Source organism: Thermobia domestica, chromosome 4 (genome assembly GCF_964235325.1).
Source record: "Thermobia domestica chromosome 4, izTheDome1.hap1.1, whole genome shotgun sequence".
Lineage (NCBI taxonomy): Eukaryota > Metazoa > Arthropoda > Insecta > Zygentoma > Lepismatidae > Thermobia > Thermobia domestica.
This window is the reverse complement of record NC_137457.1, coordinates 8,618,492-8,744,117: the sequence shown is the minus strand read 5'-3', so window position 1 is coordinate 8,744,117 and position 125,626 is coordinate 8,618,492. Positions and strand designations below refer to the sequence as shown.

At 34.3% G+C, this 125,626-nt stretch overlaps 1 protein-coding gene and 1 pseudogene across 1 annotated transcript; one reads left to right on the top strand and one right to left on the bottom strand.

The window, feature by feature from the left end:
* Nucleotides 1–37,990: 37,990 nt before the first annotated feature.
* Nucleotides 37,991–38,745, top strand: LOC145683246 (neo-calmodulin pseudogene; annotated as a pseudogene).
* An 11,100-nt stretch (nt 38,746–49,845) lies between these two features.
* Nucleotides 49,846–119,806, bottom strand: LOC145683701 (uncharacterized; the record flags this gene model as incomplete). The annotated part of the gene is given in 13 exon segments (XM_081755115.1): nt 49,846–50,767; nt 53,414–53,478; nt 62,480–62,539; nt 64,022–64,069; nt 66,749–66,796; nt 82,246–82,311; nt 85,729–85,794; nt 89,348–89,395; nt 94,645–94,686; nt 97,611–97,658; nt 99,716–99,781; nt 108,612–108,665; nt 119,759–119,806. Coding segments are annotated over 12 exon segments (650 nt in total), but the record flags the coding sequence as incomplete, so codon positions are not given.
* Between the last annotated feature and the right edge of the window lie 5,820 nt (nt 119,807–125,626).

The window sequence follows — 125,626 nt, the reverse complement described above, 5'->3', positions numbered from 1 at the left end:
ATGCTGTAAAGTGTCACATTTATGGGAATTAGAGGATAGAATGCCAGATAAATGTATTATGCCTGGATATGAACGTAATTACACTAAAACAATTAAGGAGGAAGAATATGTAAAGAGTTTCCGATTTCTAAAGCGTTCCATTCTCAAGCGAAATACTGGATGATCATTACGAATTTGTAAACAGTAATAGTTTGTTCTTGAGATTCTAAACAAAGACTATTTGAGCAGTGTTATATTAGATGATTCTGCATTTCTGTACGTATGTGGCTGTACATATGTGTTTCAAGACAGCACACAAACTTAACTGTGATGAATGATATTTTGATACATAAAGAGAAATCAAAAGATGAATATTTCACTAACATAAATTGAAGCAAATTGTCGGTACCATCAGATTTTATTGTAAGAGTATACAAACATGTATTTGCCATTATGCAGATGTTAATATCTAAAGAATATGAAAACAAGTTAATTTCAAACAATAATCAGAAATTAGTCTTGCATCGCTTAAGTGTATTAGGGATAAGCAGAGACAATAACATACTTGATTGTATAATAATATTGTAAATCCATGCCACCACGACAGTGAAAAATTGGTAGGAAACAATGTTTGTGTACGGCCTAATATTCTTTTAAATAACTATTCAAAATTAATGAAGCAATCTGTTGTAAAAGAAAGGAATAGAAGAAAGTTAGACATCTTTTCAGCATGAGAACGGCCTTTAATAGACCTAACATTCTGACCATTCTGCCAAATTTGTAAATGTACTATGTATGTATTATCTACAATACTTAAGAACATAGGCGCCCGAAGAAAATTTTTTAGGGGGACATCTTCCTGATTGTTATATTACGTTTGGTATTTTTTTTATTTATATTAAGAAAACCTTAAGAAATTTAAAATGAAATCTTTGAGTTTTACGTCCCACGGTAATGTCGGTTAGGCTAAAGGAAACGGTGTTGATGAGAAATGAGTGAAATGGTGGAATGAAGAAAATAGGAGGAAACGGGAGAACCCCGAGGAAACCCCCACACACGGTGTTTGTCCACCACAAAGTTCACTTGGTGCGAGCTGGGATCGAGCCTGGGGCCCCAAACACCAGAGATGAACGCTCTACCACTGAGCCACCGCGGCCCCTTAAGAAATTTAAGTTGTTATAATACACATTTTCGTGAACCAGGGGGCACCGGGCTCCCTGCCCCCACGGAAACGTATATAAAACTAGAATAGGAATTTATGCATATATCATCGTTACTCATACAGATAGCCTCAGTACTGAAAAGGACGCTAAACTTCAATTTAATTGGCAATTTATTTATATAAGCCTATCCTACTATTCGTTTACCCCTTCTTGCTTTGACTTATATCTTTCAATATATTTTGTAATCTTATTTTATAAATGGATTTTATATTGTTTTAGTCAATTTGTTGTCATGATCCTGTACTTTAAACATATCTTACTAATTATATTGTATTAGTCAATCACTCTTTGATTACTCATTACTAACTTAGGTAGTCTTCGCTGTATTAGTTTCTTGCTTATTACATTCAACAAGAATATTCCATTTGTTTATTGGACAAAACAATCACAAAAAGTTGACAAAAGGAAGTGAAAAAAAGAAAGAAAAACAACCTGCAGAAAAAGATTTGTCCTCGTGTTGCTCGCGATGGACGTCGAGTGGTGTGGGGAACATCGTTGCCACACCGAAGGCCGGGGCCTTCCTAAAGACGGCCATTACGAAACCCGAAGATGTACGAAGTACGAACAATGGTATTTGCAAGTAGAATGCTCGTGAGCGCTAAAAGGAGAGTTTCCACTATCTGCTCGCCGTGGCCAGGGCTGCTCCAAGGCGTAAACGATCAAGCATTTCTATTTTCACTTTAAGCGGTAAGACAGATTTTTTTTCGTGTCGAAACTCGTTTCTCATTTTTTTTTTTTTTTTTTTTTAGTTGACATTACTGTATAAATTACGAAGACAGCGGTAGAGACGTGTTACTCGATCACAATTTTTGTAACGAATGGAAAGACGAAACAATAAAACACGCAAAGCGGCTCTTACCAAAGGACGGAACGTCTAATAATATGACGACATTTAAAAATATACTTTATTCATTGAGTAATAAGGTTGCTTTCATTCTGTTTGTTTATATTCTCAAAAACACCGATCGCGGCGAAGGCAGCTTATGTCAAAGTCCGAACCAATACAGCGGCGATATCATTTAACAACATACTTTACGCAAAGTTGTAATAAGGTCTATTTTATATTTTATTAGTCCACTTGACGACGTTTACAAAGGATATTGGGTTGGATACCTATTGGAATCCTTTTTATTATTGTGTATGTACGTACTGATTAGATCCGCGAATAAAGAAATCTTTAGCCGCGAATATAGGAATTGGGTAGCATTTTTTTTTAATCCGCGAATAGTGAAAACGCGAATGAAGGAAGCGCGAATAAGGAGCTTTTACTGTATATATATATATATATATATATATATATATATATATATATATATATATATATATATATATATACAGGTACAAATTCCAATTTTAAAGATGCTACAATGATGACAAGATTAAGATTCAAATGTCATGTTGACTTTTTTAAGAATTGAATCTTCAATAGTTTCTGAAAAATTTAAAAAAAAAACTCAAAAATCTTGCCAATATTCCCCCATTTTAGGGTACGTTTTTCCCGTCGAGAAATGTTTTATGTTCATTTTAATCTCAGGATGGCTGGTCGTATCATCACAAAACCCAACTCGAATAATTCTTTCTTTTCCAGTAAGTCAAATCTTTAGCCTCGGAAGGTTTATACTTCTTTGTTATTGCACAAAGGGTTTGTAGGGTCGAAGAAGGAGCAAAATATTATCCATTATAGCCATGGGCACCTGAAGGTGGGGGCAAGGACCCCGAACGCCCCTGGCTCACGAAAAAACAAATTTCTTAAGATTTTCTTAATACATATAAAAATATCAAACGTAATATAGTAACGAGGGAGCTGAGCCCCTACCCTAGAAAATTTTCTTCGGGTATCGATAGTAGCAGGACTTTGTTGCCACCCTGTAGAGGGAATTTGACTTCTTTTAATTTGACGAAATACTGTAAAACTGCACTATAATAATTTATTTTCTAAAACTTTCGTTAAAGCAAAGTTGTTTTTGCCATAAAGATGTTAATTATAATACTCATTAGTGAATTCGGTAAGTTTGATAGGGTACGCAATGGTATCTAAATTTTATGATTACAGCGACAGTGCTAAATTCTTTTACTAAGCTCAAGTTCTCCATTGTTAAAATTATTTTTAGATATAAACTCTACAGTAGGATTGTCTAGATTTGTCAACAACAATAGCTTTTATTGCCCTCTTAATTGCTTTTATGACTGTATACATTTGATGTCAATATGGCCGTGTCGGCCTTGGAGAGGCCGGCCCCGTCCTTGGGGGAGGTTTCTGGGGGAAGTGGTTTTATTAGTTGTGCAATAGAGGTTGTTTGGAAAAGTGGAATGACCTTCTTTCTTGTTGAAACACGCTCCTATACGATTCTTGAATCGAAATTATAATCAAATTAGAATTAAAACTACGATTTAGATAATTAGAGCAATGGTATACGTCATTGAACGCATTCCCTAGCTTCAAACGCGATCCAACACGATTTTTGATTGAGGATACGGCTTTGAACGCTGTTCCTAGCTTTAAACATGATTTAATACATTCCTTGAATCGAAATTATAATCAAATTAGAATTAAAACTATGATTTAGATAATTAGAGCAATGGTATACGGCTTTGAACGCGATCCAACACGGTTTTGATTCAGGATACGGATTTGAACGGTGTTCCTAGCTTTAAACATGATTTAATACATTTCTTGAATCGAAATTATAATTAAATTAGAATTAAAACTACGATTTAGATAATTAGAACTTCAGTATATGGTTTAAAACGCGGTCCCTAGCTCCATCAAGTTTTTCCCCATTAATTTAATTATGATCTGACTTGTAAAGCTTGTAACTAATTGAACACTCTTATTTGAACTACAAAATTATGAATAATGAATATGATTACACCCTTTAAGCTCCAATGTTTAGCAATGATTTTTAATGGTACTTTGTTTTACGGAGTAAAGTATTATAGTGGGATAGCTAAACCTCCGAAGTCGGGAAAATATTTCACTTCCGGATACCAGTCTGTCCTTTTCAGCGCAGTAAGTATAGGTCATAAGAAATCGAAAAAGACCGGGACACAGGTTTTCCCTGGTCTAGGGTGGTCGTGGCTGCCATTTTCCAAAATGGCCGCTCTGTACCACAAAGTGTAGGTGTAAATCAGGTGCAAGTATCTCAAATGAGCAATATCGGTGTCTATTTATTGGTTTTTGATGACACTAAGTCGATTGGAATAGTTTCTTAACATGTAAAATACGTAATGAATGACAAAGCCGACATTTTTAAAGATGGCGGACCTATAATGCTATTTATAGAAGTAAATCAGGGAGTAAAAGTCCTACAAGTGTAAATCTGGTGTCTATTTATAGGTTTTCGAGGTCGCTGAGTTGATTGGATCAGTTTTTGGAATGGTCAGATAAATTCCTTACAATCTGTCATTTATCAATATAGATTCATTAGTAAAATTGCTTCACATCTATTTTTGGTAGTAAAATGTCGAGGAAATCAATATCGTGTGGCATGGCCGTATTTCCCTGGCGTATCTTTATTATTTATCAGGGGTTTTCAAGAAATTTTTATAACTGCACATTGCTCCCTCCCAAATATATACAATAACAATGACATTTCTCAGTGTTAAAATTTCTGGAATCAAGTAATGGAGCTGTAAAATTTGCTTCTATGTTTCATTTTTAGAATCCGAACATCTAATTACCACATGTTTTTGGAGACATTAGAACTTATATGCCCATGGACATTTGCCCTGGATGCTGTTCATTATTCTCGGTGATTGCCTGTATTTGTTCGCACTCTGAAGGAGTTACCAACCAGACATCCAGAGATTTACACGGAATTCTGCAACGGCCATTTTACTAGTTCTAGAACTGGAGCATTGTTTTCATCTATCCCTGATGACCAATACCACGAACAAAACAATAAGCTTGTGAAAGGAAATGGAGGTACCATAGGAATTCTGGATAACAAAGACGCTTTATTGAAGTTGATGTTGGCAGATCCTACACTTTCTGCAATGTTATCCAAATCCGAGGAGAGTATATTTTTCCAAGCGCAATCAACATCATCGCGACCACTGGACCATCATGAAGATACTAATGTTCATAATGAAAGATTTCGGAAACACGTGAGAAATTTTATTGCTGCTCTAAATGAACATGGAAATCCATTTGAAGGCGATGTGTTGGTATCAATTGACATTCGGCAGATAATGCCAAAAGATGAAATGAGAGAGAGAATTAAAGAATTGCATGAGAAGGTACTTCAGCAGTATAAGGAATACGTAACAAATCGTCTCGATTATGTTAAACTCTCGATACACGATGTCATTCCGAAAAATAATATTTCAATATTCAACACACCCGTGAAGAAGATATGTGCCACAAACGAGAAGATAGTGAATTTGCGAAGAGATTCAAATTTTTTTGTAAATCGTTCATCGCATCGCAATCACGTGAAAGTGATATTTATCAGTTCTTTCCTCACGAGAACCAACCATGTCCCCCCCCTCTCTCTCTCTAACAACGGAAGACTACGTCAATCTGCTAACAAACAAGACGTAGTGGAGTGTATTAACATCGAAGAGAAGGAGAGATTTGACGCACCTGACTTCAGTGCTACTGTTCTAGATGGTGCGGCTATAGTGCACATTCTTAAGGTCGGTAAATCTAAGGCGTTTCAAGACTACTTCCACCAAGTTTTTAAACCATATATAAATTATGTGTTGAAGAGTCGAGTAGATGTCGTCTTTGATACGTACAAGTCCACTTCTCTTAAGAGCGATACCAGTCAGAGAAGAAAATGCAATAGAGGCGTTTACGTACGTGTTCGGCCATCTACTCAAGTTCCTAGAAATTTTAGTGACTTTCTGAAAGAAGGCAGTAACAAAGAACAGTTATTTACGCTTCTAGCGGAGCTGCTCATCCAAGAAATATATGATGGTAAAGAAGTTGTGTGTACTGTTGGCGAAAATGTTGTGACTTAATCCTTAGTGCTAGATGTGAGTGGTATTTCACCATCATGGCATGAGGAAGCAGATGGACGACTTATGTTACACGTCAAACATGCAGTTGAGCGTGGTCACAGAAAAGTATGTATTCGAACAGTAGACACAGATGTTGCAGTAATTGCGATCGGTGTGTTTAGCAAGATACATCACCTTGATGAACTATGGATTGATTATGGATGTGGAAAGTTCAGGCACTATATCGCAGTTCATGATATCTGCTCCCGCCTATGTCCCCAGATCCAGAAAAATCTACCTGCATTTCATGCTTTTAGTGGGTGTGACACTGTGTCAGCATTCTGTGGAATAGGCAAACGAACGGCGTGGAAAGCATGGATGCAGTACAGAGAAATGGATTCAGCATTTCAACGTATGTACAAAATGGGTTTTGAGGTAGAGGAAGAGGTGCTTGCTGTTATTGAGCGGTATGTCATCCTCTTATATGATAGAACGTCTCACTTGAATGATGTGAACGAGTGTAGACGGATAGTGTACACGAAGCAAAATCGCACAATAGAAAACATACCACCTACGGAGAATGCACTTATTCAGCATATAAAGCGTGCTGCTTTGCAAGCAAAACTATGGCACAATTGTACAAATCATGAATATATGACACCAGATTCAGACAGCTATGGATGGAAACGAAGTGGAGATCAGTATACACCTATTTGGACAACAATTCCAGACATATCCAAAAGTTGTAAGCAACTCGTTGCATGTTCTTGCAAAACGCGCTGCTCTAAATGCAAGTGTGTGAAAAAGAATTGACCATGCTCCCAACTGTGCACATGCAAAGGACACCGCTCTACAGCTGATTTTTCGTAAAATTAAGTTCAAATTTTTCACAACTTTTTCCTTTATTAACTATTGTAAATGCACTTAATAAATGTAAATATATTTGTTTCAGTATTAAACAACTTTAATATATTCTAATGAACTGAGTCACCTCTGAAACCTATAAATACACATGAATTTTACACATGCAGCGGAGCGCTTTTCCTTACTGATTTATGCTCAGCTTGAGCCTTATGCGTCAGCCATTTTTGAAAATTGCGGCTTCCGGCAATCAAGCATATGTCTCACCATTCCAAAAACTGTTCCAATCAACTCAGCGACCTCGAAAACCTATAAATAGACACCAAATTTACACTTGTAGGACTTTTACTCCCTGATTTACTTCTATAAATATCATTATAGGTCCGCCATCTTTAAAAATGGCGGCTTTGTCATTCATTATGTATTTTACATGTTAAGAAACTATTCCAATCGACTCAGCGTCATCAAAAACCAATAAATAGACACCGATATTGCTCATTTGAGATACTTGCACCTGACTTACACCTAGACTTCGTGCTACAGGGCGGCCATTTTGGAAAATGGCAGCCACGACCACCCTAGACCAGGGAAAACCTGTGTCCCGGTCTTTTTCGATTTCTTATGACCTATACTTACTGCGCCGAAAAGGACAGACTGGTATCCGGAAGTGAAATATTTTTTCGCTAAGCTATCCCACTATTAAGATGGGGAAAAAGGAAGGAAAGGAAGAAATATTTATTTATTTTCATTTATTTTTTGTTGCGAACTGCACTTCTTTCGTTTAGCTTGCGTGGTTCTTAAATGACAGACTTAACTTTGCTATTTTTCAGCGTTGCTCAGTACAAAATTCGCAGATACGCAAGGTCCTGTGTTCTCTCCAACATCCATTGCAATACTGAGGGTGAAGAATGAAGTTCAGTTTCTCACACCCTATGCAAACAACCTTGCGATATAATTGGCCAGGAAAAACCAGTTTGCTCCGCCTTCAATGTTTAACCATGGGAGATAGTTACCTGCCAATCATTTCCTCTAGTTTGACAGAGCGGGAGAACCCACCCTTCCCCCCGCCTCTCTTTGGTTTCATCTTGTGTGAACATGCTTATACCCTCTCTTCCCACCCTGGACAACTGACATACATTTCTTCTCCCCACCCTTCACCGCCTCTCTTTGGCCGCATCTTGTGTAAACAGGATTTTACCCTCTCCCCACCCGCGACAACTGACATGCATTTCTTGTACAAACCACTTCTGATGGTTGGTCTTGCGGACAACAACCTTTTCCCCGCCCATTCAGACAAACAAACAGGGTGATGGTACCAGACTGTCCTTGGATTTAATGTCGATAGCCTCATATTGAGTTTGCAAACAACACACAAAAAAGAACCTGTAGAATGGTTTCTGTGTATTGCCACATACAATAATTGTTCTGTTCTTTTCGGCAAAATACAAGTTATTGAAACAGATGTTGAAAATGATAGCTATATAGCTTACTGAATAAAGCCGGAATTTTAAAATCTAGGAACATAGTCGCCTGAACCCAGCTAACGAATTTTATTGCTTGGTAAACAACTATTTGCTGTGAAAAATACGACAATTTGGCGTCTTTGAGGTACGAATTCAGACATGCTGGCGATGTTTTTCAAACTTTAGGCATTGTGTGAAAATTCCCTGGTATTACCTCTATAGAAAAAGAAAGAAAGAAAGAAAAATATTTCCTTCGATTCGGCAAGAGACCGACAAAGGAATTCTTTTCTGCTTCTTTGCAGAGTGAGGCAATGCTGTATTACAAGGCAAATTCATTTACTTTATTTTTTTTCCACCTATTCCATTCCCCTTATGTTAATGAATAAATAAAAAATATATTATATAAGTGCAGTATACATTTCTTGTATTGACAATCTTGCTCGCGAAGGCTTCTACGTTGCTTCTTTAAAGTGATTTTCTGGATTTTTTCTGTGTCTTGTTCAAAGAAGAAGATATTATATTCAAGTAAGTTTTATATCATTATAATTGATTAGATATATTTGCATAAGTATCGAATGGTGGGACTCCCCCTAGAAAATTAACACATATTGTTTTTTCTTATGAAAATAATTAACACAGTGTAGAAACGAACTAAGAGTTTGCCAATATGTTTTAACTTGTGGGGGAGCATAGCACCCCCAAACAGGGGAACCGCGTCTGACTTATATTGCCGTCCGTGTTTACCGAAAACCGGGGGAACCATACATGGGGGCATAGCCCCCCAAACCTGAGGGAACCGCGTCTGACTTATATCGCCTTCCGTGTTTGCCAAAACCGGGGGAACCATACATGCGGGGCATAACGCCCAACAGGGAAAAGCTAGCTTCCTGAACGGTCACCACGAAGGAACGAAATATTTGCTTTTTTTTTAATTGTTTGAATACTATGTTTGAGTTTTGATTCCGTTTCGGTTGCATTTTTTTTGGACAAGTTGACCACAGGAAAGAGTGAAGAATGGAACTAGCATTATTATTATAGTTAAGAATATGTGGGGACACGAAAAATATCTTGGCAGTGTTAATCTTTTTAGAGAAAAATGCATGGTGACATCCCTTAAGAGCCGTCAATGACGGACTTTACGGCAAAAATCAAGTGTGCAATTTCTTTGAATCTTTATAACTGAAATTGTGATTAAACAGAATTGCGTACTGTCCAATATTTTTGATGGTAGATTTTATGTAAATACATTGTGTCTGAATGATTTGTGATGAATCTGTATTTATATTGGGAAGTCTTTTCGGAAAATAAGCAATTTACACATTAAGAACACTTTTAGAACAGATACATATTCAATATTTACTACAGATAATGTTCAAAATATATTGTTTAGTGTAAAATAATTAAGTTCAACAGAAAGATAGAGATTTGTTTTGCTTGTATCCCTAATATTTAGAAAATCAGTCAGTATTAAGTGTTTTATATAAAGAGTTCTTAGTTGTAGTGGATGCAATTTTCCAAGATACATGCGAATATTGCAATTTTTACGTAAATGTGTAGACTTTTCTTTCCCACAGTTAGACTCGAAAGAAAAGAACTACGTTCATTGATTCATTTTGGATCATACCAGTGGACTTCTCCCTTTGAATTCGTGTTAGAATAGCTTGTTCATTACGAAACGTAGTGAATACTCAAATGTTTCTCTTTTCCAAGACATGACAAATGAAAGAATGTAATTGAGTGAGAGAAATTTAAGCTAGATGTTCTTTATTTCTGAATAAGTCTTGGGAATATATTTGAAAAATGAAAGAAATATGAACTTGCGTATTTTTAACATGTGTTGCAGTATTCAGAATCTTAATCATATGGTAGTCGCATGCTTTTTGTACATACTAACTCTATATTAAGCAAGGTAATGAGTGAGAAAAATAAATATTGGTTTTGTAAATGAAATGAAATACGAAATATCTTGTTAGGGGTGCAGAAAGAGAATCCAATGCAGTGTGAACGCGCTCTTTTGCGTAGAGAAGAGGGGGCACTATACCCGAAGTGAATTCCCCTCATAACTTTTCAATTACTGAACGTTACTTGTTTTATACATGGATTTCGCAGTGAGAGATTTTGGTTTTACCCCGTCTTTTTGGCACTAGGATTTCAATGTAAACGTATGCAGCAATACTAGTAGAGGGGGTCATCCCCTGAAATGAGGAGGTAGTGCTTCCTTACTGAAAGACTGGACTTCATACCCCAGAAATGATGTGGTACCGCACCACTTAAGTAAATACTCGTTCTGTCACTGAAAGACATGGGTTTATATTCCTTATTTAACCCAATAGTTTTTACTTATACTTGCTTGATTTTCAATACTTTTATAGAATATTAAGACCAACAGAATATACAAGCATATGTATTTGAATGAAGTGAATATGTGCTATGGTTTATTACACATTGAAAACATATATACTATACTCACCTGAGAAATATACGGAACTTTGTCGCACACGCGTCAGCACTATGGGACTTTCAACGCACAACTAATCTTTAATTATGACTTTTGCCGCTAGATGTCACTAGTAGTTCTATTAAAATAGTATTAAATCACTATTGCTAATGTACTGGTTCTGAATTTTTTCTTGGAAACATATTGGTAGTATTAGTATAAAAAAGTATAAGGAATCCGCAGACATAGTGTTTGTTCAGTTGGCATAACCTAGGATTGAACTACAGACCCCCTAAACATATGAAGTGAACATCTTACCACTTTTTTAAATAAATAAATAAATAATTTTGTATGAATTCCGTTTTATAACATCAAAATTTTGCTTGTTATGTTGTTGGAGTGGACTCATATAAGTTTTTATCGGGATTGAGATATAGGATTTTACAAGTGCAAGAGTTTTTGCGGGTGAATTAGATTTATCTTTTATACGATGATGAAAGATTGATTTGATTTTATATTTCCGATCTCTAAACATTTTAACCTGTGAGATCAGACAACTCCCAGCAAGCATACTATTCGGGAAAAAGAGGGAAATTAGGTATCACGCAAGGCATTTGTCTGGTGTAAATGAGAAAATCATTATTATTGTTTTTGACTAAATGCCCCGCCTGTAATTGGACCAGAACCGTTTGCTTTGAATGCGTTTTCGGGTACGTCCGCGTCGCGACACCTTTATACCAGGAATCGTACCCGGGACCGCTTACATTGAACGCAAAAAGCGAAAGCAAGTACGCTACACGGAACCACCCGCATTAAAGCCAAAACGCGTTAGCGACTACGCTGTGAGGGAACACTAGTTCCCCTACCGGGAATTGAACCCGGTGGTGCTCGCACTGAATGCAAGAGCGTTACCGATTATATTGTGAGGGAACACTAGATTTGATCTTAAGTTATTGGTACGTTTAGCTTTGGGTCTTACACAACACAGATAGTTTGCTTGTACAGATTTATTGAGAATTCGAAAATGTATAAAGTACTTTGCCAGAACCCTACATAGCTCTTGCAAACTAAAGATAGTTTTTATAGGCTAAAAGAAACTGATTTTCGTACGTGGATAGAATAACAAATTTTTTATTTCTATTAAGTATATATATATTGTACACATTAAAACATTAATTATAATTTGCACTATTTTGATGAAATTATGTTGTACTAATAATTTTTATTTTTTATTATTTTGCAGAAAAGATGAAATCCCAACACCAAGCTTTTACATCATCACCGAATTTGGGGGAATGCCGAAAAAGGTTGAGAAAATTTATTTTAAAAAGAATTAAACCAGCGCCATGCAGCGCACCCATGACATGTGTAGAATATTGCACAAAAAAAATACGAGAGCGAGGTGAAAGAAAAGCGTATTATTTATCTGCAGCGTGTTATCTAAATAGTAATAAACAAAGATGGCACACATGTTCGAACTGTATTAATGAAACAATATTGGAACATTATGTTTCAGAAAAAGAAAAAGAGTCAAGTGTAAAGGAGATTTTGGGGATTAAGTGGGATTTGGAGGGGAAAGTGTGTAAAGTGTGGGGGCAAAAACAAGAAGAAGAAGAACTGATGGAAGAGGAATTGAAGGAAGTGGAGGAAGAAGGGGGTGAAGTAATTGTTGGGATGTAAATATTTGTATATATGTGTATATATATATATATATATATATATATATTTGTAAATAAATTGTGTGTTGTTGTTGGATGGGTGCTGGGAAAATTTGTGTTTTCTTTCCTATGAATTTTTAAAACCTTTCTAACTTTTAACAGTACTGAGGTATTTTTGATAATGTGTAATGAAAATTCATTTTCTGCAAAACATAAGGTTTCTTCTTCCTTTATATATACTTGAAATTAATGCAGGTTCTATTTTGATGAATGGTTGAATTTTGAGTTTATTTTTTCAGCAAGAAGTCTCTATTTTTTCAGCAAGAAGTCTCTATTTTTCTAAATTCTTAGAACATTCCTTGTAAGAATTAATCTGTTGTCACATGACCTATCTTTGGGAATCGAATCCTCGACGAGTGATATTAGAAAATGTTTTCGTACAAATAAAAATATTAAATGTCCAACACTGATGTACTATTCAGTTAGCCAAGACGATCATACTAACCACTTGGCCATGAAACAATTTTAGTTGGTGCTTACATGATTTTTTTCAGTAGAAAACAAACTGTACAAACCTTGAAGATTTCAAAACAATTAAAAAGAGAGAGAGAGAATTGAAGTAGTATTTTCTTATTGGTAATTGCTTATTTGATTTTTCACCAGTAATATTTCTCTTTGTCTTGTGGTAAACTAATCAAAGTTTAAACTTGGATAGGCTAAAGGAGACAGTAATTATGAGAAATGAATGAATGATTTAATGTTGTTTCGTCTTGAAAAACTCCAAGAGAGTTCACTACAAGTCTAACTGCTGGTACTACCACTGACCCACTGCTGTCTTATATTGAAATTTGAAATCAGATTCTTTACTAGTTAAATAAATAAATAATTAGTGGTCTCTCTTCGCTATGTATTGAAATGATTTCCCCTTGAGTGTGTATTAAAATGAAATGTGACACCTTACAATTATTTTGTCTAGGATAAAGCAATTGGTAAAATGAAGAAACTCTGAGGGGAACGCATGGAAATGCTCAAGAAAAAAAAGTTACAGACACAATATGTTCAGCCGTAATTTTAGTTGGTCAACCCGTGATCTCAATCATCTAAGGTGAAGTTTGGTTCAACAATTAGTTTGAAAATATGTATTCGTGAAGATAGAACAGTAAGCATGTTGTATGTCAACTCTCATTCTAACATTTAATTGGTGTAAACTTCCCTTGCTTTTGAATTTGTGAGCGTAATGTGAAAACAATCTTATTTTATTTGACATCACATTTGCGTGGCACGATTAAGGAAAACTTCACGTAAGATAGTCATGATACGTATGAATTTGTTTGGAGTTCATCAAAGCTATTTTCTTTGTAGTCCTTAGACAGTAAACTGATAGACTTTGAAGTTCTTTTAAACATTCTACTTGGGAATCGAATCCTCTTATTACTTATTTCTTATTCTTTTGAGTATTTCTTGTATTGGATTATCTGCTTTTGCATCATGTATTTGACTTACCAATTTCATTTTTAACGAATCGCTTGTTCAAGCTCTGCTTTTGTGTTATTTCGTTTTTTATTAAAACTCAGCTTTTGAATTCTTTCGTGTTATTTAATTTACATTGGATCATTTGCTTTTTGCAAATTCAGAACACTCTTTGAGTGTGAACGTTAAAAAATAGTTGTTAAATGTTTCGAAACACTAAAGTCTATGAACATATTAAGACCTACTTGTGAAATAAATGGAAAATGATATTAGAAAAAAAATATAAGTACGAATAAAATTTAGATGTCAAAGACATGTACGCTATCCGCTTAACCATACAAACTTTTGTTTCATTTCGTCTCATCTCATAGACAAGCTAGAACAAAGAGAAAAACTATTCTTATTACTTTTAGTACAGAGGTTATATGAGACGTGAAATCGATATATTGATCATTTAGTGTAATCTCCTTTCCTTATGCTCTGTAAGCTAAGAGAAATGAATAATGCTGACAATCAAAACAAAACAAAATGTACATTTAGAGGAAGAGAGAGAGGTTCAAAGATGGAAGGAGAGAGAGAGGTCCAGAGATGGATGGAGAGAGAGGTCGAGAGATGAATAGAGAAAGGTACAGAGATGGAGGGAGAGAGAGGTCCAGAGAAGGATAGAAAGAGGTACAGAGAGGGAGATAGGGAGAGAGAGAAGTTCAGAGAGAGAAGTTCAGGGGGAGGTCCAGAGATGGAGAGAAAAGTACAGATAAGGAGATAGGGAGAGAGAGAGAAGTTCAGAGAGAGGTCCAGAGAGGGAGAGAGGGAGAGAGAGGTCCAGAGAAGGATAGAAAGAGGTACAGAGAGGGAGATAGGGAGAGAGAGAAGTTCAGGGGGAGGTCCAGAGATGGAGAGAAAAGTACAGATAGGGAGATAGGGAGAGAGAGAGAAGTTCAGAGAGAGGTCCAGAGAGGGAGAGAGGGAGAGAGAGGTCCAGAGAGGGAGAGAGATGGAGGGAGAGAGGTACAGAGAAGGAGAGAGAGAGGTCCAGAGATGGAGAGAAAGGTACAGATAGTGAGATAGGGAGACAGAAGTTCAGAGAGAGGTCCAGAGAGGGAGAGAGATGAATAGAGAAAGGTACAGATAGGGAGATAGGGAGAGAGAGAAGTTCAGAGAGAAGTCCAGAGAGGGAGAGGGAGAGAGAGGGAGAGAAGTTCAGAGAGAGAAGTTCAGGGGGGAGGTCCAGAGATGGAGAGAAAAGTACAGATAGGGAGATAGGGAGAGAGAGAGAAGTTCAGAGAGAGGTCCAGAGAGGGAGAGAGAGGTCCAGAGAGGGAGAGAGGGAGAGAGAGGTCCAGAGAGGGAGAGAGATGTAGGGAGAGAGAAGTTCAGAGAGAGAAGTACAGAGGGAGAGAGAGGAAGAGAAAGAGGATGTACACTACAAGAAGTTTGTATTCAATAATCTTCATGGTTTTGCGAAATGTTCCTATCTTTCATTACAACATTACGATCTTCACATTGAATTGAATTCCTCATAAGCAATACGAAGCTAGAACTAACCTAATGATGGATTTGTCAACAATTTCATAGTTCTCACTGTAATTTTTCGTATTATTTTAGAGTGCATATGCGTAGCAGACTCCTTGTTAAAATTGTTTGAACACTAAATAATGATGAGTAAGCACTTCAAAATTAGACCTGATATATAGCTGAAGCTATTAAATACCAACAAGTTGAATGGGCTTAAGTCAGAAAGTATACTTGAACTGAAATCTTTATTTCTAGTGGGTATGAAGAACACCTCTTAAGACATGTGGGTGAATAAATGAAGGAAAACATGGGTGTTGGGAATCGACTCACAAACTACCACATCAGAGATGTGTACCCTATTACATATAAAGCTATTTGATTGTACAACAGATAAATAGGCGATATACTACACTTTATCCGTAAAATAAATTCCAATTTCATGAAACGTAAGAAGGAAAGGTGGCAGAGGCCGATGTTGGAAACTTTTATAATTTGCTCAGTTTACTTTAAATATTATTAGGAATTAGATTTTTTTTCTTTCTTTGTTTGAGCTTATCAGTCTTTAAGGACATGTTAGCTATGAAGGTCTCAGTATCTATTTATCTATAAAAAGTGTACTGCACTGTGAACAATATCAGCATTCGGAGATTTATCAACTGAATATGAGAATTTGTATAAGTTTGTAGCAAAATAGCTGATTTGGACAGCGAGTACATCTGCAACATATATTCGCAACCTACACTAACCAATGCTGACAAACATTCTCGTTCTCCTTAAACATTGAAATAAATGAAATCTTTGAGTATTACGTACCACATTTATGTCGGTTAGGCTAAAGGAAATGACGAAATGAATAAAACTATGAGGGAAAACGGGGAAAATTCCCAAGAAAAGTTACGAACACAATATTGTCCGGCACAAAGTTCACTTCTCAGATCCTTAAACAATTTATTACTCCCATTTGATCTTTCCTATGACCAGTATTATTTTAGATAATGTTTGTTGTACTTATCTGTGCACATACTTTTCTGCATTAGTAGAGCAACTACCCACATCCGGTTGACAACTCTGATGAATTTTACGCGGGAACCAAATCAAAAGCAATACTAAAAGCAAATAGAAAAGGGAGTAAACCGCTAAGGCTTCAATGGGTAATAGGATAGGACGAGTGTGGACAAAGTAGGAAACTCAGCATGAGAGAGACTTAAGAATGTTCAAAAGTAAGAAAATGATAATTAGATACAGCTTAAGATAATCATTATTGGAAAATAACAAGAGCAAAGGACTACTTAAGAATCGGAAAATCTAGTAAACATTGTTAAAATCTTCCCTTTAACTTTTAAAAGGATTATTTATCGATCAAATCAAACTGTCACATTGCGTTGGAATCCAATAGTCTAATTAAAACAAACACATGCAAAGGATCTATTGATGTTCAGGTATCGTGAATTCTAATTATTAATCTAAATGTCAGTATATAGAAATTCAAGCAAGCGCGGGTAAACGGGATGAGTGATTTTATCTGTTGTAAAAACTCTTGTAAAAATGAAAATATTTTATTGCAAAAATGTGATATTCAAGCAAGCGCGGGTAAATGGCATGGGTGACTTTGTCTGTTGTAGAAAAAACTTGCAAAGATGAAATATTCAAGTTAATTTGAATATAAGAATCACTTCATAATCATAAAAGAATAGCAGCTAAAACTAATGGGGGTGGAAACTATGAGTTTCAGGTCTACCTTAAACTTGTTCAAACCTGTTTTCATTGGTTAATCCAAATAATACAATATATCCTACGGTGAAAAGTATAAATACCAGGTTAACAAAGGTACATATAATAATCTTGTGCTGTTGTAGTCGATGAAAAAGATTTCTTCTTCGTATAGTGGGCAGTGAAAATATTTATGACTAGTGTTTTAGAAAAATACATAAAAACAATATTTTCAAACTGTTGAAGATTTGAACTGAAAAATGTCTAATGCTGAAAACGTATGGTTTTGTTTCTGCAATAACCTTCGCATAACCACGCAGTGCTTAATAAATGCGTTTCAACTGTGTGAATCTAAAAGTTGAAGTATGCTTCTTTGCAGTGGATGTGCAGATGGATTAAAAGACGCAATAAACCATGACTGTATTCTGTTAGATAAAAATATATTGAAAACAAAAGTACTAAGTATTGTTGTGGATATTGACATACAAGATGAAATTTGGTATGAGTTTCAAAAGATGCACGGCAATACTTTTAATAAATTAGAACAGTTTTTTCATATATATGATGATGCCATTCATAATGATACAATTCTTAATCAACTGATAGAAATATTCTTGCAGAAAGATTTTAAGAAATTCTTAATTTGGAATAAAAACCATAGTGATAGTGATAGTGTTTGTGATTGAAAAATATGAAGAAATAATAGACGTATGGATAAAATGTTACTCCGCTGTAGGCGTATGACACATACAAAATGTAAAAAGGATTTGATAAGACTTGATTTCTTCTGTGAGCATAAAAACTGATAACAAATAAATCTAACTGCTGTAATTCTCTAAGAAACTTGACAATAGTTACTGCATAGTTCGGTATAGTGCGATAATTTTAAACATATGTTTTGATAATGATGAAAAGAATGTGGTAAATGCTACAGAGAAGAACTGATTAACACCAATACAAAATGAAAACTATGTACAACCCAATTTAAAATATTGAAAGATACGCTTCTGCTAGAATTATTTGGGAAATAAGTGATAGTAAGATATTCACTATAATACATGTAAGATCCTACAAACAATAACCACAAAAACATTGGGTTACAAACGTTTATGTATGTTAGTTATCAATTGGATCTCATACAAGGTGTAAATTTTGTTGTCATCTTTAATTCACGGATATATTATACTCTTATCTCATTTGTTCTTCTCATAAATGATCATCTGGTGTTCAGAGGTTAGTTTGTTTTCGAACTTCTTCGCATCTGCAATAGTACAACCATGTTAATGGTCAATACTAACATTGGGATCAATGTACAAATCCTTAGTCTGTTTTAATACTAGCTCAGGATAATTCTTTAGTTTGTACATGGAGTTACGACGTTGATCAGTCTTACCCATTCCGAGGATGACAATATACAATGTTTCTTCATTGGGGTATAACACTTTTCCAAAAGCGTTACATAATCTTCTTATTTGGCTGAACCATGGGTTCGACCCTTTCCCTTGCATGGATCTCCCTTCTTTCCAAATGTTCATTAGTATTTAAACATTTTCAACTATATGGAACGATATATCGGGATTCAATTCCTTTTTAGGTTGTCATGTCATGTACATCGTTTGTTTAATTTTGACGCGAACTTTCAATAGTAATACCGATAAACATATCATCATCATTGACGTCATTTAGCGTATATTCTTGTACAAATTAGAATAATGAACGAGCATATGTTTGCGGGTCTTCGATACCACTAGTGTGCATACATTCAATGGTAACTTCCTTTCCACGCAGACCAAAATAAGGATATTGCATAGTTTTACTATTAACAATGCGAAAGTAATCCCGAGTGCCTGTACCATACAATGTAGAACATATACTATGTTCTGGTGCAAAACTCGTACTAACCCCGAAAAAAAACACCCATTAACTCGTCGGAATCATCAGCAGTTAAGCCAGTAGTCTTCCCTACAGACACAAATTCACTAATCTTTTCACACGTAGCTTTCAGCATATTGTCTTGACGAAAGAAGCCCACACAGTACAAATCAATAATATCTTTGCGGACTTGCAACTTTTCAACACAATAGTCGGTACACAGCCAAAATGCAGGAATGCTGCCTGCAGTAAGTTTACATATGTTTACCCTCACACCCGTAGCATAGCGTTGCGTTAACACCAAGTAAACAAAATCTTTTGTTTTGCAGTAAGGCTGATCGTTATGTCCATTTTTCGTACATTGACATGTAGTTTGTTTCATGCATGGGTTCATCCTAATATTATCTTCCATTAATTCTATTCCTTCATATACATGATACTCTTTCATGTATTTTTCTTTGTCTCCTTTGATTTGACATAAGGTAAAATCTTAAAGCTTCCTGATATATTTAAATGACTAAGCTCATAACCAACAGTTCAAATTCCCATTCTTCAATAATTTGCAGAATTTTATATCCAGTCTTTAACGCTTTATGAAGTTCTGGGGTACAATATGTGTCTGTTAAAACATGCTGGACGTCACAATGTGTGCATTCAATGATACCTTCTTCCTTACATGTGCAACATAAGCCAGACATAAGTCAGCCGTTACACGTATATGTCTACTGTTACATGCATATTTCTTTACTTTGTGTATATGTGCTGTATCATGAAACATTACAAGTGGATATAGTACTGTAACATTCAAATACTGAATTGTCATCCATTAAATCTGTATGAATAAAATCATGTTTTCTCACACTATATTTTCACAAGATCATGTATATAATTAATGTTATTCTTAAGTTAATATTATATTCAATCAAAATAAAAGTGGAGTTAGTCTGACGTATCAAATTAAATATTTTTTGATATTTAAAATACACGGAATCTAATTCAATACGTAAACAAATATTGTAATGGGGAAAAACTTTTAAAATATTCATACTTATTTTCTGCGCATTTGTTTCGCGCATCCCCTACCTTTGCACTATAAATCCTGCGCATGCGTGTACTTGTACTAACACAAATAAAGTGGGTGATACGTTGTTAAGATGTACAGTCAAAAGGCAGATGTTTCAGCAGTTGCAAAGCGAGAAATAAATAAAGACTTGCATAATGTTAAACAATTAAGAACATATTCTTCTTTTCATAATAAGAAAAGGAAAGGTGAAATTGAAACCAATCTTTCCTTATCGCAAAGTAAACATGTAAAGTACATTTCACCACGTGAAAAACGTTTTGAACTTGAAAAACAAAAGAAAATTATTGTTGTACATCCAAATGATCCTGACATTCCTGAAGAAGACGCTGAAAAATATAGGATTATTTATCCAACACAAGAAATTAGCATAGACGATAGTGTGTATAGACGAAATTTCAGATACCCGAATGAAATATCCTTTGAAGAGGAAGTAGTAGTGCTAGATCAAAATACAATTTCTAATGACATTCTGATATTCAATGATGTGAAGTGTGGTTGTACTCCTAATGAAGTAAATGAAGTTTGTGTAAAACAGTTACTAGAAAAATATAAACTTTCTGAACCATTACTTTGTGAAAGTTGTGCAATTCGTAGTGAGAAAGAAACTGAGCATAAATGTGTAAGTGAAAGTGATGAAGAATTAAATACTACTGTGTGGAATTTCCTAATTAAGAAATCAACACGCGAGGAAATATTAAAACAATATCTAAAGATTCATGTCAAATATATAGACGTAAACATTATTCCGCATCTTAGAAACAAATTTAACTATACATATCAGGAGATTACATTTAATGATTATCACATTTCTGATTTAAGAGAAACATATCTTGAACACGATAAAAATGTGTATCAACAATCCATACTGTGAATACCAATGTCGTTTCCTAAATACATACAATTATTGCGAATATCGGTGTTCTTCTTTTTCTATAGATGAACAATGTATGTTATTATGTATTGACCGTTGGAAACCACAGCAAGAACTTTTGTGTTACGGGTGTTTTCAAAATCGCGCAAATTTAAATGAACATGAGTGTATTACTTTAGACTATGATATGTTATGCTATAATGCATGGCGTAGAATGGTAAGCACACAAAGTTTTGATGACTTATATAAAGATTTTGCAACAGTGCATTGTGATATTGAAATTGATGATTGGACATTTACATATACATTATATAACATTTTGTTAAACAAAGATAACATTCAGTTAATTACAGAGTTATTCTTACAAAAAGATTTACATTATAATATGCACAAAAAATAGTAATAATGGAAAATAAAAACTCTTCTGCTAATCAATTACAAAATAATAATAATAACAATGTGTATAAATTAACAAAAACAAGTGATAAAAAACTTTCAGCAGTAAACTGGCCAATATGTAATTGTACATATACTAATATAAATATAGATTGTATTAAACAATATATCAAGGAATGTTAAAATCACAAATGTATCTGTATGTAAACTATATATATATCTCATTGTAATTTGTAAATAAAAATTTTATCACTGTATATTACTTGTTTTCATGTATATTATTTCCTTAGATGTATGATTTTAAAACTTTCTTTTGTGTAAATGCGTTTTACATTATCGTACTTAAAATTATTTCATGCAACTAAAAAACTTTATCATGTGCATGTAACAAAAAAATCCGTATGTTATGATCCACGTGCCTAAAATTTGTTTGTACACTTTTATATTGCATGCATGTGAAAAACTTCACATTTTCATTTTTTCACAAGTTGCATTTTCATTTTGACAACTTGGATTTTTTAATTTTGAAAATTACATTTTCATTTTGACAACTTGCATTTTTTTAATTTTGAAAGTTACAATTTCATTTTCGTAAGTTGTATTTTTAGTTTTGACAACTTGCATTTTCATTTTGACAACTCGCATTTTCATTTTGACAACTTGCATTTTCATTTTGACATCTTGCATTTTCATTTTGACAAGTTGCATTTTTAATTTTGAAAATTACATTTTCATTTTGACAAGTTGCATTTTTATTTTGACAACTTGCATTTTTTTAATTTTGAAAGTTACAATTTCATTTTCGTAAGTTGTATTTTTAGTTTTGACAACTTGCATTTTCATTTTGACAATTCGCATTTTCATTTTGACAACTTGCATTTTCATTTTGACATCTTGCATTTTCATTTTGACAAGTTGCATTTTTAATTTTGAAAATTACATTTTCATTTTGACAAGTTGCATTTTTATTTTGACAACCTGCATTTTTAATTTTGAAAGTTACAATTTCATTTTCATAAGTTGTATTTTTAGCTTTGACAACTTGCATTTCTAATTTTGAAAGTTACATTTTCATTTTTGACAAGTTGCATTTTAGTTTTGAAAATTACATTTTCATTATTTCACAACCTGCATTTTTAATTTTGAAAGTTACAATTTTAATTTTGAAAGTTACAATTTCATTTTGACAAGTTGCATTTTTATTTTGACAACTTGCATTTTTAATTTTGAAAGTTACAATTTCATTTGACAACTTGCATTTTTAATTTTGAAAATTACATTTTCATTTTGACAACTTGCATTTTTAATTTTGAAAATTACATTTTCATTTTCGTAAGTTGTATTTTTAGTTTACGTTTCTGTATTTTTTTTGAAAACACTTTTCGATATTTATAGCACATGTATGTGAAAAACTTTTTGCATGTTATGATTTGCGTTTGTAAAACACTTTCTGCATGTTATGATTCGCGTTTGTAAAACAGTTTCTACATGTTATGATGGTTGTATGTAAAACATTTTCTCCATGTTATATTGCATGCCTGTGAAAAACTCTGCATGTCATGATTCGCGTTTGTAAAAACAGTTTCTACATGTTATGATGGTTGTATGTAAAACATTTTCTGCATGTTATATTGCATGCCTGTGAAAAACTTTCTGCATATTATGATTCGCGTTTGTAAAATTAGTTTCTGTATTTTATATTACATGTATGTGAAAACTTTCTGCATGTTGTGATTCACGTTTGTAAAACAGTTTCTGCATGTTATGATGTTTGTATGTAAAACACCTTCTGCATGTTATGATTCGCGTTTGTACAATTAGTTTCTGCATGTTATGATGCTTGTATGTGAAAACTTTCTTCTTCTTCATGTTATGATTAGCATTTGTAAAAACAGTTTCTGCATGTTATGATGTTTGTATGTAAAATATTTTCTGTATGTCATGATTCGCATTTGTAAAAACAGTTTCTGCATGTTATGATGCTTGTATGTAAAACACTTTCTGCATGTTATGAATCGCGTTTGTAAAAACAGTTTCTGCATGTTATGATGCTTGTATGTAAAACACTTTCTGCATGTTATGAATCGCGTTTGTAAAAACAGTTTCTGCATGTTATGATGCTTGTATGCGAAAACTTTCTTCTTCTTCATGTTATGATTAGAATTTGTAAAATCAGTTTCTGTTTTTATATATATTCTCCTTTGCCATTGCAAAGTCGGTGTTAATTTTTTATTCTCTTGTATTATTTAATATCTCGTAATTATTTAATCGAACACTTTGTGTGAACGTATTAAGAATACGATGAACAATCTTCTTATTTCGTTTTACTTACCGTAATACTCTTACATCAACATAGTTATGTAGTGTTAAATAAATACTATGTAAAATACTAAGGACACTTAAGTGTGAACTTAAAAATGCTTTCTCATTGCAAAGTCGGTGTTAATTTTTTTATTGTAAATATATTAAAAAAAGTTTCTGTGGAACTCTGAACAATTTATGATTGTGAATGTGATAAAAATTCTTGCAGAAAGTCTGCTTACTTTTCTTAACACAATACTCATAGAGTGTAATTCATCAAATATTTGTTGCACAAATTCGTTCTTATTTATTTATTTATGTGGATCTTTCGTTACATAAACTCTTCTTATTCAAGGTATGTTTGTTTGTTACACAAACTTTGAGGCTCTATGTTTCAAAATCTCAAACTTGTAAAATACTCATCAAACTTTTAAATACTTCAAAGTATTAGTAAAATGAAGAAAAAAATATAAAACACTCATCAAATACCAATTTTAAACGATAGAAACCATAAATGAGTTTCACCTTGTAAAATGTCAATGATACATTTTATTTAGGAAAGTTTCTTTTATTAAATAAAAATCAAGAAATGAAATTCGTATTTATTTATTTGGAGATAAAGATATATACAAGCAAACAAGTATAGAAAATAATATATATATGTACACACACACACACACACACACACATAGAAAATAATATATACAGATTATATTACATACAAAAAAAAGAAATCACTTTGTAGCGTTTCTATCTTTTTCTAATAAAATGTTCACTAGTCCTTCAATATAATTTGGGTTCTTTAATAAGTTGTCATAGTTTTCATGAAATAAATGTTCACTTCTTTTGTTAGCAGAATGCGATTTCACATAATTTGAATACACATTGTCTCTCACATTTTTGCTGGCCATAATTTTCCATGCTTCTGCTTCGAGAGTTAATATATTCACAAGAAGGCACCTGTGCCCGAACTGATTGAAAAGATTTAGGGTACAACCAGGGCATAGTAAAACTGTATTCGGTTCCCACTTTAAAATACTATCTTTAACACATGTTTCACTTACAAAGTCACTACTACACTCGCACTGGTACTGCACACGCAAATCCAATGGGACTTTTGGGGTGAAGATTGATAGTCCAACGGTGAAACATTTGGTGATGGCGTGCTGGGTTTGCACTCTTCTATCTCACTGAATAGCTTATAAATTTCTTCCTCCTCTTCCTCATTAAATAAATCAGGAGATGCTGATCTTTCTTCTTGTTCTTCTTCTGCAAGTGTCCACTTTATTGCTGGAACTTGAAACTTTTGCTCCGGTGTTCCTGTTACTGGTACTGGTGAAGTTGTTCTTGATCCAACGGGCGAAGTTGGAATTAATATTGGCTCTTCTCTTAAATCAATGATTTCTTCCTCTATAATAACATCTGGAGAAGCCGGTGAGCAAGTTTCTTCCTCTATAATAACATCTGGAGAAGCCGGCGAAAAATAGCAAGTTTCTTCATCAATAAACAAGTCCGGAGATTCTCTATGCAATTTAAACTTTTTGCTGGGAGATTCAACGTAATCAAATGAAGAATCCCAATCTACTTCGTTGCAAAGTTGAATTTCTCGTTGTACTGTACTGGCAGAGGAATCCATGATGATACTATGCTAGTCTTCTCATCATACCCAGTATATAAGGAAAACTTATGTCGACGTCACATCACGTGGTACTTTAAAACACACCCCTTACATCATTTAAAATATTTTCAAATGTACTTTCCCAATTCTCTATACAACTTTCAATAGGTATAAGGGACGGAGAAAACATATACTTACATTGCATTTATGTTCTCATGTATCATTTATTGATCAAACATTCTTTTGAAACAACATCGTCAATATTATTCACATTGTACCACGTTCATTCACATCTTACAACGGTATTCCCTCAATAATGTTATTCATATCTTGTACTAATCAATTAGATGATATCTACGTACAAAGAAAAGTGTCAACACAGTTCATACTGCAAAACTTCTTTTGTGTTTTCATTCGGTATCATGTCAATGTGACAATCTTCTATTGTATTCAATGCCGCTTCATGTTTCAACAGGATCAACAGTTCTTTTGTATTTCCGTTCACTGTCGCGTCATGTACCACCATTCGTGGTGCCAAACTTCTTTTGTATTCTTCGTCAACAATGTTTTATTTTCATTTCCTATACCATTAAAGTTTTTTTTATTACTCTGTTGGTATTCTGTAATGTTTATCTATCGCAACCTTAATCTTCTTTGTATTCACCATTGACAATATGATGTGTTCACCTAACGCCGCGCCAAACTTCTTTTCTATTACTAATTACCATACAGGTATAATTCAACATGTTTACCTGTCACGACCTCAATCCTCTTTGTATTCTTCGCCGACAATGTTTTTTATTGTCATTTCACATACCAATAAACTTGTTTTTTATTACTCTGTCGGTATTCTGTAATGTTTATCTACCGCAACCTTAATCTCCTTTGTATTCACCATCGACATTGTTTTGTGTTCACCTAACGCGGTACCAAACTTCTTTTCTATTACCAATTAGCATACAGGTATAATTCAACATGTTTACCTACCACAACCTCAATCTTCTTTGTATTCTTCGCCGACAATGTCTTGTATTCACCTACCCTGGCGCCAAACTTGTTTTTATTACTCTGTCGGCACTCTGTGATGTGTACTAAACGTGTCGTCGGTTTTCCTTTGTATTTGTCTTCATGTTTTAACATGCACCTGTTACCCAACAACGCCATCTTTCCCTCTTGCCCAACCAGTTTCCAAAAGCGCGCGAAAAGTTCAGTTCATGTCTTAAGTTCAGCAGCGAAAGACGTACGAGAACCACGCTCTGTATATGTACCAGCAATGCTTATCATACCGCAATATACACATTCTATACACGAAATTTCTAGTATGCTCACACAGTGTTCGAGAAAATAAAGATACGATCCGTCAAATTAAGAAGTCCCGCATGAATAAAGTTTATTCCCTCCAATTTATAACAACGAGTATTATTATAAATAATACGAAAGAACAAAGAATTAATATGATCACAATCAAAGATTGTTCTGAATTTGCTATGCAAATGATCGAATTAATTAATATAATCACAATCAAATTTAACAACAAGCGTTTCTAGTATGCTCACATATTGTTCGAACATAATATTTTTATAATGAGCTTCTAATGAAGCGAAAGAATGAAAAACGATTCATCAAAATACAAGTTGCTATGCAAATGGTCAAATTAATTAATATAATCACAATCAAATTTAACAACGTGTATGCTTTAGCATACGATTTGGGAAAAAAATAATAAGGAGCTTGCTTAGCAAGCAATCCAATAGAAATTGTTCCAATTAATTTATTAAGAGAATGCAAATAAGAATGAGCTTCTAACGAAGCGAATTAATTAATATAATCACAATCAGAGATTGTTCTATGGAGTATGCTTTAGCAAACGATTCAATAAATAAGGAGTTTGCTCAGCAAGCGAACCAGTACAATTGTTCCGACTAATTTATTAGGAAAATACAAATAAAAGAATAAAAGAATAATTAATTTGATCATAGCATAGCTGTTAGAAACAACCCTATCAAAATCACGTGATACATGTCCTTCATCCTCTTTTCTAGAAACTACTCCATCCCTCCTAACACTCAACCTTTTCCAGGAACCCGTCTAACCACCTAACAAACAGGGTAATAAAACCACCTCCCCCTAAAACCTCCCCAAGGCCGACACGGCCATATTGACATCGAAAGTCGTTAGGTAATAAAGCAATTAAGAGGGCAATAAAATCTATTGTCTACGACTTATAGCTTCAGGTCTACTCTCTACATATACGAAGTAAATTTATTATGAACGATTTGTTAAGAAATTAGCCTTACACTATTACTGCTAATTTACATTGACTACAACTTTAAGCACTATTTCATGAAATTTATATAATAAATACTACACTTGCTGCTAGTGTATACCAGTTACACTTTACGTAAAGTGTACAGGACAAAGGGTGTCATTCCTTACCAGCCTTCGCAAAAATTGCAGAGCACAACGCGAACTAATCGTCAAAAATAAATTATAACTGCTATACCTGTTATAATAAACCACAACTCAAAACTTTGGATTGCGTTGACGCAGATGGTTACGGAATGGTGTCCAAATACACCACTTCACTTCCATATCATGCACTATTGAGCGCCCGAATTGGAGGGGCAGGGGCGCTCACCCTGGCTCAGGATAAATTTCTTAAGATTGTCATAATACAAATGAAAAATAGCAAACGTAATACAGTAACCTTGGAGATTGGGCTACCCTAGAAAATTTTCTTCGGGTGCCCATGGTTGTAGCACCTGAAGGCATTAGGTAGCTTCTAGTAACGATAGACCGAGACTGGGTTATTAGTCTAATATATTGACAAGAATACTTGAGTCACTTCATCTCGTGAAAATAACATAAAAAGACATATATTTTTCCTTGAGGGGGACCTCTTCTAGATCTACCACTGGACCAAGAAAAGTTTATATGTCTTCATTCCTGTGCAAGACGACATAAGGTGCGGAGGGGGCGCAAAGTATTATCATTGTAACACTTAAAAGAGCAGATTAAGATATTGAAAAAAAATGTAGTCTCATCTCATTGAAATAACAGAAAAATAATTATATCATAGATTCAGAGAAGCGCAAGTCCTGGCACCCCATTCTAGATCCGCCACTATCCGTATCATTTATTATCCCATCCTTTTCTCTATGTTCTCTTTAGAGTAGCTAGATTATACGTGTTCTCTCTAACAAGGTATATTCGCGAAATGGTCCCTCAAGATTCGTATAAAACTGATACAAATGTTAAGTTCTCCGCAGCCCAATGTGCATTGTACTAATTTGAGCAGCCCATAACGGTAATTTACATATTTATGGGCCTTTATATATCTGGAATTTATTCATACATTGGCTCAACGCTCGGACACAAAATTGCTTTCAGTTTTTTTAGATGTAACTGGACATGAATGTGCGTATATACAAAACAAATTGGATCAAGTACTTCTCTGACACATGTTACTTACCCCAACCGCCATCTTGGATTCATCTTTCAGTTTTTCAAATGGGAATAGGTGCAAGAGATACATCAAATCCGTGTACAATTTTCTCGAAATGGGCCGCTAAAATTAGTATAATACGCATTGGGCCAACGAGAACTTTGCTTTTGAATCAATTTTACACGAATCCCGAGGGAACAGTTCACAAATGTACCTTGTAAGTTTTATGTTTATATTGCACGATTTACATTGTATCTTTCAATTTACGCCCTAAAAGGAGTATTCCATTTTCTTAAAAATACCTAATAAAGGAAATGATATTGTTGGACACTTTTAACATGTTTTTATTTTTCAACATGTTCACTACATTTGTTATACCGTGGGAGCAACTTGTCTATATCCGTGTCATAGAGCTCGGCCGCCTGAAATTGGAACCACCGTGTAACAACCTCCTCTTCCTCTCCGTCATTATGAAAATGCTCATACTGACCTGACAAGAATCTCTTGAGTTGTAATAACAGATGGTAATCGCTCGAAGCGAGATCCGGCCTATACTGTGGATGATCCGTTCCATGATTCTTGAACAACAGGTGCTCCGTGAGAATAGTGTGCAATAAAGAGCGGGAACTGAGTTCCGTTATTGTGAAGCGAGGATTCTGCATAGTGCATTTCCGAACAAGATCCACAAGATTGTCTGTGACGACCTCCCACTGCGCTTCTCACCATGCACATTTTGGTGTCCTGCTGCGAATTGTCTACATCAGCAACACATCATCTGCTTACTCATGACATTAGGCCCATAGACCTAGCACTGTTAAAGATGAATTTCAATCGTGCATTTGAAACCTTTATTACTGATCGCACTTCTACGCGTCGGTAGCTGGAATAGTAACGTCCATCTTCAACCACTGCCACGACACTACTGAGCAGTGTTGTCAGATTCAGAATAACAGACTTCCCGCCCAAAGCCCTCAAATTTCCCGATCGCTTCCAAAATTTCCCGCCATCAAAGAATAATAATCGTTAATTATTTCAATAATATTAATGATTAATTAATTAATAATTTCAAATTAAATCAAATAACTATGAATAATCAATCAGAAGTAAATGCTTTTCTACGGGAGGTGAAATCTATTATCTGTCAGTAATTTATTTGGTATAGAGAAAAATAAAAATTGTTTGTGTGTATATGTGTGTGCTACTTCCAAACATTATATTCTTTCCTCTTTTCCCTCTCTTCACCCTAACATTCCGTGAATGACTGGCCATAACAAATATACTAAGCAAAGGGCCGTAAACCCTCCCTCCCTTCATTCTTCTCGCAGAATATGGATATTGGCGCGAAAAACACTCAGTTCCATTTGGATACGTTTATAAATCTTTCTTTCTGTTCTGGTTCTTTTGACCTTCAAAGACGCTTCGAATCCATGTATTACTCCATGTACAAAGAGATAAAGACAAAGAGTGAGAAAGAGTCGACATGAAAAGGAAGTGACAGAATTTCCCATTTTCAAGCATAATTTCCCGCATTCCCGCCAATGCTAAGAATTTCCCGTTTTGCGGGAAATTTCCCGCCATCTGACAACACAGCGCTTCGTATAAGAATAATTTGAGCCTGCATCAAATTATTGGTGAAAGACTTCGTCTGTCAACAATGGTTACATTGCTCACAATTTCGATATATCGTAATACATTAATGTGAAGAACAGAATCTGCTGTGCTCTCATAAAGCAAAACCCCAAATGGTTGTATATTTCTGTATGTTCTGCAAGGTCTTTTGAATGTGAGGCGTGCAGAAAGTTTCATTAAGATATAATTAAAAGGCATCCAAGATTCATGCAATAAATTTGATGGATTGGATTTAATATGAGACAAAGACCTAAACGTTACTGTGGCGTGTAAACCACATGAACTCCCAGTGGGAATTGTAATCAGTGGCGAAGCGTAATCCTACAAGTAGGGTGAGCTCGACAAACTAATAACACAAATAACATTTAATGTATCAAAAAAATGTTTAAAATTACAGTCAGGATTCATTTTCCTTATTACGTTAAAAAAAAAAAACCTACCAAATATATTTATTATAAAGAACGTTCTTAGCTCTATTTCTAACACTGTTTAGAGTTGAATTTATGTGCATGTATAGTTTTCTACATTGTAATTTTTTTGTTGTTGTTGTTTAATTTAAAAAGACACTAAATCCACTAAATCGACTAAATCCACACTGATAATCTCCAATAATTTCATCTGCGTATAGGGTCAATCTTGTTAATAAAATATTTGAAAGGATTTTATAGGATGTTGACAGAAGAGAAATGCCTCGATAATTATTACAGTCAGTTTTGTCGACTTTATTGTGAATTGGAACAATGATTGATTCTTTTTCTTTCCACTCTTGTGGCAATTCTTCCTTGTTCCAGATAAGGAGAATGAGTTTCTGTATCTTGTTCCACAATTTTTCGCTCCCAGCTGAAATTAACTCACCCGGAATTTTGTCTACACCAGAGATTTGTATATCTTTAATTTCTTTATAGCGGTTTATATATCTATTCGGTTAGGTTCTGGAATATACGGTTCTGCGGTGTGTATCTCCTTTTCTCGACGCACATTAGTTTTTGGCTGCGTGTTCAGCAAATCGTCAAAGAAATCATTCCATCTATTTAAGATGCTATCCGTATCAGTGAGAACTGTTCTGTCAGCTTTCTCTAATATATAAGCACGAGGTTGATAGCCTTTCTTAAATTCGTTGATCCCCTTTATACATGTACCGAATGTTTTTATTTTTACTATTATCTTCAAGTTCCTTAATTGTAGCTTTCAAAAAATCGCGTTTCTTTGTTCTAAAATTTTGCAAGTTTCCGCTTGATGTCTACGAAATTTTGTGTAGTTATTTCATTCGGATTTTGTAGCCAACGTAATTCTGTCTGTTTTCTCATTCCTGCATTCCTGGTCGAATGAGAGATTTAATTTAAAGAAATTAGATGAGAGGCAGGTAAGAGAGGAATAGAAGATTGAAGTTTCGAATAGATTCTCGGTTTTAGAAGATTCGGAGTGTATTTATGAACGTCACAATGTGGGTAGAAGGCACGGTGGCTTACTGGTGAGGCGCTTATCTCTGGTGCATGGTGTCCCTAGTTTTATCCCCGGCGAAGTAAGTTCGTGCTGGACAACATCGCGCACGTGGATTTTTTTCGGGGTATTCTCGTTTCCTCGCGCATTATCATTCCACCATTTTTTCCATCATTATTCACTTGCCTCAATCAGCCGTCTTCTTTAGCCTAAGATTCAGAAACGTTGGATGGTAAACTGAAAGACTTCATTTCACATTTTTTTTTAAAAAAAAATTAAAATCGTTTTACGTAACTGTATGCAACTGTGAGGATCGTATGGTTTCGTTAAACTTATTTTCTGAAAATTGTGAGCCCTAGGCAATTTGACGCTAGCAATAGCATCATTTGTCGCCCTACTTTCTCCACAAAGAACAAATCTTAAATGCTGCGATTTTAAGTATGCTACCCTATTATGAACAACGAAGGGGAGAGAAAGTGCACTCGCACTCAGAAAGGCTTAAAGACTACAAATATCTCACTGTCTCTTTTTTCTCCTTTAAGCAATAATCTAATATGTTAGTGAAAGATGAAGCAAACATACCTGCAGAGGAAAGATGGTAATCCTTTTTATGGAATTCGATATCAAGATTCAATCTCAATATATCAGTTTGCAATTACTGTGCAACTTGCTCCTTTGACTTTATTTCTTGATTTTCTTTCTACATTTGGTACTTTTAAAAAGAAACTTGTTTCCACCTTCAATGATGAGGAACTTGTTTGTGACAAAGACAAGACTAGTTTTCGTGCTAATAAGCACAACACTTGCTCGCTATAATTTTGGTCTCCTTCGAGGGGGCACTCTCAGAGCTCCGAGGGGAAGAAATCTGCCTGGAAGAAACACTGTTCGATAATTGATTTATTCTATTTGGCAACAATCAAGCAATTCACGCTCTGATTTGTTTGATCATTTGCTTTAGCACTGTCAATGTGACCTTAACTAATGCAACCTAAACATAATTTATGAATGTAGTATTCAAATGGAAGGTCCGCTTAGTACATTTAAATACCATTATTATGAAGTCTGTTTCCAACAAGAACTATTTATTTTAAATAATGTAGGCCCCACGTAGCGTAGTCGCTAACGTTCTTGTCTTTGGTGCGAGCGGTCCCCAGTTGGAGCACTCGGTCGAAAAAGTGTAAAACGCTTTTTCAGGCCAGCCACCCTGAATGAGGTTTTCCTGGGTTCTCATTCACACGAGCTAACTTATATGTCCCAGGCTGCTTCCTTCCCCATTTCTTTATTCCTTCTTCTTCCACGGATAGTGAGGGACATCACCTGCTAGATGGCCTTAGATGCCGAAAGCCCAGAAATCCAAATCCTAAATCCTAAATATAGTTATGACAATTCTGCTGCCCCGTACAAATGCACGTGTTGCACATAAGTCATAGTCCGTCAGTTAGACCGCTAAAAATGAGAAAATAACTCAAATATTTTCTACTTTCAAATTATTATGTAATGATCATAAAACATATTTGAACCATGTTCTACAATGAACTAATAGATTTCTCGATCCAAAGAAACATGGAATAGAAACGAAAAGTTAATAAAATGGACGTTAATTGAGAGACTTATGACGTTTTTAAGAATTTACGCCGCCATTTTGTTTTTGGCCGCCATTTTAAGAAAGCTACTCTCCCAGAGTGGGCAACATGTCGTTTTCCACTGTTGGCACTGTACGGAACAGTTTAAAATATGTTGTAGCTCCTCCCTTTTAGTGATGTTAAATTTTGCTGAATCTGATAGACTATTATGGTAGAGTCAATCCTGTTTCTGAATATTACGTCTCTTTCAATTTGTACCCTAAATATCGTAAAATATTTTCTTTTCCTTTAAGAAATTTGGCATCCGTACACTGTAAAAAGTAAAACAGCATTTAAATACTTTTAATTCAGGTGTTAAGGGGGAAATATATCAAGTGTGTGTTTATAAAATGTGTTTGGCGTGTCCAAAAGCGTTTTCTCCGAAAACAGTATCTATAAGTATACCACATTGACTTGATCCCTAGTCTTCCGTTGCAAGCGCTGCTATCGGCTGAAGGAATTCCACTCACTTTCTCTTATTTAGCAACAGCTGAACCCTTATTGGCTCAACGCGTGGGTGTGTGAGGGTGTGAGCTTTAGTTCGCATTTTTGCCGCGGCTCAAGACATTTTGGCAGCACAATAGTATAACTTATTTAAAACACTTCTTCTCGGCAAACAGTTCGAAAACAAAGTGATGACATATATTTTGCACATTTTGTACATACATCTGGGACATACTTGGACAACGCAGTATCTCCAAGGGGTGAATATGTGTCATTTGGACGTATTCAAAGAGTTTCAGTAATGTGTACAGTGTCCTATTGTCTCTAAAAGTAGTTTCTCTATTTTTCGCAGTGTAGTTCTTTATCTCCTTCTTCTGATTGTTAAACTGTGTTTCTTCGGTCATGCATTGGCCAATGGAAAATAAATATTCTAGATATAACGCTGTTATCCAGTCTAATGTAATGACTAACAAGGTACATTCGCGATGTCTCCACTCGGGATTGGTATAAAATGCATTCAAATCGCTGCCCAATGTGTATTGTACTAGTTTTAGTGCAATTTAAGTGTCTAACATTTAACATGCAATATCTTGCAAACGGTACAAGCTATAATAAAACTTACTACACCAATGAATTTTCGAGAAAATTCTACATGAATTTGATGTATCACTTGCACCTATTTCCATTTAAAAAAAAAAACGAAAGTTGAATCGAATATGGTGGATACAAGATGAATGCCGGGATGGTAGCAGTACTTAATTCAATTTGTTTTGCATATGCCTTCCGGAGATGGAGTGGGTCAACAGCATGTGACCCACTGTGACCCACTACGACCCAACACCCACCATAACCCACTGCGACCCACCACCCACCGTGACCCACTGCGACCCACTACCCACCATGACCCACTGCGATCCACCGACTCAGTATGATCTACCGACCCTCTGCTCACTGCATTGTAGACAGTATCTTCTGAAGACTGGTAAATTTGTCTTCGTTTTACTTTCAAGACCTTCATTTCCCTCCCTTTTCCACTTGTTTCTGTCTACTTACCTGAGGTGAGTATATATAGCCAAGTGAAAAAAGAACTTCAACGCTTTTGGATATTGATATTTTTAATTGTAATAATAGCAATAGGACTTCTACTGCTGCTTGGCTTTCGAGATCTGTGAGTTTTTAGAGGACCTAACTACTGGAAAAAATACATTTTTGAATCACTATAATATATAAATTATTATATAAAAAATTGAATGTAACTATGTGTGCCTGATCATCACGGTCAAATTGCAAAGTCAAATGAAATTACCTTTGGTATATAGTTAGGCCTTAATCCAAACTGAGATGTTATATTGCTTTTATTATAATGCATAATATCCTAAGGAGATAGAGAGGATCCGAATTTTTGCGAAAAAAAATGAGTATCTCGCAAACCGTTAAACTTACGGAGCTGAATTTCAATGTATTAACTCTTTATTGAAAATAAACAGAATGTGTCCTAGCATTTTTTTTTAAAATTCTCCTTTATGTGTGTGGGGGGAGGGGGCATTTTCTATATATGGAAAATTGATAGTGAGTTGGTTTGTAAAAATGATCGAAAACGATCGATGTCATTTAAGAAAAAAAATCAGAAACAAAAAATACAGTGCTTGGCTTCATATATCCATTGCTTTCTACTATAATAATAGAAGCTTATGTTTATTATATGGAGCGCTTACAGCACAGGACAATCAACCCAAAAACTTGTGACTAAAATAGGCATAAAATTTCTACTGTAAGCTTAATTACACGGAAATTTTTAGTTTGGATTGTACGCATAATTATATGGAAAATTTTACACTTTTTTCCCTTTACGTTGGTCTACTTACCTTGATTTAGAACTTTCAGATATCATCCTTTTTTCCACTGAAAAGTATTGATAATTCAACAAGGAAATAATTATACTATGATAATTTAATTTAAATTCATCGTAATTTGGCACAAGGCAAGCAGCAGTGTAGTAATTGAAGGTGAAGAAGGAGGGAAATTCCCATTCACCTCTGAATACTCCAGGAACCTCGTTCCCTTTCGCTTTCTAGACGGGGGAGGGAACTTGGTAATGGCATCAATCCTTCATGTGTAATTGTAAAAATTAAATTTATAAACAAATAAGAAATCATCAATTTATCAGGCTTTAACTGATAATTTATTCACAAGATTCAGTATCGAAGGCATGGTAGATGAAGTTTCTGTTCTCCATGAGTCGACATTGCCAACTGACATGGTCGATATGGAAAAGATATTGTATGGTGAAGAGAGATACTTCTTGCTGAGTATTTCAAAACTTACTAAGAAAAATCGTTATCAGACTTAAGTCTAACAAGCCGATTGTCGATAAGGAGTTGCAGAAATCGGGTGGAAGTACTACCAATTTCCACGACAGAGTGCGAACGGGGATTTCCCCTTATGAATTTACAGATGACTGATATTAGAAATAGACTAAGTGCTGAAACATTGTCTAACTTGTTGCTCATCAATGTTAATGGCCCACCGCTAGACAAGCTCAAAGTACACGAGCTAGTTATTTCTTGGCTGAAGGATGGACATCATTCCGCTGCGGATGATTTACCACGAAAAAGTTACCAACAGGAAATAAACCCGATTTCAGATTTGTTTTAAGGTGGAAAATTACGAGTTATAGAAAATGTATACTTGTATTAGTAATGGCTTATTTGTGTTATTCAACTTTGTACCTATCTTTTAGTAAGTCTCTTCTATGCTTTAGCTAACTACTTTCAACAAGTATTCATAATAATTGCAATTATGCATATTTGTAACTTAAATTTAACGTGGTGTTTTAGTGATTACACAAATTACAATTATGACCATACTTTATGGAGATGCTCTCACATAGGGTACCCGAGCACCTTTATAAACTATGAAAAACTGATTTTTCAAGTTTTTTGTGAGAAAAATACTGTGAACTGAAAAACCATAACCTTTTCCATATTGTACAGGGGTATTTTCCTGCGAATAGAAGTTTCTTTTGGAATGCGTTCAGAAATTAACACTTGCAAGAATACTCTCTTAGTACAAGTATATTTTAGGCACACACTAATTTCCTCCTACCTCGAACTGTTTCAATTTCCTGACTGACAAACACTTTACCATTTTATATCATAAAGGTCAGATCCACCGTTATTCTAACAGAGTGGTGCTTGAGTGATTGACTAGAAATTCAAACTCCGATTAGCGACAACTTCACAATCTTGTTTTATTACAAGTGTAAATTCTTTAGTCAGTACAGAAGAAGCCGTGGATCGTGTTCAGAGTTGATGATGGATTTTGGTTAGTCAGAATAGGTCACAGTAGATGAGAGTGGTTCATGGTGGGTGGTGGGTCACAGTGGGTCAGTGGGTCACGGTGGGTGGTGGGTCATGGTGGGTGGTGGGTCAGAGTGGGTCACGGTGTGTGATGGGTCAGTGGGTCGTGGGTCACGGTGGGTGGTGAGTCAGTGGGTAGTGGGTCAAGCTTTCATTGACCCACGCCAACTCTGATGCCCTCATTCATGTCCAGTTACATCTAAAGGAACTAAAAGCAATTATGTGTCCGAGCGTTATACTAGCGTATGATTGAATTCCGGATAATTATATGAAGATCCAAAAATATGTAAATTACCGGTATGGGCCGCGGAGAACTTTGCACTTGAATCAATTTTACGCGAATAGCAACAAGATACTTCGCAAACGTGTCTTGTAAGAAGAAAGGAAATGAATAATATCTAATTTTATGTACTACGTCTATGCCCTTGTACTTCTGAGATCTTTGGTGTATCTCAACTTACCTCACAGGAACTACAATTTTGCATGAGAACTAGATTATATAGTTTTCAATATATTTCTAGAAATAAACCAGAATGTACAAACAAATTGTTAACAGAAGTGAATATTGAATTCATTTCAAAAGAAAAGTTTAATGTAAGTTCTGAACAAAGAAACAATGATTTACAACAAACACTTCATAGTAATTACAAACTGAAGCCCTTAACATTCTATGACAACGACACCACCAAAACCAAGAAAATGACTCATTTAATCTGTCATCATATTATTTAAGAGGAAACTTTACCAAAATCGTTGCATCCGAAAAAGAAAATTGAAATATACATATTCTCTGACCTTAAATTAATTTGCCATGAACAATTAAATTGGCCAATTTACTTACAGCGCCTAGCATGTCTTCTAAGAAATCGACAGCAGCCTCTCGACAGCTGACCGGTAAGCAAATGAAAGAATTGAAAGATGTTTTTAACATGTTTGACAAGAACGGCGATGGACAGATATCAGTGAAAGAGATGGGCCGAATATTCCAATCGATGGGCATCAACCCAACAAAGAGGGAACTGCAGGACATGATTTCCGAAGTAGATGTGGATCAAGATGGTAACATTGACTTTGACGAGTTTTGTTTAATTATGTTGAAACGCGTAGGTAACGAGTCAGAAGAGGACGAACTGAAGAAGGCATTCAAGGTGTTCGACAGGCGAGGCGTCGGGTACCTCACCGCAGAAGATTTGCGGATTGTGATGACCAACCTTGGCGACAAACTCACTGAAGCTGAAGCCGAGGCCATGCTACAAGAAGCAGACAAAAATGGTGACGGAATAATTGACTACGAAGAATTTGCGGAAATGATGAAACAGTAATTCTCAAACTCCTTTATCAATAATTACACAAATATCCAGATTTCTTTGCTCAAATGTTAACGTAAAAACATTTTTCAAGTAATTTGTTGTTTTACTTACTGAAGTTCAACAAAATTGTTGAAATGCCAACTTACCTATTAGACAGTAAATAAACAATATCAAACTTTACGAATCGCTTTGCAAACAAGATTTGTGAACAATTTTTTCTCTCGGCTTACGAAGAATATTTCAGGGTGTCAAATGCATGTACTAACAGTTCCACGCCCTCACTAGTGCTTTTGTGCGTTTGCCGTAAACATGAGGGCGGTATTCAGCGAGAATTCGTTAATCAATCGTTAGTCACGTTACTTGTTAGTATGGTATTAGCTCTACACTAAGAAGAATGTACTTTCTGGTATTTAGATTCTGCTTCGAGTTCAGCTCATAAGTTGATTTGGGAATAGTTAACTAATATAACCCCAATACCTAGAGGGGAAAAATATAATATGGCACCTACGGATACCTAGTCATCCGCGGGCCCTAGTCTGTAAAAATGAAAATATACGAAATACGAAATTTGAAATGTTTTCTTCGTTGTTTGACATCACAGCAACTTAAAATAGTTACAAAATCGAAGTATAATTAACGTATTCATTTCTGAAGGAAGTATTTACGGGAGGAATAAGTAGAAGTCAATTACCCCATTGACAATCCGCTGGCGGGCCGCCACAAGCCAAACAGTGCGTCTCGGGCCAGTATCGACAGCAGCCCGCCAAGGACTGTACACTTTTACCGCCGGCGGTCCGCTTAGCTCTAACGTGCCTGGTCAGTGGTTGGTCAGTGATTTCTGGTTTTTACGATCACAAATTCCTACGCAGGCAGCCGGATGAATATATGCCTGGATCTCAAGAACCAGGTTTCGGAGGAACCAAAGTAAAGTACCGGTAAATATTACCGTTTTTCTGTAATCAAACTGAAACAAAATCGAAAAATTGCTTTGTAGAAACAGTAGTGTGCATGAGATACAGTTATCACAAGTCGGCTAACTGCTTTCGTTAATGCGAATTCTACAAATTTCTGCTTAACGAAAGCAGTAAGCCGATTCGTAATAACTGTATCTCATGCACACTACTTACTATTCCTACAAAGCAATTTTTCGATAATGTTTTCAGTTTGATTACAAGAAAAAAGATAAAATTAGCGGTACTTTAATTTGGTTTATGGGGCTCCTTAACACACAGCAACACATGTGTTACGCTAACTATAGTCATTGGGAAGAAACCAGTGAAGGGACACAATATAACATTTACTTTATTCGTCGTCTTCCTCACCAGGGGCCACTTACACATCATGTTCTTGTCGTTTTCGCTTAACAAGCAACTTGGTACAGTTGCCAGACTATTGTTCACTTGGAAAAGCACTACAGTATAATGCATCAACATTTTTATCACTCACAAAATATCTTCTCCCACTTGTACGTGTAAACTCTCTTTGTACCGTAAAGAAGTCCACCCACACTGCATCACCATGTAACAAATGAAGAACGCGAACCGAACATACAGGTAGCGCGACCAGGCGACGATTTCTCCAATCAGACTCTTTAGCGGCAAGGCTGTTATTGTCGCTGCTGGGCCGCCATGCGAAATAGCTGCAAAACTGCATCGCGGGTATTTTAATGGAACAATTGCTATCGTAGCTGGCGGACTGCCACGGGAAACAACTGCAAAACGGCATAAGCGGCCATCGCCTACATCCCGCCTTGACACCGCCTGTGTTGGCAGCCTGGCCGTTGAAGTAGGAGGCGGTCCGCCATCGATGGCGACAAATTGTCAATGGGGTTAACATTAGTGACAATAGAAGGATTATGTTCTACTTATTAGTGAAAATAATTTATCACGGTATGTATTCCTCAGAAAACAAAAGTTTCTACCCATCTTTCACTGTTTATTTTAAGACACAGTTTTGCTATCGTAGAGGACTCACAAGCAAGGGGCGCGATATCGAGACTCGAATTGCGTAATAAGAGTTATATATACTGAAAGAGCATCAGGTAATTAGTAAGTTACCAAATTATTAGCTGCAGTCCGCCAGTAGGGAAAAAGTTATGGGACTGTAAAGTTCAAAGCCTAGCGTACGAAAACTACGCAAAACTTAGCATTCGGCTTGTTTTTCTTTGTATTGACAAGAGATAATGAACTCTAACGTATTCTCATCACAGAACATGATGTTTGACATAAGAAAATCTGTATGAGAAGAATTGTCAGTGTTTCCATCTATAGAAATTACAGTATTGCCAGAATAATAATACCGCGAAAAGCTCGGTTTCCAGCGAATGAAACAGTAAACACAACAGTGTTCTGTGACATCATGTTTTCGTGGTTCGCACGGAACTACGTTTTACATAATACATTATTTAGTTTTTAAGAATCAAAGTAGTTATAATATACTTGTATTAACATTACAGAATATTATTTAAACAGAAGTGCAAAAGCTACCAAGAGAACACTAGTATGAAGGTGCTTCGCAAAGTAGACCTCACGATAAACCTGTGAAAATGTCATTCGGGTTCGAATCGGTTTGTTCGTTGGGCATTTATCGTGAGGCATACCGACAGACAGACAACACAAATGCCGAGCATCGCGAATCGTAAAACTCGGTTCGTGTTGTCAGTGATATATCATCCAACGCCGTTCAATTCATTCTTGTAGTCCGTGCCTTAACGAAAAATGTAGAGTATTCTAGCAACACTGTATGTCTATAGATGATGTGTTGTCACTGCGCGTCGCTGGCTATCGTCCAATGTGCATATTGTACTAACTGTTTTTGTTTGGATCACTCAATATTTCTGCTCTTCATATCAATTGTGTGGCTTAACACTGTCATTTACATAGCTATCTCCCCTTCCCAAACAAATACCATTTGCTATTGCACACACAAACAGGTTATTCCTTCTGTTTGCCATAGTCTCTCATGTTCACCTTGCAGCGCCATAATTTGGCCCTACTGGCGGACTGCAGCTAATAACGTGGTCACTTCATGATTGATGCTCTTTCAGAATATACTTTATAACCCGTATTGTGCAACGCAAGTCCCGATCACCTACTATTTGCTTTCAAGGTTTTCGAGGTATTCTTATTCTGGCAACACTGTAATTTCTATGGATGGCAACACTGACAATTCTTCTCATACAAATTTTCTTATGTCAAACATCATATTTTGTAATGGGAATACGTTAGAATTCATTATCTCTTGTCAATACAAAGAGGATCAAGCCGAATGCTAAGTTTTGTGTGGTTTTCGTACGCCAGGCTCTGAACTTTACAGTCCCATAACTTTTTCCCTACTGGCGGATCGCAGCTAATAATTTGTTAACTTACTAACTACCTGATGCTCTTTCAGTATATGTAACTCTTATTGCGCAATTCGAGTCTCGATATCGCGCCCCTTGCTTGTCAGCTAAATAGCTGCTTCATAGTTAATTCACCCGTTGAGGTGAAAGTAAAGAAAGACAGTTAATTAATTACTTTTGTATTCTCATAAAGTAAGTTTATTGGGCTAAAGCGTTGCTAAACGAGGATACCTTCTCTCTAAATTAATTAGTCACATGTGATTTACTTAGTCAGCTTCTACGTGCTAATCAGAGATTCTGGCTTCACTTCTGATAACCAAGCTTTAATCAAATCCTTAATATGGTGTTAATCATACTCAAAACGATTGATAAGGCCCGTTAAGTTCAATCGAAGTACACCTCACATACTGATCTTAAAATATCACAGAACTCAGCAGTTAGTTCTGAAATATTGATCTACGCCTATCACGAATCACATGATCCACGCGTTCATAAAGGTTGCCATAGTTTTTACACTATTGACGGTCCTAATCGTGCACATCAGTAAGTCTTTCTTTTTACTCTTTGCAACAATCATGCACTTTGGATCACTCGTGAAGTTCTCGCCGTAATCCTTACACTCATTTGGCTACGGCTGTATTAAGCCCTTCTGCTTGAAGCAATCGAATTATATTATGCAGTTCATACTTGGAGGGGGTTAAGTTCCAAAGTTGGTCGTCCATTTCTAGCAAAATTTTGAAAATTCACCAGCTCCTTTGTGTGCTTGACAATATGCAAAAAGAGTGAAAGTTGTGTTTATTACTTTTTATATAGGCGGATATAATCATGGAACTATTCTCCAAGCGGAGGGAACTACATTGCGCAAGGTTACCGCATCGGCGGCTGGAGGAAAGTAACGGCATTTGTATTCTGAACATGACTGGAGATGTAGAGAGACGCTCCAGTTTGTATCCTTACGCAGAGACGAAAACTTATACTATTTGTTTCAACAAAATGGGTCCATCCTATCCCCCCCCCCCCGCCCCACGTATCCGTACTTTACTCTACTCCATTTTACCCTTTTAAAACGGTCTTTAAAATTGATGATTTTCAAATTTTCGTAGTTGTTATTACGTTTTTTTTTTTGTCGAAAACTAAGCGGTCGACCAACTTCAAAATAAATGTCCTTCGCGGATACTTTAATTACAGTCGGAACGTTTTCAGGCTCGCATAAATGATGAAACGGTAGAGTCTTAGATAGTGTGGGAGGAAAGTCGACGTCCAGAAAACAGCTTTCCCTTGTCCTCATTTCGTTATTCCACGTACTGTTTCTCTGGTGGCTTGACGGAGGTTTGAGAATATATCGGTAGCTCTTGTATATTTTTCATCATAGAAAAACACATAAAAATGTTTGTGTTGATAGAACGAAATAGTCCCTAATAGCATGTTAGTTTGAAGCAAGCCTTTCACTACATTTGATTTTAACTTGCTAGACTTTCCGTGCACTGTACACCTGCTGCAGGCGTTTTGAAAGAGTTACCCGCAAATATCAATTTGATTTTCACTTGCTAGAGTTTACTTGCCTCGGACGCTTCTGCAACTTTGTAGCAAGTGTGTCAGTTCTAGTTTCTACCAACAGGTGGCACAAAAGTGTAATCTTAGAAATCCCCCCGCCAAGCCGCCATTTGTAGTAGGTGGGAAGTGTGTGAAGCATTAAAACAAATGGATAATTAAGATAATTACGTAAGTATCCAGTATGAAGAAATAATATATATATATATTAAACGTGTATTCTTTGACAAAGTTGTTGAGAAAAATATACTGTGTGATTGTTTGTATACGGTAAATGTTCGGTTTGTAAAAGGCATGCAATGCAATGCAAGTATATACCTGCAGAAGACTTACTACACTCACTTGCTGAAGACCTACTATAGACTTGCAATGCAAGTATATAGTTGCAGAGGACTTACTACAAACTTACTGTAGACTTGCAGTGCAAGTGGTATTCTTGCAGACTTGCGTCAAACCTGCACTAACTTTCTGCCGACTTGCTGTGAACTTGCAATAGGCTTGCTGTGCAAGTAAAAATCTTCCAGAGACTTCCTCTGCAAACTTCACCATACACTTGCACTGCAGATGTGCTGCAAGTTCGAAGAGCGTCAACTAGGCAGTTTGCATTAAACTTGCATCAAACATGCAGACTTGCATCACAAGTCTGTTGCAAGTTTGCCAGACTTGAATTGCAAATCTGCTGCAAGTTTTTTGCAAGTCATTTTTGCTATCTGAGTTTGTATTTATATTAATTTCAATGGTTAGATCTAATTTGCGTTGACAAGCATCCTGTGTTACGGACAGTGACGTATAATGAAAATTTATTGCTGTTTACCGCAGCTTGTATAGAATAATATCTTAACTCTATACCATTTCACACTATATTTCATATTTTTGAGAATGTTAGTTTAATTCTTACAAGAACTGTATTTGCAATGCATATGCTAATTATAACTTATTTTATGTTAGGTCCGGTCACAAATAGACAAAGAGTCGCGATAGCTCAGTGGTAGAATGCTCTACTCTGCTGTGTGGGTTTCCTGGCCATATTTTTGGATCAAAATGTTGCGATCTTCACATGTAGTGTGTCTGTCGTTAATTTTTATTTAAGTCGTTGCTTCAGACTTATATTATACAACAGTTACATGCTGCACGTATGGGTGTACAAATAGGAGTGAGGAGAAATTACCGGAAATAACCTTTCACAGGTAAGAAAACTCACCAATCACAAGATACGTATGTCTGTGACGTGTGGCTTCACGATTTTGTGATATGGGCAGATCCTCTATTTTATATCGTCCTTGGCGATACCTTCACGTGACGTCACAGACCGCAAAGAATCATGGAGAAAATGAGAGCAGAAAGGCCAAATTGAGAGTCTCCTGAGTTAGTTGTACTGTTCAATTGAAAATCACAAATGGTTTTGAGTAATTACATATCGAATACACATCATTCTGATTTTACTTTTTTATTTTTTAAGATTGGAAAACATTTACATACACTATGTGATCAAAAGTATCCGGACACCCCCTAAAACATACGTTTTTCATATTAGGTGCATTGTGCTGGCACCTACTGCCAGGTACTCATTATCAGCAACCTCAGTAGTCATTAGACATCGTGAGAAAGCAGAATGGTGCGCTCCGCGGAACTCACAGACTTCGAATGTGGTCAGATGATTGGGTGTCACTTGTGTTAGAAGTCTGTACACGAGATTTCCACGCTCCTAAACTTCCCTAGGTCAACTGTGTCTGATATGATAGTGAAGTGGAAACGTAAAGGGACATATACAGCACAAAAGCGTACAGGCCAACCTCGTCTGTTGACTGACAGAGACCGCCGGCAGTTGAAGAGAGTCAACATCTATCCAGATAATCACACACGAATTCCAAACTGCATCAGGATCCACTCCAAGTACTATGACAGTTAGGCGTGATGTGAGAAAACTTGGATTTCATGGTCGAGCGGCTGCTCATACGTCACACATCACGCAGGTAAATGCCAAAGGACGCCTCACTTGGTATAAGGAGCGTAAACATTAGACGATTAAACAGTGGAAAAACGTTGTGTGGAGTGACGAATCAAGGTACATAATATGGTGATCCGATGGCAGGGTGTGAGTATGGCGAATGCCTGGTGACGTCATCTGTCAGCGTGTGTAGTGCCAACAGTAAACTTCGGAGGTGGTGGTGTTATGGTGTGGTAGTGTTTTTCTTGGAGGAGGCTTGCACCCCTTGTTGTTTTGTGTAGCACTCTCACAGCGCAGGCCTACATTGATGTTTTAAGCACCTTCTTGCTTCTCACTGTTGAAGAACAATTCGGGGATGGTGATTGCATCTTTCAACACGATGGAGCACCTGTTCATACTGCACGGCCTGTGGCGGAGTGGTTACACAACCATAACATCCCTGTAATGGACTGGCCTGCACAGAGTCCTGACTTAAATCATTTAGAACACCTTTGGGATCTTTTGGAACGCCGACTTCGTGCCAGGCCTCGCCGACCTACATCGATACGTCTCCTCAGTTCAGCAATCCGTGAAGAATGGGCTGCCTTTCCCCAAAAAACCTTCCAGCACCTGATTGAAAGTATGCCTGCGAGAGTGGAAGCTGTCATCAGTGCTAAGGGTGGGCCAACACCATATTGAATTCCAGCAGTAGCGATGGAGGGCGCCACGAACTTGTAAGTCATTTTCAGCTAGGTGTCCGGATACTTTTGATCACATAGTGTATCTTCTTTTACCGTCCATATACAGTCAAAGGAAGCCTGATTAAGATTCCTGAACAATATCACTGTATTGGAACGACGCGAGCGAAAACTTTTTTTGGACTTGAAAGTAAACTAATGTAAAAATCTGGTCAAAAGCAACTTGGTTTCATTTCTTGTTTATTACCCTTATACTGGGTTATTCAAAAGTGCGGATCAGAGATTCTCAATTACCTGTATCTCTTATAATAATATTAGATAATAAAGTAACAATGGATTTAACATAACATTTGCGGAACTGGTATTAATTGTCCAAATTAGTTTTAATGTATTTAATACTAGTTGAATATACCCATGCTTCGCACGGGCGCTGTATTTGGAAGTCAACACCTGCAGGAGTATCACCATTGATCTCAGCGACCGCAAGAACTGTGGATTTGATACTAATATCGGTCATTTTGGGCTATTTTTTTTTACATGCCTCGGTATCTCCCCTTCCCCCCGCTGACTCCTTGCCCGCATACAATTGTAACTAAATTTGCAAGTCATCGCTAATGGAAGTGTCACCATTGATTTCAGCGACCGCGAAAACTATGGGTTTGACACTAATATCAGTCATTTTGGATTACTTTTAAATGTCTCGGTATCTCACCCACCCACCCCCGGCGACCCTCGGCCCGGAACCGCATAGCGTGAATTTGGAAGTTAATGCGATCAGAGTTTCACCATTGATTTCAGCGACCGCGAAAACTAATATCGGTCATTTTCTACTACTTTTATATGTCCCGGTAAACGCCCCCTGAGACCCCCTGGTTCGAATTTTGACAAAAACGTTTAACTCTGGTCTGGAGCCTGGACCAAGGTATTTGTGACTAAAATTTGGTAACTCTCGGTCAATTTGTCTGGTTCCCAAGCCGGTTCCGGGAAACGGCCCCCTCCCCGAGATCCAACTGGTTCGAAATTTGAAAAAATGCCTTCGTCTTGATCTGGGGCCTGGGCCAAGGTACCCCTGACAAAAATTTGGAAACTTTCGGTCCACTCATCTGGTCCCCATGCCGCACACAAGACAGACAGACAGACAAACATAAGAAAAACTCTTTCTTTTATTTATATTAGATTCATTAATAGTTATAATAAAAAGTTCATTTGTTTCAGTATGAATTAGAATAATATATAGCATATACCAGCACCAAAAAAAAAAAAAAAAAAAAAGCGAAACATTGTAGTAATGTATACTGTTACAATGTTACATTTGAAGAAAAAAAAAGTTATATCAGTACACATTAAATGATGGATTGATATTGTAATAGCATTGTACTAAATCTTCGTTTTAAGTCGAATATCTTACATTCGTAACGTATTATAAAGGATTCTACAATGTTCTGATTTCTTCATATTGAATCGGCATTTACTATTTGTAGTTGCTAATTATGGAATCTCACCTTCGAAATTTTTGTTCAAATTATTATGTTAATTTATTTTTATAATGATATCTCAAACATAATTAATAAAAATAACTAAAAATTACGTGAAAAAAATTGAAAACATATGACACAAGCACTTTCAACTTCACTCACTAATCCATGTGTTTTCAATCAGCGTTAAGTGATAGTAGAGAAGTGTCGAATGATAAGTCGTTGAGAATTTCATTTAAGCTACTTTGTATCAAGTATTTCGTTCCATATGATTGTCAGTTCCTTCCTAGTACAGTAAAACCAGTCTTCGACGGCCCCTTCATTAAACGAAAACTTGTGTTAAACTGAAACACTTCACGGTTCCATGAATTCACTGGCGAAAATCGTGTTAAATTCTGTTCATTAATCGGGCCTTGTATTACGAAGGAAACGGAAATCGAAATATGTCCTTTAACTGAAAATTTCAAGTTTCGGGATGTAGCATTTAGAAAGTTTTCAGATATCCTATGAGAGATCATATATATTTTTAGCAAAACAGATAGTGATGTGCAAACCGAAGCAGACACGACGGATATACAAGTTTTAATTGAGAATTACATGGAAAGTCTGAAAGGAGAAGAGGAGGTGGAGGAAGATGATAAATAAGGCATAGAGTTGGAAGAAAAATGTAGGTAGAAGACTTATCAAGATTCGGTCAAAAGTTTAAAGAAACAACATTTGCCTTACGACGAAATGGCACTGATATGCTTAGTGTGGTTTTCCAGGCAAAAGTCTTTGTGCAATATTGGTTAGGTAAGCAGCGATGTGTACAGAAAACCTTTCTTCACTGTTGGAAAAAATTAAGTTAACGTGTGTAGTATTTTTCTATTCATTGTAAACTTTGCATATATTAATTCTTAGTAGAAATAAATTTTGTAAATTGATTAAGGTACGTACAGGATCTAATTTTATCTCAATATGTCCATTATGTGCATATACTTTTTTTCATATGTCTATCTTCGCTAACCGGAAACCTATCTTTAATGGAAATTTTTGCGAGTCCCGTATAATTAATACAGGTTTTACTGTATAATTAAGTAATAGAATAGAATGATAGCATGTAAAGTAAAAGAAGTTACTTGTACTAATTTATATAAAGTATTTCCTTTTATATCATGGTCAATCATTTTCCTATAATAATTATAGAGGAAAGGGTGCAAATGTGGAAACGTGAGGGTAATGTGGAAACGTTCCACATTTCCCTCACCTTAAAGTTCATTGCATTGCTTTCTTATTACTAAATAATTTATTGAAGATAACACACATTTGAATCATACAAGTATATGTTAGATACTTTTTATTAATGGTCTAAGTGAGGGGTAAGGCTTAGGAGTAAAGCAAAGTGGAAACTGACAAAGAGGCGGAAAAAGGCAAATAATTGTCTTCACGGTTTTTATTACAGGGTTCCAGCGTTCAGAGTACCTCTTCAGAGGATCCCAGCGTAACGAGCAACTCTTCAGAGGATCCCAACGTTGCGAGCACCTCTTCAAAAGTTTGTGTGTCACCATATGAAATCATGAAAATGTTCTCTTTGAAGAGGAAGACTTCGAATAGAGGTCGTAAGCCGAGTTCTTGCGCTGTTTTCACATCGTCTCCGCCAAAAAACAGCTCGAAAAATCCTTATCTAAGAGTACGACTAGACCTTAACAGAAGCCGCCTGCAGGCGGTAAGAAGACTAGAAAAATGTCCAAAGTTCTCCTCCAATTAAAAAAAAAAACTGTAGTCTATCTTCCAGTTGGAGTAGAATAGCCCACCGAAAAAGACGCCCTATGCATATTTTATGGGAATCCATTTTCGAAAGATATGTGAGGTGAACTATGGATTAATTGTCAATTATGTTAGAAATGGAGTCACTCTAAGTGTGCCAATGTGGAAAGAGACATTTGTATTTGTGATTTCTGAAAATAAGACTTACCTACATAACATCTTTGTCTGTTGACAACAAAACCTTGAGGGAAATTTGTTTACTTTGTAACTTTCAGCTTTTTAACTTTGTAATTATTTCAAATCTTTTGTTGTCTTTCTTTCGTCTACAGATTAAAAACATACTATGATTAAAAACATACTATGAGCCAACAACTTTATGTGTTTAAACATTGATTTACTGTAATTTTAGGGTGTTTCCACATTACCCTCAGTTTTTAAAAAAATCGAAATATGCTAGTAGATGTGCCAAACATTTTTTATTTTTTACATACATGGTACTTGCGAATTATGGTTCCATATTTCTAACATTCTAAGGCATTTTGAGGCAATTTTCCAGGTTAAATTAACTATTCACTGCTTCTTTAAAAATAAATAGGAACTGGGTTTCCAAATTTGCACCCTCACTTCTAATAATAAAAGTTATAGATTGTTCAACCAAGAAAGTAGATTTAGTAGTCCATTAGATAATAATAAGAAATATATTTGTAGTTTATACAAAATAGATATTAGCTGTTTACCATTGGTATCATCCAAAACTTACACGGAACATCATAAAAATACATCATTAACTGTATACATTATCTTTGAAGACAACTCAAGAGTTTATTCAATGTTCTTGGTTAATGTTGCTTGGGTCATCTACTTTTTAACTTTTTTTAGGCTCTTAGTCGAGTTTTAAACCAAAATTAGCTTTAGATACTTTCTTCATTCTGAACGTATTTGATTTTTGTACAAAACTTTTATTGAAGTGAAAATACAAGCTTAAAATTTTATAATTATTTCTTTTGAACTAATAGAGAAGTTTGACACATCCAAAATGTTATCCAAAACTATTAATAAGTCTTCCATTTCACAATCTAGTAAAACTTGTCAACAGAGTTACTTCAAACTATGTACTAATGAAAAATTGACTGTATAATCTTCTGTGAAGTGACATCTCTTTAGCTATTGAATAAAGGATATGAGTCTTTCACAATATGTATTTCTAGTTTGCTCGATATATACTAGTATAAAATCAGTCTATTAAACATTTTTACAAATAATTGAAATTACAAAGGCAGAGCACAGTTTTGTAAGGAATGTAAACATCTCTTCTTTCACGGAATGAACATTATTTACAAACCCTCTGCCTTATCCTCCAGTTTATGGACGAGTAATTCCTAGAAAGAAGAATAAATTTATAATTCTACTCTCAACATACAAAAGAAGATCTTAATATATTTAATCTAGAGCTATTTTATATAACTCTAGAGCTATTTTATATAACTCTAAAGCTATTTTATATAACGTATAATGCTAACGTAAGAGTTAACATTTTACGTTTAATGTTTAACTTAAAAATCGTAAAATAAAGTTTACTAATAGGATTAAAACTCCCGTAGTGGTATTAAATGTACAACGAAGAAAACAATTAATGAAAAAGCAAACTTTCTAACTATGAATATCGACGTAAAACTTAAGAAATAATTGATCAAAACGTTTAATTGAAGTATGACTTTCTTTGGTTGTAAATCGTTGACTCTACCAAGGATGTTATAAATAGAGGATCTGCCCATATGTATCTTCATCCTATTAAATCGGTGAAGCCAAAAGGCAACCGAGCATCGGCACGTCTGATTGGCTACTCTCGTTTCTGCCATCTTCTGATTGGCTACTTTCGTTTCCGCCATGATTGTTGGCTCAAAACATTGCGATCCTATTGGGCGGAGTGGGCAGAGTAGGGGTGGCGAAACTGTGATGTATGGCTTCAAGATTTTGTTGTAAGGGCAGATCCTCTATTTTATAAGATCCTTGGACTCTACAAAAGAAACAAAGATAAAGAATTAAAGCTTTTAAAATGTAATGTTGCGTAAGAATGATAAAAAATAAGTTGGTGGATAAGATATCAAATGAAAAAATGTCGGAAATAGAGTCAGTGTACTGAACACTTCATAGGATATGTTAGACATATTATGAGACAATTATGGAAATGAATGACGAAAGAATAAGTAGCCAGAGGAAGTTCAAGACTGAAATATACAGATGAAATATTGCAAGATACACCTATGTAGTGAAATAAAAATACAAAGAAATGAAACGTATGGGTCAGAGTGGAGAAATGTGTAGTAAGATGTCAAAGCCTAGAGATTTCTGACCCACAAAGAAGACGAAGATACATAGCACTCAGGATTGCCATTGGGAAATGCTAAAAGATAGTAGAATTCCCAGAACCAATAAAAAAAAATTTATTATATTTACCAGTTTAATAAATACGAACTGTAATTCACCTGTTAAGTTTAAGAAGAAGAAGTAAACTTATGTGTACCATCTTTAAAATGAAGGATTATACTTTTTGAAACTCTTCTTGCCTTTCGCCACTAGTTGGTAGAAAAAAAGAATGACTTCACTTTTCAAAAATATAAGAAAAAATAAATTTAAAAACAGTTACTCGAACATTAGGAAAAAAAGTACCAACATTAGGTTAAACAGGAAAAAGTACAAAAATTCCTAACAATTAATATAATTACGTAATGTACTTTATTTCTTTATTAGGGGTTATGGTGGCTGAGTGGTTGAGTGCTTATCTCTAACGCATAAGTTCTGTGGTTCGATACTCTACCAAGTAAGTTTGTAGTAGACAAAAAAATATTTTGATTCCTGTTTTTCCGTATGATTATGATTCCGTACTATATGAATATGATTCCTTCTGTTAGGAGCTGAATCTCTTGTAAACAATGAATAGTTGTTTTAAAGGGATATTTTACCCATAAATGTTTCCTTCTTTTCTTTTTTTTTTAAAAAAAAAATTGTGGAGTCAGTTACAGCTGACGTACTTCTTAAGACTTCGTGTTAACTAGAACTTCTTTCCTATTTTCTTGTATGCCCATCACTTGGTATTCAAACAGCTATTTAATTTAAATTAAGATAATAATGATTTGTGAGAAAGTCTGATTGCAACGATAGTCCTTACACATGTATAGATGGTTATAAAAATAATGTATACAACTACAGCTTGTAAACGCAAGATATGTAAGGCGGTCCACTGAAAATGCATGTGCAGCACCAAGGTATTGACAGTAGTTTGTTAGGTGATTGTATATAGTACATTAAATGAGTAAGAATGGAGCAGTATATTGAAGGTGACAAGCAGTGGTGAAGCAGAATGGGAGATTTATCGTCGTTTCGATTATATTAAATTATTGGTGTGTGACTAATTGTCGCTAATGTATCTCAAGTAGTCAGAGTGAAAGATATGTCGCTAGAAGTAATGACAAAAGTTATGGGGTCTATAGAACTCATGGCAAAACCACAGAGAAGACTCCGTCAAATCATTGAAGAGCATTGTCATCAAGAACCATAGAACAAATCAGTCAAAGGTGAAAGCAGGACTTAATTACTACCTCGGAAAGGCTATTGAAACAATTAGACACAAGTTAGATAGCCTTTACAACCGCGTCAGGTTACAATTTTCAAGTTGCTGATAATCACCAACAGCGCTTTTTGATAGCCATCTGTATATTATCATATATTATTATCATTATACCATACACATGTAGGGTTGCGAAGTAAAAGATATCCGATACTTTTTAAAATTCGATTTCATAATATTACAAAGCTCATACTTTATCGATTTCCAATTTTTCTTCATATAAAGTTTTATGGACTGCTTTTATGAGTGGAATCGCCTCGGAACTGTTTTGATAAAGAAGTGTGACACATCCTCTATACATATGAAGTCATTAATCCACTTCCCATCTCACTCGCTACATTACCAGTTAAAAGTTAGACGATATCTATTAGTTATTAGGTTTAATGTACGTACTCACCATAAAATCTCAAGTATGGCTATGCACATTGTAAGGTTCTCTTGGGTTTTCGTAAACTTCAGGAGCTATAAAACAGAAAAGTTGAGAAATATCATTGAATGAACAAATAAATAAGGTAAGTGTACCAGTAGCTGACACTGCTCCAAAAGCTGACACTTTTATCTTAAATTGAACATAATAAGGTTATTTGTGATCATTAATAGATTTCTCAGCGCACACACTTTTCTTGATGGTTTAGCAACATTTTGCTTAGTCGTGGTTAATTTGCGTGCCAACTAATAGAAGTATGACGAAGTTGAATTACGTGCTTTGAAGAAATATGCAAAAATGAGAAGAATTCTTAAGAAATACGGTAAGCCTACTTACCTTGTTACTCTTATGTTAATTTATGATTTTTCTCTAGTTCAGCAGCATGTTGAATATGTATTCTGTTGGTGAAACAGTGTAGTGAATTGCAGGAGGAAAATTTTGTTAAATTTCAAACTCTAAAACTTCAGGAGGGGGGGTGTCAGGTATTGGTGTCCTTTTATGTAGGGTTATTCCAGTAGCTGACACTGCATGTCAGGCATTGGTAAACAGCATAACGGCATTAATTTATGAATTTCATACATAATTTACACGAGAAAGTAACACTTGTCTTCTGTTATCAATTTCACTAAATTTGGATGTCTCGGTCCAAAAGCTGACAGGGGTTGTCACTTATTAGAACAGCAAAATACTGTTTTGTACCAAGACCTGACATAAAAATTTTCAATGGATTTGAGCAACACAATGATGCAAACATCATTTTACAGAAAATAATATTTTGTGGTTGTTCTGAAACAGATTTAAGACAAAATAAAAATTCGTGATCTGCTTCTTTTTCACTTTTCATTGATTAGAACACAGATAGACAATGGCACTTTCTCCTGTAGTTGGAAACTAGATATGCCGAGGTGTGTGTGTGAACTTCTTGGAACAGCCAAGAGTGCGGTATTTTATCCAGGCACCTTAAGATATATCCAGAATTCTTAACGCAGACGAGATTGCATCCTCTTTGTTTCCGAAAGGAGAAAGGTGTTAGTTTGTAAGAAAAAAACTATATACACATATGCAAGCAATGATGAAAAACAATGTACGACAATGCTGATTACAACTAGTGCATGTATTTTGGTTCCCCCAATGGTTGTATAGAGTTGCAAATGAATACCAGCTTCTGTAGCTAATTCAATGCCTAAGAATTGGGGTATTGGTAGATCTGAGTAGATTGGATGACAGTAGAGACATTTTATGAATATATGACTAATGTGTTTCAACCATGGCTTGAAAAGTCAAATATCAAAACTCTTGTGTTGGTTTTCCTTGATGGTCATGCATAGCATCTCACTGAGCCTCTAAGCACTTTTTGTAGTAACAATGGTATTGTGCTTGTAGCTTTGTATCCGAATTCCACTCATGTTTTTCAACCGATGGATGTTTCAGTTTTCCATCTACTCAAGAGCGCTTGGAAATGTGGTATGCATCAGTGGAGAATCAAACATGACGGTAGAAAGCTAAGAAATGAAGACTTTGCACCTCTTTTGGAAAAATACAATGAAAATGTCAGTAACTCCTACTGCAATACAAAATGGATTCAGAGCATGTGGTCTCTACGCATTTAATGCTGATAATATAGACTATCAAAAGTTCAGGAAAGGAGAAACAACTTGAGAGATATCTTCCGGAAATCTCTCCAATGAAACTCATCACGGCCAAATAAATCAATTCTTGTGTTTCCTAAAACAAAGAATCTGTACTGAGAAAGTTAAAAAAAATCTCCGATTGTGATGGCACGCTTTTACGCAACATAGAAGATAAAAAAATCTTTTCCTCCTGTGGATGCAGAGAAGTGTAGCAGACATGATCCTCCACCCAGAATAGACAACAAACAAGTTACGGATGAAATATCTACTGAACAAAATACGAATGACACTACTAATATATCAATTTCAAGCACTTCGGAAATTACAGAAACTCACGTTTCTACGCAAGAACAAGTTGCAGAAGTAACTAAAATTTCTACTCATCAAAATAGAAGTGAAACTATGTTTTCAATTCCAAGGACTTCGAAAACTACAGAAACTGACGTTCCTAACCATGAACAGGGAGCAAAGGAAAGCACTGATACTATTAATTCCGTCATCATTTAAAATAACTATTTTAGCCGCACCATACAATCACGCCTACCTTAAAGAGTAGGAGAGAGAAAAGAGCTTCAGTCGCAACATCGGCAGTGTGGAAGAAATATAATATAATATAAAAGTGAATATTTTCCAGAAAGGATTTTGAAGACTAAGCAAAACGAAGCTTTCGTCAAAGTTACGCTAAAGACTAGATATGGCTGGTGTTGGCCGAAAGTTGAAGACAAGCTATTGTATGCATATGAAGACATATTGAAAAAAAAAAAAAAAAAAATCAATTCACCTAAATATGATTTGAATCCAAGGTGGGAGCATATCTGATAGAAGAGATTGAGAATTATCGCGTTAGCAAAAGGTAAGAAATGTCTTGAAATTTTAAATGAATATACAGTAGAACCTAGATAATTCGAACTTCTGTAATTCGAAAATTTCTTTATTTAGAATTTTTCTCTTGGTCTCTAGAATTTTATATACAAACAATACTACAAAAAAAATCATGGTTAATTCGAATTATAATCTGGATAATTCGAAGTTTTTGCCGTGTAAATCTAAAAGGAGGTCAAGTCATCGGATCGGATTTTCCAAGAAACGGATGAAGATACGTACTGTAGCAGGCTTTCCGCTTTTCGCAGGCTCTGAGTGCGGCCGAGGCAGCGAAGCACATCACGCAGCTCAGACGGTTTTTGGAAAGCAAAAATGAAGTAAGTGATGAACTATTCCGTTCCTTGAATTTGTTAGAATCGTTTGTAATGACCGAGAGACTAAATTCTAGGAAACAAGCAAAGATCTCAGCATTTTTTGAAAAATGATTTTTCGAGTCTCATGACAGTTATTTGTCTATTAATACAGTAATATTCTTTTCTGTTTTTATGATTTTTTCAATGTTCATGCATAATACAGTGCTAGTGTATGTACGTACGTATTACAGTAGAGTATTTTACTTCATATTGTATTAACCTATGTTTTTTCTAGTTTTACAATGAGTGTATGGTACTTAAAACACTTATTATTAGCTCCAATAATGGTCTTTATGTTAAAACTTGAAGTTTTATTGTTTATTTCAACCATTTACAAAAACTTTTCTCATTCGAATTTTTCTACTGGTCCCTTGAGGTTCGAATTATCCAGGTTCCACTGTATTTGAATAAGTACTTAACAAAGAGCAGATTCTACCTATTATAAATCTGTTACTTCTGTTTAACCTATATTTTAAAAGAATACATTATGTTATTCTTACTAATAAATGATTTCATTATACACACATTCTTTAAAGTAAAACTGTCAGCTTTTGGTACATTACTATGTCAGGCATTGGATCATTGGTATTTTCTGCGTGTCAGCAACTGGTACAAGCGGGTTATGTTCCATATAAATTTCGGTAACTCATATATGTTTATCTGAAGGCCTTATATCAATTGAAAACCTTTCCTTAAACTTAAACCTTTCAGTTACTAAAGGCATAATCTTTCTATGTTGTTTTATTTACAAAGCAAAGCATTAGATTTAGAAATACATCCTTAAAGTGTCAGCTATTGGTGCACTTACCTTATCGTATTCTACACAAACACATAAATACATATTTGTCTATATACAATATATCGGGAGGCTAAGGGATTCAGATTAGGAGAACGGTCTGTAATAATTCCTAACCAACTTCTTCAAATGATATTCCATTTTTATTTGACTTCTCTTTAAGACTTGATGATTCAGAGCGCATGGTGCAATGACCTCCCACTCCCATATACACAGCAATGAATATAGTTAGTGCCATAATTTGTGAAAAAGTACACGTCTCCTGCCTTTTCGACTGGGATTTCGTACTTGGACATGTTAGAATTCTATTTCTGGTACGCCTAGTACAGTCAACAAGTAACAAGTTAAATTTCTCGCATGAGAAAAATAATTTTGAGTTTCTCTTATCATTCGTGTCACTTTTATGTGGTGTAGAATAATTGAAAACTTAAAATCTTAATTTTTCTAATCCACCAAATGATGTGTAATAGTTCTAAATACAACGTGAATTATAAGTCACTTTACATTAGCAATTGTTCAGTTTTCAGTAGGCTAAAGCAGTAGTAGACGACTGATTTGAATGACATTTTTAAGGAATACCAGGACTTTATAAAGGATAGAAACTTTCTTATATCTACAATCTACAGTTAAGTAAATTTACAACGGATAGAAAGTTATCAAAGGATTAACGTATGTTTATATATCAATGGTAGGGATAACATGACCACTTTAACCAAGATATAATACAGGGTGTCTACTAAAATTCCAAAATGAAATTTCGTGACTTTTTTGTGACCTTTTCTTTACCGAATCATAAAATTTCCTAACATTTTCAGAACGAATTTGGGTGCGAATTAGGCCGAATTTTCATCCATGAGATAGAAACGTACTTTGCTTGCGATTTGGTAGCGTCTAAAACCGATAATAGACATTTTTGGTGGTGAATTTTGACGTTTTATAGAACAAAATTTTCCAATCTGTACTTACATTTGTACAGTTTAAAAAATCGTGACCGAAAAGCTAAATTCCGTGACTTTTTCGTGACTTTCATGACCGTTTTCTGATTTCGTGACTTTTTCGTGACATTCGTGACTTTCGTGACCGATAGACACCCTGTAATAGTTATTTATGCAGTACTTTCCGAACACTGTACCTCCATTTCAACAAGCAATACATAGCATTAATAAAAGATTAAACAGATTGGGTCTGTAGAGTATTTTTCAACACTAAGGATTCCTAAGTGTGTGGAAGAAACTTTGATGATTGTAGCGCAATGTTTTTGTTCTCCGTAAATCTAATGAAACGTTAGGACATAGAGTATACAGGAAACCAACACACAAGGATCTATCTCTATGCAAGCAGTTGTTATCATACTCACAATGTCTTACAGTTCTAAAATCTTGACACAAAACAGTCTCCATAGATAACCAGGAAAGTTTACAAGACAATTTCCGTCATCTTAGTCCTGCAAGAGAATGACTAATCTTACAGGTACGAAAAGGATCATTACTGGTCAAAGCAAAGTGATCGGAAAAGGATTACTTAGGGTTATCTCTTCACTACTGTATTACCTTTCATCTGTCACACCCAGAGCCGTAACTAGGGAAAGGGGCGAGCGGGGTGGTTGTCCCGGAGGCTGATAGCAAGAGGGTGCCGAAAGAGCAAGAACAAAGCAAACGTGGTGGAAATGAATAAACGATATTATCGGTTTGCAAAGAAATAGATTTGTTAAAAAAATTTCTTGATTGCTTTCCACTCGCAACCCAAACGTTTCAATAACAGTTACGAGTTTTTACATATTACTTTTAAAAAAAAATATATGATTTGCTATTGTCGGTGTGATAAAAGGTGCCGAGTAATGACTTCTAGTCTATACATGAGCGGTTTCAAAATTAGAAACGGTTGAAGTCTAAAATATCTGTTCGGCATTTTGATGGTAAGAGGTTTGTTAGCTAATCCCGCTTTTCTACCCAATCGGATTAATCACGACGCCGAAAATGAAGGTATGAAAGTGAAAAGGGTGAAGAGGCACACAAACTCTTGTTTGCGTGGAAATATAAAGAATTAAGGTAAACAGGGGAAATAATAACATTTTTCAAACTTCTAGCAGTTGTGGAATATGGGTTGATGGGATCAGAACTTAACCCAATATATTTCGTCTTATTCAACGATTGATCAGTAGTGTTTCATTTTTTATTCCTAGGGGCCGCGGTGGCTCAGTGGTAGAACGTTTACCTCTGGTGCTTGGGGTCCCGGGTTCAGTTTCAGCCCGCACCAAGGAAAATTTGTGGTGGACAAACACCGTGTGCGTAGGTTTCCTCGGGATTCTCCCGTTCCCTCCCACTTTCTTCATTCCACCATTTCATTCATTACTTATCATTACCGTCTCCTTTAGCCTAACCGGCATAATTTTCTTTATTTATTCCTTTGATGTATGAAATGATTCCAATTTGAAGAAATTTATTGAGATCATTTCTCCATCAACTACTTGTATCGTCAGGAAATTATTTTTGTGTGTTTGTATCTAGTTGTATAATATTTTTACATACAAATCATGTACAAACATTATATATGTGTGTATGTGAGTGTCTGTATCTGTATTAGTGTATTTTTAAAATGTTAATTAATACTACGTAACCTTAAATTCAGAACTTTCAAACATTATGGAATTAAGTAATTTCTATAATTTCAAACATATGTGTTAACCAAACTATATTTTGGGTTTCAAATACAAACATTGAACATATTCTTCACTTCCATCGGTCAATATTGAGAAATTTGAAAAAAAAAAAAAAAAAAAAAGGCTCCTTCTAAATTTCCGCTACATTTCACAAAATACTTTTTACAGCAAAACAATCAAAATTAAAATGCTATTTGTGTGATTACATACATACTAAAATTACAGAATTTACAATTATTACTGGAAGTTAATGCTGTCACCCATTTCAAACATTTTAAAAGCACGTAGTTTCTAATGTATTGAAATTTCATTTCTTCTCGATAGTACAAAATGTTTTATCAGTCGTAAATTTCCATAATTGTTCTCCAAGTGGATTAGTATACAACCAAAGGTAGTTTTATCAAGTTTAACAAAAAAAAAAGTCCAAAATAAGCTTCTTGAAAACAACTTTTATTTGTAAAAGAATCTTTTGGTTGTTGCAATGGTCTGTCCAAACATCTTAATAAAAATTCTGCGTTGCGTAACAATAAAAACTGCTGCTATGTAAAAATAAATAAAACTTGGTAAGGTGAGTGTAGGGGGCGCCGAAATCTCTAGCTACGGCTCTGGTGACACCTCCAGTAAACTCAGCAAAACACTTGCCTGACTTGGTATATCAGTTCTTCACAAACCTCTAACTTATATCAGATTATTACTTAAACCAGTGAAAGACAAATTGCACCTGGTACTACTGAAGTATATCGTATATCTTATGATGGTGTATATCGCCTACCTTCTGAATGTGGCCAATCACATATAGGGCAGACTGGAGCTCCAATAGGACAGCAGTACAAGAAACACTACATCAAACGACAATAATCCTAGAAGTCAGGATTAGCAGAACATAGCTCAGAGATGGAGTTAATTTTTCAAATGCTACAATAGTAACCAAATGCAAAATTTTTTGGTTATATAATAATAAAGGAAACAAAATCCATCTCACTTGAAACAAAAAATCTCAATAGAGATAATGGGTTTCAGCTCAGTCCTATTTAGTTTGACATTTTCAGGAACACAAAATAGCCGTTCAAAAAGGCACTTCTCGAGATCACAGCAAATGTCACTCAGGAGCCAGTATTTCCCTCAGCCAATTACAGCCCCGATTCTAAGCTCTGTCTCTGTATAGTTACGATATATGTGCCCACATATCTCCGGTTATTTCATAACAATACCTGGAAATTAATGCAATGTTTGTGTTTGAAATATCGGAGGTTAATATTTTCCTTCGGCTGATAGTCTCAAAAACTTACTAAACATATACCACATTGATTTGACACCTAGTCTTTCGTTCCAAGCGCTGCTGTCGACTGAAGAAATTCCACTCCCTTTTGTCATCTGCTCTCTCGCTTAGCAAGAGCTGAACCCCCCATTGGCTAAACGCGTGGGAGTGTGAGGGTGTGAGCTTTAGTTCGCATTTTTGCCACGGCTCAAGACATTTTGGCAGCACTATAGAGTGTTCTTTGTAATTTGTGCATTGAAAATAATGAACTTGGACACTTGATTTAACTAAGGTAACTTCCTAGTCTAAGTTAATGTTATGATATAACTTGAAATAATTTCATAATTTCGTAACAATAAATAAATAATTAATTTCAAATTAATTTTTTCAAGTGACAAACAGATCTCTCTGAACATTTCCGGTTTAGCATGAGGATATTTGCAGTTACTTGAATATGTGTTCTTCGAAATCTCTAAGATAAACATTCAACTAACTCTATGACTGGCCTATTCAATCCGAAAGTCCAATGCCACATCAACAAAAGCTCTCCATTGTCCTCTATCCTTAGTCAACTAGATCTAGTTTCCACTTTTTATTCCTATTTCTGCAAAAATCCATCTTATTATCGTCCTCCCGACCACGCCTAGTCTTTCTAATGATCTTTTCTTCTGATTGGCTTTCTACTTAAAATTTTGAAGGTGTTTCAATCTTCTTCCATTCTTGCTACATGACCTGGTTACCTGAACCTTCTAGACTTAATGACCGTTACAACGTTAGGTAAATCATATAAATTATATAGTTCCAATTTTTAAGTTTTCGTTATTCCCTGTTCCCATCTGCCTTGGAATATTCGATTTAGGATTTTATTTTCAAAACCTTTTAGTCTGTGCTCTTCTCTTAAAGTGAGCAACGATGTTTAGCAACTGTACATTACAACAGGAACAATTTAGACGGTCTAAGTAAAAAGGGCACATAAACTTATGTGTTTTCTCGTGCAAATTCACATTATTGTTCTCCTGTGTCTAAAAGTTTAGTGGCGGCAGTTTTATGCCAATATCTCAAGAAATAAGGGTGAAGTTTGTTGGAGAATTTGAAGTACTTCAATTTAAAACCAGTAATTCAGATTCATGTCCGAGCCAGTTTGATATTTGCTGAGACTATCGAAACTATTTACTATTTAAAACAATCACTTATATTAACTAAATTCAATGATATAGTTGAATAGGCTCTAGTGTTGCGAATTTGAATGTTAATAACCAGATAAGGAGTGGAGACAAAAATTTCTTTCAATCTTCATATTAGAGCTTTTATTATTATTATTATTATTATTATTATTATTATTATTATTATTATTATTATTATTATTATTATTATTATTATTATTCCATTAAGAACATAAAGCAACATTTATGACAATCTGTTACTGTGACATACCAGGAATAGTGAAACCTACTTACCTTGAGGTAGTGGCACTGCATGATTTATTACAGGCAATCGCATGTTAGAAACGTACGGTCCTAAAATAAAGATTTTGTGACAGAGCTTAGTTTTCCAACTGTTATTCTTAATTTATCTGTTATATCTTAATTACGAAACGCGACTGTAATAACACACTTATCTACTAAATGCATATGAATATGCATATACGATATGCATATAAGATGTAAATGGAAGATAACTGAATTTATGTTAACTGATTTTCTTAAATTTTCTGCTGCTTCTTAAGTTTGTGTACTTTACAAGTTCGATTTCTTTGAAAATTATACAATATATTAACACGCTCAGGGATTCCTACAATCATTTTATTTATTGGTAACTGTAATTCCTGAAAATACCTTGTAGTTCCAAGCTTTCGGCTTTCCCTTAGAATCTTGATCACTGAAATTTAAAACAAGAAAACGGAAAAGAAAAAAGCTAATGGAACTAAAATAAAAATGAAGGTCTCTGTTTATGTGTACTTTTGTCTCGTACTAGAAGGTTGCCGACTTATATTAGTAGTTGAGGAATACAAGCAACATTGGCATAAATGTAAAAACATTAATATGAGCTAACAATGTTTCACTACAAAACAAAGGAATAGATAAATTGTCTCTTTCATGTTACAATTTGGTGTTTCACCATTTGATGAATGATTGAAAGCTAGGGCACGATATTTCTTCCACACTGATCAATCTTGATAAGGCCGTCTCTTTTATTATAATGACATCTTTTTGTTTCCCTTTTGATTCTAAACTCCGTGACCAAGATTCCACGGGAGAGCCGAAAGCTACAAAGCTCAAGATGTTTTCGGGTATTACAGTTACCTGTTGATAAAATTATTTTAAAGAAAATTAATTTGAACTACTGATAACACTGAAATTAAAATTTAAATATAATTATTAGTATAAAGCCGTGTATTGATTTTATATTAGTATAAATATTTATATATTAATTATAAAATTCATTTTTATAATATTTTATTTTCTTTTCCCGATCTAAAGATCCAATATATTTCATTCAATCAAAAATTTCTTGTACGCCTTATATCTGGAGAACTACACACAGTGTAACCAAACCCAAAGTACCATTTAGCTCAGAATGATGTGTTTATTCCGTAGAAAATATGAAAACTTGATTTAGGGGTCGTTGGAAAATTTTGTGACTCCTGATCCAAAAACTAATTATTGGCCAGAATCGTGATTTTTTTATTTTATTTTATTTTTTTTATTTTTTTATTTTATTATTATTATTATTTTTTTTTTGTATCATTCCTAAAATTTTTGTTAACAGACATTTCAAAACAATTTTTGTTTGATTGGAATACATCATACAGGTTAAGATATATAAATTTTGAAGAAAATGTAAAGGAATTCCGTCATAAATTTAACAACTGGAAAACTTCTGGAATAACTGGAAAACTTCGCCAGGTTTTAAGTTGAAATTGAATTTAATTATCACAAAGTTTACTGAAAGAACTCTTAAAATCAATTTTATAAGCTTTTATTGTTCTAAGTACTCACTTCTATTTGTTGCTTGATAATGATACGACGGAATTATGGTTTGAACATCTGTAATAATAATGGAAATTGTTATAAACAAAATTGTGAAAGGTACAAAAATTAGCTAATAATTATTTAAACTGAATCTTCCTTTTGACCACTTATATTTTGGAATAGAACATTGACATTATGCAATTAGTTTCCTCAATTGACAAACTATAAGCGAGAAAAATATGCGCTTCGGGTTTTCAGTGATCTTCAGAAAAGATGTATATTGCCTAGTAGTTAAGTTTTGGGATATTAATGTCTTAGAGTATTAAATAAATAGATGTTACTACAATGCTTGATTTGTTTAAAAAACAGAAAGCAGTTAAGTGTTAGAATAGGCCTATTTATTTCTTAGAGTATTACTTAAATAAATGTTGATATAGTGCTTGTTTTGCTGGAAAATGAAGTGAAATGAAATTTTTCAGTTTTATGTCCGACGATTATAAAGGCTAGGCTAAAGGAGACGATGAGAAATGAATGCAATGGTGGAATTAATAGAATGGTAGGAAACGGGGAATCTTGAGAAAACCAGGGCGTGAGCTGAGATCGAACCAGGGACCCCACGCACCAGAGGTGAACGATCTACTGCTGAGCTACCGCGACCCCTTGTTGTGTTGGAAAACGTGTGCATGTTTCAAAGGGCTATTTCAACAATTTTGAAGTAGCCATTTCTTAGAGTACGAGGGGGAATGCGAAAATAAATTTCCCCTTTCGTTTTCCCCATGAAAGTGAACAGCAGTGGAGGAAACAAAACAGTCTTGATTTCGCACACAGTGACTTCCATCTGTTTCCGGCTTTAGAGAATACTCTCGACGGCAGACGCTTTCGAAGCAATGCTGAAGTCACGGAAGCAGTTTGAAGCTTTTCCTGTATACAGAGTCGTGAATTTTTCCTGGGGTTTTGAAGATTATAAACTGTTATGACAAATGTCTCAATGTACGTGGTACTTATGTAGAGAAATAAAGGAACGTCTGATCTTGAATGTCACCTGCTATTTTTGGTCTTACATCCCCACCTTTGTCCACAGTCGCCTGGGGAAACTTATTTCGGACTCCTCCTCCTATAATGTAGATAGATATTATTATCATTCTTGTTTTGATGGAAAACCTGTATCTGTCGCAAAGGGTAGAAGTGGTGAAATAGCTATCCTTTTTAAGGGTATTGCGCACATAGATGTTACTTTTATGCTTATTTTACTTGAAAACATTGTGTATTTTGCAAAGACAAGAGTGTTGGAGTAGCAATTTCTTAGAGTTCTAAATACATAAATATTACTTTCAAATGTTATTATAATTTCAGATGTAAGATTTAGGGGACTGATCAAACATCAATGGGAATAATATTTTTTCTTATATTCTTAAACATTAAGAGGTGAAGATGGGTAGTACCTGGCAACGGGAAATTACTTATTTAACAGAAAATAGTAAATACATAATCGAACATACTGAAACAATTGATACGTTGTAAGCACTTCCAGTGAAAGTTTTGTCAGAAAGGAAGGGAAAGAAGTAGAGTTCCAAAACAAAACAAAAAAGTGCCAGTGAAACATCAAGATGGACTCCATATTGAAATGAAGGATCAGGCAAACAGCACAAAGAGCATTTTGTTCATTAAGTTTCTTTTTCCTTATCTGATGATGCATTTAGCGAAACAAGAACTTTACTTTTCTTAATATATGTGATTATATTTTGAATGTATTCTTACAAATAATTAATAAGTATATTATACGCATGTATATTAGGTACGAAATGCATTTAGCAATTGTTCTGAATTTTAGTGACTTTTGCGTATTAATTTCAGTTAACTAATACCGATATTTTCTATGGTGCAATGTGGAAAGATGAATAGCTTTTTTCTCTTCTGCCCTTTAATAAAGTTGAAATTAAATAAACATGATTATTCATCTACAATTAGAAAAGATCTGTTTATGGAGTTCATAAAATGAATATTTCACAAATAACAGTTCAGTATCTAGACAGTTCTGCTTAGGATAATGAATACTTTCTTAATTTACTATGCTTTTTAGAAGGTAGCAACTTTTAACTTGCTCAAAGAATATTAAACGTTATTTTTAGGCGTGATGTATAGTTAACACAATGTCTTCATTACGTACTTTAATACTTACTTAGCTGAGAATTATTACAGCATTCAATATGACTGTAACTTGTATCATATAATAATTTTCATTTTAAGATTCTTTTTGTCATCTTTGTTTCACTTAAGATTCTTTTGGTGAAATGTTCTAGCATCGAAAGCTTAATCTCTACAAATTAAACAATACAAAAATCACTCATAGGCGTATGGTTAGAGCCTTTGGCGACAGAGACCTGGGTGCAAGCTTATGTGGTTCGAGATCCTCGTTAAGGATTAAGTCTGGGTCCAATATAGCTGAAAGGGACTTTTAGTTCAAAAAATTAAACAAAATACTCTTAACAACGCTATAAAAATTCTGAATAAGAACCGTTTTCTGGAAGAGTATTGTATTTCTTTAATAGAGTTCATTAATTTATCTAGAATTTTCAAACTAGAAAACGGAACTCTAATATAGAGAGAAAACATTTAAATTATAGAGGGTATTATATTTGCTATCACATTTGCAGCTTTAAGTTACCACTGGCATAACTTTATTAATGTAAGACTTGCAAATTGTGTCTTTATGAATTTCAGTTTTCACACATACACAGTTACCCCAATGCTTACCTCTATTTGGTAATGTGTTACGATAAGGCGGAAGTATAGGCTGAAGTTCTGGAATGAAAAATTAAAGGATACGTATATTATCATAGACATTGATCTTCTTGGAGACAATCAAAATGGTAGCATAATTCTTAAGTTTTTGTAGAAAAATAATATTGTACAAGTAGAAATATATGCCAGACAAATTTCCACGTTTTGCTGTGGTATCTATATTGCGTTCTCCCTTCTGCATTTCTCATATCGGTTTCGTCAGAACTCGAAGTAATGCACGAAACTCAAATGCCCCTTACTGAACCATCCTAACCCACTTTCCTCCACGCTAGGTCGAACATAAAATAGCTGAAACACGTATTGAATTACTTTAAATAATAATTCCAAATTCCAAGTTTCATCTTTCTAACGGTAACGGATTTCTATATACGGACATCTTATTATGATAATTATAAACACATTTCTTTTCCTAATCAGCTTTCTCCTGACTATGCGGTAAGAGTACACGCCTTTGGCATGGGAGTCCAGGATTCGATTTGCGGTGAGAGCTCATGTGGTTTGGATCCCACGTGAGCTGTAAAGCCACGTCTCATATAGGCTTACTGTTGAACGGGAAGCTAAACTCAAAATCAAATCAAATCAAATTTCAATTCATTCCTTCAAACGAAAAAAAAAAATAAATAAAAAAATCACACGTTTTACTTAAATGATTCCAAAATATTGGTATCGTATTATAATAGTTGTATAGTTGTAACGCCCATTTACCCCTTTCTTGTCGATTGTACACACACACACACACAAAAAAAAAAAAAAAAAAACTTAGTGAAGCGTTATCACGATTCCCTTGCAATGTCAAAAATTTCATATTTACTTCAGCAATTCGGCCTAGGAGTTCACTAGTCTGTCAGTTATCATCATCGGTCAAGAAGTCAATAACTATAAGTCATCAGTAATCAGTCAGTGTTCTTTCATACATAAAGATGAAGTATGATATGATTGTACAAGTATCATAGAGTATATGGTACTTTAGACTAAAAACAAAAATTATTTATTTGTATATAAACTATATTATGAACGGAGTAAAGTTAGTTACAGCATTGACACTTTGAAGAAACAATTAAGTAAAGTTGGAACGTAGCTGAACACAGGCAGAATTAAAAGAAACATAATATTAAAACTGGATAGATATGTGTTTATTTAATATAATTTTAAATAAATTACAAAAAATTTTGAAGAAGCATAATATTAATTCAACATTAGTGTTCTGAAAGAATATAGAGAAAATCTTAAAAATTATGAAAACTTCTTGACTAATATTTTTGAATTTTTTTTTGAAAATGCACTGTACTTCTACCCCCTTTATAGAAACACTACTCCACCAAGGTAAAAAAAAAAAAAAAACCCTAATCTACCAAGTACTTTTTTAAACATTAAAAACTAATTTTCGATTGTTTGCTCTTCGAGGGGCAGGGCGGCTCAGTAATAGAGCGCTGGTGGATAGGATTGTTGATTAAATTCCCGGCTAAGGAAGTTTGTGGTGGACAATATCGTGCCCGTGGGTTTTCTCGAGGCTACTCCCCTTTCCTTCCATATTCTCATTCCACGAAGTCTCGCCTCATTATTCACTTGCCTTAATTATCTGTCTTCCTTAGCTTAAACGTGGGACGTTAAACTAAAGATTTTCAAAGATTCTTGCTCTTCTTAGGCCTATCTTTTAATAACTTGTTAACCAAACAGTAAAATATGTTTAAATATTATTTTTAAGACTTAAATGCCTTCATTAAATGTCTAAGTCTTGAAGGCTACATTGTTTTGTTTATTTTCAAATTGCACTATGTACAATGTACATTACGTGATGTTTCCTGCAATGAAGTTAGACATGATAAAATTTGTCTAAAAATGTGTACGATATTTTTTAACTCTTGGACCCCTTTTTTTCTGAAATATTTTTTAAACGCACAATACTGTATCCAACAAGTATTTATAAAGTACTAGTATAAGAGATGAGAAAATAATGAAGAATTAATTCTGTATAAATGGTATGTTCTAATGACTTGTGTAAATTAGGAGATGAGAATTATAGAATTGTGATCTACACTGAGAAAAACCCATCATCTGGATAGCGGTATATTGTACAAATATACGAAATCCATATGTTTACTGCGAAAATCTGTATGGAGCTCACGTTGTCAATATGCTGCATACGTACTGCCTTTTTCCTAATTAGATGTTATATCATACCGCTGCAGGATGGGTGATATCTAACAGTTTTCCGTATATTACATACGTCAGGTATATTATATACGTCCATCTTTACGTGAAATCCTTACTGCTTATGTACAGTTCTTTCTTTCATACGGAAAGTAAATATAGATGGAACACTTTTCAGTTATACATTTGTGGCACAATATTTCGTATTGACGTAGGTTAAGTTCAAAAAGTACAGGATTTATGCATGTGATCTACGTTTCTACGTACACCACATACGAGTTTTACTCTGTATATTCGTTTACCTTTGTTATACGTCTATGCTTTCCCTATAATAGGCCGTATAGTTGTGAGTCTATTGTATTCTGAGATTTCATCCACTTCTCGAATTACCACGTTTCTTACAGAAAAACATACGACCTTTAGACAAGAAGAAAGATACGTGGTGCTCGGTATAAATAGTTTTACATAGTAACGTAAAATAATTTTAACTGAATTATGGACCAGATCCATTAAAAATAACTGTAACATAAAAATGTGTGTTACGAAACCCGGAGGAATCTCATATGGTTTGGATTTCATGTTAAGCTGTAGGTTCCCGTCTCATATAGCCTCGATGCTGATAGGAACGCTAAATTGAAATCAAAACAATCAAGTACATTACACAAATCATTGTTGCCTTTTATTTGTACTTTACAGAAAAAAAATATGTCTTAACAGTCGCACATACTTTATATATATATATATATATATATATATACGTCGAAAAATCCCTGCACGATTATTATCTTTCGCACTAACTTAAAAAATAAATAAATAAATAAAATAAAATCGTAAGGACTTTAATTTCCTTTTAGCAACAAATTGATTATTTACCAATATATCCTCCCATGGGAAAACTTAATATTCTCCAGACGTATCGCAACAACAAGCTAATTCCGTCTTAAGTGGTAAAGGAACAAGCACAAATACAGATAAGAGAAATATGGTATGGAAACAGGATTACGTAACACCAAATGAATGTAAAGTAAAACATGGACATTAAAGTAACGAGCAGAGCACAGTGGAAGAAAGAATTGAGTTTGAAGGAAATGTTGTGTCCATGCTATGTTGCTATTGGCAGAACGAAAGAACACATCAAACATAGGAAGCCAGATTTTATCAATATTGCCACAATCCAAATTTAAAGCCGGTTTCTATTAGTGAATAAAGAATGATTCTCCAATCTCAAGATCTTTTCTTTCTTTCTTTCTTTTTTTTCCTTTCTTTCCTGGACCTATTATATTAATCTGTCTTATATTATGTGTATGTTGCTTTAGGGTGAAATGACAATCCCGACATACCCTCTTCTTGTGACGTTTTGATTGTCTAATGTGTCCTTTAATTCGAGTGTTAATATTGCTCTTGGTTTGACCTATATATGAAGAGTCACATCCACACTGAGCCCGATAAATATCTGATTTATTTACTAGATCAACGAAACAACTTTTCTTACTTTTCTAAACTTTTTGTTGTTAATCCCGGTTGGAGATATGCTTTGCAAGAATATGTTGAATTTTTGTCGTTGGAAAATATTTGGTTGTTCCAATTTTATGCAAGTTTATAATTTATTTGATTCACTTAAAAAAGGAAAGAAATGATGAAACAAGGAAAAGGAACGAGTATAAAGCAAAACATGCCATTAAAACGTAAAAATTACGAGGAAATTGTAACATGTAACAACCATATGTGCCGATCCCGGAGCGCCGAGAGGGAAATCTTGAAATTAAAACTTTGAGTTTTACGTTATGCCGGTTAGGCTAAAGGAGACGGTGATGATGGGTAATGAATGAAATGGTGGAATGAAGAAAGTGGGAGGAAACGGGAAAACCCCGAGAAAACCCACGCACACGGTGTTTGTCCACCACAAAATTCACTTGGTGGAGGCTGGGATCAAACCCGGAACCCCAAGCACCAGAGGTGAATGCTCTACCACTGAGCCACCGCGGCCCCGCCGAGTGGGATTTGGCTTCCAAAGTTTGCTTGAACCTCCTTAGAATGTGGATATATTTGCTTGGACTTTTACTAAGATCTTGAAAATGGAACTCATATACCTGAACGACCCCTTCCCTAGCAAAGTTATTCAGAAATTGACGCCACTCCTAGCAACACTACTCACTTGCTTCATCAGTTCATATCATTAAGATTTCTTGACTACTCTTGGCTAATGCACTACAAAAATGTCTTACAGTTTGAAGTAAGGGACCAGACTTTCAGAGAGTCAAATTCTGATTCATTAAAAGAAAAAAATCAATGTTTTCAAGTATGGAAAAAAGATAGTTGTTTTAAAGGTATTTCCAACTGAATGTACTTATGGAAATCTAATATTATTACAGTCAAAATCATCGGTTCAAGTGAAGCAAGAGTGGTTGACTAAAAATATAAAAACGTCATATAGACAGGCCTAATTGTATTCATTTTCCTCAGAATATATTTGTTTATGATCATCATAATAATTACATAGTTGAATGTAAAACTACTGTAGTTACCCCATCCATGAAAAGATAGCCAAAAGTCAGAACAATTGTACTCTTACAAGAAAGTGATGCAGTGTTGCCAGACTAGGCTAAAAGTAGCGGGTTCGAAGATTTTTACATTGCCCTCGCTACAAAAATTTCAAATTGGGCTACTTTTAATTCTCTGCACGCTATAACAATTAGAGAATACGCTACAATTTTTTTTAGTATATAAATTCAAAAGACATTTTCTGTTTTGTACAGTACTGTACAATAAAAGTTTTGTTAGTTAAATATTTCTATTCGCAATGAACACTAGTTTTATTATAACAAGTTCAATATTAGTTCAATTGTGTCTTTAATACTTTTAATCCTCAGGTCTGACAACACTAGACTATTGTTGACTTTGCATTATTGCGTATCACTGACCATATTGCTTCTCAGTTAATGTTTACCCCTAGTATTTGAATGGTGTTGTCTTTGGATAATCCAGTGTAACTGTAAATTTAATTGCGTTACTAATTATCCATATTAACATAAAGAGCAAGTGAACTAAAAACAAATAAAACTTTCAAAATTCATGTCTCGCAGATAAAGAATTTAGCAAATGAATTGAAGAAGCAAGGAATAACAGCGTAAAATGTGTACTGTAACCTTCGTAAAGCGTACTTCAGAGCCCACAAACTGCTTTAAGCAAAATAATTTATTTTTATTTTTGGGTTACAAATAGTTCAAATCCAGTACTTTTGGAGCACAACATCGCTACTTTTTAAATTTTAGATCTGACAACACTGTAGTGATGTCGTTAAAGAGATACTTAAAGGTGAGGTGAGGTGATTTTGAGTTTAACGCCCCATTCAGCAGCGATGCTATATGAGACAGAACCTACTGATTAACGTGGAATCCGAACCACATGAGCTGCCGACGGGAATCAAACCTGGGTCTCCCACGTCAAAGGCGCGTACACTAACCGCTTAGCCACGTAGGAGCTCGCGATACTTGAAGTAGTACATGTCTTCTAACACATGAGTAAGTTACCAACTCTTTATCTGTTTCTATAAACATATTAGTGTTTAACTTATATATAGTATGGCGCTAAATTCGTTGTACAAAAGCAGAGAAGTGATTCCTGAGAGTAAAACAAACAAAAAGGTTCCAATAAACATAGGGCGAAAACCCCATCGTTTAACGTGTTATAGGCTGCAGAAAAAATGAAAAAATGAATTTTAAAGGTTTATAGCTCCAAAACTATGGGATCTACTGTAGTCGGGTCAAGACTTCACTTAGGAACTAGTATGTGCCCTATCCAAACATGCGTGTTTCAGAACCCTGAGGTGATTCCATAACAATTTTTATAGAAGGAGTTTGACTACGGGCCTATGATATAAAGTACTCTCCAACTACCTCCATAAAAATTGTTGCGCGAGTACCTTAGGATTCTAAAACATGTATTTTTCAGAACCCTGAGGTGCTTCCACAACAATTTTTATAGAAGGAGTTTGACTACGGGTCTATGATATAAAGTACTCTCCAACTACCTTCATAAAAGTTGTTGCATGAGTACCTTAGGATTCTAAAACACGAATGTTTGGTTAGGGCACATACTAGTTCCTAAGTGAAGTCTTAACCTGACTACGCTAGGTCCCATAGTTTTGAAGCTATGAACCTTTAAAATTCATTCACACGTAAACGATGGGGTTTTCACCCTATCTTTATTGGAACTTTTTGTTTGTTTTACTGTCAGGAATCACTCCTTTTCTTTTGTACAACGAATTTAGCGCCATACTGTATATATATATATATATATATATATATATATATAAAGATATAATGAGTAAATTATGAAGTATAGTTTTCCTGAAAGTCGACAAAACTTTTTTTTTAAAAAAAAGAAGAAAAACTAATTGCGATCTGGTTCAAATGAGTGACTGGTAAGGAAGATACTGTGTCTGATGAAGCCAAGATATTTATTTAATTTGCAAAACTGTTAAACAATTATTATTTTTAATTAAAACTTTCTTTATTCAGAGATTTTTATTTCTTTTGTGAAGTACCTAATTGTGATAATTAACATATGTGTATTAATTTATATCTAACATTTTTCTGTTATTTCTTGGAATTATATGGCTATTTCTGGTATTATATGGTTCTGTTATTTCTAGTCAGCGCCTTTAAATTAGTATATGGTGTGCAATTACAAGTTTATCCAAGGCAAAGCACATTTTGCCAATGGCGTAGTCAGTAATCCTTTGTTTAACTGTAATATCATGCAAATATGAAACATATATCAGCTCATTTATGACGTTAAGCTAAAGATGATGAAATAGTTAGGGTCAGTTGTCATGGGTGGTATTCGAGGCAATCCAGGAAAATTAATTTTTGTAACATTAAGAAATATAGCATAGCTTACCTTACCAATAATAATTAACAAGTTTATTCTGGTGGAACAGATTGCTTATTTTTTCTTTACTTTAAATGTAGAAAGAAGCGTTCTTAACTAAGAGCACTGTTAAGAAAATCTGTAACTGTGACATATATACAATTCTAAAAGTGGCAAACAAACCTTTATCTGCGACATACAGACAATTCTAAAAGTGGCAAACAAATTCCTATCTGCGACATACACGCAATTCTAAAAGTGCCAAACAATTTCTAATTGTAACATACACACAATTCTAAAACTGGAAAATTTCTGACACACATAATTCGGAAAGTGGCAAACAAATTTCTATATTAAACATACACATAATTCTAAAACTGGCAAACAAATTTCAAACAGTAACATACACACAATTCTAAAAGTGGCAGACAAATTTCTAACTCTGACGTACACACAATTCTAAAAGTGGCCAACAAATTTATATCTGCGACATACACATTATTCTAAAAGTGGCAAGCAAATTTGTAACTATGCCATGCGCACAATTCTATAAGTGGCAAACAAATTTATATCTGCGACATACACATTATTCTAAAAGTGGCAAGCAAATTTCTAACTATGACATGCACACAATTCTAAAAGTAGCAAACAAATTTTTATCTGCGACATATAGATAATTTTAAAAGTGGCAAAGAAATTTCTATCTGTGACATACACACAATTCTAAAAGTGGGAAACAAATTTCTCTCTACGACATACACATAATTCTAAAAGTGGCAAACAAATATCGAAGTGTGACATACGCATAATTCTAAAAGTGGCAAACAAATTCCTAATAGTAACATATACACAATTCTAAAAGTGGCAAACAAATTTCTATCTGCGACATACACATAATTCTAAAAGTGGCAAATAAATTTTTAAGTGTAACATACGCATAATTCTAAAAGTGGCAAACAAATTTTTAACTGTAACATACATACAATTCTAAACAAACAATCAAGTGGCAAACAAATTTATGTCTGCGACAAACACATAATTCAAAAAGTGGCAAACAAATTTCTAACAGTGATATACACACAATTCTAAAATTTGCAAACAAAGTTCTAAGTGTGACATACACACAATTCTAAAAGTGGCAAACAAATTTTTATCTGCAACATATACATACTGCTAAAAGTGACAAACAAATTTCTAACTGTGACATACACACAATTCTAGAAATGGCAAATTTCTATCTGCAACATACACATAATGATGACGATGTTCTTTGCATCATTATTATGATACACATAATTCAAAAAGTGGCAAACAAATTTCCATCTGAAACATGCACACAATTTTAAAAGTTGCAAACATTTTTCTAACTGTGACATACACATAATTTTAAAAATGGCAAACAAATTTCTAATAGTAACATACATAATTCTGAAAGTGACAAACAAATTTCTAACTGTGACATATATACAATTCGAAAAGTGGCAAACAAGTTTCTAACGGTAACATACACACAATTTTAAAGGTTGCATACAAATTTCTAACAAAACATACAAACAATTCTAAAAGTGGCAGACAAATTTCTAAGTGTGACATACACACAATCCAAAAAGTGGCAAGAAAATTTGTAACTATAACATACTATTTTAAAAGTCGCAAAGAAACTCTTACCAGTGACACACATATTACTTTTAATACAGTTATTTCAGTCGTGGGCTTGTTTTTTTGATATACTTCTTCCATACGAAACATATCTATGTAACGAACAGTTCTTTGTACTGGTTAAGACCAATATTTTTGAGTTCTCGGCGTGTTGGAAGATGATGCTGTCGGCATCATTATTCAGATGCCTTTATTGCCGACAGGCATTTCACAGACGCTAGATGTATACTAACCATTTTCGAAAAGGTACAACGAGATCTTAGATCTCACTCCTAGCAAAAATGGAGTCCAAACCAAGTTGCTGTCTATAAACCTAATTATCAATGACACCCTGATTGTCATTTTTAATCTTTCTATCTATGTGTTTACAAGAGAAAACAGGAAATCAAAATATGATAATCTAGGTTGTTCCCTAACTAAATAGGGGGAAAGAGAAAACAAAACTTGAATTTCTTCTTATATTACGTCGATGAGTGCTTCAAGATCTTAGAGCTGGATTGAAAGCTACCCATTTTTCTTTCAGTCTGCTTTTGCCCTAATCAAACTTGTAAATAACATTTTTCAAATATTTTTCAAGTTAGCCACTCCTGGGCCTTTTTTTCTTGTATGGTTATTTACATCATTGTTGATGAGTAAATAGTAATCTTGAACTTCCTATATTAGTTAACGTGTAATTCAACTTCGGTATTAAAGAATTTTAAACTTAAAAATAAGAAACAATTTTAATTTCTGGGAAAAAAATTTAGTAATATATTTTTGAATCAAGATCCCAATCTAAACGTTTCAGATTGCAAATAAAATTACGATGCTTACCTCTATTGGGTATTGAGTAAGGATATCGTGGTAGTACAGGCTGAATGTCTGTATTAACATTATTGAGATTGGTTTTCTTGTGCACAACTGAAGTCATATTATCTATTGGTCACAAATTCTTACAGAAACGTAGTATCACAATATATACAATAACGTATAGCACTAAATAAAATGAATTGATTAAACTTTACAAGAGATCTAACAGGTATCCCAACATGTTAATGTGCGCAATATTTTGCTTCTTTCTAATATTATTACCATCTCAACCTTAAAAGCCTGACATACTAGAAACAATACAAATTTACCGGTTTTCTTTCTTTCTTTTTTTTTTTTTTTTTTCATGAGTGAAAGGAATTAATGAAATGCAACTTATCACAGTCATATATAATGTTAGTCTACAACAGGAAATATGAATTGCAAAATTTTCATTATTGCCTTCCATAGAAATTACAGTATTGCCAGAATAATATTTCCCCCTAAATCTAAGTTAAGGCAGCGACTGGACGAGCCAATTCAACTGCATTTGATTACGTATCATGTTGTTTTCGAATCCTGTGAATTAATTTTTAAATAACATCATTATTTATTTTTAATAACTGTATGTAAAAGCTATTTTGTTTATTACAAACTAAATACAACTATTATTTAAAAAGTAGTTCACAGGATTCCATGACAACATGATACTTAACTAAATGCAGTTGAGTTCGTTCTTCTAGTCGCTGCTTTAATTTAGATTTTGGGTAAAATATTATTCTCGCAACACTGTAATTTCTATGGAAGGCAATACTGAAAATGCTTCAGGTTCATAATTTCTGTTATAGAATAACATTATCTATGATTGTGGTAAATTGTATTTCAACATCTCCTTTCTCTTATGTAAACCAAGCAAAACAAAACTGTTAATTTTTTTTATTATTATTATTTTTAGTATGTCAGGCTCTTAAGTTAAGTACGAAAGTTTAACGTCTTGTATGAGCATCTCGTTGATCTAATCTAGACATTTTTCTTCTATTTAATTTCAAAAATGTGAAACAGGAAAAGACTTGTATAATCCTATTAAATGAATACACCAAATACCAAGTTAATCTATAGCTAAATGGATTACGGATACCTTGTAATAATTTCAACTTGCATATCTTTTTCTTCCCACATATTTTCGCACTTTGTAGCACTAATATCAAAACTCTCTGAAACATATGTTTAATTATATTAAATAGAAAGTCTAAAAGTGGAACTTAACTTCGTATGCCTAACCTTAAAAAATTTTGAGTAATGGACATCTTATGTAGCCCACCCCTTTTCTTTTTCATCTCCTTTTTGTTTTCTGTCATAGTAAAATTTGACGGGGTTAATTGTTTTAAACAAGCTGAAATGCCCGTTCTTCGCACAGGGGGATAAAGCTTATGCAATATATCAAATTTGAAAGTAACGAAAGTTGTGAAATGAATAAATAACGAGAAGCAATCCCTTTCAGCGTTATCTCTGTTACCCAGACAAGCTGACACGCCTGGGCTTTTTGTCTAAACTTACAAGTAAAGGTCACGTTTGGGTGAATCGAGTGGCTGCCCAAGACATATGTGATATAGTATCACTAAGTGTGCTCAATACGTCAGGGAAGGTTTAGATGCAAAGCTCAAAGAGTTTAGGAGATACAGCCACTAGAACATCACATGGAGGTACATGTTTTAGTCGTAATACATAGTTTAAAATATAACAGAGAAGTTTAATACCTTTTATTTCCTCTAAACTAGATTTTGTTCGTGTTTCCAGCATGTTTAAGTGATGAAACACAAGACAAAGTTGTTTGTTTTGCAAATTCGAAGTGATTTTGTAATTGCATAGAAAAGTTATCAATTACTACAATCAATGTGCAGTTCAGAAAAGAGTGCATGCCTCGCACAAATACTCTACTCACAGTGAGTAGAGACAAACGCAATCAATTCACACTTGAAACATTTGCCTTTCACAAATCCGTCAAAGCAATAATCGTAAGAAACGATCCAATTTTCAGGCTCCTCATTCAAATATACAGCTTTATAGAAAGCGAATCGAACTATGTTGTGAACACGAGGAGCACTGAACTGGTAAATTTTGAACGACTGAAGTTGTATGAAATTTCCACTACGCTAAATATTCACGTCACTTCCTGTTATTGCTGTATCAGCCATGAAACGAACAAAGGCTTTGTATGGACGGAAGAAGTGAACATCCAGAGGCTGAATCATGCTATTACATCTTCCAGATATCAGCCGTTTGATCAATGCTTGGTACGATCGCAATTCCTCCTCGAAGCGATTTGATCCGCATTGAGAACATTGGCAGCTGAAATGTCATAAGTGATCATAAAATCATGTACAGAAATAGATTATAATATTTACTTTCATGTGATTGTAGTGGTTGTATCTCATAAACCCTTTAAACTTTGCACCTAAAACTTCCTTGACATATTAAGCACACTTAGTACTACCCTATCGCATATATCTCGGGGAACAACTCGATTCGCCCAACATGATCTTTACTAGTTAGGCTTAAATATCATTGGGGCTGTCAACAAAAAACTTAGCGATCACGAAAACTGTGGATTCTATACTAATATGGTCATCTTGATATGTTATTTAACAACCTTCACTCCCTTTTCAGGTAGCAATGAGGCTAATGTTGGACTTGAATGACGTAGGGAATGTTGTAGGGGGTGTTACTATTCAACTCATCGACCTGGAAAACTATGGATTCAACACTAATATCGGTCATTTTGTACATGTTATTCTTAACCTCTCTCCCCTATGACGATAGGGGCTAAAGTTGGATATGAACAGGTCGGAGTGTCACTGTACATGTCAGTGACCGCGAAAACTATGAATTCGTCGGGAGCTTCCTCATAGATATCGCTTTTGATGTGGGATACTAGGGTTCGATTTCCGGCGGCAGATGTAGTTCGTATTCTCCGTTATGTTGTAGGTTTGTGTCTCGTGTAGTGCCCTTGCTGCTTAAAGGGACGCTAAACTCTAATTCACAATCACTAATATAATGTATTTATTCTCTGCTTTTATGGAGACACTTTCTCTCCTTTTTAAATCCGAACCCACAAGACGAAAATTAAAAGAAAAAAAAAAGGGCTTCCTTGTGCCTCTTGGTCACTCATTCTATGCGAAGATTTAATGACAGACACATAGATACACAAGTAATATTGTACAGGATGATTCAGGAGAAGTGTAGCATAATTTGTGAGCTGATTCCACATGTGAAAACAAACCTAAATAATCCTATGAACATGTGTCCGATTTTCGATCGTTACGGAACTGGAGCGGGTTGACGACTACACATATCCATAAATGATTATGAAGACAAGTGAATAATTCTGTGTAGGTGCTGTAATGAACAGAATAATGGTATGACAGATGACTGTTGAACCCTACAAGAGGTGTTCAAAAAAATCTTCCACGCATCTCAGTGCACCTGTCAACTGGTTGGAGTGTGTTGTGATGTACATTGAAAATTATTTCGGCGGGCTTTAATGCGGGCAACAGAGTCGGTGATGCGAGTCCGAGTTACAAGTTCTTCACGAGTATTCACCTTCGCAGTGTACACATTCCCTTTAACCAGCCCCATAAACAGAAATCTAATGGGGTTAGGTCTGGTGATCCGGGAGGCCAGTTAGTGAGTTCGCCATGGCCAATCTACCATTGAGGAAATGTGTTATTTAGATACTGGGATACTTGTCTGGTACATTGACTCGGTGCTCCTTTATGTTTCAGGTACATTTGTCGTCGTTGCTCTAATGTCACGTCTTCCAAGAGTGCATACTGGGTACGCTTGCAGCTGTTACCTCGGTGTGACGTTACAGTGGTGCCACCTATTGGTAAACGCACACCTCTTGTAGGATTGATCAGTCATCTGTCCCACTATTATTCTATCCACTATAGCGTCTACACAGCATTTCAGTAAGTAATATTCACACTTGTCTTCACAATCGTTCATAGATGTCTGTAGTCTTCAATCGTAACGACCGATAATCAGACCCATGTTCATAGGACTTTTTCGGTTTATTTGCACACCGAACTTTTGCAAAAATTATGTGACATTCCTCCTGAATCACCCTGTATATGAGTATAAGTGAGAGGTGTAGATGCAAAAGTCATGTCTCAATCCTTAAGGGATTTTGAGATGTTAACATTGTATTATACTAATTATTATATGTATAATATTAACGTATTATATTATCATGTGTATTATATTAATATCAGATAATTCTTAAGCGTTTTGAAGTCAGCCAGTCATACCCTCACTCAAGATTTCTTCTCTCATACATAAAGTTGAGTGTGATACGATTACAAATTATTGTACGAGTGCTATACACCACAAACGAAATAAATTTTGTTTTTTGTGGAAGTTATATTATGAATTGAAAGAAAATGAGTTGCACTATTGACACTTTGAAGAAATTGTTATATAAAATTGGAATTTCGCTGAAATGAAATAGATATGACAACACCAACGGAAAAGGTATACCTTTATTTCATATATCTCTATTTAAACGAAAGACTGGTATTGAGCGTGGCGCTTTATGGATCAGAGACGTGGACATTAAGAAAAGCTGAAATATCCAAGCTGAAAGCATTTGAAATCGAAAGGAAAAGGAATTAAGTCGTACTAAAGGGATATACTGAAGGACGAGAGATTATGAAGATAATTAGAAAAATAAGAAACAGGATGCTTGGCCATCTTATTTGGCACTCCGATTGGATCACCATGTTGATAGAGGGAAAGTCAGAAAGAAAACCAGGAAGAGGAAGACCAAGGATATAATATCTAGATGCAGTTACGAAGAAGAGACTTAGTCAAAGTGTAAAACAGCTCTTGCAAGGGAGAGAAAAGTTTTAAAATTTCCATGTTGCTACCAACCTATGATTGAGGTGAGAAAGATAACAAAATGTGTTTAACGACACGTTATTTTAACGCGTCACTAGTATCCTCAAAGATATAGAACATAGAGAAAATCTTGGCAGGTTATCAAAACTTCTGGGTCCCTTAGTCTAATGTACATGCTAAACCATATAAAAGTAACAAAAAGGCACACACACACACACACCCAAGAAGAAAATATTACTGATGTTATACACAAGATGTCCTGATGTCAGATTTTTGAAAATACCAGAAAGATAAAAATCACAATTAATAAAATGGAAATGATCAAAAAGTCTTTATCGTCCAGAGATATACAGGAATACGAGAACGTTTTCATTGGAAAGAAAGAAAAATCCATTATTAAATGATCATCTGTGAGCAGAAGCTGGAATAGCATCATACATACATTCACCACGGTTTTCATGCAAAATTATTTAATAGTTATGTGCTGTGAAGTCTCTAAGTGTTAGTATTCACTAGGTAAAATATTATAATGATTTTTTGTTATTTTCTGTCATTAATTCCCATACATCCTGTCAAAAGGAAAAGCATTTTTTGAATCTAAAGATCCAACATATTTCAACTAAAAATTTTCTTGTACGCCTTATATCTGGATAACTACATATAGTGTAGCCAAACCCAAACTATAACTTAATATTATATATTTATTCCGTATTATATATTTATATACGGGTATTATATATTATTTATTTATTTATTTATTTATTCCGGATATTATATATTTATTCCATAAAAAGTACAAAAGTTCGATTTAAGGGTCGTTCAAAAATGTTGTGGCCCCTGATCCAGAAATTAATTCTTGGCCAAGATCGCAATCTTTTGATCCATTTTTTATTATTCCAAAAATTCTTGTTCTTACTATGTCTAGTTGATATTTTTAACAACTATCAGTGAAAATTTGAAATGTAACTTTTCTTTTAAAAATAAAATCTATAATAAACTACAGAAGATCAAGAATAATTTTATTTGTGTTTTGAGAAATTGTTAACTAATCATATTTACATCTAAATTATTAGGTGAAAATTTACCTTGGTAATAAGATATTTCATTCTCATGATAATGATTAAAATTATCGTTTTTAATAGGAGCGATTGCTGGAAACGAAAGAATAATAATCAGGAGAATTACGTTGTTTAAATAATTAGGAATAAATAATAATAATAATATAATGAACATACTTATGGAATACTTCTCATAGACAAACTCACTTTTTAATAAGAAACATTAATTTCAATTATCAGAAATGGGAAAGTTAATGATGAACCACGTACAGCTTTATCTATTAAGCACATAGTCAACTTTTATTGTACGTCTAATATCAGTTCTTCTTTTTAGATCTTTCCTGGTTTATTTCGAACAAATACTTTCCATCCAAGATATTTGTCTATTTCCTATTTTTTACGGTATCTAATGGATATTGCCCAATGTATCAAGTCTAAAATTCTGAAGTTTTGATGGGATACGACAGATCAGCGATAAGATGCTAATCTCTGGTTAAAGTAGTCTCTGATTCGACCCCAGTCAGTATGATTTGTGTTTGACAAGATCATGTTCTTGGATTTTTTAGAGGTTCTCCCGTTTCCTCCTACAATCTCATTCAATCAATTATTTCAGTATTATTTACTTTTAAAAATCATCAGCCTCTTTTGATCTTTATATATACTGCTACTACTACTATAACGCTTTCGCCTTTGGTGCCAGCGGTCCCGGGTTCGATTCCCAGTGGGGTCACTCGGTCGAAAACGTGTAGCACGCTTTTTGAGGCCAGCCACCCTGAATGAGGTTTTCCTGGGTTTTCCTCATTCATACCAGGCAAATGCCGGGGTGGTACCTAACTTATAGGTCCCAGACGGCTTCCTTCCTTCCCCAATCCTTTCTTCCTTCCCTTTCCCCGGATTGTGTGCTCGCCGGGAGACGTCATCCCTCAAATCGTGACGGGCTAAATGCCCTTAGATGCCAAAAGCCCAGAAATCTAAATGCTAAATTCTAATCCTACTACTATTATTATTATTATTATTATAAATGTTTTTTCTGGTTTTCCTCAAGGATTCGATTTGAATCCTATGATATTGGAAAATCTTTGAAGTGTCCCTTTCTATTGTATACGAACATTTTTTTTTAATAGTAAATTGTCAGGATTACTTGAAATTACAAGCTGATATTAAGTTTATCAATGGTCCATTCAGAATGCACTACCTTTGAACATGAACAAAACGAAAATTATATCGTTTCCTAGGAAGACGAATGTGTCTTTTTTCTGATTTAATTAATCATCATATTATACAAGTTGTTTCTACTAATAAAGATTTATGTGTTATGATGGTTAGTAAGTTATTATTTGATCAACATATTTCTACTATGATATATAAAGTCAGAAGGAATCTTGGGATTATTGAATGGGTTGCTAAAGATCTTAAAAATATTCTAACCTGTAAAATTTTATACTGTGCTAATGTTAGATTTCATTGGAATATGCAACTTTAATATGAAATCGAAATCTTGTTAGTATTGCTCAAGTTCTTGAATTTGTTCTAATCTCGTTTATGGCCCGGCTTAGATTTAAATTAGAACTGAACGAGATGACTACTGGGGAGATTCTCGCTAGGTTTGATTTGCTCTCTCTTGATGTTAGGAGAAACTTGAAGCAAATCAGGCTCATTCATGAATCAATTTATGCTACAATGAACCTAATTGAATATCTGTATATTAGATTTCCTTCTCACAATTCTAGGGACTATCAACCTGTGTTATGTAATTACAAATTCATTCGTACTCCATTATTTAATAGTGCAGAGAATACAAGCAAAAAATCTTTAAGACTCGATCTATATAACGAAAGTTTGCTTTTTTTTTTTTAAAAAAAAAAAACAATATTTAGGATGTATTATCAAGTACATATATATAACCGCCGTTGTCTTGTCTAATACATTGTCAACGAGTTTTCAGTTGTCATTTCTTTGATGTCTGGTTATTATTATCTAATATGTTCTTTTGTTATATATATATATTCTTATGAAATCTTTGTCTAATTTTATTAGTGTTTATTATATTTTACTCTTGTTATATATTATATCACAGTTTTCGATTCATGTAATAGAAATGAGAATAGTGGTAATGTTAAAATTTTACTTTGAAATCAAAGCTTTTATTGTTTATACGTAAAGTTTATGTATGATATATAATGTTGTATCTGATTGAATTATTTTGGTGTACTATTTTTTAAATTTGTTTAGTATTAATCATGATGTAATCGTCCATTCTACATTGTTTGTATGTTTGTTACCGATTATGGCTCAGGCTGTACTCAATGCTATCAATGAATTCAAGTTATTATTATTATTATTATTATTATTATTATTATTATTATTATTATTATTATTATTATTATTATTATTATTATTATTATTATTATTATTATTACGTCACAGATGCTGAAATGTAGTATTCTATATTTTAAAGAATTTACGAATCCCGATAGTGCTGTAAAATTTCAAGACTTATAAAACAGCAATAGTATTTTATGATTTGAAATCTTTAAGAAACACAGCGACAAATCACCTTTTATACATTAAAAAACTTACATTATATTAGAAATTCTAGTATTAAATGTGTACGAGGGTGATTCTTAATGTAATGCCTGAAAGCCCACTATTTGGCCAATAGTACTGCAAATAATCTGAACTTTTTTTATCATTAATGCACTGGTGTTTAAGTTATAAAATATCACTTGTTTAATGTTCCTATCTCTTTTCGTTCCGATATAATGGAGCAATCTTTGGCATCCAGTGGTGACGTACCGTTTAAACAGAGGACTGTCATTGAATTTCTGATTGTGGAAGGTTGTGAACCCACGAACATTCATTGGATGTGACGAGTCGTGGATACACCATTACGACTCGGAAACAAAGTGTCAGTCGATGTAGTACCGCCGCACGTCTTCTCCTATGCCAAGAAATTCGAAGTTGTCCCATCTGCTGGGAAAGTGTTTGTTGACATTGTGCCTCATCCTGCTCATACCCAAATTTAAGGATCATCTTAAGGGGCAACGTTACAGTTGTGACGCGGAGGTAGAAGCAGCAGTTCGACAAGGGGTCGCCAGCAGCTACCACAATTCTTCGCCGACGGCATGAAAAAGCTTGTTTTTCTTGTTGGCTCAAGTATGCTGCCCGTAATGGGTACTATGTTGAAAAATGATGCCACCATTTCTAGCTGACGTTGCAAGTTTTCTCTTCGTACTTGTATCGATGCTATCTGCCAAACGCAAATAAACGTATCACCTTGGAGGCATTACTTTTTGAATCGCCCTCATATATGTAAGATAAATACATTTTCCTTAAAGTATTCCTATAAAATATATGCTTCGTTTACCAAGGATATTGTCCTTTAACCTGAAACACTAGTATTTTGTCATTATTGTAATCATCACCACATTAAAATAGTTTATTATATATATATATATATATATATATATATATATATATATATATATATATATATATATATATTCTTACTTGATGAAGGATTGGTTTGAGGAGACGTGCTAATAAAATGACCACTTTCTTGTCCTGAAGGTATCACTAGAAAAAAAATCAGAAACAATTAAAATTATATTCAAGTTTCCAAATATGTATGTATATTATCTATTTACGTTAAAATTATGATGAAAGGGAAACATTTTGCTTATTAATTAATTTCTATTAAGTTGAAATATCACCAAACCTTCTGAACAATATAAATTGATGTGGTCATAATGGCGATGATATTTTTTATCATTATTTATTTCTCATTAATAAGTCTAAGGTCATGTTTAAAGTTTTGTGCTTTGCTTCTTTAGATAATACAGAGGCTAGGGGTATTATTAATATGTACTACTCTTAATTGGCTATTATCAACTACTACCGAAGTGTGAATAAAATGAAGTTGGGTAGTATATAAACCATTATTCAAGATCAGTTCTCATAGTATATGACGCTTCTCTCCACACAATCTCTCCTCCAAAGGATCTGGACTTCTTAACAACGACACAAAACCCTGTTAACAATGTCTAAGATTTTTAAGGCTATATATTGAATACTACTTGAATATTATTTGAGAAATACTATTTGAATACTATTATTGCTAATATATATATTTTGGGGATACTTTCCTGGTGAAGTGTTTGATGTCTAACGTTTAAAGAGCAGACATTGTCCTCATTTCATTTTCCGAAAGCACTATACTTTTTGAAACTCAGGATATTGTGATAGGAAAAAAAAAGGAAGCCATAGGAATTTTGAAAGAAGGCAGCAATTTCAACGAGACGTTGGCTGTCAACTTAGTAACATCTGAACTTGCGTATTCACGAAGCATCAGCTACCGACTAGTCACAGCCAATAACTGATTACACAATCCACCAACCAATCAGAAACCACCAGTCACCGACCAATCACAGCCAGTATTCCAGTATTCAGACTGATAACTAACTGGACATTCCATCAGCCAATCAGAGCCCACCTTGTCCGCTCCAGATAGTAAACATACATACATACATTACGTATATATATATATACAATTCCTCTGCCTGGACTCTTCATACTGACCCTGAAGATGAAAGCAATGTCTGTGGTCGAAACGTTGAACAACAAACACTTCACCTGGTTGATATTCAGAAAACATATAATTACATCGCGTCACCAGGAAAGCTTATACTATTACATATTTATGCTATTTGAACATTTGAGCTTCGCAACATCAAGTTACGTTTCCATATTGAGGTCAATTGTTTTGGCTCTGATTCTTCTAGTTTTTTTTTTTTTCTCGGACATGTTTTTACCAGACATGATACAATTTTTAAATTTACGATTATTTTGATATCTTCTTCATTGAAATTGAAAGGAATAACATTACGTTCAGAAGTGAGTTGATCATTTCTGATTACTTTCTCATCACCTGAAATTAAAAGAAAATAATATTTTGTCTTTTCACTTACAGCACATTCACGTTTCTTTGACCTCTGCTTTCAATATATATTGCTTTGTTTATAAAGTTTTAATGTAAGGTTACCAAATTGTTGTTAGTTGCGAATAATTATTTACCGTATTTTACAGACTATAAGATGCATTTTTTTCTTTGAAAAATTGCCTCCTAAATTCAGGTACTAGAAATACATATATAAAAATGTTCAGTGTTCGATTTAAAATTCCCTTCAATCTTAAAAATGACCATATTTTTGATGCCGCGCGAAACATATCTTTATCTGGCAACATTGTATTAAACTGGCAGCAGCAGTGCATCGATGTGACGAATATGAGTTACAGGGATTCACATTTTTGCCTACGAGCTTTCACGTCGAAAATGGTCTGAAACAAGGAGATGCGTTGTCGCCATTATTATTTAACTTTGTTCTTGAATACGCTATAAGGAAACTCAAAGATAGCAACCAGGGCCTAGAGTTGAATGGTATTCACCAGGTTATGGCATATGCTGATGATGTAAATTTAAAAGGGGATGATAGGAGAACAATAGAAAGAAATGCATAGATCTTATTAAACGCTTGCAGGGACATGGGTTTAGAAGTAAATGCAGAGAAAACTAAATACATGGAAGTGCATCGGGACCGTAATACGACAACTTATGGATGCCTTAAAATATTAATTAATACTTTTGATAAAGTGGATAGTTTCAAATATCTAGGATCAATGTTAACATGTGAATATCATGTTTACGAAGAAATTAAATGTCGACTGAAAGCAGAGAATTCGTGTTACTATTCGGTTCAAAATCTCTTGTCGTCGCGAATTCTGTCGAGGAATTTGAAGCTTAAAATATACAAAACGGTAATCATGCCTGTTGTTCTGTATGGTTGCGAAACATAGTCGCTTACTCTGAGGTGAAGAACATAGAGTGAAAGTATTTGAGAATAAGATCCTGAGACGAATATTCGGACCCAAGAGAAACGGGAATGGGGAATGGCGGAAACTTCATAACAAGGAACTACATAATTTATACGGTTTACCCAACATTGCTAGGGTCGTCAAGTCTAGGAGGCTAAGATGGGCAGGTCATGTAGCTAGAATGGAAGAAAGTAGAAACGCTTTCAAAGTCTTGACTGGAATACCAATCGGAAAACGACCATTAGGAAGACCTAGGCGCAGATGGGAGGAAAATATTAAGATGGATTTAGCAGAGATAGGAATACAAAGTAGAAACTGGATATAGTTATCTAAGGATAGAAGTCAGTGGAGAGCTTTGATGAACCCGGTATTGAAACTCCGGGTTCTATGGACCATAGAGTTAGTTATTTAAGGATTCACAAGCTTGCTAACACTTGCTAATAAAAATGGTAAAAATTTTACGGTATTTTCTTAAAAAGTTGTTTAAACATTAAGGTACGTCATATGTTTCGTAGCGTCTTATAGTACATAAAATACGGTAATACATTTATCTGATAAAATGACTGATACAAACGTCTGAAGAAGTCTAATAAAGTGATAGCACCGTTTTAGGAAGCAGATAAACAAAAGCTCGGTTTTTTTCTTTTTTTTTAATACCAAAGCTGCTCTCGTGTTGAGAGGATTCATATAGGTTTTCCCTCTAATTTATCATCAGTTTAGCTTTTTATATAATGTAATGTAATGTAAAAATTTACAAACAGGTCAACAGGATTGTTCACAATTTCGGATTTAGTTGGGGAATGTCGAAAGTATGCTATTAAATCTGGATTTGACAATACTGAAGACAGTTAATATGGCCGTCTATAAGGAAGAGAGGAAGATGAAGTATCTGTAGAAATTTACATTCGTGAAGTTATTTTCATTAATATTCCATAAGTTTGTATTTTCATTATTTTCAATTGTTTCAAAAAAAGGAAAACTTTAAAATAAAGGAGTCGTCACTTATGTATTTTTTTTTCCTGAAGTTAATTACTTTATTATCGTTGAGTAAATAGTTGACTCCGACTTCATCTATTGGCTAATATCTTATTCTAGCGATATTAAAGAAATAGCTTAAATTAGTAACAAAGGAACGAACATTAATTGCTTAAAGAGTAAAATTAATTTTAATTCATAATATATTATTAAATACTAGTTCAAAAGTAATCGTCTAAAAACTTTAGATTGAAAATACGTAGAACTACATTGCGATTCTTACCTCTGTTTTGTGTTACGGAAGAATAAGATGGTGGTACAGGAGGAACTTCTGTAATGAAAGTATTATTAAAGTATCTATTGAAGCTTTCCTGGCGACATATTTGAACAGGTCTACTCGGGTTAGCAGCCAGGTAAATACTGTTATATCTTGCGACGTTTCGAGGGCTGACGTCGTCCTCATCTTCAGGCGAATATGATGGTGCAATGAAGTGTATGGAATATATATACTCATGTGTGTATAATTGGACTCTTCTGATTAGTGGATGAAATGGCGGGTTCTGATTGGTGGTTGAAATGGCGCGATATGATTGGTGTCCATGTTTTACTCAGTTGGAATCCTGTGTCTCTGTTAAGGTTCGTTTTTTCTTGTATGATTGCAACAGCTTCTTTTATTTTCCTGTCCCCAACTCTTGAGCATTTTGCTATTATTTCGGTATCTGTGAACAAAATCTTATATTGCTGTTTGATGCTATGTTCAGCCAGTCCGGATTTTTCTGGTTGGTTTAGTTTGATGTAACTCGCAAGATATAACAGTATTTACTTGGCTGCTAGCCCGAGAAGACCTGTTCACGAAAGTATTATTATTTGACATAGATCTTGAGGATGATTAAAATGGTAGTATCATTCGTAAATTCTTGTTGAAAGATAATATGTTGAAAGATAACAAACGACAATGAATGTGAAATAAACGAATGGAATAGATTGAATTTATAAAACAAATCCCCCCCCGCAGCCAAACATGTTACTGTAGACATTATTTTGCTTACTTTCTCTGTACCTTTCATACAAAATCCGTCTGCTGTGCTCATGTTTGTTGTGGAGGTCCCTGGTTAGAACTCAGTCTACAATTTCAGAACAATTAAAGAAACTAATCACAATAAAGGTGAGATGAATTTTTTATTGTAATTTTTTGTGCTCTAATAACATCTAATAGTGGAGGTGTTATGTATTGAAAAAGTAGAAGGTATGACAAGACTTTCTTTTTTGTTTTTTTTTTCTTTTTGGCACGAATGCAGGCTCTGAGTAGACAATACCCAAAATTAGTTGAATTTAATATGTTAACTGTAATAAAAAAATGATTTTCAATTCATTTCCTCGAAACATACGATACATAAAATTATTTGATACAAATTAATGTTCTACTAAAATATTTCATTTTTCATGTTAAAAATAGGCTAAGAATCAGTACACAAGATCATATAGATACCCTTTCTACTTGCAAGATGTGTTAAATATATTTTTCAAAGCAAAGGTATCATTTACTTTAATATTTTTCAGGTTTGAGACCGTGAAGATGAAACACTTATTATGACAAAGCGACTCTGAGTTACTTTTGCGAGGTGAAATTAAAACGTGTTGATTGGACAATTAGTCCACTGTGTCAAAGCCCAAGTGCTGAAAATCTTTTTTTTTTTTTAAATACTAACTTGACTTTATACATAGCGCTGTGTATGCAGCACTTCTTTTAAAAAAAAAAAAAAAAAACTGTTGTGAAAGTATTAAGACCTAGACATTGATATTAACTCAGAGAAGTTTGATAAGGTTTGTAGTGGGATACAAGTTACATTTTCGAAAAAGGAAGCTAAATGACACAAAAATATGCACTAAAATACAATTATTAAATGTTTGAGAAAGCCAAAAACGGGGTCTTTCTGTAGACAAAAATGAAGACTTCCCATCAATATCGCATGAACATTGTAATCGATTACATACTTATCCAAATGCTCTTCATTTCCGATGATTTTGCAACAAACAATAAATATTTTAAAAATAGATGTCCATTTTTCTTTCAGACTCGATAAATAGAATCGCCAGTTAGATAAAGTCATGCACGATTTTTCAAACACGAAAATCAACCATTTCTGCCTGCATTTTTTAGTAATGGGGAATTGCAACTCAGAAATAAATTTGATGATGTAGTATATATTTTAAAAGAAACTGTTGAAAAGAATTATCTTCTTTCTACGAACTTGTGATGTTGTAATTTATGATGATTCACTCACTTGTTACTATCATTGTAAAATCTCATCAGTCTTCAAAGACGTTTAATAAGCGACATTGCGAGTTTTAGTTGCCAAAGAATTGATTTAGATTGGGAAAGATACATTAAATCAAGTTCTAATGGTAAAACCAGACAGAAACGGATGCAGAAACCAGGCAGTAAATGCTACTGAATGTGAAGTTACTAGAAATTGGAAATATAAGAAATTCAAGTAACAAAGAGAAGCTTTTCAATCTACCCGGAACTTTTGTAATTAACAGCACAAAAAAAAAAAAAAAAAAAAAAAAAAAAAAGTAAGCACTTTAGGTATTACTGCGGAAAGCCTTAGATGGAATGGTCCTGGCCGTGAAATGGCTGATTTCAGGATAATACTGTATCTCAAGAATATGCTAGATAGAAAACGAGTAGAAATATATTGTTATACGCTCTGAACATAATATCCTATTAGTTTTAGCGTATGTGTAATTCTTTACAATGTCTGATAATTGTCTGGAAACTATTTGGGTTTCTTTTGGAACAGGGAAGAAATACAGATTTATTCATGGTATAGCAGCAGCAATTGGAAGAGAAATTACTATTGTTTTACTACGATTTCATGATTTCACAGGTTGCGATAGCGATCCTGGTTTCACACGAAAGATATAAAATGTAAAGTTGGAAGACATGGATTCTCTTTGAACAAATTAATGAAATGAAATGAAATGAAATCTTTGAGTTTTATGTCCCACGGTTATGCCGGTTAGGCTAAAGGAGACGGTGATGATGAGTAATGAATGAAATGGTGGAATGAAGAAAGTGGGTGGAAACGGGAGAACCCCGAGAAAATCCACGCACACGGTGTTTGTCCACCACAAAGTTCACTTGGCGGGGGCTGGGATCGAACCCAGGACCCCAAGCACCAGAGGTGAACGCTCTACACTGAGCCACCGCGGCCCTTTGAACAAAGTACTAGTGCATTTTCCCTCACATCTAAACCTCGAACTTCCATTCCTAATATTTTTTTATATATTAGAAACATCATCGGACTTAGCTGCTTATGCTGCTGGAGTTGACAGATGAGTATTGTCAGAGCCCAGCTCGAAGTCAAGCTCAGTCTCACAGTACACGTGTTCGATACGGACTCTGTGCAGATTCATACCAATTTCCTGTTGGACGAATACTAAGTAGATCACGCTAAATGTCTTGCGGTGGAATACGCATTACCATGCTGCAGGGTAGAGTTTCTCCAAATAAAGTGAAAAATTTGCGACACACTACCCTAAGTGAAGACCAGAGGGGAACAAGATATGTAGTTAATTCTCTCCAGCTCCCAAAACTACACTTCCATTTGTGGATCTCGTTCAGCGATTACGAATAGAGCTTAATTTTCTTACATATCAACGGACATTCACACAGATATTACTGGTTCCGAAACAGAAATAACACCTCTTACTGAATACCACCACAATTTTTTCTATTAATCAAAATAGTTTTACTCTACATCACCGAAAACATTCCCGGAGATCACGTCTTTCAGTTTAACGTCCCACAATTATGCCATTTAAGTTAGAGACGGATGATTGGAGCAAGTGAATGATGATGGAGCAATTGGTGGAATGAGAATGTGGGACGAAACTGGAGTACTCGGAAAAAAGAGATAGACATGTTACTGTACATCATGAACTTCACCTAGGATAAAAACAGGGACCGCATGCACCAGAGGTAAGCATTCTACAACTTAACCATTGTGCCTCGAAAACCACGTTTCAATTTAACCGTGCGAGAGGAATGCTGGCATACCTGACTGGAATAATTGATTTTATTATTCATGAATTAGCTTGGAAAGTAACAGCAGATCCGTTAGAACACTCTGTCACCGTTTTGTTAGTTAAAATCGTACAAACGATCTTTCGATTCAAGCTGTACTCCCTACAGTTTCTTTGCGGACCATAGACAACATTTTGGTTCCAAACTATTTCACTCTTTCGTGAACATCACCGACAGTCCACTCACATGCCATGGCTCACTGTCACAGCCGTAATTCTACGAAATTTCCACTCCTCTTCTCGCAACCTCACTATATACTAACGTTCGAAGTGACGTAATTGCATAGTATGCTTTCATCAAGTCGTCCTTTCACTGGGGCAAAAACATACTGTGATTAATACATAAGGGATTCGCATATCTAACTATACTGGTCGTGTTGACTGACGTATATCAAATTACTAGCAGGACACTCTGTTAAGACAATACGACCACCTATCCTTAAAGGTGAAAGCTGTGCTGGTATATTGACACTAAAATGAGCACTTTTTCTGCTACCACATATCCTGTGGGAGGAAATTCTGTTCGAACAAACTATGTTCAAAATGTGAATACAAATATATATCAGTATTTTTATCTGAAGATTTTAAAGTTACAATTAAAATAATTAATAAAATAAAAATAATGAACAAAATTAAACGTATGTTTTATATTTATGGTTTTACTGTTATCTATGTTGTCACTCATATTTGTTTTCTGAAGTCCAATAACTGTGAATAATAAACGAGTTTTAGCAATCAACTATTGGTTATACATCATGAAAATAATTATAGCAATTACTGTTTAAAACAGAAGATACTTAACCCTATTTGAATTATTTAAAATTATACATTCATTCATTCATTCATTCATTTCGTCTTTTTAGTCATACATATTGCACGATTACGTGCGTATGAATAAGACTCGTCAAGGGTACAAATATATAAAATACGTAGTAATGACAAATACATACCTATTGAATTAAACTAGTATGCTACATCTACGATATAAAAGCAGTACATAACAATATATATTTCCAAAACTATCAATAGACTATTGAATTAAACTACTATGGTACCCAAAACTATCAATAGACAAATTCACTTACATATCTAAAAATTCATTTACAGAATAAAAACAGTGCTGCAACAGATAAGTTTTCATTTACCTCTTGAACTCTCCTTTTTGTTCTGTCCTTCGAAGATTCTGAGGAAGTTTATTGTACAATATAGTACCCATAAACATTGGATTCCTTTCATATAACTTAGTGCAGTGCTTCAACATGCTTCAAACTGTGTAGCAATAGTAATACAATTGTATTACTGTAGCATATGAAATTGGAAATGTACACCACTAAAACTTCTTTGTCTATTATTAAAAGTTAATTATATTAAAAACATTTGTTATTCCTGCGACGTGAATGCGTAATCTATTACACTTTTCTAGAAAGTCTGAAACAGGATCATCTTCATGGTTTAAAAAAAAAAAAAAAAAAAATGAAAGTAACAAATTACCTTCAGAAGTGGATTGGCCATTATTGGTTACTTTGACGGAATCTGAAATTGAAAGAAGTTATAATCGTGTTTGCTCTCTTACCGATTACCATTAACATACTTACGAGACGCGTTCTGAAAGTAACTGCCGATTGGTCACTGTGTATGAAGTAGTGGAGACAGCAATACCAACTTTGCACAGACGTTCCCGGTAGATCAGTCTGCATCCAGCCGTGGTAAAGTGAAGGTTGTCTGATCACTAGTTCTACTTTTGTAGCGTCTCAAAATGTGTGCTGTGACAGGAAACACCCGCCAAGTGCGAGGTGCGAGCTGTTATACGTTTTCTTACGGCAAAACAATACTCGGCAGCACCTATTCATCGGGAACTTTGGGAAGTGTATGGACCAAGTGCGATGAGTGAAGGAGTTGTTCGTGAATTGGTTCGTTCACTTAAAAGTGAATGAACATTCATGACGAAGGGACTGGTGACAGGACATCAGTGGATGAACTCGTTCAAAAATTAATGGAAAAGTTTGTAAAAATTGATATTTCACAGTCTCGGAAGCTCTCCGATGAATTTCCACAAATTTACAGCACTGTGTTATATGACGTACTAACACACAGGTTAGCTTGCAGGAAGCACTGTGGCTTAAAGCACAGGCGGGAGATTTTTATGCTGATGGAATTTCTAAGCTAGTGCACAGATACGATAAGTGCTTGAATGTTTATGGAAACTATGTTGAAAATAGAGGAAAGAAGTAGTTTCCAGATGTTTGGTGTTTCTTTTTTAACCAATCGGAAGTTACTTTCCGAATGACCGTAGTATGATTCCTTGATTTCTTCCGTCACTATGTATTGTTATATTCACAAAATTTAATGTAAAATTATCAAATTATTGTTCTTTCATTAATTACTTAATGAGATTGCTAAATATTTTTTTGGATATAACTTAGTACAGACTTATTTTACAAGAGAAGAAAGAATTACACTATTGTATACATAAGTAAAATGAAATTCAAAAATAATGAACTTATTTCCTTTTGTCAACAATACTCTTTAAAGAAGAACAAATCTGACTTCAGGCAACTTCTTCTACTAACAAAACACCATTGTCAAGAGTTAATTAAGCCGACAATTACATTTTACTAACCGGAGTAAGATTTGTAATACCAAAGTAGAAACAGGTAGATAAAATGAGAAAATGCTTTTGTAAAATGGCCTCCAAAGAGGGCAAAGAGAGTTGATTTTCCTTTTAATTTCAAAATTAACTTCAGTTCCTATTTCTCATTTTTTCCTTCAAAAACTGAAAATAAGTTCCATTCATTGTTGGAAACGTTGTTTTTGATATCTGTAGAACAGATGATCATGACTGAGAAGTACATATTTGATTGGAAAACAGGACTCATACATAAGGTAATAAGAATTTAGACAAAGGTTAACTGTACTAAATGTGGGCTAAAATTCTAGATTTATTTTGTTGAATGTATATTGAAATGTGCTATCAATACATTGCTATACTTAGCTCTTACAATTACAAATTATTTCATGCCATAAAAGCACTTATTATTTTGGGCTAACATTATTATGTATGGAATCACATGTACAATATTCATATACTGGATAAAGGTGCAGTTGGATGTATCATTGAAGATTGATCTATCTTATCAGATATAGATCATTCCCAGTTTAAAAATGCCATTAAATTTCAGAGTTTCATATATCTTTATAGAGAATTTCGATTCGGAATGCAATATGTTGTGATGGGACGTTTTCCTATGCTTGCCACCCGTAAAGATAAACATTTCTTTTTGCTCTTTGCATAAGTATAAATCACGGACTAGCTTATTCGAGTCCACTTGTGTTGTTTATTTGCTTTGTATGAAGTATTTGTTTCAGAAACTCTTTTGTTTTTTTTTTTTTTTACGATTAGTATCCCTTGTCAGCCACGAGAGTCTATAAGACATGGACATATATAGTTTAAGGTAAAAACCGGACCAAGTAATGCATTTAAATTTCAATATAGGATGAGATTCACATTTGAACGCATAACGGTGGATCGGATACCATTTAAAACTGTAGATATGAGTCTCATATAGAATCGATATTAAAATAGGATGCTAAAGTTAATAAATAAGCATACAAAAAGGCAGAATGTGTTCTTATATAGATACAGCAGTGTGTACACATTTAAGTATTCACAATGAAGTACACGTTTAACGCAGATGAAAGGTTCAGTTCTCCCTCTCTCTCTCTCTCTCTTTTTTTTTTTTTTTAACTCTACTACAGTGAAATTTGTCTATGTTGGCCATAATCGGTTCCATTGGAAAGTGGCGAAATTTGACAGGTGGCTAACTTATAAAAAATAAGTGCGATTGGTGTATTTTTAGAATAGGATTTCTAGTATTACTTCATTGTAAAGTTTTAATAAGCAATGGCAAAATAGCTGCTTTTAAATAACGTATAGGCTATAGTGTAATCATAACAATATACAGTACTAGAAAAAGTTACTACAATATGTTTAATATATGTACCTATCTCTTCCTGAAAACTAGTCTGGTACACTGAATTATTCGAATTGAAAACACAATAACACCAACAACTATAAAATAGAATCATATGTACGCAGTTTATTGAAATTAATATTGTAGCACACTGAGTTATTCAGATTGCAACAAGAAAAGCAAAATTAGAAATTGAACAATTTACATGCAGTTTATATAACTTTTGTTTTCAACAGTGACAAATATTTTCTGTAGATATATTTTTTTAAAAAGTAGCGAATCAGTTATTAGTAACAATTTATTCATGGTAGACAGGTGGCCAACTTACAGAGTAATAAGTAACGAATGTCTTATGAGAAAATGCAGGTTCAAAACGAACCAGGTCAAGATGAGCATTTGGCCAACCTAGAAAGGTAAGGTGGCGAAGTTAATAGGTTTTACTGTAATATTGAAATTAAAAATTGAAAATAAAATTACGGTGCTTACCTTTATTTGGTATTTCGTTGTAATAAGGCGGTAATATAAGCTGCATATCTGTAATGAAAAAGAAATATATCATTATTGACGTTGGTTTTCTTGAGCAAGATCAAAATGGTAGTATCATTTACAAACTCTCACAGAAACATAATGTCGTCAAATGAACTATAATGTATGTGAAATGCACAAATAGAATTAATTGATCTTTACAAAAGAATCAGCAAATATTTTATCTATATTTTTGGAATTTTTGGTAAGTTTTATACTAAATCTTTTCCATATTTCCAATATAAAATATGATTATTAATTAATATTACTACATATTTTAAACCGTTCTAAAATTATATTAGTTATGTTAAATATATAATCAATATATGTATATTAATATTTTACTGTTACATTTAACGTTGTACAGGTTAGTACAAGGTATTAACTTCCCAGTAATTAGCTTTGCACAGAAAGTACAGAGAGGTGTTCTTGCAGTTGGTCAGTAACATGGTTTCGTTGCGTCTAGTGACAGAAACCTTACCTGGACTGTAAAAGTCAAAATAAAAACCCTATTTCTTTACCAGTGGTTTGTCCTTTACAGGGATCGAACCCTGTGTAAGTTACAGTAATTATTATGTTATTTCTTAGTTTATTATATGCTAGGTGTTACTACTTCTAAATACTGAAATATAGTACTCCACTATTAATAATTACTGTGTAAGTTACAGTAATTATTATGTTATTTCTTAGTTTCTTATATGCTAGGTGTTACTACTTCTAAATACTGAAATATAGTACTCCTCTATTCGAAAGTTTTAGAAGCTATTAATAGTACTATACCATTTTAAACTTTTTCTCAAACATAGATATTATACTATTAAACGAAGAAAACCGTTAATTTCAAATCTACAAATACCAATATTATCCATCTATTTAAAAGCTTAACCCCTTTAAATGTTGCCTTTTATAATTTAAATTATAGACTTTCAGTCAAGCAGCTGCAGCAGCATCATTATCTATCCCAAGATTATGGCTCATACCTCATTCTCTTCAGAATATAATACTCTTTCAAACGGTACCATTTACATTTTCCTATCATATCCTTAAGGCGGTACTTTTGAGAGAAATCGGGATATTTTCTGATCTTAGCCCCTCAGTGTTAATGCATAAATCTCAAAATCAAGTAAGAATAGTATGGGCTGTACTAAATGTGTGTACAAAATTTCAAAATTCTATCTTGAAAATTAGGGGCGGGAAAAAATATTTATCAATGAGTCACACAATGCTCCACATTACTCAAAAAAAGACCCGAATATAATATAAAAATTTCCTGAAACATCCCTATATATCCTAGGGTCGTGGATCGTACTCCATACTCTTCAGAAGAGAAAAGTCTTTCAAACAGTACCATTCACATGCTTCCATCATATATCTGAGGCTGAAAAATTGCAAAAAAGTGATTTTTGTTAAAAATGTTCCTTTATTTTACGTTTTTGCCCCTTTGGACCCTTGTTTTAAATCTTACAAAAAAAAAAAAAAAAAAAAAAACCTAACATTGTAAGAAGTGCAGTGAATGTGTATGCAAATCTTCTAGGTGCAAAAGTGAGCCCGCGGAAAGACAGTAAAATAAGCCTAAAAATTCCTTTATTTCAAGACACGATGTGATCACACCCTGTGTCTCGACGCAGAAAGGAGTGAAACTATAAGTAACGTGTTTTACAATGCCTCCATGCTTGGAAAAAAAGAAAGAAAAAAAGAAAGAAAAGAAAAGAAAAGAAACCCGAAGTAAAAAACTTTATTTGTACTTGTTTTAGTCAAACAATGGAGACACCACCCTTGTATCTAAAAATAGGCACTAAAGCGTAAAAGGCTCGAAGGACACAGCGACGAATCGTCTTGGAAATACTGTAAATAGCTTACCTTTTCATCAGAAACGCTAGTATTAAAAATTACACACATTTTGCTACAAGTATCGTATATAACGTATTCTTCCTTTTTGTTGTTCTTTGAAATTAAGATGTTAGTATGTAAATAATTAAATATATAAATTGTTAACATTTTTCAACATTGTAAATCTTTAGACTAAAATAAGTTATAGAATAATTTATGAATATTTGTCTTTTTACCTGACGAAGGATTCATTTGAGGAGAGGTGTTGATACCGTAAGTATTCTGTTGTTCTGAAGTTGCTCCTACAAATAAATAATTCCCAGAATCAATTACGATTGAATTACTTTTCGAATTACTGTATTTGTATTGTTTAGAATATTTACAAATTGTAAAGAAAACGAAAAGATGTGTTTTTTTTTTTTTTTTTTTTTTTGTAAATTCTGTTTGACTAGAATATAACTCCCGTAATTTCTAATCATGTTTTTTTGAACGTAGCATCAATTATGATGGTATGGTCCTTTATTGTACTTCATTTTCTTCTAATAGCATCTAAGGCTGAATTTGAAATTTGAGTTCTTATGATTTGCGTCCTTATGTAACATTCAGGGTATGAAAGACGATGCATGTTGCCAGTGGCGTATTTAGGGAGTGTCTATCATTCTTAAGCCCCCCAAATAAATTTGTTATATGAACAACTGCATTAAAATTTGTCAGCTTGGAAGGAAAAATAAAAGTGCTTATTCATGTGTTGTACATAGCTTCCGGAACAAAATTCTAAATACGCCACTGCCTACTATAAAAGGGAGATCCAAAACACAACTTGAACTTGAATTCGGTGCACGGTACAAGAAGCAACATCAACTCGTATACTAAAGGTCATTCCCCATCACACAATATCACGTCCAAAAAATTACTAGGCACCGACTAATTATGTCGAAGCATTGCTATTTAAATATTGATATACCAGGCTAGTCAAAAAGTTCCCGGAATTTTTTTATAGTTCTCTATTATCACAAAACCTTTAAGCGTGGGTAAGCGGTTAGCGTATACGCCTTTGGAGTGGGGGGCCTGGGTTCAATTCCTGTCGGGAGCTCATATGGTTCGGACTCCACGTTAATCAGTAGGTTCAGGTCTCATATATAGCCTCGCTGTTGAATGGGACGTTAAACTCAACTCAACTCTATAACCACAAGATAAAAACACATTTTCGTAGTCGCCTTCAAAGTAGGCACCTTCGGAACACACACGCACCATCGCTTCTGTGATTGGTAGAAAAACCGAGAATGTCCTTGTGGCGTCATATTAGTTTTGATCAATTGTACGGTAGCAAAACGATTAACTTTGAGACCCATTTTTAGCTTTATGGAGATCCAAACATCCGATGACTGAACTGTTTATAAGGCTATGAAAGTCTGTGAAGCAAGAGTTTTCCCCAATTTGCACATGAACTTGATGTTCGCCCGTTGCTCGATCTGTGAAATTGCTTCAACTGAACACCACACATTCCTCAGTTTAGCTACACTTTTCGTACGTTGTCTGTTATAACGTGTTCCCATTTGTCAAATTCATAACTAGGCAACCTATGAACTGCCCTCTACAAGGTTCACTGTGATTCCATCACAAATACCAAAACTACAACATTCTGGGAACATTTTGACTACCCTGGTACTTCTATACACGACTAAGTCAGCTACGCAATAGGTCTCATATTTGCATTCTAGAAAACCATTTTGGTTTTGCTTTTCAAAGACTTTTCTTAGTACAAAAAATAGTAAGGCTCTGCATGGTTTATTTCGAAAAAAATCCTTAATTTTCGTAAAACTCAAAGATTTCATTTCATTTTGATTATATAGATTGATCTAAAGGATTAAAGTTTTGATTACAAAACCTTTATGTCATCAATCAGGTAACTGATGTTATGTATTGCTCTTTGCAATATTCACTTTATTAGTGTTGATTGTGATTGTTATTAATGCTTCTAACAAAATGCATAACACGTTTGTCCTAATGGCATCGAACTTTTGACGGATAAGTTTCCATCCTAATGTTAGGTAACTTGACTATATATAGGGGAACGCGGTGGCTCAGTGGTAGAGGGTTCACCTCCTGTGCTTGGGGTCCCTGGTTCCATCCCAGCTTGCACCGTGTGGACTTAGTGGTGGACAAACACCGTGCTCGTGGGTTTTCTCGGGATTCTCCCATTTTCTTCATTCCACCATTTCATTCATTTCTCTCCTTTTGCTTAACCGGCATAACCGTGGGACGTAAAACTCAAAGATTTCATTTCATTTTTACTATATAGATTGAACTAAAGGATTAAAGTTTTGATTACAAAACCTTTATATCATCAATCAGGTAATTGATGTTATGTATTGATATTTCCAATATTCACTTTATTTTCGTCACCCTTTCTTCATTGATTCATTTATCCTAAAGGGTTCAAAATATTAGACGTAAAATTAAATAAATTCTTGCTTTTATGTACTTCTGGAGCCCTTCTGCTAAACATTCACCGTATTGGAATCTAGTAAAATTAAGTTGTTTGTTCAGTAAGTGATAAATTGCTTTTAATTACACTTTAAAAATTCTCGAAACGATTAGACTTGATACAAATCTTATCTTTCTTGTTGTTTATAAATTGTTTTCATATAAAGGAAATAAAATTGCCATTAGAAGAGGGCCGATCATTAATAATTATGTTCTGAGCATCTGAAACGAGTCCGCAACTAGAACTTTTCATGACCCCTCCAGACCTCAATACAAAATGCTATTATTAATACAAAAATCACAGTTTAGATATTTGTAAGAGAATTTTCAATGACTTGGCTACCCTATCTTATTCAGCCCCCCCCCTCCCCGAAACTTCTGTGTCTGGTTGCGGGCCTGATCTGAAATAAAAAAAAAAAGAGTTAAGTTCGTAAGTTCTCTTACAATTTTTAATTAATGTATTCATGTTCCTTTACTATTTCATGTCATTAGATATTACTATATTCATAAAGTTTAAACGTAAAATTACGAGATTCTTGTTCGTTTTGAAAAGTTACTTTATATATAAGTTTCTTAATTTCTGGCTTTGAGGGAAGAACGAAGACTGAAAGTGTTTGAGAACAAGATCCTGAGACGAATATTCGGACCCAAGAGGAACGGGAATGGGGAATAGTGGGAACTTCATAACAAGGAACTTCACAATTTATACGGTTTACCGAACATTATTAGGGTTGATTTTGAGTTCAACGTCCCTTTCAGCAGCAAGGCTATATGAGACGGGACCTACTGATTAACGTGGAATCCGAACCACATGAGCTCCCGCTGGGAATATTATTAGGGTTATCAAATTTAGGAGGCTCAGGAGGGCAGGTCATGTAGCCAGGATGGAAGAAAGTAGGAACGGTTTCAAAGTCTTGACTAGAAGACCAATTGCAAAACAACCATTAGGAAGACCTAGGCGCAGAGGGGAGGACAATATTAAGATGGATCTCGCAGAGATTGGAATACAAAGTAGAAACTGGATGCAGTTAGGTAAGGATAGAAGTCAGTAGAGAGCTTTTGTGAACGCATTGAACCTCCGGGTTCCATAGGCCATAGAACTAGTTAGTAATTTTTGGTTACCTCGCAAGCTAATTTTACAAGAGAGGAAAGATGTACAACTATTAGTTATTAGTTATATCAGTATAACTAATCAGTCATAATTTTGAAACTCACGAAGTCATTTTCTTTTCTAAACAGTGTTCTTTAGAGGAGAACAACTCAGAATTTTGTCTGTCTCTACTGGTAGAAAACAACTATTGTCAAGAATTAACTAAAATAACAATTAAGTTATATAAAAGAACTAGATCAAATTTTCAACATAGATGAGGTTTGGGCCTGGAATAATTTTTATTATTTCACTTTGACGGTGAAACATAGTTAAGGGAAGCGGGAGGTATTTAAAAATGATTGAAAATGACCGATATTAGTTTCGAATCCATGGTTTTCGGAGCTGAGATAAGGAGTTATGCATTTAAAGCTTTTATTTAAACCCAGCGAAGTGGGTAATCAACGCTACTACTTGATATAATCAGAATTTATACACATGTCAATTGTACCAGTCATGGACTACAATACTGTACTTGTTTGCACAATGGGGAAAAGTGTGCATTCAATTTTGAATCTGGCAATATTGAATCCACTTAATATGGTAGTACAGAAAAAGAAGAAAGTGAAGTATCCTTATGATTTTCATATTTGATTGTGAATCGTCATGTAGAGTTTTTTAAACAACGGTAAAATATTAATTTTTGTTTGTGTATAGCCCGCTCCCCCCAGTTCTTTGTCACCGGAAGTGGAAGAGTCACTACTACTACTACTACTGTTAGTACTACTACTATTACTACTATTATTACTACTATTACTACTATTATTACTACTACTACTTCTACTATTATTACTACTACTACTGCTACTACTACCGGTACTAATACTACTACTACTTATATAGAGAACAGAACCCAACCAACCCCAGCGGGGCTTCTAACCCGTTCCTACTACTAGTACTACTACTACTATTGCTACTAAATGCCAGCACCACTACTACTACTACCGCTACTGCTACTACTTATACTAAAGCTTCCTTACCACAAGATTTACATCTTAAATCTTTAAACCATGCGATTCCGATTCATTATGAACTAATATGAATCGTTAGAATCACTATGATTCCTTAAAAATCACTGGGGGGAGCGGGCTATAATCAATCCTTAATTTTTAATTAATTAAAAAGTATCTTATTCGTTCTGCTAATGATTTATGATTTTTATTATAGTCGAATATATTGTTTATGCATTTCTCTTTAATGTTTTTTAAAAAAAGCACTAGATTTTTTTTTAGCAGATTGAGCCTATCGTTGTTTCTACCAGTGACACACGCATACTTCTAACAATATTGATTATACTATTTGTAGTACGTTCTTAATACAATTCTTTATGGTTAGGGCTACTTTCCTTAAACTTCAACAAATATTCTATCCTTTTCATCTCTTAAAAAATGTCCTTCTTCAGACTTACAATGTCAACAATATACCTATTAGATGTGTATCATCTTAGAAAAATCTAGGTGTTGTCTTTGATGAAAATCTCTCCTTTACGGATCACATCTCATTGATCTTATCTAGAGCTATGAAATTACTTGGTCTACTTTATTGGTTTCCCGAAATATAAAGTCTCTCTGCCCTTACAATGTTTTATAAGGTTTATATTTCCCCGATCGTTGAATATTTTTCACCTGTATGGAATATGGTAGTACCTTCCAACCTATCACGCATTGACTCGGTCTTAACTCTTTGAAACACGGTGGTACATATATTATACCACCTTTTAGATAACGTTTTAGAAACACCGTAGCGCAAAGAGTTAAACTTGTTTCTAGTCATTGTTAGATTTAGAACTGTCGAGCTACGTGACCACATGAGACAAGAAATAATGTCTTTAATGAACTTATGTACCTCAGACTAACGACGCCGAGCTGCCTACTTTATCCATTTATTTATTTGTTTATTTATTTAACAACCACCAGATACAGCTCAGAGGCCATTTTATACTGGATATAAAACAACAACAACAACAACAATGGAAAGGATTTGGGAAGGTGTCGGCCAGAGCCTGTTTAGTAAGTACCATCCCGGCATTTGCCTGGTAGAACTGAGTAAAAACCTGGAAAACCCCAGTCAGGATGGTCGTCAGCGGGATTTGAACCCGCGATCTCCCGAATGCGAAGCCAACGCTCTACCACTTGAGCTACTTAAGTGGTAAAGATTGGATATATAAGATTATCAATGGTAAAAATTATTCTGAATTTTTAGTATCACAGATTAACTTTCGAGTTCCTCTCCGGCCAACTGGATCTCTTAATTTGTTAACTTACGAGACACCTAGATTATCAATTGTAAAACGCTGCTTGTTTTACAGACTAGCGCATGATTACAATACATTTCTAATAGGATGTAATATATTTACTTGTGAACGAAACTTTAGAACTCAGCTAAAGAGAACATTGTAAATTTAGAGGTGTTCTATTTATTTTCTCTTTACTTTTTTTATTTATTTTCTTTCTATAACTTCTTTGTTTCTATTTATATTTCATTTTTTATTGTTTATATTTAATTTTATTTGTTAGTCTTATGTTGTTCAATTTTAGTCAATTGGTTCAATGCTGTATGAAACTCTGTAAATAAATAATACTCTATCCTATAGGGAACAGGATTATTTAATGAGCACGATTTTGTGAGAGTGAGGTTCCACATTTTTATAAGTCAAGACGTAGAAAAGTGACAATGTCAACGCTAAATTTCAGCTACTTTTGTCCCGATATCCATTTGACACGGGCTGAATGTGTGTTAACAACATTTCGAAAAGGTAAAATTAGACAAAATAGATTCGGGTCCTATCGAGGATGGGACACAAATTAGGTATACTGATGATTTATTCGTTGATGGCTACTTTTATATCTCGAAGGTATGGCTATGTAGCTTTCTCCGAGCATTTAATCACGTGTATACATTGTTTTAGCATACATTAATAGCTATACAAAGAATATAGGCAATCAAAAAAAAAAAAAAAAAAAAAAACTTTTATTCCACATATAAAATTAAATGGTACTTAAGAAAAAAATTAAATACAGAAATGAGTAAATAAATAAATAAAATAAAATAAAGAGAAAGAAAATAGAAGGGAATGTATGTGGAAAGAAATAATCGAAAACAAAAGGAACATTACGAAATATGAAATAAATATTGTATATAACGCTAACTGAAACAAATATATAAGTATGTAAGCTTATAAACAGGAGATATTAAAAACATTACTAATAATATGGTGTGTTCGCCAAAGACAGGTACATGCTGGGCATGTATAAAGAATGTTTGTCGAGTTACATTGGAATACACATGATAGGTACTTAAATAGAGAAATCATGTGAAATTCACATGAAAGGAACAAGGTTACTTCCGCCCTAAGGTACGTGCCTGATATATATCGAGGAATGTACCTGCTATGTGCATATAACGTACCTGTTATGTTCTTGACAACTTGACTGGCATGCAGTGATGCCAGCTCGCGAGAAAAATCCTATACTGTGGGATTTTTTGATAATGATTTTTCGAAATGGGATAAAGGGAATTTTAGCAATAATTGACAGGATTTGTGGGATTTTTATATATCCATTCCTTGGACGAGTATTCAAATGAGTTTACAATAAACATGATAGTAGCTCTAATTGTCAAATTTTGTTACTATAAAATGCATGTTAAAGCAATTGGAGTAACTTGGAAATCTCAACACAATCGCTAAAGAAACGTTGATTGCACTCTAGTATTTAGGAAAAAGAAAAATAAAAAAATTAACAGAATTAAGGGAAGAAGGTAAAACGAGAAACGTCCAACTTAGAAAACGTTCCATACGAAATGGCTGAAGAATGAAATGTATCTAGTTTTATTACGTTCCGTGGAAGATCAATGCTCAAAATCGCTTGGAAATTCTAAACTCAAAACAAAACGTATTTATTTTCATGAGTGTTTTTAATTGTCTCTTTCAATTAAGGAAAATACGTATTCATAAGGTGTTTGATAAACGTATACGATAAAAATTTTTAGATCACTCATATATTGAAGAAAGTGACTGATATACACTAATTTAACTGTTCACGTTTTCAAAGTTTACAAAATTTTTTTTATTAGTATCGCGATGGAAATTCAAGAGTAAAATGGGAATTTTTGCCTTTCAAGATGGGATTTTATAACGTTTCAGGTTGGCATCACTGCTGGCATGTGCCAGGACTCTACTAGGCATTTTTAATGATAATAATAACGACTTTACCAGCTGTTATAAAGGCTATAGCGAAACCGAAACGCAGAATAATTATATTATAGTGTGAAACAATCATACATAATTTGATATTTTTTTTCCTAATGAACATCGTATACGGTAATATGCAAAAATTTCAACGTATAAGTGGTATGGAGAACGTATGAAATGAAAACACGTTACGTACATACGTTACCAAATATATAAAACAGTAGTCGTTGGTTTTTCATACGTAACTTGCCTCTAAGAAATAGGAATTTTGTAGACGAAGTTCCTAATTTATTTTACTCCTTTCTCCTTGACTAACTGCGTCTGTGTGGGCGTAGACAAATGAGTGACGCAATGTGAAGCAACGTACGCGCAACCGGGCCGTGGTAGGTGAGGTATGTACTATTCACATTCCTCACATTCCAGTAAAATACCTTTCCTTTTCAAGGGTCAGACATTCCTTACTTAGCGACACATGCTGGGAACATGAAATGTACATTTCTCAAATACTAGATACATAAGCGATTGGTATGGAAGTTAAATAGTACGTGTCTAATATGTACCTACTTGGATGGGTGTGTACGTTGATAAATCGTTAGTAAGTGGTAAGAAAAAGTTATTGGAATACTAACTCATGTGGTACTATATCATGGTACGTATAATAGCATTGCAATGGTTGTTTTCACTATTGACATCTATCTACAAATTACAACAAATAAAAATCATGATATGGTAATCAGCTTGATGACGGACTAAACAGCGAGAAAGAGAGAAAAGCAAACCACTTATACATTCTTACTTTTCGACGACGAGTGCTCGGAGGTCTGAAAGCTAGATTAACAATGCTTTTTTGTTCTAATCAAACATTTTTTTCTTTCTGTTCAAAATTTATTTTTATAGATACAGCAGAATACCTTTATTTCATTCACACTCTATGATTATTCAACATATATTACAGTAAGACGCTTGTATTTAAAAGTGATAGATAAATGATAATATTAAAATCATCGTAGAAATACAATTTACACTAATAATGTTACTCAAAATTGAACTTTTATCATTTCCTTTTCATCCAAAAGGTTTTAAAATAAATAAGTGGTCCCTCGCATGCTTCCTGCTTGTATGATTAATTTATTACTTACTGGTGAACAAATAGTACATTATAACTTCATCTGTTGGCAAACAGCTTATCCGTCTTCAGCATTAAAAGTAAACTGTAAACTCGAAATATTAATATTTACTTAAATAATAATTCAAAGCAAATTTCAGGATTTTCTTTTTAAATTGCAAGTAAGATTACGATCCTTACCTGTATTTGTATTCGGTATTTCGTTAGGATAAGGTGGTAGTATAGGCTGATTTTCTGTAATGAAAGAGAAGTGTATTTTTATTGATATTAGCTAGAACAGAGGAAAGACTACATGAGATGATTGACAAAATAGCCGACACTGGAAAACTACAATGAATTAAAATCGAAGTCAGAAAATCAAGACATGGGAATAACCCCGTGCAAACGCCCTTACGGGTCAGAGTACAACAAAGAGAACTTGAATAGGTCGATCATTCTAAGTATTTAGGAAGTAATTATTTTGACAAGGGACGCTCAATGTACCAAAGAGATCAGGTCAAGAATCGACATAGCCAAAGAAGCATTCAATAAGAAAAAGACACTCTTAATTAGCAGGCTTAATATTGGATTAAGAAAGAAGTTGGTCAGGTACTATATATGAAGTATTGGACTGTATGGTTCAGAGACTTGGACATTACGGAACTTAAAGAAGAAATATTTAGACAAGTTCGAAATGTGGTGCTGGAAGAAGACAGAGAAAGTAAAATGAATAGAAAGAGTAACAAATCAAGATGTTTTAAAATGGATAGGAGATAAGAGAACTCTTTAAACCAGCATTCTTTATAGGAAGGTTAATTGGATTGAAATATCTTGCGAAGAAATGTTTTTTTTTTTTTTTTCATATCCCTATGGAAGGAAAAACGGAAGGAAAGCGAGGAACAGGAAGGAGAACACAAGCTACTGATTTGAAAAATATACTTAAAAGACGAAGATGAAGATGAACAAACGTGAAAGAAGCATTTCCAGACTCAAAACTAAAAAGGAATTAAAAGAAATAAAAAAAGCAGGACCTGCCCAAAAGCAGAATACGTAATAATAATAATAATATGGAATTGATTGTACTATACAAGGAAAATAGGAAATTGTAACATTCGTTACTGAGACAATATTTTGCGTTCTTTATTTTGCACCTTGATAAAGAATTTCTCGAAATTCGAAGTCTCTCACGAAGTTGGGACGAGTCGTATGAATATCTTAGTGTACCATTCAAGATCCTTTTCCCTCCACTGTAGGTTAAAATATATATATATATACGTATAAAAAACGCCGAGACACTTTTTACTCATCTATTTTAGATGAAAAGTCCAAATACCAAATGTCAGCTCTCTAACTGTAAGAGATTTCGAGATATAGACAGTTCATTGTAATAATTGCAACCCCCACTCGTTTTACTTTCTATCTCTTTTTATCCATTCAACAATAAACACCAAAAAATCACTTCAATAGTATTTATTTATTTATTTTAAATGAAAAGTCGAAATTCCAACTTTAATATCCCTAACCTTAAGCGATTCTCAGATATGGACATTGCATTATAATAGTTACAAAACTGATTAATCTCTTCATGTTGAATTTCCAAAAATATTTCTCAAGTCTTACATAAGGTCATAAACTCCATGTAGTGTAAAGTTTGAAGTTTTCAGTTTAACAAGTTAGATCCAGGCGTCAAGCACTTAGAAAGTCAGGATTTCTTATTTGATATGTAGAGATAAAAATAATAGTAATAGTAATAATAGTAATAATAATAGTAATAATAATAGTAATAGTAGTAATAATAATAATAGTAATAATAACTTTATTTTCAGTGCCGTGAACAGCTCATTGGCAAAAATACAGCACTATGTTCATTATACAATCATTTAAAACAGACCAGAAAATTTGTGACATAGAATGAATATTAGTAGGTTAAGACCCTTGTCAGAAGTTTAATATATTCACATTACAAGATTAAAGCTGATTATAAAATAAGATTAAAATAGATACAGTCAATATAAAATACTATTAACAGAACTATGAAAATTAAAGTTTCATTTAACTATCGTTAAAATAATGAGTCAACTTTGCTTAAAATTTCGTATTTTCTATGTAAAAGATCCTGGTTACCTATTGTCACATTTCCACATAAAATATTGGTTCTTTGAATAAAATGTTATAACTAAAGATAATAATAATAATAATAATAATAATAATAATAATAATAATAATAATAATAATAATACTAATACTAATAATAATAATAATAATAATAATAATAATAATAATAATAATAATAACAATAATAATAAAAATAAAAATAATCTTCTAGAATTACGTCTGTCGTTACTCCTTTCTGGCTAAATGAGACGGATAATTAATAAAAATGAGCGTTTATGGCATACTTCATGGAATAGTAATGGGGGAGAAGTCTGTTTCGATCCCGTGCCACGACAGTTTGTGGTGTTCAAAGGCGTGTTCGTTTATTATCTTGGGGAACTCTATTCCTTATTTTTCTACTAATTATTTCGTAATAATTTGTTTCTAATAATCAACCGTCTTCTTTAACCAAAAGAGCGTAAGTGTGGTACTTAAAAACAGCAATTTCGAATAGGGGCGTCATTCCAGACTTGGCTTGAGGGGGGCAAGAGCACCACTGACGTAAGACTTTCACGTTTTGTACTAATATATTAGTAGGCAATCAATTTAAGTATACGTAAACCTCAAACTCTTCGGGGGGCAATTTCTTCCTCTTGCCTCCCCCTAAATGACGCTCCTAATTTTGAACCATGTTCTTAAATGTTGATCATTTCCGGCATTCCATCGGAAATACGAGTAATAAAAAGCTGTATACAAACATGTGATCAAGTGGTATATAGAGAGTATTGGATTGTATGGTTCAGAGACTTCGATATTATAGAAGTTAAAGAAAAAAAAATATTTAGAGAGGTTTGAAATGTGGTGTTGGAGGAAGATGGAGAAGATAAAATGGGTAGAAAGGGTAACGAACGAAGATGTTTTAAAACGGATAGGAGAGAGAAAGAAGCCAGCATCCGTTGTAGAAAGGCCAATTAGATTCGACACAACTTTCGAAGAAATTATTTTCTTCATACCGCCATAGAAGGAAGATGGAAGAAAAGCGAGGGATAGCAAGAAGAAGAACACAAATCATCGATCATTTGAACAATAGAAGAAAATATTGGGAGTTAAAAGAAGAAGATGAAAATCGAGAAACATGAAAGAAACATTTCCAGGTCCAAACTGAAAATTAAGAAGAACAAAAGAAAAATATCCTTCATTAGTCCCAGACTTGCCAAAAGGCAGAATACTTAATAATAATAATAATAATAATAATAATAATAATAATAATAATAATAATAATAATAATAATAATAATAATAATAATAATAATATAAACATTATACATATTTTCTTTCCAGTAACTTCTATAATACATTTTTCGTCTTTCAAGAGTATAGTCTCCTCTAAATTAAGATGTATATTAAAGTAAGCTATTGATACATTTATGAGATTGCTGTTTTATCACTTGAAGGATTTACTTGAGGAAATGTGTGAATATTGTAATTATTTTGATATTCTGATGATGCTTCTGCAAAATAATAATTCTCAGAATAAATTATAAATTAAGTAATATTCAAACTTCTAAATATGCATTTATATTGTTTAGGATATTTCAGAATTTTGCAGCAAGCGAGAAGTTTGTTTAATTTAGATTATTGACAAAAGAGCAAAATATAGTAACATAAACTCTTAACTTTGCCTATCTCTACTGGTAAAAAATCACTATTGTCAATAAGTGATTAATTAAGGTAACAATTACGTTAAATGAAGAAGGTAATAGAAACAGGTTGATAAAGTAATATATATATATATATATATATATATATATATATATAAAGGAACTTCCGCGGTGAGTGAATCCACACAGATGTTTTCGGTTTAGTACTAAAATTGATTTTATTTTCATTTCCTGCTCTATTCACTTGAAATTCTGAAGATCAATCCAGTGTAGATTCAAAATATTGTTTTCGTTGTTTACAAAAAAAAAAAAAAAAAAAAAAAAAAAAATCAATAAGTCTAAGAGTAGTTGTACATATGGTTACAGAGAAAATCACTCATACTTAATATAATAAGAATTTAGACAGGCGTCAATTGTACTGGGCATGGACTACCATTTTGGACTTATTTCAGGAATGTACAACTTTTTGCTTGCCATTGTAAAACCAAGAGTTACTTCAGTGCGTATTCTTAATAAAACACAGCTCCTAAACAAATTTAATATACAGACTTCACATACCCCACGCATGGTGCAGACTTGGTGCTTCTCCATAAAATTATCAATGGAAACATTGATTCAGAATTATTGGTTTCTGTTCTTAATTTTCGTGTACTCGCAGTCATAGTTTAATAACATGTGTGACACCCATACTATCAATTATATAACGTTCCTTATACTTCAGGCTGGCATCATTGTATAATAGTTCATGGTCATATGTTGATATTTTTGGCTCTGAAAATCATTTTTGGATCAAAAGATCAAATATATTTTAATCAAAAATTTTCTTCTGTGCATTATATCTGGAGAACTACATACAGTATAGCCAAACCCAAACCATCACTTAACTCAGTATGATGAGCTTATTTCGTAGAAAATACGAAAACTTAATTTCAGGGCCATACAAAAAAATTTTGTAGTTCCTAATAGAAAAAACTAATTATTGACCAATATCGCAATCTTTTGATACATTTTTTGGATCATCCCTAAAATTCTCGTTCTACAAACAAACTAAAGTCTCTGTGAATGTGATACTTATTTTATCTTTCTTATATTTTCTTATACTTTCTTATATATTTTGTTGTTGTTGTTTATTATATACTTTGTTACATCGTTTCAGTTTAAAATGGACATAGATCTGTATCTAAACACTTATAATTAAGTAAATAAAGTAAATCAGTAAAGCGTGCTAAATAAGCGAGTAAAGAAATTATAATAGATAATGAAGTGTAATAAGTAAAATCAGTGATACAATCCCCCGAAGTAATGAAAATCATGGTGGACAATATCATTGAAACTGTGACAAGTTCTGTAGTGCAACGTATTGAAGACCTTTTGAAATTCAATACAGAAGTGGTGCATGACTTTGAAGAAAAGCTGAAGAAAAAGGAAGATACTATCAACGATCTTTCTGGAGAAATTTCCAATCTTCACGAGAGAGTAGTTCATCTAGAACAATATTCACGAAGAAATAGTGTACGCATTTTTGGTGTCCCACACAAGGCAGGTGAAGATACTACAGAATCAGTGATCTCATTGTTTAAGGAAAAAATGGGTGTGGAAGTTACACCAAGTGAAGTGTGTCGCAGCCATCGTGTTGGTCCCCATGCCTCAGGCAAACTTAGACCTATCATAGTTAAATTCACCAATTATCAAACCAGGGCCAAGGTGTTTGCAAATAAGAACAAACTGAAAGGAACGAAAATAACAATTCGTGAAGACCTGTGTTCTCAGCGCTTGCAGCTCTACAAAGCAGCATCAGCTCGGTTCGGCTTTAAGAACACTTGGACTTACGATGGACAAATTGTAGTGAAACATGGAAATATTAAGCATTATATTAATAGCTTTGCTCAGATGGATAACATATAGGTGCACTCCTGGTAGCACGTTTCTGTGAATAATTATGAACACTTTCTTGAAATATGTTTCTATTCAACATATTTTTTTTTATTTGCTGCTAGTTTCGTGACTTATTTTTATAGTTCAGTGTATTTAATGTATCTGTCAATAACTATTTCAATTCGTATTTGTGCTCCACTTCATATTGCAAAGCTAGGGATGTCTAAGTTACATATATTTTTCTTGTGCAGTGCCTACAAAATTCTCCTGATGTGTCTGATATCTTGTGTGTGTGTGTAGTTGTGTTGTTTATGTATACAGTGTCGGCAGGAGACGCTTTGTTCTCTCTGTGTGTGTTCATGTTATTATTTTGGTGTTATGTCGGTGTTTTCGTCTTGTTTTTCTCTTTGATGAATATTCTGGTAAGTAGAACTACCGATTATCTTGTACGTATGTACAGTAGAGAAGGGATTCTTGTTAACATTTCAAGTATATTACAATACATTGCATCTGATTATCTTCTCAAGATAGGACAATGAATGACACATTCGCAGATTTAAGTATGGCAACCTTGATTTCTAACTGTTTCAGTGGGCTTGACACTTCCACCCTCATAGAAAGTGACAATGACCTTCCTCCCTCTCCTTTGGAAACTACCTCTCATGACCAGAAACCAGAATTTGCCGAAGGGAACTTCAACGCTATTCATTTCAACGCGCAAAGCCTTCTTTCAAATTTCGTTAAATTGAAAGCATTGTATCCTCTTTTAAACATGTGCATGCAGTACTTATTTCTGAGTCTTGGCTACAGGATTCCCTCTCAAACAACCTCGTTCATTTATCAGGTTTCCATCTCTTTACAAACAATAGAAAGGGTAAACGCGGCGGGGGTGTGGCAATATACTTACGAGACAACTTCCAGGTCAAACTTCTGTCTCAGTCAGCTGGTGTATATAACAGTAGTTCAGAATATATTATACTCGAAGTCACTGTAGGTCACCAGACATTGCTTTTGAGTGTTGTGTATCGTCCCCCCCGTACATCTTTCATAAACTTTGTTGACGATATTGCAAAACACTTACCCAATTACCAGCATTCCATAATAATGGGTGATACAAATTGGGATCTTTTAACAACGAAAGACGAAGTCTTGCAATATCGGGATACGATCTCGGGCCTTAACCTTGCTATCTGTCCTCTTGGTCCAACCCATCACATAAGGACCTCAGAATCATGGATAGATGTGATACTGGTATCCAAGGAAGAACACGTAATTAGCCACGGTCAAATACACACACCCGGCATCTCGTACCATGATATGTTATATATATCCTACAAACTTCGAGTTCCGCAATATAAAACTAAATTCACATCATACAGACACTTTAGATACATGAATGAAGTAGACCTGAACATCGACGCTGCCTGCTTGCCGTGGCACTCAATAAACTGCCTCCCTACAGTTGACGAGCAGGTAAATACTCTAAATTCTTTAATAATAAATTTGTATGATAGACACGCCCCTGTAGTTAAGAAACGCGTTTCGCGACCTCCATCACCATGGTTAACCGATGAATTACGTTCGTTAATGGCGCGGAGAGATAAAGCTTATAGAGCATACAGGAGACATGTGAAAAATAGTGATCCTTCCAGTGATAGCACAATAAGTCCCAATACAAAATTTGAAAACTATAGAATATTAAGAAACCGTTGCACTCAAGAAGTAAGGAAGGCAAAACGGAGCTTTGCCTATGAAATACTTGAATTTGAAAATAATGGAGCAGTTCTTTGGAAACGGCTAAAAGTATTAGGTGTTGGGAGAAACATAGCCAAGAACGCAGTTAACTATACGCCAGATGAATTGAACACTTTTTTCTGTCAAAGCCGTATGATACCAGCCTCCATGAAACTGCAAACAATGAATAATATTGTAGCTTCTGAAATTAACTCTCTGTTCTCGTTTTCTCACGTACAGCCTGCACATGTATTTAAAGCGATCCAAAGAATTAAATCTCAAGCCACTGGTACAGATGATATTTCAATAACCATGATCAGGAAAATCCTACCGCATGTACTTAATCCTATCACTGACATATTGAATTACTCTCTTGCCACAGGTACTTTTCCCACAGTATGGAAACTCGCTAAGGTCCGCCCACTTCCAAAAAAGAACAACGCTGACAATATCGCAGACTATCGTCCTATCAGTGTCCTTCCCGTGCTGTCAAAAGTTTTTGAATATATTGTAAATGATCAAATTCGGGAATACTTAACAACAAATAATTTATTGGATACATTTCAATCTGGTTTTCGAAGTAATCACAGCACATGCACTGCACTAGTAAACGTAACTGAGGATATAAGATGGGCTATTGATAATAGAAAACTAACGCTTCTGACTCTACTTGACTATAGTAAAGCATTTCAAACGATTGATTTTGATATATTACTTCAGAAATTATCATTATTGTTTAATTTTTCTGAACCAGTGGTTAAATGGTTTCATTCTTACCTTCACGAACGTAAACAAAGAGTAGTGATCAATCAGGATCACATATCGACATGGCATTGTATCAACAGTGAAGTGCCGCAGGGTAGCGTACTAGGTCCCCTTCTCTTTGCCCTTTACATTAATGATCTCCCTAAAATTCTCACCTATTGTAAATACCATATTTACGCTGATGATTTTCAGTTATATGCTTCTTTTCCCCCACAAGATATTAATAATGCGATTGAAAAAATAAATACTGTGTTAAACAATATCAGCGACTGATCTACGGTTCATGGGTTAAAATTAAATGCAACAAAATCGCAGTGCATCTTAATTGGCTCTCCAAGAATTCTCTCTTCTATTGATATCTATCAGCTCCCGAATATAAAATTGTCCAATACTGTTATTCCATTCTCCACAACTGTCAAAATTTAGGAGTCATACTAAATCAAAATTTCTCCTGGTCAGATCAAATAAATGGAGTTTGTAAGAGAGCATTTGGTGCCCTGCATACGTTAAATCGACTAAGAAATTTCTTACCAATATCTCTGAAGATCAAACTTGTCAAGGTACTGGTGTTTCCACATCTTGACTATTGCGACTCAGTCTATTCTGATCTAACAGAAAATCAATCAAAGCGCTTGCAAAGAGTGCAAAATGCATGCGTTAGATTTATTTTCAATATAACTTACAGGGAACATCTCACATCCTTTTATAAAAAACTGTCATGGCTGACGTTAGTTGGGAGAAGAAATTTACATAATCTTACCCGATTGTACAAAATACTTACTACGTCAGAACCATCGTATCTTGCCCGTAGATTTTTATATTTATCAGACTTTCATACTAGAAGCACAAGATCACAAGATAATTTCTTACTCTCCATACCCAGTCAGAATTCTGATTCATGCTCAAAATCCTTCACAGTAAGTACTACACGCCTCTGGAACAGTTTACCTCAATTAATACACAACGTTTCCACAGTTGCCAAATTTAAAAAATCTGTAAATTCCCTTCTCTTAAGTAAAGATAAGGATACTGGTAGCTCATGAGTCATCTTCGTTTTACGAGATTATTAATAACCCACATATGAACACACAACCAATAGGTAACCTATGTTAATTTGTACAGCTTATATATTCATAGTTCTGGTACCGCTATATGATTTATGCATTTTAAGTTTCTCCGTGTTATTTTTGTTTCCTATATTGTATATTATATTCAATTTTTGTTTTTGAAGTGTTTAACTATTTTTTTACTTAAGTAGTATATTCTTCTTTTTATGTGGTTCAATAATTTTATTTTGTAATTGTTAATATTTTCTATATATTGGTGCTTTTTTTTTAAAAAAAAATGTATGCACGTGGTTAAGTGCTCGGAGAAGGCTGCAGAGCCTTAACTTCGCCACGTAAAAGAAGTCATAAATAAATAAATAAATAAATAAATAAATAAAGAAATAAAAATTCTGAATCTGGTAACACTAGAGCCAAATAATATTGCAGCACGCAATAGAGGAAGATAAAGTGTTCCTGTAAATGACATCCTTAATTGTAAATTGTATTGAATGATTTTTCAAGAAAATTTAAGAACACTGATTTTTAATGCACTAAATCTATGTCATTCATTGTCAATAGGTAATTATTCTGATTATGATTAAACAAATGGTTATTTTGTTCTTTACTGTAGATGTGCAAAAGATTAGGCACTTTTATAATGCAATTGTATCTACTTTGGTTTGCCTTTTTCTGACAGGGATGTAGATACTTTTGTAATACAGTTGTTTAAATTTTGGTCTAGTTTCTCTTGATATATATCCACTATACGGCTTATTACGAGGACAGGATAGTGTAACAGACAGAACATGGGGCAGGTTATTTCGTTTCGTTTCGTTCCTCTTACCAAGAACTTAAAATTGTGGCAAGAAAGTTTTACATTAGTGGTATTTCCTGAAGTTATACCTTTTCTTGATAATTCATTCATATATTCATTATATTTAGTGACAGGTTACGTCCCACGTTTTCGCGAATTTAACATGTCTAAAACTAAGGTAGAAATATATCTTTATATAGCATATAGCATTTCGAAAAATGAAATGAAATCTTTCAGTTTTACGTCCCACGTTTATGCCGGTTAGGCTAAAGGAGACAGTGATTATGAGAAATGAATGGAATCGTGGAATGAAGAAAGTGGGAGGAAACGGCAGAACCCCGAGGAAACCCACGAGCACGGTGTTTGTCCACCACAAAGTCCACACGACGCGAGCTGGAATCGAACCAGGGATCTCAAGCACCGGAGGTGAACGCACTACCACTGACCCACCGCGCCCCCCTTATAGCATTTCGAAGAAGTATAGACGAGAGAATAAATCCTTCTTGCGTCGAGAATGGAACGCAAAAAAAATTCGTATGTTTAAACTTTGCCAACAATGGCATTGTATTTGCTGTTTCCAGTATATTTATCAATCAACCTATAACAGTAAACGTCAAACATAAATATAATAAACGTCTCATATAGCCTTGCTGTTGAAAGGAGGGGGGTAAACTTAAATCAATTCAAATGAAAATATAATAAACAAACCTTGTTGACTAATTACAGAGTGAGGAACAGAAAAGCGAAACATTTATATCTCCTTACATTGCGTCGACGAGTGCTTTGAGGTTTGAAAGCTAGATTGAAAGTATCTTTCTTTTCCGTGAATATGTTTTAATCAAGCACAAATATTACTATTTTTTTCAGTTTATTTTCGTATCACATGTCTTTATTTTCTTCGCATGTTATGGTTATTTAATATAAACTGCAGAAAGAAGAGAACGTTTTCTTGCATTTATAACTGATAAGTAATAATAATAATAATAATAATAATAATAATAATAATAATAATAATAATAATAATAATAATAATAATAATAATAATAATAATAATAATAATAATAATAATTCCCTTAATTGTAATTTTTGTTGTTCAAAATATTTCAAAATAAACGAATGGCTAGTTTTCGTTTCCATAGTTAATTACATTATTATTGGCAAGTATAAATAGTAGATTCGAAGTTCCTTTTTTAGATAACTTCTTACTTTGTATTAAAGGTAGACTGCAAACTTGAAGCGGAGAAACAAACTTTAATTGATAAATAATACGCAACTAATTTCGTTCAATAGTAGATTATTAAATAGTAAATATAATAGTGAAGTAATTACCTGAAACTTTAGATTGCAAAAAGATACGTACCGCTATTTGGTATTATGTTAGGATAAGGCGGAAGTAGAGGCTGAGGTTCTGTAATGAAACCAAAGTATATTATTATTAACATTGATGTTCTTGGAAACAATCAAAATGATAGTATCAACCACAAATTCTTGTAGAAAGATAATAGCTGTGTACAAACAATAATGTATGTGCAATAAGTGAATGGAATTGGTTGAACATTTTACGAGAAATATCAAAAGTCCTCACGTGTTAATTGAGGGCAATATTTGCGCTCTCGCTTTTTGCACCTTTCATATATAATTTATGTGAACTCTATAAGTTTCTCCGAAATTTGAATAATTTGTATCGAAATTTAGCTTAAATTAGAGGTGTCTCTCCAGTTACAAACCTAGAAAAAAGCAGTTAAAAGACTAAAAATTGTTAGTTTAGGCTAGGTTAGGTTAGTTTAGGTTAGTTTAGCTTAGGGTAGGTTAGGTTAAGTTACCCGTAAGACTTTAGTTAGACTAAAATAGTTACTGGAACCGGTTCTCATAGAAGCTTCAGTTATCACTTAAATTCAGTAATCTCTGGTTTTCATAAAAATTTAATAGATTCTCTTCCTTATTCTTATATAATTCTGTAAAAATCAATGCAGAAATGTCACATTTAACGCCATCCTATACGTCAACCGTGCTGCTGAGTCATCGAAGCCTTTCCCTCTCTTGCAAATAGTACCCACTTCTACATATCTTTTCTCGTATTAAACATAACTTTACTGCCAAACTTACACACCTAAACATCATATAAGAACTCCAAATCATTTCTTACCGGATTTTTCCTGTAAATTTTCTTAATTTTTATAAAAAATTGGGAAGAATCTCTAAACTTAAGCCCGGAATTTTATTGTACACCCCACATCTTTTTCTTGATTATAGGTCAATCATCTAAAAACGCCAAAACGTGTATTTAACAATCCTTAATTAAAAGTGTAAATAGCGAATTTCACCCCTTTAAATGTAAGAGATTCTGCGATATGGACAGCTTTCTATAGTAGCTTCAACTAACAATTCTTTTTCATCCCACCTTTTTCTTTTTCGTTTTTTCCAGAAAGAACGTTAGAAAGAAGCTTAAACAGGTGTTTATTTTTTTAAGTTCAAATACCAAATTTCCGGTGTCTACCCTTATGGAATTTCAGGATATGAAATCTTATTCTAACAATTGGAATTCAGCTTTTTTCTTTCTTTCCAGTTTTTATTTTCTCTTCTAGAGTAATAATAATAATAAATTCTAGAATAATAAATAGTTATAAAATAGTAATAATAAATTGTAATAATAATAAAAAGTATTCTAGAATAATAAATTTACATACATTTCATGTATTAACGTTGAGATATTCCAAGATATGGATATCATATTCCCTCTCCCTTTTTTACTTATAATATCCAAAAATATTTTATTATTTCTATGTCACAAATCCTATATACTGTCTACGTATCACGTTTTGAGCTTAATAGTTTGGACTAGGGACTCTCTCCATTCTTAGCATATTCATATTCAACTAATTTGTTCTCTTTTGTCCAAATAGGATAAACATTGGTCTTAAAACTGTAAATTTGAATTCATTTTCTGAATTCTTTACTATTATCATTATAATTTATTTATTTATTTATTTTATTTATTGAACAATTTCCCAGATACAGCATAACTTTGCCATTTTACAAAGGGACATGCTAACAAAAGAAATGTATGTAAATGTACTTAGGCTACTTTATAGTATATATAAACACCTCACAGTACTATACTATTGAAAATCTTTCGAGACACCATAGTTCTCTGCTATTTGGAAGTCTTACAAAACACCGGTAGTTTTTTACTGTTTTATAGCCTTATGATACTTAAGGACACAGTGTTTCTAAAATATTGAGAAAACGCGTACTATTTCGAAAAAGCTACTAATAAAATGTATAAATTTTTAATCATTATTACGTACACTATATTCTTCCCTTAACACGGTAGCTGCCATGTGGATCCGATCGGGCCTACTGGAGTGGTCTAAGAAAATGTCGTCGTAGGTCCGATCGGACCCACGGTTTTTAATTTGTCGAGTTGTCCTTACAGTACTTGTATTTTAAAGTGCTGCCTCTAGTGTTAATGATCTGTAGTGTTTCTATCACATACAATATAGGAGATATTTATGCTGTAATTTTTTTGTTAGATGTTGCTGATTAACACCGCTAGAGGCGCTGAATATCAATTAACCAGCATTTGCTGTTTCTGTAGGGCCGATCGTGTTGCTTTTTGAATGACTTACTCTAATTTATTTTAACAGGATGCCAGTATTGTGAAGTCCCCCGTCAATTTGTTGAATTTTCAGAAAGGTATAGATCACTATATTGTTACTTCAAATGACATTAAGTTCTGCGTATATTTCCTTCCTTTTTCATTGCACAAAGAAACTACTTATTAGCACTAAAAGCAGCAGGAACTCATCAACTTCTTATACAAAGCTAGTTCCTTTATATAATAATGAACAAATGACTATCAAACAGAGTTGCCAGTTCAACTGTAATTTATTCCCTAGCTCATAAACAAAAAATACACAGTAGGTCCGATCGGGACCCTCAAGTTTCACGCGCGCGGATTCAATACATCGCCTTAGGTTATGTTTCAGCATTACCATTATGTTTAAAAAATATGAACAAAACAAATATAATGTAAGTACTACGTTTGGCACTCTAGTGGTAAACAAAAAAAATCACCCCTGGCAGCTAACGTGTTAAGGGTATTTAGGGGTTTAGGATTTACATTTCTGGGATTTCGGCATCTATGGCCATTTTAGCCCGTCACTAGGATTAGGATTAGGAATTAGATTTCTGGGCTTTCGGCATCTATGGTCATTTTAGCCCGTCACTAGGATTAGGATTAGGAATTAGATTTCTGGGATTTCGGCATCTATGGCCATTTTAGTCCGTCACTAGGATTAGGATTAGGAATTAGATTTCTGGGCTTTCGGCATCTATGGCCATTTAGCCCGTCACTAGGATTAGGATTAGGAATTAGATTTCTGGGCTTTCGGCATCTATGGCCATTTTAGCCCGCCACTAGGATTAGGATTAGGAATTAGATTTCTGGATTTCGGCATGTAAGGCCATTTTAGCCCGTCACTAGGATTAGGATTAGGAATTAGATTTCTGGGCTTTCGGCATCAATGGCCATTTTAGCCCGTCACTAGGATTAGGATTAGGAATTAGATTTCTGGGATTTCGGCATCTATGGCCATTTTAGTCCGTCACTAGGATTAGGATTAGGAATTAGATTTCTGGGATTTCGGCATCTATGGCCATTTTAGTCCGTCACTAGGATTAGGATTAGGAATTAGATTTCTGGGCTTTCGGCATCTATGGCCATTTAGCCCGTCACTAGGATTAGAATTAGGAATTAGATTTCTGGGATTTCGGCATCTATGGCCATTTTAGCCCGTCACTAGGATTAGGATTAGGAATTAGATTTCTGGGATTTCGGCATATAAGGCCATTTTAGTCCGTCACTAGGATTAGGATTAGGAATTAGATTTCTGGGATTTCGGCATCTAAGGCCATTTTAGCCCGTCATTAGGATTAGGATTAGGAATTAGATTTCTGGGATTTCGGCATCTGTGGTCATTTTAGCCCGTCACATATGAGGGATGACGTCCCTCTGTGAGTACACCATCCAAGGAAAGGGAAAGAAGGAAGCGGCCTGGGACCTGTATGTTATGTATAATCCGACATTTGCTTGGTGTGAAGGAGGGAAACCCAGGAAAACTTTATTCCGGATGGCTGGTTTGAGAAAGCTTTTACACACACTCGACCGAGTGTCTCCATCGGGAATCGAACCCGGAACTGCTTGCACCAAAAGCAAGAGCATTATGACTACGCTACCTCTAAGTTTATTGTTCTCAAAATTAAGATGCTAGTACATAAATACATGTATAAAACGTTACTAATTATTAACACTGTAATTTTTGAACCAAACCAAGCTATGGATAGATTTATGAATTTTGTTTTTACCTGACAAAGAATTCATTTCATGAAACGGGTTAGTAATTGTAGTCATTCTGCTGTCCTGAAGGTACTTCAGAAAGTAATAATTTAAATATCAATTACTCTTTGATTACATTTAATTATCCTTTAATTTTTTTATTTAATAAGTCTTATTTGACCAGACAACTCATACAATTTTAAACAATTAAAATATGGAGCTACAATAATGGCGATTTTATATTATTTATTCTCTTAATTCATTTTCCTCAAATGGCGTCAAAAGCTGAGCTTTAAGTTCTGAGTTTACGTGCTCTACATCGTTATACAACATAGAGGTTACTAAGGATCAGGCCAGTTATTAATTGAGATTTAAATTATGATTGGAGCTTGATAAAGGCACTTAGAGCAGCATGCAGGATGAAGCTTTATAGTACATTCAGTATATTCAGCTGTATATTCAGTTCCGCGAAACACAATCTCGTCCATAAGAATCCTACATTACCGTGACATGCCACTGACTACAGCTTATAACATCTAAGATATTAAGAGGTATATATTATAAGATATACTGTTTGAGTCATTCTATATTTGCATACATGGTTAGGGTCTTATTTTCGTAATAAATTTCATTTTTCCAAACTGAAATCAACCATTTTGGTGTTATTCTGCAATTTTTTTCTCATTACTACCCTAGATAAATTAGAAAAATACCAAAGTGATAAGAACAGAACAGGACAGGAAGCGGCAAACATTGCTAGAGGAAGGAAAATCGCAGACGTCAAGATCTTCCACTATTTAGGAAGTCTAATATCCTCGGACGAAAAAGTGAAAAAGACGTAATTTCAAGAAAAGTACAGACTAGCCAAGCATTCAATAGGAAAAGAGAACTGCTGACATCAAGAAATGTGTCGTTGGACGTTTGAAAACTTTTTACTAAGACTCTGGTATGGAGCGTGGCGTGATTCCACCGGGTGATATATATACCGGGTGATTCAATAAGAACGTACCAGGCCTATATCGCAGCTAATACTGCACGTAGAGCTTCAAACAAAAAATTGCATTACCAAATCGTATGTGTAGAATGCAATAAAAATAGTAGCGAGACCAGTGGCGTCTCGTGAATACCTCCAACCGGGGGCAACTTCAAAATTTGCAGTGGAAAGTGATATAACTGTTGGAATTGTTCGAAAGAACATTAAATGTCATGCAACTTTTAGAGGACAAACTTTGTCATATCGTTTCTCATTTAGCCGCTATAGGCGCTGTTGCAGACTTGTATCTGACTACCTGTAGCAGGCCTTTATCTCAGCTAATAATGTACATAGAGCCGTCAAACAAACAATTGAACTACCAAATCGTATGTGCAGAATGCTATAAAAATAGTAGTGACACCAGTGGCGTATCGTGAATATCTCCAACGGGGGTCATCTGCAAAATTTGACATGGAAACAGGGGTTGGTTGTGCCTCCATTGAAACAAGCGCACAATGGGAGAAACTTCGAGATGAAACACCTTGGCATATTTCTTCCTCGTTGGCAGCAACACGGTCGCATTACTAGGTGAAAGTCAGATGGTGCGAGGTTGTTTCCTCTCGACACAGCTACAGAGAAACTGTTAAACACTCTTAGCGATGATACTTGCAAATCGTACAAAACACGTACGCAAGATGAGGCCCAGTATACTGTAAAAACAACAGGTATTGTACTTACCGTGGTCAACACAATGCTGTCTTAAAGAAGGTGCTCAATATGTCCTCCTTGTTCTTCGAGACAGACAGTTGTTACACGATGGCGTAAGGATTCTCTGACTTTTGGCAAGAACGCTGGAGTTTGCCGTAGTGTGGCAAATGCAGCTCATACACCCTCATAGATCTTCAATGTATGACACA